The sequence below is a fragment of the Limanda limanda genome, chromosome 13, assembly GCF_963576545.1.
Source record: "Limanda limanda chromosome 13, fLimLim1.1, whole genome shotgun sequence".
Classification (NCBI taxonomy): Eukaryota; Metazoa; Chordata; class Actinopteri; order Pleuronectiformes; family Pleuronectidae; genus Limanda; species Limanda limanda.
In genome coordinates, this window is record NC_083648.1 from 26,344,825 (window position 1) to 26,489,003 (window position 144,179).

Below are 144,179 nucleotides of genomic sequence, written 5' to 3' on the forward strand. Positions count from 1 at the left end.
GACCTACAGGTTAGTGATGACTTCCTCTTAGATCAAATCACTAAGTCTACGAGTGAAGAGGCAGAAAGACTGGGCACAGTAGCAGAACCTTAAGTCAATAATGATGTAATTTTTTATAATAATTCACATCAATCCACTAAGGCTTGTGTGGTGGCCCCTTTGGTAGCACGCCTCTTGGCAGCACCACTGCATCTAGGCGTATTACGCAGCGCCAGTCAACAAGAGACTCTGCTCCTCAGCTTTTTTCTAATCACTCACACGTTGCAATGATCTTTATAAAAACGTGCTGAATTATTTATTTTCCTGGATAAACAGGGTGTCATAACCATGAACTCTGGACTCTGCCTCCTGAATGAGGGTTTTTTGGTTTTGATTATAGATTCTATGCTGGTTTTTGCCTGTACCTGAGTTTTCCTGGCTTTGGATTTATGTTTTCTCTCTGTGTTCTGTTTCCTCTTTTTCATTAAGTAGTTTCTGCTCCTTGTGTGTTTCCACCTTTTACTTCCTGTCTTGGTCCTGTTTCCGGCCCCTGTGATTGTGATGATGACCCCGAAGCAGTGGTGGCAACTATTTTGCAGCGGCGGGCCAAACATTATGTACATAAAGACTCTTGAATGTGCCCCTGATAAGGATTTATTGGCCACTTTCCTAACCCATAGCACATCCTTTCACCTTGGTTTAACCTAATCCTGCTAACAGACAAAAGCTGATAAAAATGTAACCTCCTTGGCAGAGGTACTTGTTAGTATTGAGAAATTACCCTGTCCCAATTCCTCTCCCTTGGCCCTACCCCTAGATATGAAGTGCCCTTCGCTAGAAGTGAGCTCCTTCAAATGGAGCCACGGCCAAGGGAGTAGGCTAGAAAAACGTTAACTAAGAATTGGGAAATGTCTGGCAGCCCCTCAAATTTATCACAGTGACAAACAATATCAACTAACAACCAACATGATAAAAGTGACAAATCTGACAACTGGAGGACAGATCAGAGTCCTGCACCGGGTCGGGTACCCACGTGTATCCGCCGGGTAACCCGCCATAACTTTGTGTAATGGGTAATAAATATATTTATTTAAATTCACAGGTACGGGCACGGGTAAAGGTGAACTATATGCAGGCGGATAGTGGGTGAGAACAAAAACATGTGGTTGCTGTTATTTTTCTATATTGATATCGGTGATGGAAAGTCTAATAAGCAACTGGAACAAAAACTTCTTGTGAAAACCAGCAACACAGCTTGACCCACACACATGGACTTTATTTTAACGTCACTGGTGTGACAGCGTTGTGGGCTAGCTACAAGCTAATAGATCAGAATGGATGACATAAAGACACAAATTGTCAGTAGTGGATACCAAATTGTGGACAACACATCATCGAGAGCCAAGTCAGACGTTTGTGACAAATTTGAGTGAGTTCAATAGTTGGTGTTTCATTCTACCAAAGAGTTAAGTTTGCGTAAAATGTTACTTATGTTCTAATGGCACAATATTGACGGTATTGTCTTTCTGCACAGCAACCTCATTCTTAAGAGCAATAACACGTCGGCATGAGAAAAGTGAAAAGCACCAAAGTTTTTAAAAATGTACTTAACTTTGAAGTGAGCCTCTGTGTGAGTCATGGGTCTAATTTGAATGAGTCTGGGCGGTTCCTGATTTGAGTTATGGGTAACTGGTCAGTACTGGTACTGAGTTTTGCAGATGGGGTCGGGTGTGGGTTTGAAAAACTGGACCCGTGTTTGACTCTGGGAAAGATTGATCTATTGATCAATACACAGTCAGTCAGTGTGTTTACATCGGTTATCCTTGCTTAATGCAGACATGTAATTTATCGATTTGCCAAAAGGCAGTTAACATTGGGAGAGAGATAGGGCATGAGATGCAGCCGATGTTCACAGCTGCATGTCAGTTTAATTATGTGGCATGCGCTGTAACTATTTGGCCACCATGCAGTGTTGCTACACTCTTTTTAATTGTGGCAGAATGTTGACTGCTGCTAGTTGAGGAATAACAGGACATCAAACATGATCACTTTACATTTGGCAACTGACTGACACCAAATTACCACTGAGAGTCTTTAACCAACCTGGTCATTGTAACAACAGCCCAAATTACATACTTGAGTACAGTAGGCTTCTTGAATTAATGTATTTTATGTTCTTGAAGCAACATTTTCTAAGGACAGATACAACATATAGCATTGAATAAATATTTTTCTGCATCATTCTCCATTTCTCTGTTTGTCTCTCTTTGTAGCTAAACACCCTTTTTATCCCCAGTGATAATGAATGTACTGTCAAAGTCCCTGATGTGTGTCTTGACCCTGAAATGCATTATCTGACAATGACACACCATTTATGTCTGTTTGCAAAAATGCCATCAAGCCTATTTTCTGTGTCTGTGTGAAATCTCTCTATTCAGTTATCTATCCATCCATCCAACCAGCTGAAAGTATTGTGGCCTGTCTGTTTTCAAATAGGACAGAAATTTATCTATTTTAGTTCAGCTTGTTCAAATCCAATCCAATCATAAAAACTTCTGTCTTATCCCTTTTCTGAATAGCCCTCAGTTGACATTATTGGTACTGCTCTGCTCTCATCTGGGCATGTCATCAAGTTATATCAACATTCACCCTGCTCTTCACATCAAGATTTGTCCAAATGTGCCAAATACAGGTGATTTCAAGGTGAGCAGAAGCATCTGAGGACTTGCTGGTAGGTATGTTAGAAAATGTGGTGGTTTAGAGCTTACATTTTGCAGAAGTTTGAAAATTAGCTTTACCTTCCCGATTCTAACTGGTGGCAGGAGGCTTCCACCACTGTGACTATAGTGCCGCCTGTAACTCAATGCACCACATTTATGATTTTCTTACTACTAGTGCAGTGCTTGTTCAAATACCTGACTGTCTCTGGTAATGCTCTATGGCTCAGAAATACTCATGAATTAAGCCCTCGTCACTTTTTAGTGTTTGTTTGCTGGACTTTGTGTGCAGAGCTTTTTATATACAGTCTAACTAACTCAAAGTGAAGTCAGGAAATTCTTGCAATGATAGTTTTTAAGTCAATGTTATTCATATAATGAAATTGAACTGTTCATGGGTGTCATTATAAGTTTAAAATTATTATACAACAGTCGTTTTTTCCTATAGTGTATGTCAGCAATTTCAGGGGTTTGTTAGGCAATGAACACAATCTTCAAAACCATGATCACAACTTTTCAATATAAAAAGGCTTTCCGTTGCAGAGGGAGTAACAACTTTAACTGTATGGAGTGTGTGTGAATAAGTTATTGCACATGTGTGTATGTATAGAGGGCAACTGTGGCAGCAGAACTTGTGCAAGATGCTGAACCCCAATTTGCCCCTATTTAAAAAAGCGCTGCTAATAGATACTCTATGGATCTGTGTGTGAATGGGTGAATGGCAAACTGTACTGTAAAGCGCTTTGAGTGGTCATCAAGATAAGAACAGCATTATCTAACTACAAATTATTTACCAAACCACATAGTTATTGCACCGTGTATGGATCAGTTATTTCACATATTTACAGAGGTGAGAAAGATTAAAAAAAAAAAGTGCAAACAGGAAGGGAAACATATGAAGCTGTTTATTAATGTTGTTGCCATGATGGAGATCGGTACCTGCAACCCCCATGACTATCTGTGTCAGTCTGATATGCTGGGATGAAAGAGATGAGAGTAATAATGAGATGACTATATCATATCTGTCCAATAGAGTCTTATCAATGTTAGTTGCAAACTCCCCAAATGCTAAAATTATCAATAGAAAGTTTTCTTTTACATGCTTCCACAGGTTTTATGCACACATATTTATGATCACTGCTATACAGTCAACAACCAAGCCCCCTATGGCCAAAGTAAGTCAGGATGTCAGATTAATCATGTTTTTATTTATTAATTATGCCCAAAGTTCACTCTGAATTTGGTAAGCACTGTTTTAAGTTCGCTGCACCTGCTGCTTGGAATGCACTGCAAAAAACTCTAAAGTTAAAGGAGCTCATAAACCTTGAAACTTTGAAGACTCGTGTGAGAGAAATTGGAGCGGCTTCATACCGCACTTGTTCTTGTTTTGGTGTGAATCCGGAGCTTTAGTCCTGTTGCCTTATCTTTTTCTTTTAAATGTATTTTATCTGTGTTATGTGATCTGTGTGTCTTGTGACTGTTGACATTTTTTTGTATGCTGCTGTCTTGGCCAGGCTTCCCTTGAAAAAGAGGTCATTGTATCTCAACGGGACTGACCTGGTTAAATAAAGGCAAATAAAAATAAAATAAAAATGTGATCACCACATTTGATTGGATGTATTTTCCCGATAATTCTTTATTATTATTGTTTATTACAAGTAAGGATATCAAACAAAAACTAAAAAACAGAAACGGGAAATAATCAAACTAAAGATTAATGTTATAGCTTAAGACAGAGGTCTTTAACAGGGGGTCAGCGACCCCTAGGGGGTCCGCGGAGGTACTGCAGGGGGGTCGCCAAATCTTTGGTTGATTAGACAATTTTTTAAATTTTGTATAATTTTTTTTTTTTTTTTCAAGAATTTAAATGTCTTTCAATACACATTAAGATCCATCCAACATATTGTGAGGCTGATTTGACCCTCTGCTTGACAACCTCCATCCATCCAAGATTAGATAAATTGTGTGCTACCCATCAGGGTCCGACATCTCACTAATGTGGGAGTATGTGTGCCATCCACAGATAGCTTGAGGATTCACTGTCTCTTCTACATGTATGTTTAAAATAAAAACATGAATCTGTGAATTACTTTAATAGCTCAGTGTTGTATGCAAGATGTACAGTGGGTACGAAAAGTATTCAGACCCCTTTAAATATTTCACTCTTTGTATAATTGCAGCAATTTGCAAAAATCAAAAAAGTTCATTTTATTTCTCATTAATGTACACTCAGCATCCCATCTTGACAGAAAAAAACAGAAATGTTACAGCTGCGTGCTTGCGGGCCCCTGTAAACGCAGAAGCATGCGCCGACCTTTAGAGCTCACAGTGCATGTCAGAGCAAATGAGAATCATGAGGTTGAAGGAACTACCCAAAGAGCTCAGAGACAGAATTGTGGCAAGGCACAGATCTGGCCAAGGTTACAAAAGAATTTCTGCAGCACTCAATGTTCCTAAGAGCACAGTGGCCTCCATAATCCTTAAATGGAAGAATTTTGGGACGACCAGAACTCTTCCTAGACCTGGCCGTCCAGCCAAACTGGGCCATCGCGGGAGAAGAGCCTTGGTGAGAGAGGTAAAGAAGAACCCAAAGATCACTGTGGCTGAGCTCCAGAGATGCAGTAGGGAGATGGGAGAAAGTTCCACGAAGTCAACTATCACTGCAGCCCTCCACAAGTCGGGGCTTTATGGCATAGTGGCCCGACGGAAGCCTCTCCTCAGTGCAAGACATATGAAAGCCCATATAGAGTTTGCCAAAAAACACATGAAGGACTCCCCGACTATGAGAAATAAGATTTTCTGGTCTGATGAGACCAAGATTGAACTTGTTGGCGTTAATTCTAAGCGGTATGTGTGGAGAAAACCAGGCACTGCTCATCACCTGCCCAATACAATCCTAACAGTGAGACATGGTGGTGGCAGCATCATGCTATGGGGGTGTTTCTCAGCTGCAGGGACAGGACAACTGGTTGCAATTGAAGGAAAGATGAATGCGGCCAAGTACAGAGATTTCCTGGAAGAAAACCTCTTCCAGAGTGCTCTGGACCTCAGACTGGGCCAAAGGTTCACCTTCGACCAAGGCAATGACCCTAAGCAGACAGCTAAAATAACAAAGGAGTGGCTTCGGAACAACTCTGTGACCATTCTTGACTGGCCCAGCCAGAGCCCTGACCTAAACCCAATTGAGCATCTCTGGAGAGACCTGAAAATGGCTGACCACCAACGTTCACCATCCAACCTGACGGAACTGGAGAGGATCTGCAACGAAGAATGGCAGAGGATCCCCAAATCCAGGTGTGAAAAACTTGTTGCATCATTCCCAAGAAGACTCATGGCTGTACTAGCTCAAAAGGGTGCTTCTACTCAATACTGAGCAAAGGGTCTGAATACTTATGACCACGTGATATTTCAGTTTTTCTTTTTTAATAAATTTGTAAACATTTCTACATTTCTGTTTTTTTCTGTCAAGATGGGGTGTTAAGTGTACATTGATGAGAAATAAAATGAATTTTTTTGATTTTCGCAAATGGCTGCAATGAAACAGAGTGAAAAATTTAAAGGGGTCTGAATACTTTCCGTACCCACTGTATGTTTATAAATGGCAGTGGCATGGCCACCCTGTACCTTGCACATGTTTAAATTAAAAACATGAATATATGAACCCTTGTAATACTTGAATAGCTTAGTATTGAATGCACAATATCAGGGTAGTTATGTTTATACTTGGCACTAATTCCAGTTTAATATAAAACACAATTTTATACAATATATATATATAGTAGGGGGTCCCTGCTCAATCTCTCCACCTGTTTGGGGGTCCTTGGCCTGAAAAACGTTGAAGACCCCTGGCTTAAGACATTGAATAATGATAAATAATTTATTATTAATAATTTACACTACCGTTGCAAAGTTTGGGGTCACTTAGAAATTTCCTTAATTTTCAAAGAAAATCACAGTATTTTTCAATGAAGATAACATTAAATTAATCAGAAATACACTCTATACATTGTTAATGTGGTAAATGACTATTCTAGGTGGAAACGTCTAGTTTTTAATGAAATATCTACATAGGTGTATAGAGGCCCATTTCCAGCAGCTATCACACCAGTGTTCTAATGTTACATTGGGTTTGCTAATCGCTTAGAACAGTGGTCCCCAACCCCCAGACCGTGGACCGGTACCGGGTCGTGGGTCAATTGGTATCGGGCCGCACAGAAAGAATAAACAACTTACATTATTTCCGTTTTATTTATTATCTGATTCTGAACAGCGTTTTATTTTGAAAAATTACCGGATCCTCTCCATTATGACTCATGCTTTACACATGTCAAGACACTTGTCTCGGTCACATGACTTTTTCGCGAAACACAAACCCACACGGTATTTGTCGGACCCATTTGTCAACAAACCAGGTGAATCCAGCATGTCTGTGCAAAAAGAAGATCAGCTGCTGGAGATCGCAAATGACGGCGGCCTTAAAAGTATGTTCGAGAAAACAACTCTGCCGGTATTGTAGGTTAAAGTCACGGCAGTATACCCTGAGATCGCTGACGATGGTGGTGATGATGGCGATGGTGGTCCAAGGCCATGTAGCGAGACTCCCTACATGGGTATGGTGTAACAATGACGTCGGCGCGGGTCGTAATCCCATTTGACGCCATCAAGCGTATCGTTTCTGAGATAGAGGAACCACAACAAATCGCAGGAGGTTGTTTTTTTCAAGGTTTTGGGGACAGTATACATGCCAGATACCCAAACTAATGTGTAGAAGCACTACAAAAGTGGCATTTTCATAATATGTCACCTTTAAGGGCCAGGTTTTGGACACAGAGGCTGAGAAAGGAGTAAAGTCAACTGAGGTTTATTAGAATGTCCAATAAAGTAAGCAGGTAGGTAGGTAGAACTCTGGAGCTGGAGTCGGGGCAATAATCCAGCTGCTGGTCCTGAGCAGGAAGACAGACAAAGTCAGGATACGGGACCAACAGGATGTTTCAGAATCTTAATAGTTACGATTTGCGGCAGCTAGAACTAACATGAACGTCTATAATTCTCATCTGCAATTAGTCACACCACCTACACACCAAGAGAGAGAGAGAGAAAGAGAGAGCCTAGTAGGCAGGTGAGGCAGAGGGCATGACAGTACCTCCCCATCTACGGGCGCCACCTGGCGCCCTCAGGAAGTGGTCGGGGTGATCCCGGCGAAAGTCAGTGATGAGGGAGGGGTCAAAGATGTCCCGCCGGGGGACCAACAGCGTTCCTCTGGTCCATAACCCTCCCAGTCCACCAAGTAGCGAAAGCCACGCCCCATGCGCCGCATGTCCAGGATGCGCCCTACCTACTGAACAGGATTCAACTGGGACGCATGAAAAATGGGGTGAATCCTACGAAAGGAGGCAGGGAGCTTCTGCCGGACAGCACAGGGGCTCACAACAGCCTCCACCTCAAATGGACCAACATACCGGGGGGCAAGCCTAGAGTCCACTTGAAGAGGAAGATCCCTGGAGAGGAGCCATACCCTGTGCCCTGAAGCATAAGCGGGCGCCGGGGTTCGGCGACGGTTGGCCTGGGCCTGAGTCCTGGAGGAAGCACGGAGCAGGGCAGCATGAGCGAGCCTCCAAGTGCTACGACAGCGACGCATATTGTCCTGGACCGAAGGTACGGGGATCTCGGCCTCCTGATCTGGAAACAGAGGGGGTTCATAGCCCAGAGAGCAGAGGAAGGGAGACATACCTGAGGAGGCGTTAGGGATGTGTTGTGGGTGTACTCCACCCAGGGCAGCCGAGCACTCCAGGACGATGGCTCAGCAGCGGAGACGCAGCGCAGTGCCGCCTCCATCTCCTGATTGGGCCGCTCGGTCTGGCCGTTGGATTGGGGGTGATATCCAGAAGTCAGGCTGGCGGTCGCTCCCAGGGCCGTGCAGAAAGCTGTCCACACCTGAGATGTAAATTGCAGCTCTCTTCGGAGACAATGTCTGACGGCAGACCATGGGTGCGGAATACATTCTGCACTAATAGGTCAGAGCCAGGTTTTGGACACAGAGGCAGAGGCTGAGACAGGAGGTTTATTGGAATGTCCAATAAAGTAAGCAGGCAGGTAGACAGGCAGGTAAGCAGGCAGGTAGACAGGCAGGTAAGCAGGTAGATAGGTAGAACTCTGGAGCTGGAGTCGGGGCAATAATCCAGCTGCTGGTCCTGAGCAGGAAGACAGACAAAGTCAGGACACGGGACCAACAGGACGTTTCAGAATCTTAATAGTTACGATTTGCGGCAGCTAGAACTTACATGAACTGAGTCTATAGTCCGGCGCAGACTGAGAGCAGGAGTGGAGCTTTTAATGGCAGCTGGTCAATCAAGGCCCCAACTCCAGCACACCAGGTTCTCATCTGCAATTAGTCACGCCACCTACACACACACACCAAGAGAGGGAGAGAGAGAGAGAGAAAGAAAGAGAGTCTAGTAGGCAGGTGAGGCAGAGGGCACGACAATAAGCATATGCTTACATGCCTCAAGTGGTTTTTAATATGTAAGTCTTATAAACGTTACCGTTTATTTAACAAGTCTAATGAACAGATTGAAGCAAGTTAACTTCAGTCGTGTGTTTGGTTGTGACTTGATTTTTTATTTTAATAATTTAACATCAACACAATACATGTGTAAATTGCATGTGATAGTAACTATGTTTCACAAATATTCTGATACAGGCTGGTAAATCCAACATTACTTTTGCCACCTCGTTTATTTAGCCTGTAATAGAATTTTAGAGTGAATTAGACAGTTTAGATATATATGATTATAATCTCCACACACCAGTGTTGTAAACAGTTCTCATATCAATTATATAATTATGTTTTCACACTGAGGGAAGTGTCAAGAGACTTGATGTGGACTGTTTTCAACAGCTCTGTGGGAGATTACCACCTTGAATATTACAGATGAGGTAGAAAGACATTTTATCTGTTTGTAAAATGTTTTATTTCTTTCAGTACTTTTATCCAAAGCGACTTACAATATGTGCATTTAACCATCAGGGTACAAACCCAGACCCCAGTACATCAGTTCTGTCTGAAATCTGTGGTGCTTCCATCTGCTGAACACAGAATAAACTGTATGAACCAGTCTTTGCTAGAACATACGCAACACAAACATTCTTTAATAGTGAGTTTCTTCTTTTCCTTAGATGAAGCACTGCAGCACCTGATCTGTCCTCAGCAGCAACATGGTGGAGATCGGCAGCGTCAGGCTGGTCAACATGAGGACGACTTGCACAAGCTTCATGTTTTCCTTCCTCAACTAAAGACGGCCTGCAAATGTTTAGAGTTGGCTCATTGCTAAGTGTCATGGATAATGGAGTTAATTTCTATATTCATTATGGTTGGTTAAAAAAATGAACACTTATTAGAAGAATGTTTATCTTTTACTTTCTGATTTGATACACTATAGATAAGAAGCCAGTGTTTTATTTGTCTTTGCCATAAGAGACAGAACACGGTCAGCACAGCTGTGTCCTTCAGGCTCGTCCGTCCCCAATAATATCATTTTAGATAGGAAACATAAAAATATGTTATTATTGTCGTGGAAGTGTTACTTATGAACAAAGTTTGTGTCCTTATTTTCTGTGGATATTCAACTATGTATTTGAATATGCTTTTGGATTAAACTGTGCACTACAGAGACAATGAATGTACAGTATGGAGTTCTTTCACATTAAAAATATTGCATATATATTATTTAATACATTATGTATTATGTGCAATACTTTGCTTTGATTGTTTGTAAGTAGTGAAAACAGGTATGTACCTGGAGTCAGTGTTGAAGTGATGACTCAGGGTTCAGTCTGCTTGAATTCCAGTTGTGTCTCATGTTTGACATCCTAGAGGAACATTCAACACAAATACACAGATATGTAAAGTCATACATGTGCCAGGTTAACTCCTTAACAGACTTTTACATGGTAAAAATAAAAGTGTATTACTTCAAAGTTCATCAGATCATAATCATTTCAGCTCAGGAAATAGGTGGCGGACATCAGCCTCAGGTTGTCTATTCTAGTAAAGTTACACTTCCTATAATTTATTTATAATTAACACAATAATTCAGTGAAGTCTGCCTAAGATTAACGATGTAAAAACTGAAGGTAGCAGACACGTTTAGTTTTCACTGTAACACGTTACAACACATCAACATCAATACTCTGAATAAAGAGCTTTAGGAGACGTAATGCTATTTTCAACAGCTGCTCTTACAATGCAGATGTGACTTTAAATACTCAGGTTTCAGTTGAAAGCAGTAAATCTGTTTCTGCAGAATAAGAATCAGTGTAACATTGTCAAGTCAAATGGGTGGGCGAGTTAAACAACTTTACATAACATTAGATATCTTACGTGGTGGAGCTAATTCTCCGGACACAAACAGACGCCTGTCTCAGTTTAAAAGATTCATCGTCAAACTGTAAAGGCCGATAAATGCTTCTCCGTTTTTACTGGCACGGACTGAAACGGACAGAGAAACGCCCTCTCCGAGCACCTCGGAGAACTTTTCGTGCACCTCTGATTTTCTACCTACACGTCGGCATGACGGAGAGCCTAGGGACAGCCCTTGGCTGTGATTGGCCCGCTAACGACAGCATTTCGGAACAACATCATTTTGGGACCTCAAACTTCCTGTTAATTCCCTATATCACAATAAACCCAAACACAACTATGATTCTACGATTAATGTGAAGTGTGTTAAGCCAGCGGAGTTGTCCGTCTGACGGTGACTGGTTAGAGCACTGACAGCATGTGTGTACGGTCACATAGGGTTACAACGCCCTGTCATAACGGCGCTAGTGTGCTAGTCACCATGCTAACTGCGGTGGTAACAGCGCAAAAACCCGCTGCACAACATTAATTCCACGGCTATCATGACATATAACATGAAAAAGTGTCCGTCCGTAACAGATTCGGAGTAGCATACTGGAGCCTTTAGAGCCGGTCCAGGCTTGCCATAGTAATTTGACAATTATCATTATCTTCCATTATGCTACAAACTGTTTATTTTAACCAATGCTGTAAAAACTTGTGTTGCTGTCTTAGCGGTTGTATATTGTTCCACCTTCTGGTCTCCTTGATGCATCAAGTCTACATTAAAATATTTTGCACAAGACCTCAGCTGCTGCCTGAGTTCTCCTTTCACCAGTTTCCAGAAAGCTTCCACAGCAGACAATGAGTGTCCTCACTAAGATAGAAGTACATACATGTGTGTGTGATGACTAATGGGTAAATGAGAAGTGTGCTGTGTATACAGCTGACAAGACACAGAGGACTGCACTACACTTCACTCAAAGCCTCTAGCAGTAGGCCTACACCTACACAGCATGTCCACGAGCATCAACACAAATCTGCATGACACAAGAGCCGGGCATTAAACAAAACACTCACAGGCACAGGCAAAAATTACATTACAAGAAATGTCAGCTTGAACATAGCATAGTATGTTGTGTATTACAACATTCAAGTTGTGACAGAAAAGAGCTTAGATCATTAAATCTCTTTTAAATGTGTCAAAATAAGGTCTCGTGAATGAATAGCTGAGGGTCAGTGATAAGCCATTAAAGATGCTCTGCAAGTTTGAGCATTACTACATAGCCAATTTTAGCCAACATAAACAGCTGTTTACATCAGGACCATTGCATCCACATGAGAACAACCTTAGGATTAGCAGCACTGCTTGTCGCAAGCAATCAGAATCTTCAGTACCTCACCTCTGTCAGAGGACTCTTGAGTAGCCCACGTCAAAATGTGTTTATGTAGCAGGGTGACCGGGGGGGCTAATGTCTGTTGTTATCTTTGCAGGTCTACAAACTGTGCCGTTGCCCTATATTGGTTTGTACATGGTTTTGCCGCATATTGAACTTTTCAGTAAAAATGTTTGCGTTTCTCTGCCTTTTTAGTTAACATGTGTGTCTTAACAATTAAATGTTAAAATCAGTATCCAAGGTTGGCTGTCGCCAACCTCCTCTCAACACTAATGCAACATTTTTACGAGATCATCTATGTACATCTGGCTCATTAGCTTTTAAAAGAACAGGCACTCAAGACAGGTCAATCTGAGGAGGGCTGTTTTTGACAGGGTAAAAAGGGTGCTGTTTTAAATGATCCTTGTGATATTTTGACCAAAATATGTTACAGACATTTCATTAAGACCCCAAGGAATCATATAAACTTGTGGTAAAATGGGCATAATATGATATCATCATACCTTAAAGAGCTCATAGAACAGTTTCACTCCATAGAGCACTGCGTTTCCAGAATAAAGGCTTACTTGTTGTCCTTAAAGTCTTCAAATGTAGAGTAGGAGCCAGAGCTTTGAGCTATCAAGTTCACCTCTGGAATCATCTCTCAGTTTCAATTTGGGAGGCAGACACTCTCTGTACATTTAAGAGTAGGCTTAAAACTTTAGGTTACTTTCGTAACCCCGGTTCTCTGAGTAGCATGAGTGAGATGTCTCACTATGGGATACGCCCCTCGCGCGTATTCACAGAAGCACTATAACAAATCGCCAGCCCTGATAGGCTGGCAGTCGTGACGTCCGCGTCAAGGTGCCGCACCTTAAATACGGTGGACGCGGCGTCACACGTCATTCAAAACAAGCACACCTCTTCTCGCTTCACCCCAGCAGCAAGAAGGGTGGTCTGGTGAGACATCTCACTCATGCTACTCAGAGAACCGGGGTTACGAAAGTAACCTAAAGTTCTCTTTCTTAGCATTCGTTTCGATGTCTCACTATGGGATATGGAGACTCCCGTATTGCCAGACAAGCTTATCTCGGTGACTGACCACCAGCCCCCCCCTCACTCAGGAGTGAGATCCACATTAGAGCCCACGCTCAAGACAGCGTGGGTCAGGCCAGGGGATGTGACATCCAACCTGTAGTACCTCGCAAATGTGAGGGGAGAAGACCAGCTAGCTGCAGCGCAGATGTCTTGGATAGAGACTCCCTTGAACAGGGCCCAAGAGGTCGCGAGACCTCTAGTAGAATGTGCCCGTAAACCAGTCGGAACCTGAAGGCCCGAGCTGGAGTAGGCCAATGCAATGGCATCCACTATCCAGTGAGAAAGTCTTTGTTTGGTGATAGGTTTGCCCCAGTGGGGCTTAGCCCAGGACACAAACAACTGATCCCCTTTCCTAAAGTTCCTTGTCCTTTCCACATAAGTGTGTAAGGCACGGACAGGGCACAGCATGTGTAACCGCTGCTGTTCCGCAGAACCATAGGGAGGTGGCTGAAAAGCTGCCGGTTCCACTGGGGAGCATGGTTTAACAACCTTAGGAACAAAAGCAGGATTCGGCCTCAGCGTCACCCCAAGGTTCCCCGGGGTGAACCGCATACATGCCGGATGTACAGATAAAGCGTGAATATCACTCACTCGTTTAGCTGTAGCCAAAGCCAATAACAGAGCCACCTTCAGGGATAACGTTTTCATGTCGACGTTATCCAGTGGTTCAAAAGGATGACTAGAGAGGGCACCAAGCACCACTGCTAGATCCCAAGATGGTGACATAGTTTTAGAGATGGGAAGCAACCTCCGTGCACCCTTCATAAAACGACAAACCAGGGGGTGTTGGCCCACTGGTTTTCCATCAAATCCAACATGGCAAGCGGAAATAGCTGCCAAGTAAACTTTTACAGTAGAAAATGCCCTCTGTCGATCAATCAAGTCCTGCAGGAAGGACAGGATTGTACCAACTGGACACTGAAAAGGGATTTCCCGTACCGAAGCACACCAATCCTCAAACACTCTCCACTTACAGTCATAGAGAGACCTGGTGGATGATGCTCTGGCATTCTGAATCGTGTTAACAACACTCTGTGATAACCCAGTCAGGCTCAGATTAAACCACTCACGGGCCAAGCCCACAGGGCGAGGCGCTCCGGATGAGGGTGAAATATCTGCCCGCGCGCCTGGGAGAGCAGGTCCCTGCGCAGCGGGAGAGGCCACGGGTGACCGTGGAGGAGCTGCCTCACTTCCGCCAGCCAGTGCATGGACGGCCAGTGAAGAGCGATCAAAATAAGTGACAGACGATTCTCCCGCACCCTGAGAAGTGTCGGGGGAATCAAAGCCAGAGGCGGAAACGCGTAAAGCGGGACGCGCGGCCACTCGTGAGCGAACGCATCCAGCCCCAGTGGTGCGCTCCGGTCGTGCAGGGAGAAGAACAGTGGACACTGTGTGTTCGCCCTCGACGCAAACAGATCCACTGTCGCGCGGCCGAAAAGTGACCAAATCTGCTCTACTACAGACGGGTGAAGCTTCCACTCCGCGTAGAGAGGATTTCCCCTGGACAAGAGGTCCGCACCCACATTCTGAATTCCGGGAACATGGGTCGCTCTCACTGAGAGGAGATGCACCTCGCCCCATAATATCAGTCTGCGTGCAAGAGTGTGTAACTGTAGAGAACGTAGACCCCCCTGGCGATTGATATACGCCACTGTGGTCGTATTGTCCGTCCTCACTAACACATGATGTCCCCGGAGGAACGGCAGAAAATGTTTCATCGTCAGAAACACTGCCATCAACTCCAGATAATTGATATGGGCATGTCTGAGATCTGTGCTCCACATCCCATTCGCGGATCTGCCCTCGAACACACCGCCCCAGCCTGACAGGCTGGCGTCTGTCGTCACCACCTTCCTGGCAGATAACGCGCCCATGCGCACACCCGCTGTCAACAGAGACGGCCGTTGTCATGGTCGCAGCGCGCTGACGCAGGACGCGCAAACCGTGACACTGCGGCGTCTGTGGCGCACAGGATCCAGTCTGAGAGAGGTCACCCAACGCTGGAAATCTCTCATGTACAGCCTGCCCAGCCTCACCACCAATATGGTTGAGGCCATCAGTCCCAGTAACCGGAGACACAGTCCGTACGTGACCCGACGTGTTACGGCAAAATGAGAGAGAGTGGACCTGAAAGTGTTTACTCTCTCGGCTGATAAGCGAGCCGTGTAGGTCAGTGAATTTAACGTGAGACCCAGAAAGGCAATGTCCTGCCTCGGTGTCAACACGCTCTTTTCCCTGTTCACCACAAACCCCAGATCGGCTAGGTGTGCCAGCACAATGCCTGTGTGCACCGCCGCCTCTTGCTCTGAGCGCGCCAGCAGCAGCCAGTCGTCCAGATACGTGGCCACGCGTATGCCCCGCTCCCTGAGGGGGGCTATAGCAGCGTCGACACATTTCACAAACACCCTCGGGCTCAGTGACATGCCGAATGGGAGTACCAGGTACTCGTACACTGTGTCCTGAAAAGCGAACCTCAGATATCTCCTGTGCGGAGGATAAATGGGAATGTGAAAATATGCGTCTTTCAGATCGATTGATGTGAACCAGTCCCCCGGCCGGATCAGACGTATCAGCGTTGAATGTGTCAGCATGCAAAACTTGTATCTCCTGAGATACGAGTTCAAAATGCGAAGGTCCAGGATGGGACGTAAGCAACTCCCCCCTTTCTTTGGGACCAGGAAATACCTCGAATAAAAAACTTCCAGTCTCTGCTGGAGTGGCACTATTCGTATGGCACTTTTGTTTAATAGAACTGATATTTCCTCCCGTAACACCCGGGCCGACTCTCCCTGCGCACGGGAAGCGATGAGGCCGCGGAAACGGGGGGGCATCGTGGCAAATTGAAGCCTGTAGCCTTTGGCCAGTGTTTTCAATATCCACTCTGACGCTGTGCATGCTTTCCAACTCTCTAACCTCAAAGTTAGGGGGGAGTGAAGCTCTGTCTGACACAGACGATCTCTGGGGGCCCGCCCCAGCTGCACGCCTCCGAGTATCACCGTGCATGCGCGGCCTGATAGGCTCGAGATGAGCGGAACGGGACGTTTCACCACAGGTGGGACGCTGCTTCCCCCTTGTGGTGTCATGGGGGACAACAGTGTGCTCTGCACCTCTGTGTGTCATTTTTGAGTCTTTTTGTTTTTGTAACCCTGCGCCCTCGGCTGTGAGCCTGGATGCGTCAGTGAAAAACTCTTTATTGACACAAACTGTGTGTGAGTGCTTGTGAGACATTGGTGTGGTGTTGAACAATCCCACATCTGAAACATGTCTCTTCTCCTCTTTAATGGGACGCACGAACTGAGCTCTGGGCCCACGCGTCGCCGAGAGGGATGGGTGGCACTGGGTAATTTCTCCCCTAACACACTGGTCTGCCAGGGAACAGGGAACAGCTGGCAGCTCTGCTCGCGGTGGGGTTGACCGCTAAGTCGCCTTCTTCTTCCGCCTCACCTGCTGACTGGGTGATGGGCCCGGTTGAGCAGCCTGGGTCGACGGGGAATAGAAGGGCTTCCTCGGCCAAGCGGGCTTGGTGTCCGGGGGGCCGTTGGCGCTCGCACCCGGTTGAGCCCTGGGGCGCTTCGGGATGCGGAAGGCAGGGGGAGCGCTCCTAGAGGCCACCTGAGCAAAAGTCTGCCGGGGGGCCGGGTGCGCGGCGGCAGGTGCTTTCCTCGGAAGGCACAGCTGCAGAGCCTCATCCTCCTTTTTCTTCGCCTCGCAGCGCTTTTGCATTGAGGCGAGAGCGGAGCCGAAGACACCCCCGGGGACAATAGGCATGTCCAGGATGTCCTCCTTCTCTCTATCGGACAGATTGGTCAGATTGAGCCATCTCGTCCTCTCCTGTAACACCAACATCGACATGCACTTCCCCGCCGCCTGTACAGCGCATCGCTGTACACGCAGGCAGATATCCGCAATTGTGGTGATCTCATCCCACGCGGAACATTCAGGCACATCGGCTATGTCGTCAAAAAGCTCCGCTTGGTAAGCTGACAACATGGAGGTGACGTTGAGAGCCCTCACTGTCAAAGCCGCTGCTTTATAAGCTCGCTCAGTCATGGCAGACTGGAGGCGATCGGCTTTAGTGGGGAGTGTGGGGGCCCTGGATGAGGCAGCTGACAGCCTCGGATGGAGGTGAGCTGCCACCAGGGGCTCCATGGGAGGCATGCGGGCCATGGCATGTTTCTCCATCCCTTCAACATCCAGGGAAGACGCACCTTGAATGGTGGCTTTGCTGGAGTAAGGGTTTTGCTTCCATGAGGCGGTAACTTCCTCCAGGAGTTCCGGGAACACCGGGAGAAGTTGTCTCGCAGCCCTCTTCGCCTGGGGTAATTTCTTCCCCTTGTAGCGGGACCTTGGGGCCTCCGCCACGACCGCGGGCCATGGAATATTCAGTCTCTCTGCGGCGCGTCTACACACATCGTGCATGTCGCCGCTAGGCTGGGGCGTAATTACCCCGGCCGAGCCCTTTGCAGGGCTTGGAGAGCTGAGAGCCTGTGCCGGTGGAACGAAGCAGGATTAAAAATCCTCGTCGTCACCATCCGACACCAGACAATCCTTGCAGTCGGACTCATCCTCCTCCTCATAGTCCAACATGAGAGGTGGCTCCGTTAGCGGGTCCAGCAAATCCAGCGTGGAGCCCCAGCGCCGAATCTCTGGTTCGGGAGTGTCCTCCTCGGCCACACCGGGTTGGGGTTCCTCGGTGGCGGCCATTGAAAGGATCGGATCCCCCTCAGCGAGGCTAGCTTGGCGTGCTAGCCGTCGACGTAGGCTCTACGCTGTGAAGTGGGAGCAGTCGGCGCACAAGCCTGCTGATGGCGGCGCGGGCATGTTCCAGCCCGAGACACGCGGAGCAGACCTGGTGAGTGTCCGTGCTCGACATTTTATTTCCACAGGTGCACAGGCGATTGGCATCGCCTAGGTGCGGGGTGGAATGAAGCTTTGCAGCTTGCTCCATTTAGCTTGGTGTGCTAAAGGGTAGCGAATTATCTGGAGTGATAATCCCTGTTAGCTAGCTAGCTTCGGTAGCAGGCAGCGCGGTGACCGCAGGCTCCCGGTGCCGTTTAGCTATTTAAATTTGAAAACTACCTATGGTGAAGGCAGTCGGGTCGACGTTGCTACTACTAGCGTCCGGCGTAGGAGGTGTTAGCTCCGGTCTATGGACAGCAGCTAGTTAGCATCGACGTCGAGTAGAAAAATGCTTGTTCGTGAAGCGAGAAGAGGTGTTTGAATGACGTGTGACGCCGCGTCCACCGTATTTAAGGTGCAGCACCTTGACGCGGACGTCACGACTGCCAGCCTATCAGGGCTGGCGATTTGTTATAGTGCTTCTGTGAATACGCGCGAGGGGCGTATCCCATAGTGAGACATCGAAACGAATGCTAAGAAAGAGAACCTTCCTTTATGATACAGCTTATAGTTTAGAGCTGGTACAGGCTTACCATAGTAATTGCGGATCCAGTATTGTGCTGTTTGTTCTTGTTGGGTTGACTTGAGCACCGTTCATCTTATCGCTTTCACACTTGAAAATGTGATTTTTTTATAATATTGTCGATCACAACACAGCATGTTTACAACATCAGCAACAACAACTGAATTGGATGTGCTGCGTAAAGATTCGAGCTTCACTGAACTTTCACTTAACAAGTGAACAGGTCATCGAGCAGCAGTGGTTGCGCGTCCTCAAGGTTTAGCAGGTCTTTACTTGCTATGGCTCAATTACAGCAGGTATCCTTTTCAGAAAGAAAACTTGTACCAGTATTTACGCAGGCCAAGCAAACTGCCCAAACAGTCATGTTTAGAAAGGGTCCTGCAGTTGTTACAATTCTAATACAGCTGTTTCTATTTTTACAATTTTATTACAATGTCTAATTTCCACTGGGCTCACTTACCGGGTAAATATTTACTGATCAGGTGTTTGATGACATATGTACTGTATATATGTTGACATTTGTGCACATCCTGACTTAAAGTTTATGTTATTATGAGCCATTTTGAAACAAATGTGGTTAGGACCTAAAGAGTTAAAAAAGAAAAAATAATTCTTACTGAAATGCATTGCCAGGGAAAACATAAATCTGCATATACACCATGGCCAGGAAAGACAAGTGTTCTCTATGGATCAGAAGCTATCTGTGACTTCAAGGCACAGAAGTAGAAAGGCGGTAGAGCCGTTGTCCTCCAACCTGAAGGTCGCCAGTTCGATCCCCAGTCTTCCCCATCTGCATGCCGAAGTGTCTTTGGGGAAGATGCTGAACCCCGAATTGCCCCTCATAGAACTACAAGGTGCTGCTAATAGAAGCATTGTGTGAATGTATGTGTGAAAGGGTGAATGTAAAACTGTACTTTAAAGAGCTTTGAGTGGTCATCAAGATTAGAAAAGCGCTATATAAATACAAAACCATTTACCATTTAAAATTCTGGCCAACAAAGATCTTAAAAATAAAATAATTGTCTTTCTAATCCATGAGTTATTAATTCATGTAAATAAAATATTCCTTTGCTTTTAAACCTAAAATAGCCATAATATTCTGGTTTCACTTGACTTTAAGTACACTTCTATTTGCTGTAAGACTGTCAACAGCGTATATCAGTTATTTTATGAAGACAAAATTATAATAAAAAAAACAAAACATGCACAGATTTCTTCCCAAGATCCCCGGAGTGTTTTTAATGTCCCTGGTTACTGCCGAGTATGTTGCTTGGACATGAGCGCCGTTGCACAGCTGGGCATGCAGCGGTGCTATAACAGAAAGTGTAGGGGTCTTTTCTTCTGTAATTACGAGTGTTGTAACTTTGAGCGGCTTCAGGGCTCTAACCACATCTTCAACACAGGCCAACTCCGCTTCAGTTAGGGTCCACGACTCCTCTGCATTCTTCCGCACCTCAGTGGAGAGTAATGCTTTGCAAAATGTGGGCTGCTGCTCTGAGAATCGCTCCAACATATCACAGGCGCTGTTCCGTCTCGAAGCTACATCTGTAATGAGCTTGTGCTCGGGGAGATTAAGTAACTTCTGCTTTTCATTCAGGGCATGGCTTGCAATTGTGGTTTCCAAAAAAAAAGCCACGATGCTGCGAATTCTTCCCAGTAGACAGGAAACAGTGGGCATCTGGAGTGCACATTGAGCAGCCAAATTCAACAAAGAGTTTCACGTGCCCTAACTTTACCAGTTTTTCACTGTTTCCTACCATGTTTGTTTTGAAATGAGACGCGTGGCGTTTTTGGCTATGCTGCCTCCTATTGGCTTTATTGTGCACTGCACAATAAGTGATTTTTCGTTTTCAAGACTGCCGTCACAGCATTTGATGCCGTTTTGATACCGTATAACCTGCATCAATGCGTGCATCAGCAAGGAGGACGTCATGATAAATTGCCATATCGATTTTTTAGCACAGTCCTAGTAGACACCACCGAGTTCACCAAGAGTTCCATCTGCTCATAGAGAAACTGCAAATTATGTTGTTTTATTCACAACACAATGTCATCACTTATATACAGTTGAATTTTAAATGGATTTACATTATTCACTAGGAGGTATATTCAAATGATTTTTATTATTTATATTATTATTTCCATATTGCTACATGTGTCTGTTGATACGTTTGTATTGCCTCAAAATCCAATATGTGTTTTGTGTTGATATTCCTATAAACAAACTGAATACCTGGTAAGGAATCAAATGTGTAGTGTAAACTGGTGGAGAGATTCAATTCAAAAAAAAAAAATTGTATAGCGCCAAATCAGAATATACCTTATGTCAAGATACTTTACTAAGTAAAGTAAAGACCTTAGAAATTATACATAAACCCAAACGTTCCCACAATGAGCAGTACTTTGGCGACTGTGGATACAACAAATTCGCTCATTAACTGGAAGAAACCTGTAGCAGAACCACCCTCAATGTGGCATCTGCCCCAACTGGTTGGGTGAGCAGGGGAGAAAATAGGCAAGAGAAGGACATCTCCTCCTCTCTTTTGTCTTTGTCTTAGCAAAGTTTCAGTACATAGCACCTGGATAGACCTGACAATAATTAGTCAGACTTTCTATCTATTATACTAGTGCTGTCAAACGATAAAAATATTTAATCGCGATTCATCGCATTTATGTCATAGTTAACTCGTGATTAATCGCAAATTTTGATCTATTCTAAATGTCCCTTCATTTTTTTCCATAATTTTTTTTTAGTTTTAATGCTCTTATCAACATGGAAAAGTGGATTGGCCTGCTTAATGCAAACGTTTTATTTTATTGAAAAACAACATTGCCAAACAGGGCGGTACAAAATAAAATTATAAAGTGCACATTTCAGGTAAACAAGGACTCGGCCTATAGTGCAGTTAAACCATGGCTTAATATTTTATTTTTTTCAAGTTTGCTGTGAACATAGCACTCAGGCCTCTTATTTCAGAAACAATGAACCGTAACAGTTAGGTTACCAATAAAAGGTAAGCTTACTACTGCTTTGCTTTCAGCCAGCTACTCAAACAGGCAAGCAACAAAATAATAAGAAACAAACTAAACACACAGGCAAGTTTTGGCCTACTTTGAAATATATTTAACACAGAACTTTGTAGGGCTATTTGAGTCCTCCCCATATTTGTGGAAAATGTATGAAATAAGAAGTACCCTATTTTGACATAAATAAAAACATATAGCTGCAGCCTAATAGTGTAACGGACTGGGTTTATGTTTATGTTTGGTTTTTACATATGTTCAGTAAAACACTGTGTTGAAGGAGCGTTCTGATATCCTGAGGGTCAGTGAAGGGGTCGGGGTGGGACATGTGACTGTTGGGACCAATAGGATGGGGTTGTTTGGGGATCGGGGGTCAATGAGGAAGTGAAGGGTTGTTGATCTGTGCGAGTGACGGGGTAGGAGCGAGAAGTGCACATGTTCGTGTAGAGGATAATAAAAGTTACTAAACCACGAAAAAATTCCGTGTCCTGTGTAAGCGGGGACGCTACAATAGCTTAAAAATATATATTTTAGTTGGCGAAATATTAAAACGAAAAGCGAGAGCAGTTCAGACTGGATCCGAACACAGATACTGAAGCTGCAGCTCTGCGTTATCTCGCGTTAAAAAAATTGACGGCGTTAAAATGGGTTTGCGTTAACGCCGTTAATAACGCGTTTAACTGACAGCACTATTAGGAACCATTTCCTAGCACAGCCTTATTCATTATTCGTGTGCAAGTTGCTCACAGCCACACATACAAACACACTCACAAGACCACGACGTTGCAATTAAAACTTCATTAACTTCACACACACTGTATCAGCAATCAAACACACCTATGGACAAGTTTCTGATTCGTAAAAGTCAGGCAACCGAACCAGCCAGTTGCGAAGAAGCCAAAGCTTCGCAAATAAGACCAGAGCAATTTGCAGTTTGGTTTCACTGTCACTGGCACGACTGAGCAACGTCCTTAGTGTATTTTGTCTGCCGGGGTGCTGGCAAATGACAGCATGAAGCCATGCAAATTAATAAGGCACCTCGACACCAAACACCCTGACTTGAAAGAGAAGCCTGTGGACTTCGTTAAACGTAAACGTGATGGCCTCCAGCAACAACAAGCCACCATCTCCAAGCATAGCACTGTCTCCAAGCAGTGTCTGGAATCATCGTATGTAGTTGCTCATACAGTTGCTAAGCTTGGCAAACCCCATGCAATTGCTGAAACACTAATTTTGCCGGCCGCGCAAAGCATTTGTAGAATAATGATAGGAGAGAGTGTAGCTGCTAAACTCCCCCTGACCAGCTTTGGGGGGGCCCAGCTCCCCTGCTCTTAAAGAAAGCTCCTGCTGATTAGTCACTGTGCATTCTTCACTAGCATTAGAGGGCTCAATCTTGGTGCTGGTAGGTGTGAATGATGACTTGTGTTGCTGTGATGCCATATTGGATGCATGATATACACCTTTCCAGGATTTAATTTGAGATATTAGTACCCCTAAGATTATATTTCAGTGGTTTAAAGTCGAAAAAAAAAAGGTATTTCAATGTCCTGTCTTCGGCCTCTCTCTGGAGCTGCAGACAGAACAGTCTGTTTTCACCTGCCTCGTGAGCCCCTCCTCTGATTGGCTGATTGAACATTGAGTGACACGCGACCAGGCTTATCACCGGTCTCATTCTGGCGCATTTGAAGATCTATCTAGTAAACACAGCTGAAAGACACATTGATATGTTTGCAGCTATAGAAAAACAGCCACATATTTACAGTCGGTTACAACAGGAAGTTTCTGAATGGTACGTTACACCGTCCTCATGTTTGTTCAAGTTTAAGCAGAACATGATGGACAGTACGCCCAGAGTTACAGTACGCAGTTTCACAATGGAGTTTCAGTACCAAGCACACCGACACGGCGCGCAGATGAAAGAAAGTGTAACCATTGGTCTCGAACAGTAACGTTCTTAGGAGGAATGTGCAAAGACACATTCTCTTCCTTGCATCCCTCCACGCTTCAGTGTTTCTTCAGTGTTGTTTGTTGTGGTTAGACTGTGGTAGCTAACAAGCTGCTAGCTCAGCAACATGTCTGCTTGGTGTTGCATTCGGTGTAGAGGGGGGGCGGTGGGGAGCGGGGCTGGTGTGTTCGGAGGCTGCACTGGTACCAGCTGGCTGGGGAGGGACGAGTGCGATCCTGTAGGACTCATACAGAGGAGGAAATACGAAAAAAGATGTTTCGATAACATATTGCTTAGAGTTGACTGAGTGAAAAAGTCCGCGGAGTGACTGTTTTCATACTTTCAGGGAATCTGCTGACCCCCTTCAAGTAATGACGGATAGTAAAAGCCCAGAAAATGCATTTTACATAATATGGGCCCTTTAATTTAGGTAAGATAAGATAAGGTTATGATCAGATAAGATAAGATACAACTTTATTGATCCCACACCGGGGATATTCACCTGTCAGAATGAGGTAGAAAAGAGATGTTAAAAATAAAACATGAAAAAAAATACAGAATATATATATATATAATGTTCTATCCTCTTCCTAATGAAAATAGAGAAAATGTTGGATATTTTTCCAAACTTTTTCCTATATTTAGTTAAAGTGACCTGTAACTGTCCTTCGTAGTTGTTGAGGGAATAAAATAATCGAGTTTTATTTCACACCGAATGCGACAGTATGACAAGGAAGAGCTGAAATCCTACAATTTTATCCTATGGAATTAAAGTGCCTGCATGCGTCACACAAACATACACGTGTGACCAAAAGTGTCTGCACCTGCTATACAAAAAAACAGGCGCCTCTTAGAGCCCTTATTATCAGTCTGTATCTGTAAAATTGTGTTTTTATGCGGGAAAGAGATTACAGGTTTCACTGTGGTCACATGGATCTGACCCACTATTAAAGTCCTTCATATAATCAACCGTGTCTGTGTGTCAATGCATCAGTGAAGGTTTATCTCAAGAGGAATTGTGTGTGTGCTTCAGCTTTTACTGATGTTGTGGGAATCTAAATGTGTTAACACATACATATCAGATTAATTTTATATGTTGCCAAACCCGTTCTGATCTTAAACAAGTGAAGGGAAATGTTTTTCAGTTAAATATTTTATCAATTCTAGAATATTTTGGAATTATTTTTTTATTTTTTAGTACAGATTACATTTTTTTCAGATTTCAAATGAAATTGTTTTATGGTCCTACATCTTGTTTTTTCAGGTTTCAGATAGTTGTTTTTTTCGTGTTCAGAGTTTTGTCCCTGATCTTGCGTGCGGTTGTGTTCCATCAACTGTAGTTTTGCTTTATTTTTGAAGAAATTGACTTTCTTGATTCTTGTTGTTCTTGGTTTGTACCCTTGGGGTTGAATGCACTTATTGTAAGTCACTTTGGATAAAAGCGTCAGCTAAATGAAATGTAATGTAATGTAATGTTATCAACTGAGAGGGCATAAACCTTTCTATGCAGCGTATAGTGAAAAAACAGATCCCCATGACAAAGTTAAGCTTAGTAAAAACAAACATGATCCACAATCAGGATCCACAATGTGGCAACAGCTACAATCCTAAAGCACAAGGAGTCTGGGAAGGAAGTCAAGTCAGCATTGATGAGAAATTAATGTGATGAAGTCAGAGGAGAGGAAAGAGAAGCTCCATGTGACATGTATCCAACGGCAATCTAGGCATGTAGGCATCCAAGAGATATCTGAACCAGCTCTAACTATAAGGTTTATTAAAGAGGAAGGTTTTAAGCCTATCCTTTAACATAGAGAGGTTGTCTGCCTCTCAAACTCCCAAACTGGCAGATGATTCCTCAGGAGAAGACTGCAGGCTTTAGGGCTGACAAGTAGGCCTGAATTATCGGAGGCCAGTGCTGTAGTGAGGTGAGATGTGAGAGCTCTTTAAGGTATGGGATGGTGCCATTTTATTCAGGGCTTTGAAAGTCACGTGATGCATCGAAGCTAGGTAGACGAAGACCCACAGGCTCTTCAAACAAGTCCATTTTAAATTATTTTAAAACACCCAAACTCAGTCCGAACCTGGTCGGTTAGCTTTATTATGGTCCAAAGAACCAGAAGCAAGCAACAGAACTCAGCTGGTGAGCAAAACTCGGAATCTATTGATAAAACTCCCGAGAACAGCAACGCAGAAGCACATGTCATGGCGGCCGCATCGGCACAAGATCACCTGGACGGTGTAAAAGACTCCCTCATTCTTTAAGAGATACGAAGCGGAAATCAAGCTCTCTCCAGTAAACTTGACGCTAAATTAAGCAGAAATTAACCAATCGATCTCTGGAAAAAAATGGTAAATGGTTTTTTATTTATATAGCGCTTTTCTAGTCTTGATGACCACTCAAAGCGCTTTACAGTACAGTTTTACATTCACCCATTCACACACACATTCATACAGTGCATCTATTCGCAGCACTTTGTTATTCTATGGGGGGCCATTCGGGGTTCAGCATCTTGCCCAAGGACACTCCGGCATGCAGATGGGTCAGACTGGGGATCGAACCGCCGACCTTCAGGTTGGAGGACGACCACTCTATCAGCCACAGCCGGCTAATAAAGCAACCACTTCTTTCGAAGAAAATGACTTTTTATTGGAGAAAGTCGACCAGCTGGAAAACTACAGCCGACGCAACAATATACGGGTCGTTAAACTGAGGGGAAAACTGCGAGGGAAACGACATTGTGAACTTTCTTGCTAGTTGGATCCCAGCCACTCACGGACGAGAGCACTTCACTGAGCCGCTGATCATAGAACGAGCACACGGAGCTCTTACGCACCGTCAACCTGCAGACCAGAGACCGAGACGTGTGTTGATACGCCTGCTTAAATGCCAAGACCGGGACAAAATCCTGCACATCGCCGCACAGAGGTCCCAGAAGAACAACGGTCCCGTCATGTACGAGGACAAGCCTGTCTTATTCCTTCCTGACCTGAGTGCCAGCCTGATGAAACGCAGAAAGGAGTTTGACCAAGTTAAGAGGGAGCTTCGATCCAAGGATATCCTGTTTGCCCTGCTTCATCCTTCAACACGCTTCCCGATGGAGGTAGAAAATTCTTCAAAACACCAAAAGAAGCGGCGGCATTCCTGCGCGACTCCCCTGAACAAACATGACGGACCAGGCAGACAGAACCAACAGGTGGATGAAACCCAGCGGCAGCCCCGGAGCTGTCCATCAGTAACACTGCCGTCACTGTTGTTATGCTAAAGGTGGAGATATAAAGTAAGCGATGGCAGCAATTCAAGTTTAAGTTTACTTCAGATGGATTTGTTTCATGTTAACCCACCCTGTTTGCATTCTAACAATCTCAGAAAAGGATGTTTTCAGCGTTTTTTCATAATTTCTTGTTACACCTAAAATGGATACTATGCATATTGTAAAAATCTTTTTCAGACAGAGCCTTGGGCTGGTTTATTTGTATGAAACATGCCAGAAGTGTCATACTTGACAAGTGCAGAGTGCACAACCCAGTTCGATAGGGAAGATAGTGTCAAATGTTCAGGATTAGACACTTGGGGGGAAGAGGGGTGGGTGAAGGGGTTTGTTTTCTTGTAAAATGTTGGTGCTTTGGTTTATCTTTTTTTCTTACATCACAGGAGATACACTGGCTCTTGCACAGTGCATTTACAAGGAGGCTATGACACTCTGATGTACACAGTTAGTATTGATGAATAGGGTAGTTAAGTTTGTTAGCTTTAATGTGAATAGGCTAAATGGACCAGTTAAGAGGAAGACAGTTTTGACACAACTTAAAAAACTGCTAACGGATATCGCTTTTTTTTACAAGAGACCCATGTTACCACACAGGAGCATAAAAAGCTGAGAAGAGAATGGATGGGACACGTGTTATGATCCTCATTTAACTCTAAAGCCAGGGGGGGTGCTATTTTAATAAATAAAAACATTCCAGTTACAATTGGAGGAACTATAATTGATCCAGCAGGCCGCTATGTCCTAGTTGATTGCCAAATCTACTCGGAACACTGGACACTGTTAAACTTATACGCACCCAACTATGGGGATGAATCCTTTATTCAAGATATTTTTATGAAAGTATCCGGGGGACAACAAAACATACTTGAAGGAGGCGACTTTAATTTTTGCTTAGATCCTATATTAAATAAGTCAGCTACAACAACATCCAAAACAAAAGCAGCCAAGACTACCTAAGCATTTATGAAAGATCTAAACCTGACTGATGTGTGGCGACAGATGCACCCTCAAACTACTTTGAATAATTTGTACTTTCTTGATTCTTGTTGTTCTTAGTTTGTACCCTCAGGGTTGAATGGACTTATTGTAAGTCGCTTTGGATAAAAGCGTCAGCTAAATGAAATGTAATGTAATGTCTGAACCCTAGTCTCCTTCATGGACCAGACTTTTGCCAGTTTATTAGAGACCAGATAAAATTTTTCTGTGAGATAAACTGCCCCTCCTCCCCCAGTAGTTTCATATTATGGGACACGCTGAAAGCTTATCTAAGAGGGCAAATAATATCTTATACAAAGGGTATCAAAAAGAAATATGTGGCAGAGATAAATCAGCTAGAAGCAGATATTCTGAAATTGGAAAAGGAGTTTCAACAATCTGGGTCTAAAGAACTTTACCAACGGCTGGTTAACAAAAAACTGAAATACAATACTTTACATACCTTTAAGGTTGAAAAAATCATTTTAAGAACCAAACAAAAATAGTATGAATTGGGAGAGAAAGCTCACAAAATCTTGTCCTGGCAATTGAGAACAGAGGAAAGCTCAAGGACAATTAATGCAATTCAAACTGAAACTGGTGCAATCTCACACAACCCAACAGAAATTAACAACGCCTTCAAACAGTTTTGTACAAATCTATATACATCAGAATCGCCAGAGGATCTATCTAAGAATGATACATTTCTGTCCACTATTGAATTGCCGAAACTCAGCCATGAAGACCAAAAGAATCTTGATTTGCCCTTCACTCAGAAAGAAATTGAAAAGGCCTTATGCTCACTACAACCCAATAAATCACCAGGAGAGGATGGCTTCCCCCATGAATTCTACAGAGAATTTAAGGACTTACTAACCCCCCTTATAATGGATGTGATTAATTTGGCATCTAAAACTCAAATCCTTCCTGAATCATTCTCCACTGCCATAATCAGAGTGATTCACAAAAAAAATAGAGATCCATTAAAGTGTTCCTCTTTTCGACCAATTTCATTATTGAATTCAGATTATAAATTGATTTCCAAAGCCCTGGCAAACAGGCTTGGCCAACATTTGCCAAAATTAATAAACCCAGACCAGAGTGGCTTTATTTTGAAAAGCTCATCAGCCAATAACCTGTGCAGACTCTTTAATATTATCCATCTAATGAAATCTAAAACTGAACCTAGTGTAGCTGTAGCATTAGATGCTGAAAAGGCCTTCGATAGGCTAGAGTGGCCGTATTTATTCAAAGTTTTGGACAAGTTTGGATTTGGCAATTTGTTTATCAATTGGGTGAAAACACTTTACCTTAAACCCAGAGCCAAAATTACCACAAATGGACAGACTTCGACAGCATTTCCCTTGAGTAGATCGAGTAGACAGGGCTGTCCTCTGTCTCCAGGACTCTTTGTCCAGGCTATTGAACCACTTGCTGAAGCAATTAGACGGGATCCAGATATAAAGGGGTTCAGAGTGGACCAAATCAATCATAAAATTAATCTCCTGGCAGATGATGTAATTCTGTATCTAACAGACCCGGTTAACTCTCTCACGAAATTACAGACGCTGCTAAACATCTATGGTGCTATTTCAGGATACAAGGTCAATTTGGAAAAAAGTGAAATTATTCCAATCACACACTTTGATCACACCAAACACCAACAAACAACCCCATTTAAGTGGCTCCAGAATACTAAATATCTAGGAATAATTATAGACAATGATCTTAAAAAATTGTACAAACTGAATTACCTCCCATTGCTGAGTAAAATCGAGGAAGACCTCTACAGATGTAGGAACCTATCCATTACTCTAATTGGTCGAATAAACTGTGTGAAAATTAATATTCTCCCGAGGTTGCAGTATCTTTTCCAGTCCTTACCTGTTCCATTACCTGAAACCTTTTTTAAAACACTCAACAAATAAGTTTCAGACAGTCAACAGACAGTTTTTATGGAACGGTAAAATCCCAAGGATGTCAAATGAAAGACTAACATGGGATTATAGCCTAGGAGGTGATGCTGCCTCCTCTTGGATACAAATTGGACTTCGTCCTCTGAAAGAAGGAGCTTCCAATGATTTTATTTATAAATGGAACTCCAAAACCATAACAGGACCGATAATCCTATTTTGAAACATTTTATTAAAATATGGTATGAAGTTCAAAAAAATCTTGGGCTGAATTTGAGCTTGTCACCAAAAAACACCTCTAAAACAAAATTAACTTGTACCCATGACTCTAAATAATAAGATTCTGGAGACTTGGCATGACAGGGGAATCCAGCATCTGGAAGATTGCTTTGATAAAGGACGTCTCATGTCTTTTGAAGAACTAAAGAGGAAGTATGACTTGTCCAGTAGAACTTTCTTTTGTTACCTCCAGTTAAGAGCTTTTTTGAGAACTAACCTGGGCCCTGAAATGATTCTACCTATGTTAACTAATGTGGAAAAATGCTTCATGAGGGAAATGTGTGCAAATTTATTTCTAAAATGTACTCAATGTTGCTGAATGAGTGCCCAAAACCAGGATTACACAGATCCAGGGTGAGATGGGAATCAGACTTTAATATAGCAATTGATGAACAACTCTGGTCAGATTTGTGCCAGAACAGTCTGTCAGCAACGGTTAATTCCCGGTACAGACTTTTGCATTATAATTTTCTTCATCAACTGTACCTCACCCCACAGAAGCTACATAAATCCAAACCTGAATTGTCAGAAATGTGTTTTAGATGCTCCTTCCTACACTGTACCTGGCTTTGCACAAAGGTGAGATCCTTTTTTGTTAGACTTTTGTAATGCCTTAACTAAGATCACAGGAGTTACCTTTCCATTGGATCCTGAGCTATGTTTACTGGAAACTTCACAACTTTCAACGGGTCTTTAACGAAGCTCCAAATTAAATTTGTGGAATTGCTTTATGTGTGGCCCGGAAATGTACAGCAATGACTTTGAAGTCTGAATCCCCGACTCTCATAGACCGATGGTCTGTGGAAATGAACAGTTGTATTCCTCTTGAAAAGATTACATATAGTCTCAGAAAGAAGTTTAAATTATTTTTGAAAATCTGGCAGCCTTAATTGGAGTACATGGATACACCACCAACGGTACCATAGGACTGTAACTATTTGGAGCTCTGAATTAAATTATTTACTGTGTCATTGCGGTATTTCTCTGTGATTAGTCATCCTATGCACCAATTTTTTTTGTTTTCTCTTTGGGTGGGGGGAATATTATTTACTTGATTTATTTAATTAGTTTTATTTAATCTATGTGTGTATTTTTTTTATTTTGTTATGTAATTTTCTGTAATGTTTAATGTAGAGTGTTCTGTATGCTCTGCATGTTCTCTTCAGTGTGAAAATATATGGAAAAATAAAATATTCAAAAAAAAAAGAAAGTTTTACAATTGTCGGACACCACCGTGACAGCTTGCAGGTAAATATCAAGGTTAGGTTGGGTTCCAGAGAAAATGCACAGAGCCAATGCACACAATTTTATGTTAACATTAGTGACATCCAACACAAAAAGCCCGCTGCTGATGCTGCTGTCGTGTATAACAATTTCACTATATTTATGTGTGCATAAGCCGGCAGCTTTAGTTTGAATTCAATGTCGCCCACTCTGGTCTCTTGCATGCAATTGACTATGGTTACCGGTGTCGCTAACCTCACTTTTCTTTAAACTGAGTTGTCAGTGATCAGCGTTTGCGTCTCAATGGGTGTGTCATTAAGTGAAAAATAAAAGGAAAAAAGGGGACGGGTGCTTTCTAAATCATGGGCTTTGACTCAGACACAGTCGCCCTGGGTTCCTGACTGCTCGATAGAAGTCAAGGAACTGCTAGCGGGGGATAAGCTAAGTGACTCCCTAGTGGCTTACAGGGCCTGGCTAACTACTGCTAAAAATGACATTATTGTAAAAACTGTTTGTTAGTCACGATCACAGTGATGAAAAAGGCCAATTCCAACAGTTGGAAACATGTAGCTAAACTGGATGATTTGAGAATAAGAGGGTAAAGTTAACACTTTGTTGTTCAGTTGAGTTGAAGTATGATGCTCAAGCATTGGACATTGATTGCTTGCCGGCGCCATAACTTCTCTAAAACTGTTTTGTTACTGGTGCGCAATTAATGCTGGGATAGGTTGGGCCAGGAGGGATTCACCTGTTGGAGCCTTTGTTTTTGGGGATGTAACAACAAATTTGTCAGCTGCATTTTAAGGGGCCTTCAAAATCGAACAGCCTTGTCATGCCGCTGTGACACAATCCGCCTTTAATGCACCCTCCAAAGGATGCAGCCCCTGGATTAAGATGGATTGGAGTGTGCTGCTGGCTTGGCATGATCTTTGGTTCCTGCTCTGACTCCTCCATGCACCTATTTAACATTCAGCATTCATCAATTGACTTAGCTGCAGTTTAAAAGCTTCACCTCCTATACCATTAATGTTGCCTTACCTTGTGGTATTGTTGCTTCATATGAACTCTTGCCAGTCCCTGTATATTTTTGGATTCCTGTATTTTCACTTGTGCCCTAACCCTTCTTTGTCTTTGCTTCGCTGTAAAACACTTTTTTCCGCCCAAGATTGCATACAAATGCTGGTCACTTCAGGCAATGATATGGCCTTCTTGTGGCCCGAATTGTGAATATGGTCCAAGAAGCACAAACAAATGTGGGCCCCCTGGTGCTGGTGGGGCTGATTTGACTTGCAAAAGAATTTGCTTCATGATTGGTTCTTGTCAGCAACGCCCCTTCTATTAGTGGTAAATGCAAAGATTTGCTAAAACTGTCAGTAACATTTCACCTTGTCATCAGTCCAGGAAAATAACTCCCTGCTCTTATTTTCCAAATTGTTGTTTTTCCCAAATAGTAGCTCAGCAAATAACAATCATTTTCTTTGCTACATTGGTACGAACATAACCAGGTTATCTGAATCGCCACATGATATTCATTTTTAGATGTGCCAATGCTGTAAAACTCAGTTTTCAAATGAAACCCTGGATGAATGGATGTAGCCTCTTCCTATGAACTGTGGATTTGCCCTGTACTCTTGGTCCCCACATTGATTTGGTAGTTTCGGGTTTTGGTTGGTTTCATTGCTGTTCCTTTCATCTCTGTCAAACATTTTCATAAATAAACAATGTTGTGCTCTATACTAGTGGTGGTTGCCGGTTGTATCCTGGACATTGAGTCCCTTGCTTAGAATCCTGACAATATTTTCAAAAGGGCTGTAATGGTACAATGTTTTGCCTCTATTATTTTATGTTCTGGCAGTATAAGTTTTAAATTCTGCTAACAATCCTGACTCTACCTCAATGTGTTTGTACTTTATCTCTGCTTATTCTATTCCTACCCAGTGTGCTGTATACATTTTTTAAGCTTTTAAACTTGTTTTATAGAATATGGTGTTTAAGTCTATGTTGGTATGAATGTTGTATGTGCATCCTGAGGTACAGAACAGCTACTGACCTACATTATGGTCCAGTCTGTCAAACCAAATTGACAAGCCAATCAAAGGAAAGATTGAATAAAACCACTGATGGATTTTTCAAGGGCTTACAGAATCCCAGCTTTCAGCATTAATCACACAATCACACAAACACAACGGACAACATAGTTGACTTATCTTTTCAGCCAGTGGTGCCCTATGAATGTTGTTTGGACAAAATGTCTCCTTTTTTCTAATACAACTACTTTTTATGGTTATTTTCTAGACACTGTAATTTATTTTGTTGTTATTGTTGTTGGGGTACTTTCAGGAAATGTGCTCTCTCAGTATCAGATGGAAGCTTCCAAGGTGGTTACATTGTGTTGACTGCCCAGCATGCCAACCTTTATCACAGTCTGACACCTGGCCCAAGGTAGAGACAAAGAAAATTGGTGAAAAAGACAGCGTTAAGGATCCTGTAAACTCCAAGGAAGAAATAAAGAGACTGCAAAATACATGTATATATATATATATATATATATATATATATCATAAAATTGCAGATGCTATGTGTTTGCCACCGGTTTATTCATCCTGTCCCCCCTTCGCAGTGATCACCCTGTAGTGTAAGAATTCATAGACTTCATAGATGAAGAATCCTACAGTCACCTCTCCTGTGGTGATTAATGACCCGGGTGTTGAGGTTATGTGTTTTGCACTATAACCTTAGCACCAGCTAAGGTAATAAATTATTTTGAGCCCACACATCGCCTCACTAAATGCGGGCCAACGAGATAAAGGTTAGGTGTCTTGTGGCGGTGAAGTACGCTTACTTTGACCAGGCTGACGTTTAGGTAAATTTCTCCTAATATTGTTTGGCTCAAAGCATGCTAGGCACAGGTGCTTCTGCCTGCAGTGTGCAAGGGTGGTGAGCTCTGTAGACTGGCAGAACCTGCAGGATCTATGCTGAAACTGATCAGAGGAGAGTGACTTTTGTGTAGCCTGATGTTCTGTGACAGTACGTGATCAAATAGACTGACTTACATTTTCAGGCAGTTATCATTACAAGAGGTTCTCACCCTGTGTAGGTAACTCTGCTGGGGGACATGTTGCCCCTGAATCTTCAGGTGCAGGGGCCTGGACATGAACTGTCACTGGTTTGGGGCACTTCAATTTGGACAGCAATTGTTCTTTCATTTGAATTCGGTAGAGATCAATTTGCTCTTGAATCTCACTGACTGTCCATTTATCTGGTGCTTTGAAAGCAGCAAGGGTGGAATCTAAACATGAAGTTTGAAAGAAAACGGTCAAACCCCTTCCATCTGTTGATGTAATTTTATGGTCGTAGACATATCGCAAAAGACATAAAAAAAACTGCAATATATGATATGACAATATAATAATATATTAGGCCAATTAGATGGAGCCCTACTGCCTTGGAGCCCTTTAGTAAAATGAGAGGATCAAGGAAACAAAAAGTGGACAATGAGTGCCGAGTGTTTAACACGGAGTCGACAACAAAATACTTTTTCACTGAAGTCCAATCGAAGGCTGTATGCCTGATATGCCGAGAAATTGTCGCACTTTTCATGGAGTACAACATCAGCCGTCACTTTGCTACGAAGCATGCTAACTATGCTAGCAAGCAGTCAACGCAAGAACGGACAACGTCTCTGAAGGCGGGTTTTTGTTAAATGGCCTTGCAAATAAGTGCTTTGCTACTTGGTAAAGGCCATATCCTTTCATGTAATGATTTTTCCATGTCATTTATATTAGTTCACAAAAACACTCCATCCATCTGTTCTTGGCCCGGCCCCTCTGTCTTGTCTCATAGGGCTTAACAATATGTGGCATCCTCTGCCCTTAACCCTCAACAGTAAGGCAAAACTACCCAAAAAAACTTTTACAGGTGAAAATATGTTGAATCCTCATAGAGAGCATGTGAGGGATCCCTGTTCCAGACGGACAGAAAGTCCACTAGATGTCACCTGTAACTTAGAACATCAGCAAAAGTGTAAATAAATAAATATAAGTACATAAAATTATAAATAAGCATCGACTGCGAGCCCCTCCACCCTACCCATGCACAATTAGAGGGTAAAGGTTAAGACAGTCACAAAAGTGCATTGGTACAGTGTTTGGATTCTTAAACATAAATTAAATCAACATGACATGAATTATTCATTTTATTCTGTCTTTTCTTATACTTTCTAGTTTGGCATAATCTAACACATTGAATGAATAAAATGTCAAGCTAGTGCTACCCTAATGATGAAGTGATGGTCAACCCAAAGACTCAGCCTCTCAACATCCTTCATATATTGAGTTCCAGATGCTTCCATCAGGTTTTAGTCTAACCAAAGGTAGCATTAATAGACACAGATTCCTTTGTTCCATTTGCCATGTTTTTTTTAAACAAACTATAACCACAGCTGCCATGTCATTGGGTTTTTGTTTGGTGACAAAGTCGTAAATATGGATCTTGTGCTGTGTTGTTGTGTGATGTATTGCATGTTTTATGTATTTGCTGGACTATTGTCAAAAAAAGCAAATTGCCCCGTTTGTGACCACTGTCTTCCATGCCTTGTTATTAATCATTTCTCTTCTGTCAGTTCAGATCCAGTCACCCTCACACGCCACTAATTACCTCATTCCCTTCACCTGAGTGTCCCCACACGCACACTCACCTGCTCCCCATTCCCACGTTCCTTCATCTGTGTATTTATACCAGTTAGTTGCATTCACTCTCTGCCAGATTGTCTAATGTGTTCCTGCCTAGTTATCCAGCATTATATTCCCCATTGGATTAATTTGGTGTTCGGACTGATATCAAGGTTTTGACCCTCCTGCCTGTGTTTTTGACTGGGGTTCAGCCCTAGTCATCACACCTTCGGGGCAGTGCTGTTCAAGTCTGGGTTCTGAAATTAACAATGTTTTTGAAATATTCATAAATAGTTATTCTTTGCTTATGATAAACAACAGATGTGTAAGTGGTCAATATAGAAGTTCATCTGTAACTTTCAATATTGTTAATGATACTGCATCATGTGTGTGTTTAAACCATCTACCCATAGCCAGCATGAAATATTGTTTGACTGTCATTTACAAGGTGGCTTCACATGTGTAATAAGGGTAAACTGTGACCACAACAATTGCATTACAGGGTAACGCAAACTCAATGCTAGAGTTTACATTAACTGCATCAGGTTTGGCTCAAGTTCCGATATGAGAAACAGAAAAATTGGGCTTGAATCTTGCTATCTCACTTCTCTTGGTTCAGTCTCTCTAAACTGTATTAGACAACACAAACGTACTGTTAAATTGTATGCTTATATGTCTCCTGCCAACAGTATAGTACATAACCCAAAAAACTACATTTGTACTTCAAGGCAAGCTTCAATATTATGGGGCAAATAATTTCACAAAAGTAAAAGGAATTGAGGCCTCTGGAACTCTATGTGCATGGTAACTGAATTAATACCATCTAGAAAAACCGCCAAAATCCATAGACTGTGTTGAGTGAAAGTATTAATATTAATTAATTAAGAAACCTATGTTCCTGAAAATGCATTAATTTCAAGCTCCGAAATAATTAATAGTGCGAGTGTTGTATATGGCTCAGCTACAGTAGCAAACATAAGGCTAGAGTGATTATATTGCAAGTGATTTTCAGCACCTTCTGTAAAAAATTTTAAATTAGTTCAGTCTGTGTTCTCCAATTTCCAATAAGCACGCGCATAGGCAAACATTGAAATGCACAAACACACACATATATAATCACAGAGGCACACAAAGAGCTAATGACTACCATTGTAAGTTAATCTTTATTGAGGCTCTTGTTCCTGACAAATAAGTGTTGGGAACAAACACTGAGGCGCTGCGGTGATGTTAGCAAAACGTATTTTCTTAATTAAAAGCTTGTCTTTGTTATACCTGCACAAATGATAACAGCTATCTATGTGTGTGAGATAAACTGGGGAGTAGGAGCTGTATAAGAGTAAGCAACACTATTTGACTGTGTAAATACTGCAGTGCATTAAGTGAAAAGATATTCTGTGTCAAGATTTGTAAATGAATAGGGAGAAATTAACACAATACACAGAGATTACTTTTATGGGAATGTAATCAGTGTGGAGTACCATGGGTCTGTGAAAGTGATAATGTTACATGAAGATTTGTGACTGGCGGGTAGAAAATTGGACATATATTACAACAGAAAAAAAATACCAACATTTTAACAATATATGCTTTAAATACAATACGAGTAACAGAATCTAAATGTAATTTCCATAACAAATCAGATGTTAAAACAGCACAGTAAGTCTCTTTTTGTACATGGACAATGACACAAAGGAATCCAATAACTGCATTTTCCTTCCAAGATATACAGTATACTTAAAATTGACCATTAAATGTTTTATACAAAGGTAGATCATTTATTTTTTTGCTTAGCTTGATTATGGAGTTGTGAACTGTTAATCTGAGTTTGTATATTTCACTGTGAAAGCAAATGTATGGAATTGAAATACAATAATGTCAAATAGTCAACAACAGCAATTTAAAAAAGAGAGGTGCACTAAAAGTTGCTAATCCAATAAACCTTTTGTGAGGAGCATTATTTTGTACAAATATGTTAGAAAGGTACTTGCCCATTAGATAATGCTACACTACAATGATAAACACCAATTCAATAAATTAAGATATATTATAAATTTTGTACAAAACCACAGATTTTTCCTAGAAATCCAAGAGATTTAAAAACACTTCCAAAAACATGTTGATGTAACTTGTGTAATGTTTCTTCATTATCAATAGCAGCTGTCAAGTTGACTTATTTCCTGCAAATAACAGGGACAGCTTGTTTGTTTGAAACCATATTGAGAGATTGAACAGATTGTAATGTATTGCTTTCATAATGTTAAGATGTAATTATTTAGTAAAAACACAATTGATCATTAATTCCTTAACATTTTTGCCTCTGTGTGGTTTTATTTGAGCAGTACACAGATTTGTCTGTATGTTTCGCTCTGTCTCTGTTTCTACTCAAATGTTCAACAGCCGATTTTTGAATCGTAATTGCTATTATAAACCATTGCTGCATGATGCACTAAAATATGCATTTCAATAAACAAGGGTCGTTAGATGTCTTTTTGAGCCGAAAAGGTTTTTGTCATCAGCAAAAAGCAATGTTAATGCAATGTTAGGTACTGCAACAAGGTTATTTATATAAATAAGAAAGAGTTAAGGTCCTAATATAGATCCTTGTGGTACTCCACAATACATTATATTTCTTCATAATTCCTGACCATGAATGAAAACATTGACTTCTATAATAAACATAGTAACAGAGCAATTTATAAATATCTATCCATTTTAGAAAGCAGAGAAGCTTGATTGATAGTGTTTATGAAGGTCTAAAAATGTACCATTGCAAATTCATTATTATCTAAAGCTGTTTATATCCACCTGATATATTTGTTTGGTATATCATAGAAGTTGAAAGATTTTTGCGTAATCTATGCTAATGATTACAGAGAATATTGTATGTGTTCAAATGTTTTAGGATCCCTGCTTACACCATTTCCCCAAGATTTTTGAGAATACAGGGCGTGGAGGACTCTGTTTGCCATATCCACAGCCATATCTGCCGTGGCGCTGCTACATGAGGTTTCTGGTATGGGTACTCTATATCCTTGAATAAAAGTACACAACTAAATGCCAAGACACTTTGGTATGAAGGTGTGTATCTTCTGATCCTGTATTAACAATCAAAACCCTTTTAAAACTAACAAATGGATTCAGTAAACATGAGTGCTTTTACTCATAAACAGTAAGCTTTAACTCAGTTGAACAATTTGCTTCTTATTTAGACATTCTATCTCTCTCACACACACAGTTTAATTTGAGAACATGTGCTTACTGTCACAATTCATCATTTGGAACCTAGCATCCCTACTTTCCAATCTCTCTTTGTTTATAACCCCCCATCTCCTGCCATTCACCATCTACCCATCAGAATTTCTCATACTATCGTCCCTATCTTAATCACCTGCTCATCTATCTATGATTAGCAATCGCCTGGACATCCCTGTCCACAGCGGCTCCATAGCAGATTATCTGCTTATGTTCCCATGTGTGTCCCAATGCCAATTCTGTGTAACCTGTCTACCTACTTTCCAGCTTATCTATCGTTCTTTCTGTAAGCCCAGTCCTCTTTGTTTGATCGACTGAATTTCTTTCATTGCACTAGCTTGTGTGGACTTGGGTCCTCTCCACCTGTGCAGTGTCTAGCAGCCTTACCTGACACTTCTATAACAAATAGGTAAAATTACTAAGTCTAACTAAATGTAGATTTAAAGGTAACGGGAAGGTAGGAAACTTTGTCAGAGCTGTATGTTGTATTTACAGACACATGTATGCTGTGTTGCTGTTGCAGTAGTTACTCCCCCCCGCCACTAGGAGTCGAAGGGAAACAGTGACATAAATTGGTGACGAGGAGGAGATCTTCAGGACAGAGTCCACCACCTTTCCTTCCTCAGGTTGGTGATTTTCGGGGGGAAAGAGGGGTACAACTAGCAATAGCACCACCATCTGACACGCACATGGGCCGGTTGGTTTATAAGCAGCATTTATAAGCAGCATTTTGCGGGTTGTCCCCTCACTGCACCTAAAGTGTAACTAGTCAAGTATGCAAAGGGTGACTTACCTGTCCTTTGTTGCCTATCAGCAGCAGCGGCTATTGCAAATCAAGACGTCAAAGTTCTAACCCTCTTCTACATAGTGAACGCTGGATCACCTCTACTGGGCCTAGACCTGAAAAAAGCACTCAAGACCAGTGTCATCGATGGAAAAGCGAGCTACACCGAGGAGGATGCAAACAAACCTGCTCCTAACACACAAACATCCACGGTGCACAACATTGATTCTGCTCAAGCTCACCAACTTGGATGTGTTAAACGGTTCATTCATAAAGACCAAGTTAACACCACAGGGAAAGCAGTACGCCAAAAGTTGAGACATCTACCTCTTAGTATAAGCAGGCAGTAGTTGGCTGAGCTCAACTGCTTACTCGAAGCAAGCATCATAGAACCAGGCTTGAACATGCAAAGGAGGCATTAGGCTTTGTGTTGACCTTCGTGAACATAATAAAAGTGTGATCATGGACTTCTACCCTCTCCCTCATATGGATAACTTGTTCGCAGAATTGTCAGGAACTACACACTTCAGCCAGATTGACTTAAACTCAGACCTGACGCAGTTGCACTCAGACATTGTAGAACAAATTGTTGCCTTCACTTCCCGCACCCTATCAGCTGCTGAGAGGAAGTTCTCCACAGTATGAAAAAGGGGTTTTCGCCTGTGTTTGGAGTGAATTTTGACCTGTCTCCTTGTGAACCGATTTCTCTGGTGTGGACAGGGCTCATGAGTTTCTGAATTCAGACAAAACTTAATTTATTGTACTTGGCTCAAAACATTATCTCATCATTCTGTTACTTTTGGATGACATTTCCTGAGCCTCCCTTTCTACTGTAAGAAACCTTGGAGTTCTAAGCTTCACTCGGACAAGCACTGACCTCCGGATAATCTCTGACATTCTGCAGAGGGGCTATAAGTGAGAATGCAAATATCAGTGTCAGAAGCCATTTCTAACAAGCGATGAACGCAAAAATAAAATAAACTAAAAGAATACAAATATCAGGATAAAATAGCAGTGCCACTACCAAAGAGCTGTTGGTGATAAGCATCAACACCAGTGTTGATGTAATGTAAACAAAAATGTGACATCTGCAAAATGATTTATATGCTATGTCCTTCCTCTGCATGCTGTACAGCTCCTTAATGTCTGGCAGCTTTTGACTAGGACTTTTCCGTTGACTCACTAATAAAAAAAGTCAACCCTCATTCCACCTAGACAACACTAGAACCCTAGCCTGGGTGCCAGACGAACTTAGCCCCGCCCACAACATTTGTTGTTCGGGAAGTTCGGTCTGGAGTCGCTCCGTTGGGGAGAAACTATGGCCGATCAGGAGCTGATCGGACCAATCAAATCGTCAGGGCGGGCTTTATACGATGATTGACAGATGATCTACAGTGACGTAATCAACCACGTCACCAGAGAGCGCTGCCTGCAGAGCTGAGATGTGTCAATGCTGCATCGAGTCTGTTCCAGCAGACATCGACAGCGCATTCATTTTGAAAGAGGAACGTGATCAAGGCATTTGTAGATCGAGAAGATGTTTTTGCCGTCCTCCTACGGGATTCATAAAAAGTTTAATTTATCAGCTGGCCCCGATGCTGCAGCCACACAAGCAGTCATATAAATAAAAAGAGAGTGGGGTTCGCTCCTCAGCACATATGAGACAAAAGACACATGTTGGGACGCTGTTAATGTTGGAGCAACAAGGAAGTGTAAAACGCTCCTGCAGAGCCATGACAGCGGAGCTCTGCCACGCAGCGTGCGGATCAGCAGCTCCGTGGATTTCTGGTAGGGACGGATCTCTCTCAGAGCCCCGGTCCCGGGCCGGTCGCGGTCCCGGTCCCGGGCCGGTAGCGAGGCTCTGAGAGAGATCCGTAGCGGGCTTCTTCACGCCGCCGGCGGCCGGGGCTCTCACAAGCAGCCCTGGCCTCCAGCTGCTTCCTGGGGGCTTTGCCTCCGGTGGATATACGAGCGGCATTAGCAGCATTTCCATTGATTTATTTAGAGAGTGAATAAACTCCTGAAACAGACAACTGACAACAACTATGCGTCGCTTGACATACGTCACATACTACGTTGCTCTGATTGGTTGTAGGTCTATCCAATTGAGCGAAGAGGCATTTGGTTTCCTGGTTCTGTTGAAACACGCCCCATAATCACAGCCCAATGGAGCGGTCTCAGACCTTCTGACTAGAATAATGAGTATGACAACGTCAGGCTACTAGAACCCATCTTGCTTAACAGAATGCTGAAAAACGGTTGTATGCATTTGTTACCTGTAGGGTTGATTATTGTAATGTTTGCAGGATGTCCCAGTAAGTCTGTGAAAAGGGGTTTTAGGAGGCAGAGAGCCAGTAACGGTGCTCCCACCAAGGTCACCAAGTGCCAGAAGGGGCACCACCGTTATGATCATCATCATAATAATCATTCATAATGATGAATTGGTGCTCGTTTGAGAGGCCTCAGAGACCCTTTGAATGAGGAGTCAGGCAATATGCCCAGGCCACAATGGTTGCGGAAAGACTGCACCTTGGTTCTTCTGTGTTATAAAAGTTAGATGATATATGAATGATTTCCCCATCTCTGATCAAACAGAAAATCATGATAATAAAAACATTATGATGGGCTATTGTCAGGAAAACAGTGACTGGAGCACATTCGATGTTTATTAAATGAACATTCCATGGATCACAGTGGCACAGTGCCTCAAACTCTGCAAGCTGAGTCATCTGGCCCTAGAACATCATGTAGGCTGTGTGTTATACATGTTTGTTAAGGAACACGGACACACGCAGTTCTAAAGTGAGACATTAATTCCCATTGAGAAGCTGCATGGTACCCATTTATTATCTACATCAAAGCTTCCCAAGAAGCAGTATAACAGATGATTTGACAGAGCTGATGTGTGACAGACTATACGTGTGTGTGCGTGTGTGTGGGCGTGTTTGTGTGTGTGTGTAAAGATAGAGGGGAGTTTGTCACGTCACCTAATCACCCTCCCCCATTTACCCGGTGACCCGATCCACACATACTTAAACGAGCCCATTGCCACACCAAGCACTTAGAAGTCAGCCATCAAGTTGTTTTTTCCTCTAACCGGTGAAACCCTGCACGAAGCGGTCCCGTGAAACTGCAGACAGTCAGTCAGAGAGAAGAGAGGAGACTGTGCCGTCTAAGTGTGTGTGTGTGTTTTTTGCCGATTGGCTGAACCGTGGCCGCTCTGCCCAGCTCCTACCACAAACTGAGAAGCGCGCACCTATATTGATCGCACGAGAACCAGTCACCTTCTCTGCCAGGACCCCCGAGGGCGCGCAGAGGTAAGATTAAAACAACTTTTTTATTCTGAAACTGCAACTCCTAACACTGCAGTTATTAGCTAACTACTGGTTTCACTTGCATCGCTCACACAACAGAACCGGCTTCGTTCATGTTTACACATGTATTTACGTACATCTTATATCTTAATTGTCATCATCATTAGCTGCACTAGGAGGCTGGTAGTCGTATTATATGGAGGTGAAGTAGTAATAGTTATAGCCATAATATTAGTAGACTTGCTAAACTGACATATCTAGGTTATGACCTTTATATATTCTATCAGTCAGTGTTGTCAATGTTAATTGTTAATTCTAAAATATCTGAAGTCTGGCTAACTTTGAACCTGCTGTAATATCTCTGCTGTCTCTCTCTGCTCTCAGCCATGGCTGCCTCCGCACACAGCAGCTGCATGTGGATGTTAGTCGTGGGAGCGTGCGTCTCACTGGTAGTCGGAGCGGACTGTGGGAAGGAGTGTGCACTGTGTGTGTACCAGCTGCTTGGACAGCAGTCTTCTTTCTCTTCCATGGTAATCTCACTTTATTTGATTGTAACTATACGTTCATGTTTGGTCCCTACAGACTTGACAAATTAATAATTAATAAGAAATCATGTGGCCCGAGATATCCAATTGTCGCAGCTATGGTAAAGCTGAACCATTCAGATAAATCCGAGTTAATGCATTATGTGTCATTTTATCAGCTACAATATATATAGCTAAGGATAAGATAAAATAATTAAATAATCCTGTATAAGTCCCACAATGTGGCATTTTGCAATGATCACTACCATATTAAAGTGTATCATTATAATAAGAAAAATACATATAATGTTTTTTTGAAAATGTTTAGTGTTACATTCTAGTGGTTTATTTTCCCTTTCTTTCCTGCCATTTTCAATGCCTCTGTTACTTTCTGTTTGTCATTATATCCATGTCACTTTCTCTCCCAATCTATTTCTCTTAATTTCCTTTTCATTATTTTCTATCTCCTATTCCTGTATTCTTTACCTCCTCTCCTTTCCTCACATCACCATGCCCTCAGTCTTTACATGACAGTCAATGTGTAAATATTCTTTAGATTAAAAATCAAACCTAATATTTACATTTCAGTGTTTTACAAAAAAATTAAATAATTCAGATTTGTTATTGTTATTAGTGTGCATCACAAATATTTCCATTTAGCTGATTTTACATAGCCTATTGGTGTTTGCTCTCCTTTTAAAATCTGGAATATCGGTATCTATGCTTTACTCGGTCATTAAAAGATACAAAATAATATTTTCTATGCTTTCCTTCTTGGAAATATTATACTATATTAACAAATGCTCAACTACAAATGTTGTAAATATAATCACATTTTTTTATTGAAATTATATTAATTTAAATTATATTATTAATCAACTCAATTAATGCACTTTATTCACACAATAAATTACTTATATAAAAGGAGTTCTTCTCAATTAAATATTTTCTTGAGGTTTGGTATATATGAAAAACTGTCCATGTCTGGTCTTTGCTGTCTTTCTCCTTATTACGCAATCATTATTGTTTCATACCTCCCATTATGGCCACCAGAGGTAGCTGCTGGCCATCACCCTCCAATCCCCTGAGGTGCCAATATGTCCTCAATTCAATTTTCCTGTTCATTAATTCTGTCTTCATAAGCCAGTGGCGCTGAAACCTCAGCAAGATTCCTTTCTCTGTGCCATCAAACAGGAATTTCTGATGGTTGAATTAAGTGAAATCCAATGACACATATGAGGTTTGGAGCAGGTGAACCCAGCAGTAAGCAGCCCCCAAGGCCCAGCAGACACGTTTAGTCTGATTATACTTGTGCCACTGGGCTTATACAGACGCGCATGGTTAAAGGATGACTGGGATAAGTGGGTTGTGGTGGGGGGACATGCAGTTTTTATAGGCGAAGCTGGTATTAGATATGTTAGTAGGAGCAGGCTGGTACAGATGGTTTTAAAGGAGAAATTGTGTGTTTTCTAAGATGTTCAGGGAATAATTTTGGTATTTTGTAAACAAATTGGGCTTTTGTGTTCTCCCAAACCATCTGTGGACAGTTGACTGTAATCTCTCTCGTTCACTGTTTTCTGTCTTTAGAAAGACTTTAGTCTTTGTGTGTTGTTTGCTATCTGAACACAATCGTTGCTGCAATTCACACAAATTCTCTCTGTCTTAAATTTCAGGTGTTCATCAGACCCTATCATCATGGTTTAATATCGCTAAAACGAAAAATCTTTTATGCTGTCGGAGATATGAATTGCAGCCAGAAATGGCTCTCCACCACAATATATATTTTCATATGTCCAGAGCCAAGAGTTGTTTTATTTTTCCATGATCTATTTGGCAGATCTAAATACATTTAAGCTTGGAAAGTGTAAACTAATGTGTTGCAGCCTAGAATGCTTTTAGTTGTTATGTTTTCAGTTATTTAATATCTCAGATATTGAAATTATCAAGTGTAGAGTTTCAGATTGAAAGGATTTCTCACAATATATTCTCAATCACAAGCTCAGTAGTGACACATTTTAAGAGATCGATTATCATTTCAGTTGTGAGTCATAGTTTTTTATTTTCTCAAAAGTAACCCTTTAATACTTTCAGAAATTTTACCTTTGTCAATTAGGACAACTTGTTTCATTTTTAATGTCTTAAAGTGTCAATCATTTTATGAGAGTTTATTTTCAGAAGGCTATAAGATCTACATCAATCTTATAATCATTCATTTTACCAGGACTCGGTATAAGTGAGAAAGACAGCAGCAGCCAACACTTCCTGACTTTTTGTAAAGATTCTAATAACTGGATGTACACTATGATGCCACTTAGTGGTTCTTAATAATAGTCTTAATCAATTAATCAATCAAATTGTGTATGTTTTGCACAGATTTACAAATCACAATTTGTCTCATAAGGCTTTAACAAGGTGTGACATCCTGTGCCATTAAGCCTCTTTGCCTGGTTAATGCCTACGTTTTAAACTACACTCCCTCAGTTCTAATACATGATGTGGTCACTGATGTTGGTAGCTTTTGTACCACACAGATACTATGGTAATCATTAATCATATCGTCAACATTTTTTGTGTCAAATAATCATTTGACATGAAATTCATCATTTAGGGCTGCCAATTTCATCAACATACATGAACCCTGTGCTGATTACTTAAATTACCACTCTATTCACACAGTATTGTCAGACAGTGGAGCTCCTCTTACTAGTGACTGAAAAGGTTGTTGTAATTACAGACATGACATGAAGCTATGTTCATAAGAATACAATAAATATGCTGCAAAGTGGGGATTGTTGCGTTATTAACCTGTGCTTGTTTAACTTAACCCTTAATTGTGCTAGAAGAGATGTGCTTGCTCAGCTTCAATCTCTTAAACTCTAAGCAAATAATTGTAAGTCATTATGATGATTAGAATTAAATTAAGTCTATAAAGTTTAGGAGTTTCACAACGAAAATTAAAGGATTCTCTCCCTGATAAAACCACTGATTCATGGATAATCTAAGCTTGAAAGTGCACATGTAAAATCAGCATCATGCGATTGGTTTACAGTGTATTGATACGACTGTATATTTCAGACATGCTCACTTGAGTGCAATGGTGGGTTGGACAGCCAGAAGCTTCGCTTGTGCCGGGACTTCCTATTGGAGGAGGAAAACCACATTCCTCTGGATGCCGACCCACGTCAACAGCGGGAGCAGGAAGCAGCCGGTGCCATGATGGATGACACTGAGGATGCAACATCTCCAGAACACCAGCTGGCCAAGAAGTATGGGGGCTTCATGAAACGCTATGGAGGTTTCATGTCTCGCCGGTCCTCTTTGCCAGAGGGGGCACTCGAGACTGCTGGTAACAAGGATGAGGAAGAAAAAATTCGCCTAGAGATCCTTAAGTTCCTTAATGCAGCAGTCGAGCACGGCAGTGAGGGGGATGGTCAGGGCGTTGAGGCAATTAAGAGGTATGGAGGCTTCATGCGGCGGGCTGCAGGAGGGGTAGAGCAGAGTGACCTGCTGGAGGCAGTGTTAGGCCGTGGGCTCAAGAAGCGCTATGGAGGTTTCATGAGACGTGTGGGCAGGCCTGAGTGGTTGGTGGACAGCAGCAAGAGTGGGGGGGTGTTGAAACGGGCCTGGGAGAACGGCAGTGAGCAACAGAAGAGGTACGGGGGTTTCATGGACTAGGATATCACAGTAGTGGCCCTTCAGTCCCTCAATCCCTCCAATCACTCGTCTTCAACCAATCACCTTGTAGTCTGGACTTGTTGGTGTCAGAATCAACTCCCCACTCTCTCTGCTTACTACATTGCATCATCTGGTTTTGTATAACGTGTTGCTGCCTGTTTCATTGGATCAGTTGGTCCTGTATTGATAAAAAAGATAAACAAATATTGTTCAGTACACAAACATTTTTTTGGTCTGTTTTTGGTTTCATCAATGATATTATTTATTAAAGACTCTGTTGATCGAGGTTTGTTGGTTGAGTGTATGATTTTAAATTTAACATTTTTGTGTATGTGTCTGCAAGTCTCCCACTCCTTAAAACCAAAGGCTCTTCAAACATTAAAATATGCAGATATTTGCTGTACTTACCTATGAATCCATCACCACAGCTTACTGATCTGCCAACATTTTGACATAAAGTATGCTGGTACCATTTGTCCCTCTAAAATATGCAAACATCTCAGCTACACCTTGTGGGTTTGACCTAAGCCTGCAGTACTCTTGTCTATGCAAACAAAGTTCTAGTTTCCCTTAAAGTAAAAAAAGAAGAGTTCAACCAATAACAGCATCGTATTTGTTCCCCTTGCCTTAACCCAAATACAAAGATTATTTAAAGCATAATGTTACTACAAGTTGATCCAACTGGAGATCTTTATTTTTGACTCCATTTTTCACCATAATTCTATCCCTCTCATTCCTCCTCTTCACTCTGACAGGCTGTTTCTTCAATAAAGGACAGTTAATTATTATTATTAAGGCCCGAGCACTGATAGTGCAGAGCTCTGGTGCGGTTTTCTTAGCAAATTGCTAAGAAAACAATTTGCAAATTAATTGGCTTTTTGAGGGCGTACAAATGCTTGAAAACTCAAAGTTTCCAGAAAATCCAAAAGTGGTGAAAATTCATGTATTCTTGAGTAATAAGGGCACCGACAGTGCAAAGCCCCTATTGAAATTGGTCCGATTATAAGGGCTCGAGCACGACTGTGTGAAAAATAAGTCTCAAGGTGCATTTTGAAAAGCGCAACAGGAAGCCGGTCATTTTGGATTGAGCAGCCATTTTGGCAATTTACACGTTGTGTATTTTAACAAATGCCTCCTAGAGCTTTCATCGGATCAAATTCAGTGAATGTCATCCTAACAAGATGGAGATTAAACTACCACTACCCTGATTTGAGATTTTTCTTCACACAGTGTGACCGTGGCTTGGCTTCAAGTATTGATTACTCGCAATGCAAACACGAGGTTGTTGTAGTTTGGACATAAATGGTCCAATCTACTCCAAACTGGACATGTAAGACACGAGTCCCGGCCTGATGACATCTGCACAGAAATCATGACTCAAAATCCCAGCGATGCATTGCTCCTCGTCCATTGACCTCAACCATATCAAACTTTGTCGGAAGGGCCTCGAAACATTAATGATGAAGTCATATGGTAACAGGGATTTTTCGTGGAACACCATGTTAGTGTTATGATTGACCGACATGTACAAAAATAGGTAGGGACATGTGTTTTTTCATTACGAATAATAAACTCTTTTGAATCATGTTTGACAAAACAGGAAGTCGGCCATTTTGAATGAAGTTGCCATTTTTGACAATTAACACATTTTTTTCGGTACATCACACGGTCTGACAATATTGCCAAAATTTGATGATTCACCTCGAAACTCATTCACATGATCATAGTCCCGCCCTGAACAGTAGAATGTGTCGATATTGACTCATTGTCACAGCGCCACCTGCTGGCAACAAGAAGTGACATGTTTTATACTTTGAAGCACTGCTGGCTGCCTTACAATATACAGCTCAAATGACTTCAGACAAACTATAAGAACATGGTCAGAATTGTGACATTCCCTCAAACCGTATAAACAATGTGGTGCGGCAAAGGTTGATCCTTCGCCATTGGAGAAGAAATTCTCATAAATCCACTGTACATCAGACCATAAATTCTGTGACATGATCAGAGTCGAGGCCTGATCAGCTCCATATGTCAATATTGAGTCAGGGTCATAATGCCACCTATTGATTTTTCCATGAAACAGGAAGTTATTTTTAACACAACTGTGCATTGTCCAATCAGCACCAAAATTTAAACCTATGATCAGAGTCCCAACCTAAACGGATCTATTAATCTGTATGTAGTGATAGTGAAAGCGCAACCTACTGATTTGTCAAGAAAAGGAATTTATTTTTTACTCCTCTGGGCCTTGTCCAATCGGCCCCAAAATTCTGTCACATGATCAGAGTCCCTGCCTGGGCAGATCTATTTGTCTGTATGTAGTGATAGTGAAAGCGCCACTTACTGGCAACAGGAAGTAAGCCTTGTTTACAACTTTAATCTATTTACATTATATTTTCACCTTGTGGTCTGCACTTGATGGCGTGGGAGCCTTGACGGTAACCCGTAATACAAGAGTGAGCGTGGTCCGACGCCACATTCATAGTCATTTTGCCTAGTCCCTGACCTCCCCCCCTGCGATCGCATCAGTTCCCTAGTTTGCAAGTGCTCAGGCTCACTCAGTGCTGCTTCGCAGTCCTAGTTAATTTATGTTTTTTGGAGCTCCTTTAAAAAACCCAAATAAACTTAAGGATGTGGAAGTTGAGCTTGCTTGTTCACAAGTCATTCAGGATAGCAAATCAATCAATTGATGTGAATTTTAACAGCCATCACACCTGTATAATGTGCATAGCTGAACTCCATGAAGTCAATGATTGAAATATCAAACCCCTCCAACACCACCCACACTGACGAAAACGACAAAACATGAAAGTATGTTAAGTAAAACATGAGACGTGACAGGTATGGATCAATTTCCACATATTGGCAAGTGTTGTGACTGAAATGATGGGGGATGTGTTGTTCATTGATATTAAAAAGGAATATGACAGTGATGGATACAAATAATATAATAAATACTACACACTTTTTAGATGCCATATTAAAGGAATCAGACATAAATTGGAAACTTTGTATGGACTTCCATAAGTTGCCTAGTTAACAAGTCATTAGTGTTGTGGTTACAGCAGCAGCTGATGTCTTGTGCAGAATATTTTAATTTAGACTAGATGCATCAAGGAGAGCAATTATTACCCCCAAAGTCTGAAGATGTCTCCCACAGCATTCCCATATATCTCTCTCTACTTGCGTCACCCATTCTAACAGCAAATCCATGAAAGTCTAGAATTGCTGTCACTCTCTGTGTCACAGAGGTGTTAGGTTCAGCCTTAAGTATGCATTCCTAACTCACACTGTCCTTGATATGAAAAGTCTATGAGCAAAGACACTGCAATGTACTGTTGATTGGCCCTTTATCTATAACCTGACCTTTGGCACTGCGAAGAGAGAAGGGAGTATGTGTGAACAAAATAGGCCCCACTCTCCCAATGGTGTGCGGATTGTCAAAAAATCCTCAACAATTAGTTACTCACTGTTCCACCATCCTCCAAGTGCTGTTCAATTCCTTTTATTTCTAATTACACTGATTATCAAAAAATGTAGCTAATTGAAAAAAACTCCAATAAAAAGAACAAAAGTTTTAATGGGTTAAGTAATCAACAAACACTAACATTTCCCCCCTAAAAAACGTGGTTGCATCAGCTGCATCCAGATACTCAAATGGTGTACTTTCAATAACTGTTCAAACGATACAAGTTCAAAGAAAATGCAAAGATTAAAGCATAGAACTGATCAATCAATCAAATTTTATTTGCATAGCCCATATTCACAAATCACAATTTGTCTCATAGGGCTGAAAAATGGTGTGACATCCTCTGTCCTTAACCCTCAACAAGAGTAAGGAAAAACTACTAAAAACCCTTTTAACAGGGTAAAAAGAACGTAGAAACCTCAGAGAGAGCCACATGTGAGAGATCCCTCTCCCAGGACGGACAGACGTGCAATAGATGTCAAGTGTACTATATATCAAGCAGTCCTGCTGCAATCATAGTCTATGGTCAGCAGCCAGCAAGATCATGGATGATGCTACAGTGAGCATAACGTTAACCACGGCATCTCCAGACTGACATGTGCCCGGTTTGAACCTGCTCTCATCTGGGAAGAGAACGGAGCGCCCATGGCGGATCTGCCAATCCTGGTGTTCTCGAATAATAAATGATCTGCACAGTGCTGGACTGAGAGCATGGGTCCCCCCTAGAGGACGTTGGGCCCTCATGCCAACCTCATGGAGTCTGTTTCTGACCGTTGATCAGATACATGCACACCAGTAGCCTGCTTTGGGCAATAATTCACCTATTCCTCCTGGGTACATAATCCAGTTTCAGCTGTGTCCTCCATTTTGCCTGGGGTCCTTATGGCTGTAGTCAAGGACCCCTATGCAACACTTTTTTTTTCAAACTTAACTTTAACTTACATTTCATTCCAACGAACAGTTCACTTGCTTTTACTCCAAATACTTCCTTATTCCAAAAGAAATGCTTTCCACTTCCATCGAGGGAGAGACAGACACAGCTTTAGTTATGCATTCATGTGATGCATCCTTGGAACACAAACCTGTCCCATTTGAACCTTAGTGTTGTGTGATGCACAGTGCAGGAGGATTCAAAATGCAGTAGCCAGATTTAAATAACAAAAAGTGTCCTAAAGGTACTACAGAAACTCTTAATTTAGGAACACGAGGAACAAGGTGACAGGATAACAAGACGAACTGACTAAGAAAAAAGGGAAGCACAGAGACTTCAATACTCAAGGGAGGCAGGGATGATTTAGCTCAGGTGATGGACAGAATTTTGGATAAAGTGCCAAAAGAAAAAATTTGGTAGGCTACTGCCTTCTTTTATGGTCATGTGCCAGAGCCAGAAGTTTGGCATCTTTTCTTGGCTTCCAGTTCATTAATGTTTATGGTTGGGCTCTGTGCTGTGGAAACCCTACAGTTGGAGTGAAGGTGTGCATCAGTGAGATGACTCTTGTGTGTGCGTGTGTAACTTCATCACAGAGAAAAGCTGCTCATACAGGTATGCAGTGTTGTGCAAGTTCACAAACTAGTTCACGTTTATAGTACATTTTTTAAAATTTTGAACTAAGGTCACGATTCAAAAAATTAACTCATTCACATTCATTTGTTTCAATTTTTATTAGGAAGATTTAATCGATGGTGTCGGATCAGGTCTGCGTGTCATTTATTTTTCATTAAGTTGTTTTTCATGAAGTTTAAATGCTGAAGCGAATCAAACAAACACTAAGTTACTTTATGTGCTGATCCAGTCCTGATAAGTAGTGATGAGTGTTTATTTCAACAATGTTTATTTTTGTAGTTTCATTTTCACCAAGACAAACAAAAGGTATCGACATAACCTGAAAAGCAATTGTAACAAAAACCAAACAGCAATCACAACTACAGACAATAGAAATGTGCAAAAAAAAATGTATAAAAAGTAATAAATAAAAACATCACAAATCGGCTGTGGCTGAGGGGTAGAGTGGTCGTCCTCCAACCTGAAGGTCGGCAGTGGTTCGATCCCCAGTCTGAACCATCTGCATGTCGAAGTTTCCTTGGGCAAGAGGCTGAACCCTGAATGGCCCCCCATAGAATAACAAAGTGCTGCAATTAGATGCACTGTATGAATGTGTGTGTGAATGGGTGAATGTAAAACTGTAAATCGCTTTGAGTGGTCATCAAGACAAGAAAAGCGCTATATAAATACAAAACCATTTACCATATGAACAAAATTCCTTTCACCGTGGTCTGATACCTTCTTAAACGATATATTTAGGACATGTTACCAATGGAGCATTGTCACAAGTCAATGTAGACATCTCTCTCATATATGAATAGTTAAATTATTCTAAATTCCCCTCAACCACCAGTATTCCCCCCACATCATTTTGCTCAACAAAGTCCAAGAATGGTCCCCAAACCTCTTTGAAGTATCATGTTGTGGCAGTCGACCATGCCACGGGGCTCTCACCACAGCAGCCAGGTTTATAACATGCTTTTATTCCCATTTAACGCACATCAGCAAACATAAATTGAACTTAACTTAAAGGGGTCCAGCAGTTTCTGCTGGAAATCTAGGCTTTGAAACTCAGTGTCTCGGTCCTCTGTGCCTCTCTGTGACTGTCTCAGTGTTCCGTGTTTCTCTGAGTGTTCTCAATCGCTGCCTTTTAAACATGAGGAGCAATCAGATAACAGCTCTCACCTGTGCTGATTGATCCTCTGTGGTGCAGGTGAAGGTGCTCTCCCAGCACAGGAAAAAAAGGATGTCTTCCACTCTTCCTGATACATTTTGTCATCTGACGTCTGTTGAGATGAGTGTATCTTATAAATCAGTCAGGCAACACTGAATTCATAAAATCTGGAGGTTGAGCTGGAGATTAATTATCATAATTAAAAATGAATATTAATTCCTATCTTGCCATCACATCTTGGTCAGACAGATGATAATCAGCCACCAACCCCAACATGCCTTTATATTACCTTTCAATCAAAACATTGTTAAAGTTGAAACAAAGTGATTTAATGATAAGTACCAAGTCAAGAAGTAATTAATCTTGTGATTCAGTCTTTTTTCAGACTCATTCTCAGAGCATTATGAAGTGAGTTCAGTCTATTATCTGACATATCACTAAACCAAAGCAGAGAAAATCAGGGCTAAGGGTTATCAGCTGTCAAGACACATTTCCACCCTGACTCTGCTTTCAGGGTAAAAATGCATTCTCAACATAAAAGGTAAAACTGTTAACTGTAATCATGACATCCTAAGCAATATGCACACCTCCTCTTACTCTAACAGTGTGAAGAGGTATGGTCGTAGTTCAGACCCAAAGAAGTGTTTGTAGTTTAAGACACACAGACATGGCATCAAATAATGTATCGATATCTAGTGTTGGATCTAATGTATGTAATTCCGACAATAGAGAATAATTGCAGATTTTTTTGTAGGCCTCAGAAATAATTATCTTAATCTCATAGTTGTGGTTAAAATAAAGTAATTGTGCCTCTTGACCTGCATTCCAGACTATGCAAAGTAAGGATTTGATATGGGCCTATGGTTGTTGATTACGTATGTGTCTGGAGTGAGGACAGCACTTTTTAAGGCCTGCGGGAACAAACCTGACAGAAGAGATGTGTTGACAAATTGTAGAAGATTTAAAGTTCTCATTTAGATTATGTTTTTGAAGATGCTGCTGTTCATGAACTATCAAGGAAAAAGGTTTTCCAGTGAGTGAGATAGTGTTCTCCAACAAAATAGAGGAATAAACAGAGAGAGCAACACCAGTCACCACACACTTAGAAATGTTTTGACCCTTGGCGATGATTAAGTATGACCGAACAGTTAAAAAAATGAAAACCTTATTCAGAGAATAATTTGTTAATGGACCTTTGTTGCTCGTACCTGAGAAGTTGCCCAACTACCTGATTTTTGGATTGAATCTCTGCTGAGTTTGATACATGGGAGGAATCGGTGTCTCTGCAAGCCATACCGTATTGTGGCAAGTGCATCTGGAAAGTTACACAAACCAAGGTCTGCTATAACATATACATATCTGCTATAACATATACATATGCTGCTGAGACTCCTTCAGAGAGGTACAAAAAGAGTTAACAAAAGGAACTGAGCATAATTGCTACATGATTTATTTTAGAACCAGTTATGATAATTAATCTCTTCAGAGTATGTCCTGAGGATTTTCCCGTCAATGCGATACCATCTGATACCAGAGGCCTTTCCAAAGAGAACCAGCTCCAGCCATTGCATGGTTGTTAAGACATTCAGATGGACACACATTTCTGGAATTAGTAGAGGGCCACATGCAGTGCCTGTAGTAAACATACCTGTTTGGAATGGTCCGTTTGCCTGTCTTTTGTAAATCCTCAGGAGCAGGAATTTGCTTTATTATTGTTCACATGTGTGGCTTATAAATGAATATATAAGTTAACTGGTGTTATTTTTTCATACTTTGCATATTGGCTATTTCAGAGGTCTGATAATCAATCTACACAATCTCAAGATTCAAGTTCACAACTCAATTTAAATCTCTGTAATTTAGCTTGATATAAATAAGTGCTGCAATAAAACAAATGTGCTTTTACTTTGAAAAGAAATTGGTACACAATAGCTGATTCTATGAATGCTGTTGCTATAAGGGAAATCGGCTCCAATAATGTGTGTCAGTGTACCAGTTCGATATTGTTGAATAAAAATGTATATTATTTGATGCATGCTGGCAGTTGCAGAACACCGTGCAGTTTATAGAGGTGTTTATCTGTTAATACGTTTATATAATAGTATTGTATATTAATTATGTGCTCATGCAATACGTTTGTTTTATTAATTTGATTATTTTGGCGATGGCTGTACATTTTGAAGCATCCATCCTCCAAGTCCCATAATGCCTGGCTTGGCAGAGGGAACTCGCTGATGTGGGAATGGCCGAAATCGTGTCACGTGACACATGTGGCGTCTCCCAACCGCTCTGCCGTTGTTTGGCTTGACATCCTGTTGTTTTGTGTCCCGCAGGCAACGTTTAGTGCTGAGTCTTCAACAGGAACGCACTCGCTGTTGCTCTGCTAACTAACACCACGGTACGTTCTCTCTCTCACACACACACACACACACACGCACACACACACACACACGCGCATTCACACTGTGTTGGCTGTGATAACACATGGCTGTGTAAAACACAACGTACTAACAACGTTAGTACTCCGAACGGTTACATTCGATGACCTGGGAGCAGAGGACAGACACTCGCACCTACTGACATTCAACATCTATCTCGGTAAGTTTGAAGCTCGTTTACACTAACCCGTATATATTCCAGCCAAGTCGAAACGAGTGAAAATTCAATATTTAAAGCTTAAAAGTCATAGGGCACACCCACATGTCCACATTTTGGTTTTAAAATGCTTTAGGGTATTTGTGTTGAAATACCCTTTGTAAATAAGAACATCCTGTCACGACTACAATGCCATGAATGGTACAATGCAGATAGATAACAGTAAAAACACATATGATGTAGCTGAGATAATACCAATATTAAATATATTAAATCAAGTTATCTGATCAAAATATTTAAGGACGAAGCATCTTTCTCATAATTTTAACAAAGAATATTCCATTTAATATTTATTTTGCCATTGTCATGTAAGTATATCACCATTCCCATCTTGAAGAACAGATTGTTAATATAACATGATAACATCTGTGGAGCTTCTGATATTACTCTGTTTAAGATTCCTGATTTCATAGTTAATTGCCTTTTCATTTCATAGACAAATGGTCACCCAAAAAAGACAGGAGAAGCAGATATAGTAGAAACATTAATTCCTAAAGTATATAATACATCAGAAAAGAAATTGAAATCTAAACTGTAAAATATAGGATATGTGCTGTCTTGGATCCTGGGTCAACTGATATGTATGCTTCTTAGTCTTTGGTGAGAAGGACAGAAATCAAAATGGTACTTAGCTGGGTGAAAGAGAAGAACGATTTACAGGCTGTCACTCTCGATATTACATGTAGGTGTTCGCATCCTATTGGATATTTAATCCTAAAGTAAGAATTCCTACGTGTCCTTACGTCTTGCCACTGGTGAAATACGCAAAAGAGTAGAAGATGGTGAAAGTTAAAGTTGGTGTCGCTCTTTCTGGCTCATCTGAGTTAGATATGAAAGTCCCTCACCCTAGACACTACAATGTACTGTTGGTTGGCCCTTTATCTATAACCTGACCTTGGGTACTGTTTGGAGAGAGAAGGGAATATCTGTGGAATTTAGACAGCCACTATTGTCCTGTACAGATATTATGTTCTATACAATATACATAATATATAGTGGCATATCCTCACATAACGTGTGAGGATGTTAAAAAATTCCATAACACTGATGACTTGTTAAAATTTGCTGTTGTTAATGACAGAGGGTAGGTGGCCCTCACAGCCCCTGCAAAAGTCTACTGCTAGTTATCTGCAGAATTTCTACTGTATCTTTGATAGTAATTCCTACTAACAAAGGTAAAACGTCAAAGGAGCAGTTTTCAGGCACAAACAGAGAATGTCTACATATTAGTGTCCAGACTTTCTCCAGAGTTTGTTTTTCACAAATGAACAACGCAGGAGATTCTATGGTCTATGGTTCTAACAAAGAAATCTCCAGAGTACTCAGGGGTGAGGTGTGGCAGGAAGTAACCTTTACATTCTGCTGCAAAGATCACATGTTCTTGTTTACAGCACATCAACACAATCTTCAGCCCTTATCACCAAAGGTTCCTGAATCTTATCCTTATGTGCAAAGTTGACATCTTTGTCTGTGTCTTCTATGTGTACGGCACCTCTTTTTGTTTTAATAACAACAGATGTGTCAGCACCAACTGGGTGGGACATTTGCGTGCTCACATACATCCCCGGATAATTGTAGAGCCTCTTACAGATCCTGCAATATTGTTTTTAAGAAGAACAGTCATTATACCCCATTTCTGCCTGAACCTCGTTTGATAAATTGGATATAAAATATCCTTGAACATAACACTGCTGGAGAGGAAACCTTGGGAAATTTGATTTAATCAGTAACAAAAACAGTGCTGCACTCAAAGGATAATTTATTGAGAGTAGAAAAAGTCTGCTTTTTTAGACAAATGTTAAAACCTGCTCTTCAGATCACATATTTATCTCCTCTTTCTTTTTCCCCCCTCCTCCCCAGATCTATAATGAATATATTCCTGGAAACAATCCAGGTCCTCCTGCTGTCATTGTGGTACAATGTGGAATCCTTCATCCATCTCTTTGTGCCCCGGAAGAGAAAGACCATAGCTGGTGAGGTGGTGCTGCTTACGGGGGCAGGTAGCGGGATTGGTCGCCTCATGGCTCAGGAGTTTGCGGCCCTTGGCACTGTGCTGGTTTTGTGGGACATTAACCAGGATGGGATGAAGGAAACTGCCAGACTGGCTAAACAGAGTGGAGCCAGCAGAGTACACTACTACCTGTGTGACTGTAGTGACAGGAACGAAGTTTACAGAGTGGCTGACCAGGTAAGCTTACTTTAAGAACTACCAAACTATTAACAACTGCACTTTTCACCATACTTGGATGACTTTACTCAGCTAGCTGCATCCGCTCATAACTTTTAGCTGCTGTAGACAGCTGGCCTAATCAAGTTTGGCCAAATGTGTCCTAAGCCACATTGGAGGACCACAGGCTCAGTGGATGTTCCTTGACCCACCACAGTTTCTAAAATAATCTTCAATTGTTTTACTCTTCTCAATGGTCATATGTTGATTTGTTTGAGGCCACCATCCTTTTTTTTCATATTGGTGAAATCTTAAACCATAGCAGAATTGCATTTAGTACATTGATTGACTGAGCCCCTCCTGACTTCTCTCTCTCTGTATCTCCAGCTTGTGCTGACACAGGCACATGCTCACACATAGACAACAGACACGTCTGTATACTTTGAGAATGGAATTGACGTGACGTATGTGATTATTTCCATAAAGAGCAGGGAAGTGAGATCTTATCACAAATGGAAACAGAGGATGCAGTCAGGACACATTAATGCCTGGTAGGAACAGAAAAACCTAGATCTGTCCATTTGTAATCTGATCTCTCAGGATGTTTGTTAATAGGTCTGAACAGGGTCTGTGTCGTTTACTGGCCAGATAATGTATTTAATGCTAAAATCTTTGGGTTGAATGACGTCAATATTGTTGATTACATTCATACAATTTGCTGTAAGTTAGAGATTATTTCTAAAAGTGTTTTATCTCTAAACGTGCTCTGTATTAGTATAGAAGTGATCTACACAACAGAACTGGTAGCTCTCTCTTGGAACCATTGTATTTCGCCTCTTGCAAACCTGTTAAGCAACAGTGTGTGGCTCGCAAACGTTGCTTACTTGGCTGATGTTTTTGAACAATAAAACACATTAAATGTGTCTATGCAGGGGAGGGAGAACAACGTTTTGGAACAATATGCCAAAATCGATGCCTTAAAAAAAAAGATCTCCGTGTGGGCAAGTCATGTTTCTAAAAGTCGACTCGACGTGTTCCCCAATGCCTGTCATGATACGAAGAACAGCAACTGGACAGGAAAATTTTTTAATGGAGATAACAATCACGAAACATCAGAATGAACTTCTGGAGCGGTTTAATGACTATTTCTCCGAGAAACAGAGGGATGACGACTGGATACGTGACCCCTTTGGAATCAACATAGAAAGCTGAACGTTGCCAAGCGTACTCAATGTTGAAGTTCCGAAATTGACAAGTGGTCTCGGCCTACCAAACATTTGCAAATTTTTGTAGGATTTCAAGCTATGTAGTTCTAACATAACTTGACGTGGCTTTAACTCTAATCCAGCCTCATGATTTGTTCAGAGGGGGGCTGTTCTCATTATCATTGGCTGTTTTTGCGTTTCTGCATAATATATTTGTTTGGGTAGTTCGATGTTTGAAATTAATTGAAAGACCGAATTAAGTTGTGTTTCTCAAATGAGTGTGGACAATCATGAGGTCAGGTAAAGAGCGAAAGAAGTGAATATGTATACGGCACATTGTTGCATTTCTTGACCTTTCCTAAACTACCTTTGATAGACAATTTCCAGCTTGTGTGACAAATTTTTCAGTGAGAAACAGTAGCTAGCAGCAGTGATGATGACATGAGTCTATTCAGTTCGCTCCACAGGCAGAGAAATTACCCATATGCGTCCAAAACATTGATTGTCAGCACAGATTGTACTTCAAAGCACATTAGCATGCACACATTGTTATGCTGTTTGTCTACTAAGATCACTGCTGCCTTGACTGTGGTTATTGTTTGAAACAGTGGTGTGTGTAGCAATCCCACTTTCTGCTTCTCTATCAGCTGTTACTGATTAATCTAATAGCATGTCAAACACAGAGTATTTAATATTCAGCCTCAAACACACAGTAAAAATGGAACTGTCTGACCTTAAAACAAATGTCTATTCCTGCAGTGTCAGTAACCATCCACAGACTTTATAAAATACACAGCTGTGATCAGATTGTCCAAGTTTAATAGCTTAGATTTGACTCTGCTCTTACAGTTTACTGAGCTAATTCAATTTATCATAACTAACCAAAGCTTTAACTGTGCTCCACGCAGGTAAAGCGAGAAGTGGGTGATGTCAGCATTCTGGTGAATAACGCTGGCATCGTGACAGGAAAGAAGTTCATGGATGCTCCAGATTCCCTGATTGAGAAGACAGTGGAGGTCAACACAATGGCTCACTTCTGGGTCAGTATAACAGTAGGGAGAACTGTTAGCTTGAACGTCATCCCGCTTATTGTCTGCTTAGCTTTGTATTGAGTTGTGGGATCAAAAGTTTTTCTCATGGAGACTTTACTCTACTGTTGCTTAAATGTAAAATTCTCTCTCCATTGAAGATTTCTATTTATTTTTTGGTGAAAGTATTTTGCATGGAGGCTCAAGTGCAGCATTGAAATAAGATGTTGACATTATTATGAAGCCAAACAAATTCACATTACTTTTGTAACCTATATGATTAGACACACAATCTTACCTTTTATATTAACAATCATTCATCACCATATGTGTAAATTATGTAATGATGATGTTATGAAATGGAATTATCACAATATAAAAAGTTTGTCTGTCATTTAATCTATTTTTTCACTTTCTTTTACATTGCCAGATAAGGTGTTTTTCAACCTTTTTTCAATTCTCAGAGATTACCTATTGGATCTCGATTTTTAGAATCAAATCCCTGCCTATATTCTGTTTGGTGGTTTATTTGTTGTCTGTTTCTCTGCTCAGACATACAAGGCCTTCCTTCCTGCTATGATTGCCAACAATCACGGACATCTTGTCAGCATTGCCAGTTCTGCTGGGCTCGTAGGAGTCAATGGATTGGCAGGTGTGTGTTTTTTCTTGTTTTCATTCATATCCTTCAATTTTGAGGAGAGTGCCATGAGTTAAACCCCCTCTGTGCAACTGTTTTACATTATTAGAGCCATGATTAGAACCAGTAGCGCATATGTTAAATTAGCAATGATGAGTAGCTGCAGCTGAGGGTTTACCTTACTGCTTGTCTAATCAAATTATTTATGTAACGTATGATTAGTTCACAAGAGTGGGATGGACGGGCAACTTGTAATATAAGACCTTTGGCCACTGGCAGTTGCTGACAACCAGGCATACAAATCTGAAAAATAACTAAAAGAATAAAAATATCTCTGAATGAAAAATAGGTGTCTGGGTTAGAATCTCCCGCGGCATTGTTCAGGTGTGAAACCAAACCTCTGGAGAAAGGGTGGACCCAATTCCCCAGTTTTATTTTGAATTGAATATATGTGAAGTGAGATTCGATCACAAGTGGTTACGGGAGACGTATTCAGGACGACTTTTAATACCAGGTGTGAACACACATACTTTACACTGGCCACTTGTGATCTCTCAGGACCGATGTTACTGGGCCAGTGTCAGTAATGGATTCAGACACTGTTGATCAGTGTACATAACAGAACTGTTATCTGTCTAAATTAGTATGATAAAGCTTTTCTCTAAAGACCTGCTCTTACGGTTCAAAACTGCTTTTGAACTTTAGCCTTTTCATCATACTGGGTGTGAAGGGAAGTCGTTCAAATCCTGCCCTTCCCACTGCACTGATACCTACACACACTATACTTAATACTTTCAGATACCGTGATACCATGACATCTATGGGACACAATTAGTTGTGTGTTGGTCAGATTTGACATGATTTTTCAATCTTCTGCTATCAAAAATATTTTAATTTGGTATTGCATTGCTTTAATGCTTTATAAATGTGTCAATCTACAGCTTCCAATTATTTTTATTACCGAGTAATTAGGGGAGTAGGGCCTTGATAGAAGAGATGACCAAAAACCTGATGGTACCTCTGGCTAGGCTCCAGTGGAGCTGCAAGAACTTTCCAGAAGGACAATTATGACTAGCCCTTTACTCTTCTGGGTGTTTTGGCAGAGTTTATGGAATGGCCTCCTCAGTGAAAGACACATGAAAGCAGCTAAAGAACTCAGATTGTGAGAAACAAGGTTCTCTAGTCTCATGAAAACAAGGTTGAACCCTTTAGCCTGAAGCTGGAGGAAACAACGTACCACTCATCACCTGACCAATCCCACCCCAGCATTGAGGCCTGTTGGTTGCTTATAAAGCTGTGGGGTTGTTTTTAGTGTCGGCGAAAGGGATACAGGTCTGGGTTTAGGAGAAGCTGAACTGAGCAAAGTACAGAGAGATTCTTAATGAAAAACTTATCCAGAGCAGTCAGGACCTCAGACTGGGCCAAAGGTGAAATACTTATCCAGAGCAGTCAGGACCTCAGACTTGGTTTACATCTTAACAGGATAAAGACTCAAAGCACCTTGCCGAGATAATTCAGGAGTGGCTCAGGAACAATGCTGTAAATGTCCTTTAGTATGCCCATCAACGGTGCCCTAGATTGCTTTTCTTTTATGGCTTCAAGATTTGTAAAGATAGAGGAAAAATCCACACCAATCCAAGTAAAGATTGAAACAGTTATCTTTCAAATTTAGGGAGCAGTGACTGTGGGCTCTGAAGCTGTTAACATATGTAATTCATTTCTGAACCATTTTTATTTATCATTGTTATATTTGACTTCAGGTATGATTTTCACAAACAGACTGGCAAGGTAAGCCATGTTCTCATCTAACTGCATCAAATACCCTTAGTCTAGGGTTGTGTTTAGAAGTCAATCTGTTAGCTTTGACTAATGGAAAGAAGATTACTCACCTGCTGGAAAAATCGTGTCTATTATTAATGCAGACTTTCCTGTCGGGTTACTTAACCTGCTAATAGTTGAGTAAGGTCATAAACACCTTTGCAGGAACTCCATATGTTAAAGGACCCATCGTATGGCCATTTTACCACAGTTTATATGGTTCCTTGGGGTCTTGATGAAATGTCTGTAACATACTTTGGTCAAAACACCACAAGGATCATTTAAAACAGCACCCCTTTTACCCTGTCTAAAACAGCCCTCCTCGGATTGACCTGTTTTGAGCGCCCCGCCCCCTTCTCTGACATAGAGGAACTACAAAAAATCGCGGGAGTTGTTTTTTTCCAGAGTTTTTGGGACGGTAGACATGCCAGATACCCACATTAACGTGTAGAAGCACTACAAAAGTGGAATTTTCATAATATGGGCCCTTTAAGAAGGATCTAAATAAAATTCCAGGGAAATCTATTTATTCTGGAAAAAAACTTCTTTCTTTTGGGTGTGGGACTTGCAGCACTGAAGATGCCTGACTGGTGGAGTACACTTGGTTAAAGGTCCAGTGTTTAAGATTTAGGTGACAGGGATCTATTGGCAGAAATTGAATAGAAAATAATCCTAGTGATGTTTTTACTAGTGTGTACTAAATTGTATGAATTGTTGTTTTCTTTGGGCCCCTATATTTACATCTGTAGCGGATCCTCTCTACGGTGGCCACCCAGTTGTTCAAAGTGGACAAACTAAACACCTTTGACAACTAGAGGTTTCCACAGGTTCTCTTTCATGTTTGGAAGGGGAAGGTGAGGTGAGGGGTATTCAGCTGCAACATGCCACTTTAACTAGATTGTACCCACTGAGCCTTTAATAGTGCCCGTCTCTTTTCCAGTCTTAAATCAATAATTCAATTTGCTAAACATTAATTCACGATCAATGGCGACATCATTTAAATGTCTTCCATAGAGGTTGCTCTTACACATTAAAGTAAAACCCTTTTTTAAAAATGATGGTTAACACAAAAGGGATTTAAATTTGAAACAGTCACAAGTTGAATAAACTATATATATAGTATATATATATTACATTGGGTAAATGGGTGAAGATCAAAGTACTTGAAAGCCATACTTTCATACTAAAAGTACAGATATCTTACCTGAAAGTGACTTCGGTAAAAGTAAAAGTCACCCGTCAGAAAATGACTTCAGTAAAAGTCTTAAAGTAGCTCATATTAAAAGTACTTAAGTATCAAAAGTATCTGGTGTTGAAATGTACTTAAGTATCAAAAGTAAAAGTACAAGTACCAACATTTAAAATGCAAAGTGCTTTTTATAGTAGACTTATACAGACACAAAACAACCCAAAATGTTTCTCCTCAAGATTTATCTCAACTGACTGAAAAATTATAACAACAATATGCATATAATGTATATAATTTATAATTTTACCAATTTTGAACCCTAGATGCTGAGGTTCAAATAGTAATGGACCAGTGCATCTGAACTTCTAGAGACAACAAAGAATCAACTATAAACAAGTGCCTCTTGTGTCTGCCCAAGAACATTAATAAACCACAGTATAACCCAGACATGGGCAAAGTACGGCCCGCGGGCCGTATACGGCCCGTTGGGCTTTTTAATCCGGCCCGCCGAACTTGTCCAAATAATAAAAAAAAATATATATATATATATATACATTTTTTTTTTTTTTTTGGAAACTAACAATTTTGTAGCACTTAAATGGCACGTACTTATAGAACTTTGTAGTTTTGCTTTATTTTTGAAGAAATCGTACTTTTTTGATTCTTGTTTTTCTGGGTTTGAACCCTTGGGGTTGAATGCACTTATTGTAAGTTGCTTTGGATAAAAGCGTCAGCTAAATTAAATTTGCCCGGGAGTGTGGTGTATAGGGCTCGAAAGGGCACATGATCTCCCTTCACTTTTTCCCTTTGCCCTGTGAGCCCTTCTGTAAAATGAGAGGATCAAGGAAACGAAAAGTGGACAATGAGTGCCGAGTGTTTAACACGGAGTCGACAACAAAATACTTTTTCACTGATGTCCAATCGAAGGCTGTATGCCTTATATGCCGAGAAACTGTCGCAGTTTTCATGGAGTACAACATCAGCCGTCACTTTGCTACGAAGCATGCTAACTACGCTAGCAAGCAGTCAATTCAAGAACGGGTGGCTGCAGCTCAGAGGTTGGCAACTAATTTACAGACTCAGCAACATTTTTTTTCACAGACAAACTATGATTAAAGAGTCATCTACCAAGGCATGTTTTTTGGGGGGCATAGCAAAGGCTAGCAAGCCTTTCTCTGCAGGCGGATTTTTGTTAAATGGCCTTGCAAATAAGTGCTTTGCTACTTGGTAAAGGCCAAATCCTTTCATGTAATGATTTTTCCATGTAATTTATATTAGTTCACAAAAACACTCGATCCATCTGTTCCTGGCCCGGCCCCTCTGTCAAATTTTGGAACCCATTGTGGCCCGCGGGTCAAAAAGCTTGCCCACCCCTGGTATAACCACTAAAACATTCTGTAAATATCACTTAACATGGACCTCTCATCAGTAGCAGGAGTTATACACAATGCCCCTTATGATAACTCAGCAAAGGGAAACAAAGCAAACAAAATAAGATAGTTTCCCTTTTGTAAACAGCCTGCACATGCAGGGCTAGCATAGAGAAGAAAAATCACTGGACACAGTCTCATTTTGCTGCCAAATTTCAGACAGAATACTAAAGACTGAACTGAACCGAGCTCCTGCATGAGCGCCTGGATCATTCTAAAGGGAATAGATGGATGGGGAGTGTGGATGCGTTGATTAAGTCCCTGCCCACACACATCGCTACTCCCCATTGGATGGTTTAGTGAGGTCCTCCGACCGGCCCCTCCAGAGTCGGTCACGGCCCTGGCGGAGCCGAGAAGACGATCAAACTGGACTACTGTAGAGGAAGTAAAAGTTAACAAGATTTCTGAAGGTGAACCTGCTGAGGGATAGACCAACCTCTCGCGCTGCCCCCCCGACGGCAAACACACCCCCGGACCTGCACATCTCCCGAGGGGGGGGGGAGCGAGTGAGAGAGAGACAGAGAGAGAGAGGTGCGCCGTGCGTAGAGGCGTGCGGCGCCAACCTCCGCTGCTCAAGCAACGAGCCAGTTTTAAGCATGTAAGAAGTAGAAAGTACAGATATTTGTGCTCAAATGTAATGAGTAAAAGTAAAACGTAAATAATAATAAATACTCAAGTAAAGTACAGATATTTAAAAAATCTACTTAAGTACAGTAACAAAGTATTTCTACTTCGTTACTTCCCACCACTGCCCCTGAGATATTAGCAATAATAGCTTGTTGGCTTGTTCAGCTGATGTAAATAAAGGCCCTGGCCACACTTCAATACCCCCCCAGCCCCCACGTCCTTCCTTCCCCCTCACTTCCATGCATCCATATTTAATAATTGATTCACATATTCCACATAAGGGCTAATATGCAAAAAAGAGTATTACAAGTGAACACTTATGACCTCATACACATGCACAATAGAGCACATGTGAAAAGCCTTTACAGTTCTAAGTATAGCCCAGCCAGTAGAACATTGGAAAACTGCTTTGATTGTTGTCTAGCTAATTGTTAATTTAAACCTTCTGTGATGAGTTTTTCCTTCTCTATTGATAACAGGCTTCAAATCTTTTAAATTGTAATTGACTTTCCAACGCTAGATTGTAATACTTTATGCCTAAAAGTTGATTGTACAGCAAATTGTCACCGAACCTTTTCAACACACATCAAATTTTGTCTCTATCCCAATTTAAATTTTCTTTCCAAATCTTTCCAACTTGGTTGAACATTGTCTTGAGAAAAACTTGCAAGCATTAGGCACCAAGCAGATGGGATGGTTTTCAATGGGTAGATCAAGAGATCATTCCCCTCTCACCAATATTTGTCACAAAAATTACAGTATCTTATCAGCTGTAAGCTTGTTCAGGTCAGATGCTACAACAGCTGTGGCTGCTTTACAAAATCATTGCTATAAGTTACCATTACTGCTATGTGGTGATGAACAAATGTGGCAGGTATTCATATTGAATTGAGGTACATGTGAGTGTCTCTTCACTGTATTATAGTCTCAAAACTAAAATATCAAATATCCAAAGCAATTAATAATTTCCTGTCCTGAGCATTTGATAAGAGCATAACTGACCTTGTCACTTGCTTCCTTCTTTCCCCGTCACACCTCTGCCTGCAGACTATTGTGCCAGTAAGTTTGCAGCAGTAGGTTTTGCAGAGTCCGTGGGTCTGGAGCTACTGGCGACTGGGAAGGATGGCATCAAGACCACCATTGTGTGTCCATACTTCATCAACACTGGGATGTTTGATGGATGTCAAACCAAGTAGGTATTTCTATGTGACTTTTGTGTCTTATTTTTAGGGCTGTCAAAATTAACAGGTTAAGATGATTAGGATGATCAGGATGGTTAATTTGTGGAATGACTGGCTCCATGTACCCATACCCACCCCCACTCACTCGCTCAGAGCGACACACGCAGTGAGATCAGAACTCGTTATCTTTAAGCACCTGGTCAGTGACTTTGTAGAAGAAAAGTCAAGTACAGAGTTTCTCTGGTAACAGCTGCTCAGTTATCAAAGCTGAAGCTGCAGTTGGTTTGTACCGAGCTGGAGTTTCTGTTTCCTCCTCCACTCTGCTCTCACTTGAACTAATAAACACGAATCAATAGATATCAGGACCTGATCAGTACATGAATTAACTTAGTTATTTTTTTATTTGCTCCAGAGGTTATGAGGCTGCTGTTTCCCCTAGGTTTACAGCTTTGGGGGGGGGACAGACACGGACACAAAAACTTAAAGGAATCATGATGTTAATGTGTTTTTTTTAATTACTTTGAACTGTACATTGGATTTCTGACCGGCGCTGACAGGCTATTGTGTGATGATCAGACGTCATGTGTTTGTCCAGTTTGTTCCTTCTGTAGGACTGGCAGGGAGACTCTATAAATGGCCGGGTCTGGTTTCCTCTCACAACTGCCTGTTTATGCTGTCTACGTATTCGACAGAACATTCCTAAAACCAGTGGTTTATAAAGTACTTGAAAGCCATACTTGATTAAAAGTACAGATATCTTACTTGAAAGTGACTCCGGTTAAAGTAAAAGTCACCTGTCAGAAAATGACTTGAGTAAAAGTCTTAGAGTTGCTCATATTAAATGTACTTAAGTATCAAAAGTATCTGGTGTTGAAATGTACTTAAGTATCAAAAGTAAAAGTACAAGTACCAAAATTAAAAATGCTAAGTGCTTTTTATAGTAGGCCTATACAGACACAAAACAACCCAAAATTGTTCAGTTCAGGATTTATTTCAACTGAAAATTATAACAACACTATATATATAATGTATAATTTTAAAAATTTTGAACCCGAGATGCTGAGGTTAAAATAGTATTGGACAAGTGCATCTGAACTTCTAGCGACAACAAAGAATCATCACAACAGAATAAACAAGTGCCTCTTGATTCTACCCAAGAACACTAATAAACCTGCCACTAATAGACCAAATTAACCTTTTGTGTCTATTAGCTGTATTTGGTAACTGCCTGGATGTTTACCTGCCTGTATACCTGCCCGCCAGCTTGTCCACGCATCTACATTTAAGCCTGTTTATTTATCATTAGACTATCTTCACTGAATGGGCCTGCGTTTGTGTTTGCATTTGTTTCGATCAGGGTGACAATACACCTCTATGGTATCTTGCCTGTAGGGACGACAAAGTGAAGACACAACCCTGCTTGAAGTTGTAAACATTAGCCAGTTTGTACCATACATATATAAAGACGCAACAGCTTCTAAGTTGTGTTGAGTCAGCACAAAGGGCGACTAAGGATTGGAATTGGCAATATATAGATATATAATATCTTTGCAAAAATTATATTGGCTTATAGTGAGTGGAAAACTGGGCCTGATTACCCAGGGTTCCATATGGCGAGGTCCATTAAAAAACCTGAATTGTGTGCGTGAATATGCACAGTGTTTGTTTTTGGTTGTGTTGGCGAGGTGTAGTAACGAAGTATTTCTACTTTGTTACTTCACACCACTGCCTAAAACCAAAAAGAAAACTGAAATAATCCCCTATTCATTCTCTATGAACTGTAATTTATCTATCTATCTATTTATTTATGCATGCATGTATATATGTATGTATGTAATGTATGTATTTACTGACTTCCATAAGTAACCTGGATTGCCGGAATCCGGAGACATTTTTTGGATCCGGTACTTATGTTTATCGTGTCTACATGAAGCCCTGTCACGAAAACACGGAAAGGCTGGAGCGGAGTGGTTGAAATCGCTGTAAAGACGTTATGGAGCATGCGCTTAAAGTGAAAGAAAACGAGTCGAGATCCTACTAGCAATCTTCCCATAACGACTTCTCTACCACCTGAGATAACTGTTACCACAGCAATCAAACAGGACTAGTTAAAATAGAGCACTTCGCCATAACCCTTGTTTGTGTTAAGTTACCGTTTTGAAACTTCCGTCTATAATAAAAATCTTTTCACGTCAGATTTGCCGGTTTTGAACAATGGTCCGATGAAAATAGATTAAACAGTGATAGAAGGAAGTGACGCAGCGGGGTTAAAAATGGTTCAGGCTGAGGTTGCAACAAGCGGAGAAAGCAGAATCGCAGGCTGACCGGCACTGAGAAATGCGCGTCCCGTGAGAACCGCCAGGCGCCTGCGCGCTGGAGAATTGCGCGGCGCTTCGGCGTCCGGTGTAATACTTACCAAGATCAGTATTGTACAACCAGGGGGAGTATTTCCCCTCTGACAGCCAAGCTGGGTCAGAACCTGTCAACCGGTGGTGACTGAGCAGATTCTTGTCTGGGGCAGGGCGTGCAACACGTGTCAGTGTGTGTGCGAACGTGTCTGTGTGTGCGCGCATTTGGATGGAACTCCGCCGTGCGCGATACAGAGAGCAGAGGAGAAATCTAACTATCGCGCGACCATGTTGAGACAGAAAAGCAAGCTATAGACCTATTTTATAGGAAATGTAACCTTAAAATGATTTGTGTAGAGATCTGGCGCTATATTCAAAAATAAAAAATAAAATAAATATTAACTTGACCTTCCAGGGGGGGGCGAGAGGTGCCGTTGGGGGGGCGCAGCGCCCCCCTAATAGAATGGTAGGGGAAACACTGCTGCATTTAAACATCATGAAAATTACTCGTCAACATTTTGTGCCAAGTACAACACGAGACGTGGCGCTCAGAGTCAGGATTCAGTATTAAAGTGAGCGGGGCAACAAGTATATAACGTATATGATCCTACACAATCAATTCTTAACGGGGAAGCTTTGGCTGAGGGGCAGAGCAGCTGTCCTCCAACCTGTAGGTCGGCAGTTCGATCCCCAGTATTCCCCATCTGCTTGCCGAAGTGTCCTTGGGTAAGATGCTGAATTGCCCCTCATAGAACACAAGAAGTTCTGCTAATAGATGCGCTGTATGAATGTGTGTGTGAATGTAAAACTACTCTAAAGTGCTCTTTCATCAAGACTAGAAAAGCGCTATATAAATACAAAACCATTTACCATAACCAAACACATGACCCTAAATCATCCCAATAGAAAACCAACTATGAATGTTAATTTTCATCTGCATGAACTGAACTTGGAACTCGTTCTTTTTTAAGTGTGAACTGGCTCAAAACTACTTCTACAGATGGGCTCAGATTCTGATTTCACATTGACATTTAATTGTTTGCCATAGTTATTTAATAAAAAAATAGTTTTTACATGAAGTATAAATAATCATTCACAATAATCTACACATGTAAGTAGTATCAAATCCAGGAGCCTGCATCATTGTTGGATGATGGATTATTTATTATGTCACTAGTTTTGTGCAAAGAAATGACAAAGTGAATGAAAATATACAATTAAGGAAAAACACAGAGGTGTGATCAAATTCCATACTTTGTAAATTTGTGAGTAGGTAAAATATTGCAGCAAACTGGAGTAATTACAAAAGTTATTGTCCTGTTACAATTGCATTGTTACAGTTTCTCAAAGATGAAAACAAATTCTGACATTGTCATTAATTTCTTGATGACAATCCCACAATGTGATTGCTGGTACAATATAGCCAAGCCAAGCATAATGGAATACAGCATGAAAGTTGTGTTGGGTAATGTTTTTCTCATGAATGTTGTTAATATTGTTATTTTGTTGATGTGCTGTCTTTTTCATTCTAGCTTGTTATTTTAGTTGGTTCATGGAGGAGTTTGAGCTGCTGCTTTGGATTATAGAGGCCTTAAGTTTACTAACAGAAGTGCAAAAATGTTTTGATGACTTAAAATGCCATTATGGTTGGCTGTCACAGGCTATGTAAATAATGGGACACATGAAGCACCTCTTGATATCTAATCATGCTCTGTGTGCATGCACAATAACTTATTAACTTCAGAGTGGACAAAAGGCCAAACAGCAAACAGAGCTATCTTGAAATCCAATATCACTCTACCTATCCAAAGATTAATTAATCAAATTGCAATATCTAAATGTCCTAACTAACAGGAGAAAATGTGGTGAAAATAAACTAGCAGTTCACTCTCACTGTCTGACAAATAATACATCTAAAGCTTGCTGGTTCACATAACTAAGGAGATTATGTTGCAGTTTGAGAGAGGAAGAGGACTAAGTACCCTTGCAGCTCCACCGTGCCATCTTTAGTCTTCTGATATGGAATGGTGGACAAATCAGCTGCAAGGCCTCTTTGTAGTCCACCAATCACAGCCTCATTCTGGCGCAGACATGTTTGCATTCATTACACTCAAAATGCCTGCCAATGAGAGAAAAAAAAAACCACAAAAAAACACATCGTGTGAGTGAAGTTGTCCCGAAGCCACTCCTTTGTTATCTTGGCTGTGTGCTTAGGGTCGTTGTACTGTTGGAAGATGAACCTTCACCCCAGTCTGAGGTCCAGAGTGCTCTGGAGCAGGTTTTCATCAAGGATGTATCTGTACATTGCTGCATTCATCTTTCCCTCCATCCTGGCTAGTCTCCCAGTTCCTGCCACTGACAAAATGATGCTTCCACCACCATCCTTCACTGTTGTGATCGCATTGGCCAGGTGATGAGCGGTTCCTGGTTTCTTCCAGACATGACGCTTGGCATTCAGGCCAAAGAGTTCAATCTTTGTTTCATCAGACCAGAGCATTTTTGTTTCTCATGGTCTGAGAGTCCTTCAGGTGCCTTTTGGCATACTCCAGGCGGGCTGTCATGTGCCTTTTACTGGAGAGTGTCTTCTGATATGGAATGGTGTACAAATCAGCTGCAAGGCCTCTTTGTAGTCCACCATCACAGCCTCATTCTGGCGCAGACATGTTTGCATTCATTACACTCAACATGCAGGCCAATGAGAGAAAAAAAACACATTGTGTGTGTGTGTGTATATATATATATATATACAGTGCATCTGGAATGTATTCACAGCGCTTCACTTTTTCCACATTTTGTTTTGTTACAGCCTTATTCCAAAATGGATTCAATTAACTTTTTTCTCAAAATTCTACAAACAATACCCCATCATGACAAAGTGAAAAAAATTTGTTTAAAACATTTGCAAATTTATTAAAAACAAAAAACGAAAATATAACATGTACATATGTATTCACAGCCTTTGCTCAATACTTTGTTGAAGCACCTTTGGCAGCAATTACAGCCTCAATTCTTTTTGATTATGATAATACAAGCTTGGCACAGCCATTTTCAGATCTCCCCAGAGATGTTCAATCGGGTGCAAGTCTGGGCTCTGGCTGGGCCACTCAATTTCAGAGTTGTCCCGAAGCCACTCCTTTGTTATCTTGGCTGTGTGCTTAGGGTCGTTGTACTGTTGGAAGATGAACCTTCACCCCAGTCTGAGGTCCAGAGTGCTCTGGAGCAGGTTTTCATCAAGGATGTATCTGTACATTGCTGCATTCAACTTTCCCTCCGTCCTGACTAGTCTCCCAGTTCCTGCCACTGACAAAATCAGAATCAGAATCAGAATCAGAAGTATTTTATTGCCAAGTACGTTCACACATACAAGGAATTTGCTCTGGGTATTGGTGCAAACAATGAACATAGAAACACAGGGTTTCCCCCAGAAAACTTGCTAAGCCTGGTGGTAGGGCTGCTAGAAGGCACCCGCGGGGGGGGGTTGAGTCGGATTTTGAGCTGGACACCATTGTTTCTTATACTCTAAACATGTTGCACTTTGTTTAATATGCACACCTAACTTTTTTATTTTGATAAGGGGTTAAATAGATACTTTGATATCTTTTTGAGTTGCACTGCTGACTTAACTTATAAGCCCTCTTTTTTATTTATTTTTATCACGTTGGAGTTGCTAGTTTAAACCTACAGTTTTGCACTTTAATATTTGAGCCTTTGTTTACATTTTGTTTTGTGCTGCATTAACATAGCAGTCAGGCCTCTTATTTCAGAAACAATGAACCGTAACAGTTTGGTTACCAATAAAAGTTAAGCCTACTGCTTCTTTGCTTTCAGCCAGCTACTCAAACAGACAGGCAACAAAATAACAAACAAACAAAATACACAGGCAAGTGTCGGCCTACTTTGAAATAAATTAAACACAGAACTTTGTAGGGCTATTTGAGTCCTCCTCATATTTGTGGAAAATGTATTAAATAAGAAGTACCCTATTTTTAAATAAATAAAACCAAATAGCTGCAGCCTAATCGTGTAACGGACTAGGTTTATGTTTATGTTTGGTTTTGACTTATGTTCAGTAAAACACTGTGTTGAAGGAGCGTTCTGATGTCTGAGGGTCAGTGAAGGTGACGTATGTTCAGTAAAACACTGTGTTGAAGGAGCGTTCTGATGTCCGAGGGTCAGTGAAGGGGTCTGGGTGGGACATGTGACTGTTTGGACCAATAGGATGGTTGCTTGGGGATCGGGGCTCAATGAGGAAGTGAAGTGTTGTTGATGTGCGCGAGTGACAAGCGACGCTTAGCCTGGCGGGGGGGGGGGGGAGCCTGGCGTCCCGCCAGGCCTATACAGCACTGGGGGAAACCCTGGAAACATAAAAACGCAATAAATACAACATGCATTGAAGAGCAATAAAAAATGGGAAACCAGTATATATTTACTCACTGTTTACTTCTTATTTACTCACTTTTTACCAATATTTATACAAAGTAACATTTATTTTGAGATAAACATTTCTGAATAAAAATATATAAAAAATATAAAAAGTGAAGTAAAAAGTGAAATGCTAAATGCAAAACAGTTAACAGTGTCATATTGCAATATGCAATGTAATGCAGTATAATATAATATGATATGATATAATGTGTTAATTTAACACATCCTAGAGGTGTGGGGGTGGAATAAAAGTCCGAGTCAGGTGGGGGTCCCGGGCCTTGTTGATAAGGCCAACTGCAGTCGGGAAGAAGCTTCCACCACCATCCTTCACTGTTGTGATTGCATTGGCCAGGTGATGAGCGGTGCCTGGTTTCTTCCAGACATGACGCTTGGCATTCAGGCCAAAGAGTTCAATCTTTGTTTCATCAGACCAGAGCATTTTTGTTTCTCATGGTCTGAGAGTCCTTCAGGTGCCTTTTGGCATACTCCAGGCGGGCTGTCATGTGCCTTTTACTGGGGAGTGTCTTCCGTCTGGCCACTCAACCATACAGGCCTGATTTGTGGAGTGTTGCAGAGATGGTTGTCCTTCTGGAATGTTCTCTTCTCTTCACAGTGCAATGCTGGAGCTCTGTCAGAGTGACCATCAGGTTCTTGGTCACCTCCCTGATTAAGGCCCTTCTCCCCTGATTGCTCAGCCAGCTCTAGGAAGAGTCCTGGTGGTTCCAAACTTCTTCCATTTAAGGATGATCAGAATCAGAATTCTTTTATTGGCCAAGCATATTTTCACTATAGGAAATTTTCTTGGTGTGGTTGGTGCATCAGACATAAAACAACAATATATATAAGTCGAAAACAATATATATACAGGTAGAAAGAACAATACATTATTGTGTGCTAAGGTGCAGTGATTTGGGATAGTGCCAATAATATATAAATTACACTGAAGTGCATTTTTTTGGGGGAATATTTTATTTTTCCAAATATTTTCACAATGCAAGAGAACATGCAGAGCATACATAGCACTCTACATTAAACATTACAGAAAATTACATAACAAAATAAAAAAAATACACACATAGATGAAATAAAACTAATTAAATAAATAGAGTAAATAATTCCCCCCACCCAAAGAGAAAAAAAAAAAGGATGACGCATCACAGAGAAATACCGCAATGACACAGTACATAATGTAATTCAGAGCTCCAAATAGTTACAGTCCTATGGTACCGTTGGTGGTGTATCCATGTATTCTAAATAAGGCTGCCAGATTTTCAAAAATAACTTATATTTCTTTCTGAGACTATATGTAATCTTTTCAAGAGGAATACAACTGTTCATTTCCACAGACCATCTGTCTATGAGCTTTGTTAAAAGACCCGTTGAAAGTTGTGAAGTTTCCCAGTAAACATAGCTCAGGATCCAATGGAAAGGTAACTCCTGTGATCTTAGTTAAGGCATTACAAAAGTCATACCAAAAGGACCTTACCCTTGTGCAAAGCCCGGTACAGTGTAGGAAGGAGCCAACCTCTATACCACATCTGAAAACATTTCTGACAATTCAGGTTTGGATTTATGTAGCTTCTGTGGGTTGAGGTACAGTTGATAAAGAAAATTATAATGCACAAGTCTGTACCAGGCATTAACCGTTGCTGACAGACTGTTCTGGCACAAATCTGACCAGAGTTGTTCATCAATTGCTATATTCAAGTCTGATTCCCATCTCATCCTGGATCTGTGTAATCCTGGTTTTTGGCACTCATTCAGCAACATGAAGTACATTTTAGAAATACATTTGCACACATTTCCCTCATGAAGCATTTTTTCCACATTAGTTAACACAGGTAGAATCATTTCAGGACCCAGGTTAGTTCTAAAAAAAGCTCTTAACTGGAGGTAACAAAAGAAAGTTCTACTGGACAAGCCATACTTCCTCTTCAGTTCTTCAAAAGACATGAGACGTCCTTTATCAAAGAAATCTTCCAGATGCTGGATTCCCCTGTCATGCCAAGTCTCCAGAAACGTATTATTTAGAGTCATGGGTAGACAAAAAAAGAAATCACGATTATTCAAACGATTATTAATATGTGCCCTTATTTTTTTAAATGACTAACCGTAAGTACCAGTCACCGGTTCCGGTAAACATCGATTACGGCTGCGTGTCTTATTCCTCCGTGAAACCATGCAGGATATCGGTGCCTGGTTATTCAAACCCTTTATGATGGCAACATTAACACTCTCCATAAAAATATGGAGCTAGAACAGTCTCATAAGTAATACATGCACACAGAAATGAATACATGCGCAAAAAAGATCCACAAATGTGCAAAAAAGATCCACTAGCGCAAAAAAGATCCACAAATGTGCAAAAAAGATCCACAAATGTATTTGGGGATTTATATATATATGTGACTCAAAACACAAATACATTTTAAATGCACACACAAATATCTTTCATTCCATATATAAGTAAAAAAAATTCACACGTAAAACATAAGATTCATAAACATATTTCTGATGCACACACAAATAGAAAAAAAATTCACAAATATACGCATGTAAAAGTATTTGCAATCTTCATCAAATACATGTTTGGAGCTTGTTACATTCATATATAAACTGTTGGACCTGCATTTACAAAGTGCTTTTAATTTGTAAACCTCGCTGCATTTGTGTTTGGACTTTTGAGACTCCCCTGACAGGAGCCTGATCCACAAATGCATTTTTTCTAAGAGGGGATCGTCTGTAGCCAATCAGATGTCTCACTGCTCCAAGCCAATCACGTGAGAGTGCCTCCACACGACGTCATTACAACGCGCGCTGGAGTTTCTTTTCTGTTCATTCCTGACATCGAATCAAACGAAAGTGGATTAATCAGCGACATTTATCCCGGCGTCCCTACTCGTCCCAACTCAGTAAAGGCCTCTGTCAGACCCTCAATTGCCTGCCTGGAGGATTTTAGCCCGCCCGCCCATAGCCTTGTTGTTGAGGTTGTAGCTTCAACATACCCTGTGGCTCTCACCTGCTTCCTCAAGTTGAAGCTCCCCAGCCACTACCAGACCTACACAATGTTCCATCGTGATTTAATGATGGCCCTTAGTTCTATTAGTTCTGGCTTTGGGCTTGTGTAGATGCACATTTCATTAAGGTTTTTGCACTTTCACTAGTTATGTTTATAATTGTTTCATCTGTGCACTTGTTCTCCAGTTATTGAAGGAATGGTATAGGAGAGGGACAGACAGGCGGAGGGTGACATACATGTTATTTATTTGTGGTTATGAAATCTGTTCCATATACCAACAGTTTTCATCCGTATGTCCCATCAGGATGATGTCAGCAGAGCTTCCTCAGTTCAGATATCTCTTCAGTGTGTATGTGGCCAGTACTGGTTACATTTGACTTTAAGAGTATGTGAGTTAAGATTAGCAGTTTTTTATTTGTTTGCTTTTTGTCTTTTTCCAGCAGCCAACGTTTGGTTTTCTGGGTTTATTGTGTGGGTTCATTAAACCAAATTAATTTGAGTGTATTGAGTAAAGATGATCTCAAATTCAATCACTGACTGATTCAGACCCTCAAATTTCCATTACATTTCAGCACCGGGGGCATTGTCAACCTGTCAGAAAATGTACACCCACAAGATATCAGGTGATATTTGGTTGTACACCTAACTTGTGCATGACATGTCTAAAATAAAGTTTTTTTTCTTTTGAAAACTAGTTGTCCAATATTGAGGTTTTACCTTTTTATAAAACCAATACATTGAATGACATTTCTTTTATAAAATAAATCATGCTTGAAGGAAGAAGGAAAATGGAAGCATAATTCAATGGCAATTTTCACTTTATTACATCAAATAAGTTAAATGATTGGAGGCACATCACACAATTTTCACCTACTGTAGTGCATTTGTTATTTCCCATAAAAACAAAGTCCACAATAAACAAGTAGCTTAGCTTTGACAAGATACATTCACTTCCTATCATACTAGTGAAAACCAAAATTAAGATCACATAGGTTGAGCAAAGATAACTATGACCCAGAAACTAAACTAAACTCTAGCACTGACTTGTGTGTGTGTGTTTATGTTGCCTGAAGTAGGTTCTCAACATATTGGACAGTGCTGAGATATATTTCCACTCCAAAACAATCTGACTCTTGCAGTGGATCAATGTTGTCCTGCAGTTCCATCATTTGAGGGTCTGAGAGAGGACTTTCCTGAGTAGGGACATTGATGCCGGGATAAATGTCGTTGATGAATCCACTCTCCTCCCATTCGATCTCCGGAATGAACAGACCCTGACAAAGACAGACTGTCTGCATAACTATGCTAGTAAAGTTTTTCTAGAAAAAATGATTAATAATTTTTAACATGTATTATTTACCTGGGGATCAGGATCTGCAATGGGATTCAGGGCCTGTCCCACCTGCCACAACTGATTAGGTGTCAGGTTTTCCTCCATCCTGATGGGATGGTTGTCCCATGCCTCACAGAAAACATCCAGGCTGGCCTGGATCCGTGGGAGGAAAACGTAGTTGCAGCAGAATACGTGTAGGATGTTGCTGATGTCCAGCATGTGTTGTTCTTCAAGAGAGTGCAGGATTTTGTAGTATACTCCAGTTACACTCATGAACACATCACGCCAGAGCCGTTCAATTCTCTATTGGGGGAGGGGGGGGGGGGGTGATAATATTTTTCATGTAATGTTCTTTACAAGGTTCCCACACATTTCAGTATTTATATAATGTTTCCATAATATTTAGCCATCTTTCCTTGACTTTAAAAATGAAATGGTCTATATAGCAATCATAGGCCAGAAAAATAACGCTCTTATTCTAGGAATAAGTGGAGAGGAAGATGCAGAGGAGAGAAGATGACTAGGAAAAGAGCTGCCTCATCTAGGATGTAATCATGCATAATTGAAATCTATGTAGTTCAAATATTACAAACACGTACGTAAATTAAGTATCTACATCCATTTACAAAGTTTTTAGATTCATAGGTACGCTATCAAGTACTAGGTGAACACCTTGAATTTCCCTACATTTTGCAATGTAGTCACATTGTAGCCAGCAGTCACGTAATATATCCTGTATGTGTTGAACTCCACATAGGTCAGGAGGAATTCCATGTCCCCATAGAAAACTGTTAAATTATACTGATATTGCAGAAATTTCTTTCATAAATGTTTATTTTCAGTTTGTGTCACGGAACATAACATAATTTGAGTGCAGGATGTGACCTTAACCATTCTGAATCATTTATTAGTTTATGTAAGGCTATTTTGTAATAATGATTCCTCAATGTTTAGGGGCATTTTTTGTTTACATCTCCAAACTTCTACTGAGCATCAGATGGCTGACAGCTACCCTGAAACTTATACTTATAAACTATATATATATATATATATATATATATATATATATAAAAAATGCCAAATAATCGTTACAACTCGATTATAGTAGTTTGGAGATCGTTTGACCCAATAATCGTAATCACAATTATATTTCGATAAATTGAGCAGCCCTAGTCATGGGTACAAGTTCATTTTGTCTTAGAGGTGTTTTTGGTGACAGTCTCAAATTCAGCCGAAGATTTTTTTTAACATCATACCATATTTTAATAAAATGTTTCAAAATAGGATTATCTGTCCTGTTGGATATGGTTTTGGAGTTCCATTTATAGATAAAATCATTGGAAGCTCCTTCTTTCAGAGGATGAAGTCCAATTTATATCCAAGAAGGGGCAGCATCACCGTCAAAAAGTGACAAAATATATCGCATCTGGGCCGCTAAATAATATTTTTTTAAATTGGGCAATCGAAAACCTCTTAGGCTATAATCCCATGTTAGTTTTTCCATTGACACCCTTAGGATTTTACCGTTCCATAAAAACTGTCTAACGTGTTTGTTGAGTGTTTTAAAAAAGGTTTCAGGTAATGGAACGGGTAAGGACTGGAAAAGATACTGCAACCTCGGGAGAATATTAATTTTCACACAGTTTATTCGACCAATCAGAGTAATGGGTAGGTTCCTCCATCTGTTGAGGTCTTCCTCGATTTTACTCAGCAATGGGAGGTAATTAAGATTGTAAAAATTTTTAAGATCATTGTCTATAATTATTACTAGATATTTAATATTCTGGAACCACTTGATCAAAGTTCGTGAGTGGAATAATTTCACTTTTTTCCAAATTGACCTTGTATCCTGAAATAGCACCATAGTTGTTTAGCAGCGTCTGTAATTTTGTGAGAGAGTTAACCGGGTCCATTAGATTCAGAATTACATCATCTGCCAGGAGATTAATTATCCGGTTTAATTTGCTTCAGCAAGTGGTTCAATAGCCAGGACAAAGAGTCCCGGAGACAGAGGACAGCCCTGTCGACTCAATCTACTCAAGGGAAATGCTGTCAAAGTCTGTCCATTTGTGGTAATTTTGGCTCTGGGTTTATGGTAAAGTGTTTTCACCCAATTGATAAACAAATGGCCAAATCCAAACTTGTCCAAAACTTTGAATAAATACGGCCACTCTAGCCTATCAAGGGCCTTTTCAGCATATAATGCTACAGCTACACTAGGTTCAGTTTTAGATTTGGTTAGATGGATAATATTAAAGAGTCTGCACAGGTTATTGGTTGATGAGCGTTTCAAAATAAAGCCACTCTGGTCTGGGTTTATTAATTTTGGCAAATGTTGGCCAAGCCTGTTTGCCAGGGCTTTGGAAATCAATTTATAATCTGAATTCAATAATGAAATTGGTCGAAAAGAGGAACACTTTAATGGATCTCTATTTTTTTTGTGAATCACGGTGACTATGGCAGTGGAGAATGATTCAGGAAGGGTTTGAGTTTTAGATGCCAAATTAATCACATCCATTATAAGGGGTTAGTAAGTCCTTAAATTCTCTGTGGAATTCAGGGGGGAAGCCATCCTCTCCCGGTGATTTATTGGGTTGTAGTGAGCATAAGGCCTTTTCGATTTCTTTCTGAGTGAAGGGCAAATCAAGATTCTTTTGGTCTTCATGGCCGAGTTTCGGCAATTCAATAGTGGACAGAAATTCATCAATCTTAGATAGATCCTCTGGCGATTCTGATGCATATAGATTTGTATAAAACTGTTGGAAGGCGTTGTTAATTTCTGTTGGGTTGTGTGAGATTGCACCAGTTTCAGTTTGAATTGCATTAATTGTCCTTGAGCTTTCCTCTGTTCTCAATTGCCAGGACAAGATTTTGTGAGCTTTCTTTCCCAATTCATAATATTTTTGTTTGGTTCTTAAAATATTTTTTTCAACCTTATAGGTATGTAAAGAATTGTATTTTAGTTTTTTGTTAACCAGCCGTTGGTAAAGTTCTTTAGACCCAGATTGTTGAAACTCCTTTTCCAATTTCAGAATATCTGCTTCTAGCTGATTTATCTCTGCCACATATTTCTTTTTGATACCCTTTGTATAAGATGCCTCTTAGATAAGCTTCAGCGTTTCCCATAATATGAAACTACTGGGGGAGGAGGGGCAGTTTATCTCACAGAAAAATGTTATCTGGTCCCTAATAAACTGGCAAAAGTCTTGTTCTTTGAATTAACTGTGTTGACAATAAGAAAAGGTCGATCCTGGTGTGAGAGTTGTGTGGGCAGGAGTAAAAGGAATAGTCTCTAGTTTGAGGGTGCATCTGTCGCCACACATCAGTCAGGTTTAGATCTTTCATAAATGATAAGGTAGTGGTGGCTGCTTTTGTTTTGGATGTTGTTGTAGCTGACTTATCTAATATAGGATCTAAGCCAAAATTAAAGTCGCCTCCTACAAGTATGTTTTGTTATTCCCCCGATACTTTCATAAAAATATCTTGAATAAAGGATTCATCATCATAGTTGGGTGCGTATAAGTTAAACAGTGTCCAGGGTTCCGAGTAGATTTGGCAATCAACTAGGACATAGCGGCCTGCTGGATCAATTATAGTTTCTCCAATTGTAACTGGAATGTTTGTTTTATTAAAATAGCAAACCCCCTGGCTTTAGAGTTAAATGAGGATGATAACACGTGTCCCACCCATTCTCTTCTCAGCTTTTTATGCTCCTGTGTGGTAAGATTGGTCTCTTGTAAAAAAAGCGATATCCGTTTGCAGTTTTTTAAGTTGTGTCAAAACTGTCTTCCTCTTAAAGGGACTCTTACCTTTGTTGCATTTGAGAATTACAGCACATTCGAATCATCCCGCCTTCCTCCAATGCCCCACCCCCTCGTTCCCATCCGCGGTGTTTTTTCTTTTGTTTTTCCCCCTGGGAGCGGCTGTTTCAGTACGCCGTGGACCACTTTGGTCTGCCATCGTCAGTCGCTACGGTCGATACGGTCGCTACTCGCTACTGTCTGCCGTGGAATCAAAACAAACCCTATAGTTGAGGACGCGCCTTGATGACGCGGGCCCGAATGCGCGACAAGAAGCAGACGGGCTTCCTGTCTGTTTCCATGCAGCAAACAGACAGGTCTGTCGGCCAATAAGGTCCTTCGGTCCGAAGAATTTTATTGGTTGAAGTTTTCACTAAATATTACGAGAGTGAAATAATTGTTTGCTTTAACTCCTGGTGGGTCTGTCTTGCATTTTAGAGTGTCATTACCTTATTAATACCAATTTAACCTTATCCACAAAAAGTGTAAAAATGCAACAAAGGTAAGAGTCCCTTTAACTGGTCCATTTAGCCTATTCACATTAAAGCTAACAAACTTAACTACCCTATTCATTAATACTAACTGTGTACATCAGAGTGTCATAGCCTCCTTGTAAATGCACTGTGCAAGAGCCAGTGTATCTCCTGTGATGAAAGAAAAAAAGTAGGGCTGGGCAACGATTAAAAGTTTTAATCGCGATTAATCGCATGATTTCCCTGATTAATCACGATTAATCGCATTTGTATACGCAAAATCCAATAATGAATTAAAAAGTAGTGTATAGCGCAATTTTATTTTCAATGTTCTGCCATATGAACGAAAGTGCCATAACATTTGTTGTGCAAACACTTTTAACATCAGCATTTAATACAGTAGCAGTTAAATAAAATATTCAGTGTAAATCTCAACTTAACAATGTTATCAAAGCAAATACAAAATTAAAGCTCAATGCCACTGCCAGGGCATTAATGTTATCCTCTTTGTTATGAAAAATGTATACTCCTCCCTGCGTCTAACGTAGTCTGCCGAAGCCTCGCTCCGCTCGCTGTTTCGTTGAGTGATTTGCTGATATCAACTGTGTGTTTTGCATTTAGGTGATATTTTAGACTGGAAGTACTCCGGTGATAAGAAAATTCACCTTGGCAGTGGCTACAAATTACTTTGGTTCTGTCAACTCCACCATCTGGAAGAACTTTAAAATTAAAATGGCCATGTAAGAGAAGACATTTAACAAGAAAACAAGAAAACAAACCCCTTCACTCACCCACCCCTCTTCCCCCCAAGTGTCTAATCCTGAACGTTTGACACTATCTTCCCTATCGAACTGGGTTGTGCACTCTGCACTTGTAAGTATGACACGTCTGGCATGGTTCAGAAAAAAATAAACCAGCCCAAGACTCTGTCTGAAAAAGATTTTTGCAATATGCATAGTATCCATTTTAGGTGTAACAAGAAATTATGAAAAAAAAGCTGAAAACACCCTTTTCTGAGATTGTTAGAATGCAAACAGGGTGGGTTAACATGCACTGTCAACTTTGGGACCTAATATAGACATGTGTGTGCCAAATCCTGTCCAAACAGTTGAATTAACCACAGGTGGACTCCAATCAAGTTGCAGAAACATCTCAAGGATGATCAGTGGATACAGGATTCACCTGAGCTAAATTTTCAGTGTCATGGCAAAGGCTGTGAATACTTATGTACAAATTACTTATTACGTATACGTATTTTTAATAATATATGTATATGTGTGTATGTGTATATATATAACTATATATATTTATATGTATATAAGGGCTGTCAGTTTAACGCATTATTAACGGCGTTAACGCAAACCCATTTTAACGCCGTCAATTTTTTTAACGCAAGATTAATGCAGAGCTGCAGCTTCAGTATCTGTGTCTGACCTGCTCTCGCTTTTTTTAATATTTCGCCAACTAAAATATATATTTTTAAGCTATTGTAGCGTCCCCGCTTCCACAGGACACGGAACTTCTTCGTGGTTTAGTAACTTGTATTTTCCTCTACACGAACATGTGCACTTCTCGCTCTTACTACGTCACTCGCACACATCAACAACACTTCACTTCCTCATTGATCCCCGGTCAACAAAACAACCCCATCCTATTGGTCCAAACAGTCACATGTCTCACCCCGACCCCTTCACTGACCCTCAGACATCAGAATGCTCCTTCAACAGCGTTTTACTCAACATACGTCAAAACCAAACATAAACATAAACCCAGTCCGTTACACTATTAGGCTGCAGCTATATGTTTTTATTTATTTAAAAATAGGGTACTTCTTATTTCATACATATTCCACAAATATGGGGAGGACTCAAATAGCCCTACAAAGTTCTGTGTTTAATTTATTTCAAAGTAGGCCGACACTTGCCTGTGTATTTTGTTTGTTTGTTATTTTGTTGCTTGTCTGTTTGAGTAGCTAACTGAAAGCAAAGAAGTAGTAGGCTTACCTTTTATTGGTAACCTAACTGTTACGGTTCATTGTTTCTGTAATAAGAGGCCTGACTGCTATGCTCACAGCAAACTTGAAAAAAAATAAAAATATTAAGGCATAGTTCAACTGCACTATAGTCCTTGTTTACCTGAAATGTGCACTTTATAATTTTATTTTGTACCGCCGTGTTTGGCTATATTGTTTTTCAATAAAATAAAACATTTGCATAAAGAAAGCCAATCCACTCTTCCATGTTGATAAGAGCATTAAAACGAAAGTAAAATTATGGGAAAAAAAATAGATGAAGGGACATTAATCGTTTGACAGCACTAATATATATATATATAAATATATAGTTAAGGGTTTCATCCACCTGTTGGTTCTGTCCCCCTGGTCCGTCATGTTCGTTCCGGGGAGTCGCGCAGGAATGCCGCCGCTTCTTTTGGTATTTTGAAGAATTTTCTTCCTCCATCGGGAAGCTTGACCCTTAATGTTGCAGGATGAAGCAGGGCAAACGGGATATCCTTGGATCGCAGCTCCCTCTTAACTTGGTCGAACTCCTTTCTGCGTTTCATCAGGCTGGCACTCAGGTCAGGAAAGAATAATACAGGCTTGTCCTCGTACATGACGGGACCGTTGTTCTTATTATACATATAAATATATATATATATAATTATATATATATACACAAGAACTGCAGCCAGGACATCACCAGTTTTACTCATCCTTACTGATAACATTTCAGACACCATTAACTATAATGTTGATTCTTATTTGATCACAAAACCAATAATGGTCTCTGCGGCTCAATACTGGCTCCAAATTACTGGGTATTATAACTTCAGGTTAGCTTGGCTTGAATCAAACATTTTTTTCGAAGTTAGTATTCTCTGTCCTTTTGTAATCACAGCCGTTGATAGTTCCTATAGATTTCCTTGTCCTGGGTTTATTGAGGTGGATTTATTTGTATCTGTCAGTGTTTAACAGTCCATACAGAAATGCATAAAACAGTGCTATCTCTGGGCCAGTGGGCAGAGACTCATCATCATTGAGGAGGAGAAGAGTTGAAAAAAGAGAGGAGTGAAGTGGAGAGGTGACAATAGTAGTTTATCTAGCTTGGCAAGTCAGTTAAGAATAAAGTTTATTTGTAATGATGGCCCTGAAAACCAGGTACCTCCAGGGGGAAGAAAATGTGATGAAAATGTATTAAGAAACATTCAGCATAACTGAGATTCTCCCTTTTTTCGTGTTTGGTCCTTTTTTTTATTTTTTTTCAGATGCAATCAAATTGGATTTGCATAGCCCATATTCCAGAGGTGTAAAAAGTACTGAAATATATTACTCAAGTAAAAGTACCTTTACTTTGATGAAATTTTACTTAAGTACAAGTAAAAGTACCCATCTAAAAATCTGCTCAAGTAAAAGTAAAAAGTAGTTCATTAAATTAAGTTAAGTTAAATTAAACTAAATTAAGTTTAAATTAAGTATATTTAAACTTTTGGTTAAACTTTGGACCACCTTTAGAGCACTAGTCTACAAACATCTTGCTGAGATGTGGCCACGGGTTTTCTTCATCTGCTTTAATCTCAACGCTTGTTGGTCGTCCGCAATATCATCCTTCTCTAGCTCTCGTGAAATTCTGAACTAGTTTAGTTCAATCAGGAGAGACTTGATAATTTCTTTAACAAATTTATTTTTACAATTTACAAGAATGTAAAAATGTTTAGTGTTTGGCATCCTAGACCCCTGTGTGATGTCATCTCGGGATAGAGGGGGGCGGAGCAAAGCGCCGCACAGAAACACCCCCCCCGGGGTCTAGACACTGGTGGTGGTTCATCGTCGATTTGATGGCCCATGTATGGGTTTTGTCCTCGTGTGGCATCCTCTGTCCTTAACCCTCACAAGAGTAAGGAAAAACTACGAAAAACCCTTCTTGAAGGGAAAACGTAGAAACCTCAGGAAGAGCCGCATGCGAGGGATCCCTCTTCCAGGACGGACAGAAGTGCAATGGATGCCAGGAGTAATGGTGTGATGTCCGGCTGTAGCTGCCGCCTTGGCCCGTGATCCATGTTATCTGGAACCGGAAGGGGTGAGAATGATCTTCTTGGACTGGAGGAGATTGGGGTGGAGGAGGGTTAGTGCTCGTCGCTGAAGTGACACTGCTGAGGAAGAGAAGAGAGGGAACTTTTAAATTCTGACAGCTGCTGCTGTGACTGGCTGAAAGATCCCGCGCGGGCCTGATTGGAAGATTGGGAAACGCCCGCGATCAGCTGACAGACGCGGGTTAAACCCTCTGAGGCGTTCCCGAAATTTAGGACCGCCCACAGTCAGCTGATCTGAATGCAGGTTAAGTCTTCCCTATTGAACTTACGCGAGCTTCATCTCAATCAGGAGAGACTTGATAATTTCTTTAACAAATTTATTTTTACAATTTACAAGAATGTAAAAATGTTTAGTGTTTGGCATCCTAGACCCCTGTGTGATGTCATCTCGGGATAGAGGGGGGCGGAGCAAAGCGCCGCACAGAAACACCCCCAAAAGAAAAAGACGAATGTGTAGATCAGAGGGAGTGAGATACTGGTGAGTCTTACCTTGTGTAGTATGTAGTAGAAGACGATACATACTTTGGAAACGAACGAACGTTTATACATTTTCCTAGTGGAATAAGATGATGACTCGTTTAGAGTGCATCTACACCCTCGAGTGGACGAGATATGAGGTAAAAAGAAGAGAGGTATGTGCAAGTGTAATCAGGGATCTAGAATGTGATATGATTAAATCAATAATAGATGACAGTGATAATATATCAATAGCAACCGCTACGAAATTTTGGTTGTTTGAAAATTAGGTACACTGGACAGAAAGTGAAATGTCGTGGTGGGTGCGGGTTTTAAATGTAGAACTTAATAAAAGGTCGTTAGACCGAAATTAAATAACGGTCCAAGACCAAATAAAATAAATATCAACGAAAGTGTAAGCGGTACAACCACCACAACAGAAATTAAGACGGCTCGGCACACCATCAAAGGAAAATAAGGTGGCATGGCGAAACTTATGGAGGTCCGCTGGACCGAGTTAAGCCATGTGAGTGCAAGATGTCAAACTTAGTAAACGGTCACTAAAACCAAACTTAAAAAGAAGGTCATTAGACCAAAATGAAATTAAGGTCCAAGACCAACAGAAATAAAATGTCAACAGAAATATAATCGGCACGACCACCGTAACAAAAATTAAGTCTCATGACGAACAGAAATTAAAACGGCTCGGCACACCGTCAAAGGAAATTAAAAGGCATGGCGAACTTCTATTAAGGTCACCTGACCGGTTCAAGCCATGTGAGTGCAAAATGTAAACTTAGAAAAACGGTCACGAGGACCGAACAAAAATAAAAAGGTCATTTGACCAAAGAAAATAAGGTCCAAGACCAACTGAAATTAAATGTCAACAAAAATCAAATCGGCACGACCACCGTAACAGAAAATAAGTCATATGACGAACTGAAAATAAGGTCCTTTTCTTGCTTGCGCTGGACCGAAATTAAAATACAGGGTGCACATACGCCGCTCGCACGTAAGGGGTCCTTCCGACCGGATGTGGTGCAGGCTGAGACAGTGTCTCAGTGTGTGAGTGGAGTTCCTGGATGTGTATATTCAATGAAGAATTTATGAATAGCTGCGGGACTCAGAGAGTGAGAAAAAAAAATGAACCACCACCAGTTATATGAATTACTTACCGACATGTTTATATCCGGGCGAATATAGGAGGTGAAGGCCGAAGAAGACCACCTCCCCATTTGTTGGAGTGCAGAAGAGGAAATACCTTGGTTTGCAGCAGAAGTAGCAGCTCCAATCCTGAACGAATGGGCTGAATAACGCTCGGCCGATAGGTTGCTTTTAATCAGGATTTTTTTTAAGATGAAGATTAAACCAGTTTTTTGTTAGGGGAAGTTTCCCGGGGATGAGGAATAGGGGCCCGAGAGGGCTGGTGGAAGGCCTGATTTTTAGAAAATTAATCATGGACTGAAAAGGGCAAAAATATGAATCGTTGCGGGCCACGACAATGGAACAAGCGCCTTTGTATTTGGAGTGTTTAAGCTGGAGGCTGTAGTGCGCGGAGTGGAAATTGAGGTCGTTGAGGGAGATGTTGAAGTCGGGATTAAACGTGTGGGAGCATATAGTGAACTCCCCGATCCTTAGAAATCCGTAAAAAGCTAGTAAACATACAGCCTCTAGCAGTGAGTCTGTGTAGGGAGAAAACACGCCGTTTCTCAGTACTGACAGCATCCTGTGCAGGACAGAAAGCGTGATGGGTTGTCTGTTGTCTGGCAGGGGAGGAGAAGCTTTTGCGATGCCTTTAAGTATTAATTTAACGGCTTGATTTAAAAATAAACTGGGAAAAGAAGGATTGTGACATCTAGCGTTAAACTGGATTCCCGCTACTAGTCCTCGGATGTAGGATGGCTTGAAATGCCGAACGTCCGTACAGTAGCAGATGAATGCGCACACTACATTTACAAGTATAGGTTTGGGTGTTATGTGAACGGAGATGCAAAACAAAGAAAAGGTCCTCCAGGCGAAATCATACATTCTTAGAGTGGATGGTGCTAATCCTTTCCTCATGTAGAATTTGGCTGATTCGAGGTATTTAACCAGGGGTTCGTCTTTTAATAGAGAGAGAGAACGTGGAGAGGAGGAACTGGAATTGGGCTGGAGCAGGCTTCTGGACAGAGACGTCGGAATGTCTGAAAATTAAAACGGGAAAGAGAATCAGCGAGGGTGTTGAAATGCCCTGGTACGTGACGTGCAGTGATGATAAAATTATGTGTAACGGCAGACCACGTGATGCTTCTCATGAATGGCATGATGATTTTGCATGAGGACCGCCCCTTATTGATTATGTTCACCACCGTTTGGTTGTCACAGAGGACCGAGATTCGCTTACGTGCCCAATGCTGTCCCCAGATGTGGCATGCGACGGCAATGGGGTAGATTTCAGATAAAGCGGAAGATAAGTTGTGCGTTGGGAAGGAGGGAGGCCAGCGGCTGGCGAACCACTGGCCTTGGAAGAAACCCCCAAAACCCACGGATGGGGCGGCATCCGTGAATAACTGTAATGAGTCGGAGGAGTGAACCAGGTCTTCGTAAAAAAAAGTGACACCGTTCCAATGGTCGAGCAGGTGGGACCAGAACCGCAGGTCGGATCGGCATCCTTCGTCGAGCGATATTTTGTCGTGGAGATTCGGAACGGAGGTTGCGGTTTCCAGAAGAAGGGGAGATGAAGGAGCGTCCTTGGGGAATTACACGCATAGCGAAGTTCAGGTGACCAAGGAGAGAGAGCAGCTGCTGCTTGGTGATGTTTATTGCTTCGCTGTATGTTTTTGCGATTTCGCGAATGCGTAGTAATTTCTCTGATGGGAGGGACGCTTTCATTTCGATGGAATTTAATGTGATGCCCAGGAATTCTAGCCGTGTATCTGGGCCTATTGTTTTTTCTTCCGACAGGGGTACACCGAGTGATTGAAAACAGCATTTCAATTTTTTGAGAGACGCGCCTGAGCTGTCTTGCGGGGAATCTACCAGGAGAAAATCATCCAGGAGATGGAGAACAGAGGGGACTCTCACTCTGTTCAGCAGGATCCAGCACAGCGCCTCGGACAGGTGGTTGAATATACTTGGACTGCTCCTGCACCCGAAGGTCAGGCGTACCGCGAAGTAGAATTTGGATTCCCATCGGACGCCGAGCAGATTCCACTGTGAGGGATGTACGGGGATGATTTTAAACGCGTCGGTGATGTCTGCTTTTGAGAGCCAGGCTCCTTGCCCTGCGAGTTTTATTAATTTTATTGCGTGGTCGACTGTGGCGTAATTGAGAGAAAATTGTTCTATCGGGATGGTACTGTTTATGCTTGCGAAGGGGCCGGTTCGGGGGGCTGAGAGATCGAAAATTAGTCTCTTTTTTCCAGAATATTTCCGTGTGGCTATGCCTATGGGGTTTGAGCGAAACACTGCGAATGGAGAGGATTTAAATGGACCGATGATGTAGCCTTTTCCCACTTCTTTCTCGAGCAGCTGAGAAACAATCCCTGGTTCCTTGATTGCGGACTGGAGATTTTTTGCCACGTATGTGATGGTGGGAGAGGACGGGACCCCCACGTGGAAACCTTGTGTCGCGGAAGATACTGAAGGCAATAAGGAATTGTCCAATTGACAGATCTCTGATTAGGCGTGGATCGGTGGTTTTGAACACCGCGGTTAGGTTTTCTCCTGCTGCAATTGTTTTATCGCACTCTGGCGATGGCAGGATGAGGCTGACTAAGTTTATGTCTTTGCCTTGTAGGATTTTTGATCGGAGGCGTGCTGAAATGTTTGCAGCCTGAGGGATGTACGGCCTACCTATACCGGGCGCCGGGACAGCTGAGGCCAAGGTGTGTTGAGGGTTTTCGCTGGGTAGGGAGAGCGTGTGCGTGGCTGTTTGTGCTAACGAGAACTGCGGAGCGCTGGTGTTTGAGGATGAGGCGAAGTGTGCCGCGTTTTCGAGCGTCTCCAGCCGGTTGTCGATGTTTTGTAAAGTTGAGGCCAGGGACTGCAAGGTGGTTGTTAGCATGTCGCCTGGAGCTGGGATGGGTGCCGGCGCACGGGGACGGGCTGGTGGGTTACTTATCTTAGCCGTGGGGGCCTTGGATGGAGCCGCTTTCCTGGTTCGTTTGCGCCCGCGGGCAGGCGCGGCGGAGAAGTCGGCTGGGTTAGATGGGACGGAGCTGGGACCAGGTTGAAGGGACACGTAGTCTGCTAGATCCCGGAGCTGGGCAGGAAGCAGGCCTGGGGCTGGTGTGATGCCTTGGTCCCGTAGCTGTGCGATGAGCATGTCAGCTTCGTCTGTGCGGGATCCAGGATGTTGTTCAGCTAGGCGGAGGCTCTTGCGCCGACCGCCAGATGAATTGGAAGCGATCTCTAGGAGCAGATCCGCGCTAGGATCAAAGACCTCCTGTGGATCGTTGTCATCGGAGTCCGACATGATGGTAATAGCAAAATAAGTAGGTTTTGCCGAGCGTGCTGTTTAGCGAGTCGCGTGTAGTGCTCGTCGCTGAAGTGACACTGCTGAGGAAGAGAAGAGAGGGAACTTTTAAATTCTGACAGCTGCTGCTGTGACTGGCTGAAAGATCCCGCGCGGGCCTGATTGGAAGATTGGGAAACGCCCGCGATCAGCTGACAGACGCGGGTTAAACCCTCTGAGGCGTTCCCGAAATTTAGGACCGCCCGCAGTCAGCTGATCTGAATGCAGGTTAAGTCTTCCCTATTGAACTTACGCGAGCTTCATTTCATTTCATAGTTTTAAGGTGGAAAGTGAGAATGAAAGACATAACTCGTTTTTTAAGGAAAACTTTATCCATCACTAGCCCTTGCCTGAAACTGTACTTCATATGTATCAATTACTAAAATAAATGTTTTTTTTAATTATGTTTTATTATTGCTAATTTTCCCTGTTTATTTATTCATACCCTGCAAACAAAAGGCATAACAAATCAAAGTTTTGATAAATTTATTTTGAAATGGTTTCTTTTATTTTGAAAAGGTACTTCCTGAATAATATGGAAAAGATCGCTACTGGCATGTGTGCCTCGCGCACAACACTGTCTACCACTGCAGTGAGAATTGCCTTGCGCCTTGAACTATATTTTTTTTTACTCAGTAATGGATGTAATTTCCAATGTAGCGAAGTACAATACTTCAATCAAAATCTACTTAAGTAAAAGTAAAATTACCCATTTCAAAAACTACTCAAAAAATTACAAAGTACACAAAAAACTACTCAATTACAGTAACGTGAGTAAATGTAATTCGTTACTATACACCCCTGCCATATTCACAATAACAATTTGACTCATAGGGCAGGTGTGACACCCTCCAGCCTTAACCCTCAACAAGAAACAACCCCCGAAAAATGGAAAAAAAGGGTAGAAACCTGAAACCTCAGAGAGAGCCGTATGTGATGATCCCGCTACCAGGACAGACAAAAGTGCACGGCAGTCAGTAGTAAATAACAATATTTACAACATTCATGAGGAATACGAAGTCCAACACAAATGGAGAGGTGTATCAATGTTCTAAGTAATTATACCTAAAAAAAGTCAGACAAAGGTGAAGGGAGCAGTAATGACAGAGTTATAGTGGTAGGATATGTTAGGTGGTATAATGTATAGCTAAGCAATCTAGTTGTCATCATACGCCATTGCGTGTGAGAAGCGCAATCAGCCCCGCACTTTCTCGTGGTGAAACCTATAGGAGGATCCCCTCCATTTTTTTTCAGATTTACTGGTAAGTAAGTGCAATAACATGTTATATAGATAGATACGATAGAAACACTATATTGTTTATTTTGTTGTGTCAGTTATCAATTATTTTTTTAATACATATTTTTGGTACATTTTGCCTTTATTGATAGGACAGTTAATTCGTTGACAGAGGTAACAGTGGTGCATGTCTACACTAAAGCCTGTATTCAGTTAAGCTTATTTCACATAGTATTGCAAGTCTGAAATTCAAACAGATAGACTTTAATTTTAATTTGGCCTCTTTTCACTGTGTTCAATATTTGTGAGACTATTGCACTAAAAGAGATAAAAAGTATAAAGGTCTATCATAAAAATTTTGTTTGTGTGGGACATGGAGGTGTATTTTTGTTTTCTCTCATTCCAGGCTTTAGTTTTAATGGCACAATAGATTAAGGAAAAAAAAAAGGACATCAGTATTAAAATTATTTTACACAATCTCCAGCAAATAGCTCATTATTTGTTCACACTTAGCTTCATGCAGTCCCTTTATGCTGCATCATAGCAGAGAGCAGAACTGCAGTAGTTAGGTGTTATAAAAGATTTATGTCTACAGTTGGAAAAAACTATTCAACAACAACTATTCAAAAGCATAATAGTGCCAGAGGTGTCTGTGGTGATGGTAGACTTGTAGACATTGGAATGACACTTTCTTTCCTCTTTTTACTTACCCATAAAAACAAATACACAAACACACCATTGCAAAACCATTGTGGTGGGCTCTCAGATGCCCTGGGGTTATTTTTTTTAAGTGTTAGGAGACTGTGTCCATCTTTATTTCTGTCTTCCTGCTTTCATCCATGCATCAGCCCCCTGAAGCCACCAGGACACATGCTTTACGCCAGTGCCAAACACCTGGCCTGTCACTTCCTACTTCTCCCATGTGAACCCAAGAGTTCCCTAAAATAACCACAAACGTCATACAAACTCTGCTCTGACCTGCTTAAATTATGTTACAAACATCTTTGACTTATCTGCCCCATTTTAAGGCAGTTAAATGTTCAGATAGTAGCTTGTGTGCACCCTTTGTATGTTACCAAACACCACTGGAACTGATAGTCAGCACTCAAGACATTCTGTATATTTCCATTAGAGACTTGCTGAAGTTTTTTAGAAGCTGTGGGTCTGGGTTTCGAGTTCATTTGTACACACCCTGAGCTTTTTCATCACTTTTTGTCCTCTTGCTCGTGTTTATGCGTCCCATCATTTAGACTCCTTGTTTCACATCACTGGACAGTTTACCGCTCAATCAAAATATATATTAACGTGTTCTGTGATCTTTGTCATCACATAAATTAGCTCTAAGCAAAGGTCTTCATGCATGAGCTGCGAAATTGCATGAAACATCGATAACCTTATGTCGGCAGAACCATAATAGAGGACTATCTCTCATAATGTTAAAGTAGCTTACACATACCATTGTTAGCAGTTACATTAATTTATTTTTCAGGTTAAAAATGTACAGGTAAGATTGATATGCTATAATTTTTTGTTCAAATATCGGGATCCCACAATTGACCTTAGTTATTATGGCTAATTAGATACCGGGTAAGATTGAGGGTGGGTAGCGCTGTTATTCGAATTATGGGACGTCACCATTGCCAACGAAATGTCCGAAAAATAATAGCAAAATGCATTTGTTTTCCATGTCCAACAGGTCCAACACAAGGCACATAGAGGACATTGACTGAGGGTGTAAAACAATACTTTTCACAGCTGCTTGTCAGGTGGTAGAAGTTGGTATTAATTGCTTCTGAAATTGTTTAAATCTCTGTAAATGTCTGCTAATCGCTGCAAAACTAATGACATTTCCTTCAGTTTGTGTATAAAGTGGTAAATGTGAGCATGCTAACATTCTAGTTACATAAAAATGTGGTAAACATGTGTTTGTGCAATAATGCGTTAAAAGTGATACCATAGAATGGTGTGCCTTAAGGCATTCAATAAATTTGGTTATCAAAATAAAATATAAATCATCAATATTTAAAATATTAATATTGAATCATAACTTTAGTTTTTTAAAGTTATCACGGGCACCACCCTTCAAAGGAATGGAAAAGATAGCCAATTTATTGATTAAAGTCAGTCTCATTTAGATCTAGTTCAATTAGAAATCTCAATATTTACTAGGGATGAGCGAGTACAGCATTATCTGTATCTGTTAACCATATGAATTATCCGTATCCGTACTCGGAGTGGGCGGGGCCTAACCCGGAAGTGGGTGTGATTTAACCCGGAAGTGGGCTGGTTCAACATAACTTTCTTTTTTAACTTTGACATTTTTTTATGATTTTTTTATTTTTATTTTTTTTAAATTTATTTCCACACCAGGTGTGTGTGTGTGTGTGTGCGCGTGTGAGTGAGATGCGAGGGGCGTTCACTGTCTCCCGGAGAAATGAACACTCTGTGTATGCCAGTGTGATAATAGATGACAATTTCAAACCATACAAACTGTCATGTTGTACTGTATTTAATAGAGGTTTACTTTACTGTAAAGTACGTGTAAATGTAAAGTGAAAATAACAAAACCAGTCATTATGACTTGTGAACAAATATAATTCACATCTTTCTATACTAAAAACACAGAGTGTTAATTTCTCCGGGAGACAGTGAATGTCCCTCGCATCTCCAGCGCTCCTCTACTAAGCCATTGCAGGTCTCGTGAAAAAGTTTCCAAAGACTCATACCCGAAAACCCAGTCGGGAAATGAACGAATCATTTCTGCTTCCTTGACTGAGCCTATGGAACAGTCCCGATGCGCAGTGAACCTGAGTGACTGAGAGACAGAGAGCTGTTCTGTGAGTGAGTGAGCAGAGCCGTGTGTGACGGGAGGAGCGCTGTGACGCTGTGTGAGGATTTTCATTCAGTCCGAGCACAGATAATGACTCCGATTACTCGTATTATACTCGTAATCGGCAAAAGTGCTTTATCCATACTCGTTTCAGCCGAGTATCCGGCTCATCTCTAATATTTACTATTAAAGATTATATAATGAACAGTGAAGGTTATACATTTGTGAAAGAAAAACATTTATTATGAATATAATAAAGTATAAAAACACAAATTACTAGCAAACGTACTAGCTGAGCAAAGATGTGTATGTGAGTGTGTGTGTTTCCATGTCAATTAGGGTGCTTCCCAAAATGGCTGACCAAAGTTCACACCTTCATCAGCATGCTTTCAAAATGGTTGTTGACCCCCTACAGATAGCAGCCCCCCCCCCCTTCTTCTGAAGTGGGGGAGGAGATAACTAAGTGTAGAGATATGCGTGTGTCTGTGTAAATGTTATTCAGAGAATGAATGATTCAGAGAGAGAAAGCCTGTGAAGAGCCTACCTAACATTAACTTTCATTTAACTTATAACCACAATATCACACATATAACAAACTTATAAATGTCACACAGAATCAAATAAACAGTCTTGCTCAGCTTAGTATAATTATTAAGCCCAACATGGCACCAGTCCTTAGAAAGGGAGAAAGTTGCTGTGCAGTTCGCAGTTCTGTGACGTCTCCTGGCTGGTCTTAAGATTTCTGCATTCGCGGTTCTGTTGAGCGGTGGGGCTCAGTCGCTAGTTCAAAGTTCTTACCTGCAGGACATCGAGTCGCTGCTAGGAGTTTGGAAAAGCTTGATTTGAGAGGTCTCCTTGAGAAGATGAGTTGGAAGCTCCACCTCCGACCTCCTGTCGTTGGGTGCGAAGAGAAGATTTTAGCTTGAGCAGCCCAGCTCCCCCTCGGCGATGCAGGAGAAGATAGGCTGGCAGCCTTCCTTCTAGGAAGGGTTGTGGAAAGAGAATGAGGAGGGGCAGAAGTTGGCTTATATTGGCCTGGTGACCTCACAGGTCATGGGGCCAAAGTGACCAATTGGAGTTGACCCTGGTGGCTTTTCACAACTCTGGGTGAAACTGTTCAGAAAGAGTTCAGGAGGCTTCTCAAGAACAAAAGACCATGCGGCTACAGGCTTTTGTCTAGACATGAAGGCCGAAAAATCCCAACACATGATACCTGCTAAACACCTTCATGTTGGCACTGTTGTGGTGAGCATGCTAGGATGGTGAAAGCATTTAGTACAGTACAGAGCTGTTAAGACAGTAGCAAGTCTGTTGAGTGTTGTAACGTGTTGTTCATCTATGCAGCCAGCTAACACACACTTGAGAGCAGTATTCTCATGATAAATGATCCTGGTAAAATAAAAAACTTGACACTGGTGAGCTTGTTCAAAGGGTCTGCTTAAAAATTGCCTCATTTTATCCCAAAATCAGCAGTATCCCAAATGTGAAATCACCCGTATGAGTTTCCCTCTGCTCCCTGGCTGTGGCCAGCTTCACCCCTCCTCCTTCAGGACAAGTACCAGCACTATTACATGTTTTTCATGATAATGCTATGATTTACCTGGAAACTTTCAATATAAGAGATGAAGAGATATAAGAGAGAAGAAGTCGGTTAGGTTGAAATAGTACTGTTACTGGTAATGGATTTTTTTCACTCTTTATTGTGTGTCTTATATTTGAGGCGTTATCATAATAATACTACTTTGTTTGCAAATTGGCTATTTGCACTTCCTGTTTGCAATGTACCCATGGATGTACAGACACTTATCACTGGAATATTTAGAAACTGAGGACGGGCTTGATTCCCAAGGAGCTTAATTTTCTCAGATTTTAGTGCCCATAGCATGTTGAGGGAAGGTTCTTGTAGAAAATGGAAACCTCTTTAGGCTGTCTTTAGACATGCACTGAACTACTCACATACTCTTTCCACCTGGCCTCCTACTATAAAATCCGTAAAAATTCAGGATAATTCGATGTTTGAGTGCAGCAGGGGATCCTCTGCTGGATTTAACGCAAGGGAAAAGGGGGTTGATTACACTTCTAACACGCGACACAAAAATTAAGATAATAAAAAGAAAACAAATATCTCCTCTGAAAAGGCAGTGACACAGAGATTAGGGAGAGGGAAGGGACACTTTGGAAATTGTACGTATTCCCATATGTTTTAAAAATTTTGGAGCGTTGAGGAATCTGTATTATATTCCAGATAATGGTGCATTTCCTTTTCTGTTGCATGTGTCAGCTTTGTTTATGTTAGGAATACCATTTAAATAGATTTACAAAGAGACATTTCTTGCAAGACAAATGGGGAACTTCTTCTATTTGGTAAGTTCTTGCTACTGTTTGTAGTTGTGCTTTTTTCCTTAATGCTTTTTCTTGTCCCAATCAGGTGGCCAACGCTGCTACCCATCTTGAATCCAGACTATGTGGTGAAGAAGATCATCCATGCTGTGCTCACAGACCAAGCGTACCTGCTGCTGCCCAAGACTTTGTACCTCATCACTGCTCTCAAGAAGTTAGTGTCAATCTTTTCTGTTCTTCTCAACACACTGAGTCGCTCACTGTATAGCTACCAAGTCCACACTGCATGTCATTACCTGGTTATGAATGTGACTGACCGACTACCAACTTTAGTTATAAGTTAAATATAGTGATATTTGAATAAACAGACAAACAGCGCCTTGCAGTGAGAGGGGGTGCAGATTAACAAAGTCTGCGACTCCAGGGTTTGAGCGGTCGTCCTCTAACCAGAAAGTCGGCAGTTCGATTCCAGTCTTCCCCATTCCGCATGCCGAAGTGTCCTTGGGGAAGATACTGGACCCCAAATGGCCCCTTCTCTTAGAAAAAGTGCTGATCAAAGATACACTGTATGAATGTGTGTGAATGGGGAATGTAAAACTGTGACAGTGACAGCATATTGTACAACTGTTTGACCCACTCATGATTAGGAATAATTCTGAAGTAGAAGTCTGTCTGTCTGTCTTGCATTCAGGTCATTATAAACTTGTGAAAACTTAATTATTAATATTATATTGTTTAACTGTTGATTAATACCCCTTAATCCTACACTGGACCTTTAATGTAGAAAACAACTAGTAATGATACATGCCTGTAAATATTTATTGTAGCAGATCCCCGAAAGATGGTCGAGACTTAACTGATGTTTTGGTGGTTTATTTGAGCCGTCCTTATACAACACCGAACAAAACAATTAAAGACCTTAAACACTGTAAGACAATATCAACGAATAATTTCTCATCTACTATATCTGTGCATTTTGCAATCATAGCTTTAACCAATCAATCAATCAAATTTTATTTGTATTGTCCATATTCACAAATCACAATTTGTCTCATAGGGCTTTAACATGGTGTGACATCCTCTGTCCTTAACCCTCAACAAGAGTAAGGAAAAACTACTAAACACAAATGACTCATCATTAATTTGTACGAATTGGGAGCGATCAGAAAAACAAGATTTAAACCAGTTTAGGGCGGTTCCATTAATGTTAATTAACTGTTTTAGTCTCTGTAATAAAATTTGATGATCAATTGTGTCGAATGCTGCACTGAGATCTAACAGAACGAGGACAGACACAAGTCCCTGATCTGTAGCTATTAGAAGGTCATTGGTGACTTTTGCCAAGGCTGTCTCTGTACTGTGATTGGTTCTAAACCCAGACTGAAAGTCTTCATATATATTATTTTCCTGGTGAAACTCACACAGCTGATTGGCTACAACTTTTTCTAAGATTTTAGACAAGAAGGGGAGATTAGATATTGGCCTGTAATTTGCTAAAACCTCTGGGTCTAGGGTGGGTTTTTTGAGTAGGGGTTTGATTACAGCTATTTTAAAAGACTGTGGTACATAACCTGATGACAATGACAGATTGATTGTGTTAAATAATGAACTATCTATTAGGGGAAGAATTTCTTTAAGCAATTTTTTAGGAATAGGATCTAAGATACAGGTTGTTGGTTTAGAACCTGAGATTATTTTGGTAAACTGATCACGGGTGATCAGAGACAAGCTGTCTAAATAAGGGGGAGGATTCTTAGCCGTTTCTGAGATCTCCGATGTTGGGAGGGTATTAGTGCCAATTGAGGGCAGGAGATTGTTGATTTTATTTCTAATAGTTAGAATTTTATCATGAAAAAGGGTCATAAAGATATTGCTATTTAGGGATCGAGGAATACTGGGTTCGGTGGAGGTGTGACTGTCAGCCTGGCTACAGTGCTAAAGAGAAACCTGGGGTTTGTTTTTATTCTCTTCTATTAGTTTTGAATAATAGGCAGCTCTTGCTTTGTGGAGAGCCTTTTTATATTCTTTATCACTACTCTTCCAGTCTAGGAGATTTTCAACACTATGTTTCGAAATGGTCATTGGCACAGTTATGACACAACTGTGTGTAGGCAGTTTTGATAAATGTGGAAGCGTGACCTGAAGCCATCTCAACTGGGCTTTTTCTATGACTTGATCATGTGCAGTGACTCACTGAGTGGTGTCAGGGCAGTGCGGAACATTTTCAATTTTCACTTCACTTTTAAAAGCATTTCCCTTTAGTCTATTTCTCTTCCCCGAATGCCCTCCATTTGTTTACCTTGTTATATTTATACACATTTAGTAAAGTGCCTGCTGACTCTCTGCTGTTGTAATCGATTTCAGGTCCAAGTTCATTTATTTATACAGCCTTTTATCACAAGCAGGGGCTTTAAAGAGGGAAATAAACAATGGAAGGAGACAAGAAGAGGAAATTAAAATCAGCCTACCCAGATCAAATGAATCACAAACAACACAGGACCAAAAAATGGAAATCTCTATTTGAGGGAACAAATATGAGGAAGCGTGAATAGTAAAGTGGGATCCCTGAGGCTGTGCACAGAGAAGGAGCTGGGAAGAACACTCAAAGTATATGTAAATATAAATCTCATGTTGAATTGATGAAGAGCGTTTTCTGGTTCTGGTGGCTGTAAGACAGCAGCATCCATTATTAATGTTAATAGGAGAAGAGAACTCTCTTGGTCTCTCTCTGTTGTCTCTGCGCAACTCTTCCTCTGTCTCTCTTTCTACCAACTTCTCCTCTCTTTACCATTTTACTTTGCTCACTTTAACCAGTAGAGGCAAATTGCTGCCTCATTCACCAGCTTGCGAAGAAATGTTCTTACTCTGTGCACAACATAAGTGCTTGGGCAAAAAACGCAACCTCCCTTGCTGCCAACATTGCTGTAACAACCTGCTTGGTAGATACACAACACTTGATGTATACTGCATAACATCAGGAGAATACGTCCTCTTCTCACTCAGATGGCGGCGCAGGTTCTGGTCCAGGCTCTTGTAATCTCACACCTACACTACTGCAACTCCCTCCTTGCCTGCTAGTGCCATCCATCATCAACTCTAGTGTTAATATTTCAAATTTCTTTTACTCTTTTTTTGAAGCAAAATATTCTTACATTATTCTTGCTGTTCTGGGTTTTTACCCACATGCTTGAATGCACTTATTTGAAGGTGCTTTGAATAAAAGCGTCTGCTAAATGTTATGTAATGTTATTGAAGGTTCCAATTTTGTTCTTACCACCTTATATGTTTATGAATCAGAATCATTCTAAATAGAAAGGTGCGTGTCCGCTCTCTCCATTTGGCATACTGCCACGCCTCTATTTAACCATAAAAGGACATCCTTTTGGTGTATCATGAAGAGAACGGTGTGCTGAACAGAGAAGTTGAAGTTATAACAGAGAAAAGGTAAAAACAGAAAAATTTCACAATAGTAGAAATTTAAAAAAAGTCCCAATGTAACTTTACACCATTATCACACCCTTATCACACCATGCCTTCAGCAAATACATGTGAATCTTAGTGTCTTACTGTAATGTTTTCTGCGTCTTTAATTACTCCTTTTTTACAACTGTTATTTAGCAACTGTCACGTAGTGCAGTGGTCCCAGACCCCCGGGCCGTGAGTCATTTGGTACCGGGCCGCACAGAAAGAATAAACAAGACCCATTTGTCAACAAACCAGGTGAATCCAGCATGTCTGTGCAAGAAGAAGATCAGCTGCTGGAGAATGACGGCGGCCTTAAAAATATGTTAGAGAAAACAACTCTGCCGGTGTTCTTGATTAAAGTCACGGCAGAATACCCTGAGATCGCCACAACAGCACTAAAAACTCTGTTGCCATTTCCGACATCATATTACATATATGATGTCGGAAATGTGAAAAGTTACATTGGTGGAATTTTTTTAAATTAACGAATTCATTTTTTATTTTAAATAACAAAAAAGAACTCTCCAAAGCGCACAGAAGCGTGTGCGTGACGGAGCTTTGGTATCCGTCCGTCTCCGTCTTGCTTGTAACTTACCACGCAATAATTAATTTGAGGCCGCGTATTAACAATTCGTTAATTTCATTAAATAAAAAAAATCGAGCGATGTCACCAGAGGCCGTACCAGAGGGCCTCCGTAGTGAGGCTCCGTAGCCACACCTTAACGGCCGGTCCGTGAAAATATTGTCTGACATCCAACCGGTCTGTAGCGCAAAAAAGGTTGGGGACCACTGACCTAGTGGATGGAATAGCATAGGATCACAACATGGACCTGTGGACATTTCTCCATTCTTAGATGCGCTGTGACGTGGATGCGGACTCCACTGAATAATTAGAACCTCCGCTGCATCAGGACAGACGCACATTAAAGGTCTGGTAGTCCTGTGTCAGACACTCTGTCAGAGTCTTTCCTCCTCAAACCCCCTCTGACCTGCGTTCACTTTGCACTTTAAAAATAAACACTATCACTGATCACACGTTATTAGGACACGTACAGGACTGACGTTTACTTTGTGTTAGTTTCGATTCGCTCTATAGTTAATGAGACAAATGTTTAAACCTGCTACAGAGTTAAAGTGACCAGAACGATCCGGATTCATGACTTGACATCATCGATTAATAACTTAATACATGCAGGGCTCCAGACTGTGACCAAATAGTCACATTTTGTGACCATTTTTGGAGACTGCCCGAGTTATCTTTACAACTACTTGCACCGCTGCCACTTGCAAATATGCCCCCCGTTTTTTGTTAAAATTATAATTGCTCTCAGATGAAATATCACTTTCGAGCGAAACATGTTGTGTGTGCTCTTCTTCAGACTGAGAGCAAAGTGGAGTCTATACACAATCACACTGGCCCCAGGGCCCCGCCCCCACTCAATCATATGCAATGATCAGAGCAGAAGCAGCTATTGGTTTGTACCGAGCTGTAGTTTTGGGGTCCTCCATCAGGACCTGATCTACTTTACTTCGAGTAAACTAAGTGTTTGTTCGATATGTTCCATCCAGTACAACTCCCCAGACTAAAGTGACCGGAGCGACACTGATTCATGATCCGACACCATCGATTAATAACTAAATATATGATAATAAGTTGTCATCTCAATCATAACCATCCCAAGCAAAATTTGTATTGCAGACTGACATATCCCTAACTGAATCGATATAGAGCAAAGAGCAAGAAGTTTTCTGCTGTTTTCTATTTTGTCCGGTATTGTTCTTGCAGCATTTTTTTATGCGGACAAAGGGGTAAAAAAAAATCTCAAATTCACAACCTGCATGTTTCCCCCACACCCCCCACATTACCTTTTAATGATTGGATCAATAAAACAAGGGGTGGATGACAGGGAGGCGAATAGCCGCACTCCCAGACCATATCCAAAGTGATACATTTAAACATGCCTCCAAATGCACGATTGAGCGGTTACAAACTTGGCAAACATCTTGCAGAAACAGCAAACAACAAGAAGACATTATATAAGATGTAAATCTGCTTGCTTCTCTCTGTCTACAAGTTATGTCCATCGTTGGAGCCAAACAGTGCCTCAAGCTGCCTTTTATATAGCCACAGCAGTTGGAGTCATCAAAGACCATCAGTTTTATGGAGACAAAGAGTGTTTTTATGGCTGTTGGCTCAAGTATATCACTAAATACAACGTATGAAGCATGATGCTGTTCAATAATGATCCTGTCAGAAGCTATTCTTATAAAACAATTTAAGAAGAGCATTTCATGGAGAGTAAATTTGAACATGATTATATGTTGATTCATTAGGCTTTTATTGATAATTCCGATCCAGAAATGTCTATTCAGACATTTTTTGAGCAGTTAGCCACTGCAAAGATAGTTGGTCATATGCTGTCAATAGGTTTCCTTGTTGTAAATTTAATTGAATGAATTTAAACCTTAAAAAGGGCTGTAATAACTCGTTGCTGGTGGTTCTTGGGAGCTGAGAAGAAGGGGGACTCATTCCTCATGTTGCGACTGGGTTTGCTCCTGGGCTGGGTTATAACACAACTCAATTCAAAAATGGGGGCGAGTCTGTCGGACCAATCGCAGCTCTTGCAGTCTTGAATCTGCGTAGGGTACGGCATAGCTTCGACGCAAAACCATGAATTTTCCAGTCCGTCACTCAATGTCCAACAACAGACATGGAAGACACCAGGGTGAAGGCAGCATGTAACTTTGCATTGTTTAGCATTAGATTATATGTGACCCACCAGCAGATATAAAACAATGATATGATCCTGCTATTCTTATCTTTCTCCCTGTCCTCATTCTGGTCGGAGTCCATCTGCAGATGTTGAATTAAACTTACAGAAAGACCAGAGTTGATTGTGATCTTTAGCAACAAATACCCCAATTTATATATGAGCGTACTGCGTCCTGCTACTCCTGCTATGTTCAGCTTACAGTGTTCATTAGGGTTGGGCGATGTCTACTTGATTGGCATATGACAACTATAAGAGGAAGCCATTGTAATGGATGATTATCAGTGCAGTTTAGCAAACTCTCAGCTGCAGCCAGTCATCTTCATCTAGCGTTGACACTAGACGAAAAGCAGAATTACTGTCACAGGAAATCTCTTGGGACACACCTAATCCCCTGCAATTATCTACGGTTTCCATAACGTGACTTCCGCGTTCGCCAGCGACAATAACCTAAGGGAAGCGGCATAAACGGACCGTGTGGGGGGATCTGGAGAACAAAGGGGAGAGCCGCGGAGGGTTCGCGAAGCGACGGTGTGATCTAATTAGCATATGAATCGGAATGAAGTTGCTGGTGACGACTTCTCTCGACTCACCATTGGAGGCAAACCACAGACCCTTGAAACCAAAAGTCACCTGTGATTGGCTGGTAGAAGTGTCGCTATTGGTCACCCTGGGTCATTGCAGTACACACGTGGGTAAGCCCCTCCCACACAATATTAATAATAAAAAAGAATATATAGTTGTTACTAATAATATATATATATTAATATATATTATTATTTATTAGTAAGCCTTTACCAAAAGCACTGAAGTTAATTAAGACTATACATTAATTCATGTGATGCTTGATGTTATATTAATGGATCAGATAAAGTGAACCTGGAGAATGTATTTTAAACAGCACAGTCAGAGCTTTGAAGAGATGGACTGTCTTAAAAAAATACAAGAAAAAAGTCACGTTGATGAAAACACTTAACGAGAACAAACTGTTATATTTAAGCAGTTCATACATATTTACACATGCACTAGTTCTGCTCAAGCACTCAATGCTATATTCTTATTTTAGCAACTTTCTCGCTATACCAAAGTTGCTGAAATGCTTTTCAGATCTACGAGTTAGCTTAGAAGTTAGTGTTAGCCGTGTTCGTTTATCCTTTAAGAGAAGATGAGCCGAACTCGGTTTGTTCAATCAAGAATTTATTTAGGAAGCAATGAACAGGTTATGGATCAGCAAAGCAATGGGCAGTCTCGAGTCGTATCAGAGCGCCACAAACATCCGGCGCCTGTCCATTTTATAACAGTAGATCTTCGTTCCTCCCTCCTCGGAAGTGCGCAGCCGCAGGCCATCCTCCTGGCATTTGAATACGAAAGTAACAAGGAGCCACTCAAAATGACGCTCCTACTTTGATAGTTGCTAGGCAACCTGTTCACTTCATGAAAGGCCTTGACCCAGCAGATGCCATGAGGGCCAAAGAATATTATCAATTGGAGAAAAGATTATTGTGTTTCTGCTTCATCAAAACATTCCTGACTCTGTAAACATTCGGATCCTCGAAACCAAACAATGTCAACAAAGTCACTCTGTCCGGCCTCCAGAACTTAGACAGCTGCTCGAAATCTATATGATGTTGAATAAATCTAAGGGAATTAGGCTTTAATTCAAAAGTTAGAAATGAGAACAGGTTAAAAGATTCATTATTAACACTAAGCAGCAACAGTTATTAAAATCATTTGTATGACGGTATAATATCCAGCCAAAACTACTCCTATCTTTTTTGTTAAGAGTACAGATATAATTTGAAATGCTTCTATCTTTATTTGTTTAGAATTCTGTCAGACATAACCTATTATTAAACTATTGAAATCCTCACATTAGCAATGGCAGCTCTGTAGCTTATAGCTCTTACCTTAACTAAGGGACTGTGCGCCCGTCTTCTCCGCCTCGACTCGTCCACACCGGGCCTGCGGCTCTCCTTTCCCACCACACTAACAAGAGCCGGTTCATGTCTGCGGAATACAGACGCTGCATTCACGAGGCTGTAATTGGACGAGCCCATCAGGTGATGACGCGAGCGAGTGACGTGAGGTTTCCAGAGTAAAACTTCACAACTGTCCTTTTCATCTTAAAGCAGAGGTTAAAACAGCTTTTAAATTGCACCTTTATATTGGATGAGTATGTGACTGACATAAATGTACATACATGACTCTCGCTGTTCTGTGTTCGTACCCTCATAGTTGAATGCACTTATTGTAAGTCGCTTTGGATAAAAGTGTTGAGTGTTTTAATGGAATACTGAGAAAGTTTAATAACAACAATAAGACAATTGAAGTTCAAATTATGAAGGAATTTCAGCTCTATATTGTATCTTCTTTATATTTAAAATAATAATCAAATTGAGCAGAGATGTATGTTGTAGGCAACTAGGCGGCTGCTGTGTTTTGTCACTGTGCAGTCCATGGGGGATTAAATATTACACTGAAAAAATAAATCAGTAAATCAATGAATGTTTCGTAGCAATTTTGAAAGTAGTGGCGAAAACAAAGCATTTATAATTCATGGAAAACAGCTTAGTTGCCATTGACATGTGAATATGGTGCTATATTTGCCAGTATTTTGGGAGGACAGATATTTTTATGGAAAGCCGGTAGAAGTTTGGAGCTTACAGGGCACAGACACATCATACCCAGCATTATTTCTTCCTGTTGAGCGGATTGCTGGTAGATGTGTGGTTATAACATCCTCTGTGCATTTAACCAGCACAATTGAAAAAGTGACTGTAATCATGCCACTCTGTACATTGGTTGAGATTTAGGATTGTGTTTTGGATAACAATAAAATTTTGAAATAAAGTGCATTGTTTCATTTCTTTTGACTGCATTGACCTTTGTTTGTGGTATACAATGTAATTCATTATAGCACACTTACTTACTTAAGAACAATTTACAATTTCAGGTTTTATATTTATTTTAAGCCTGGTGTACCAGGTAGTGTAGTTGGTGCCTCTTAGAAAAAGGTGTAATCTGCTCTGAGGGAAACTATCCTGATTTGCATTTGTGAAGCTCAGGGCATTGTCATTTGCATGTGAAAGCCTCCCCTACGCTTAGGAGCAGGGGGGTCACCTCCCAACGTTCTCAGGCTTGAAAAATGCCAGAAACTGGTAAACCCGCTTCAATTCCTGACAGTTTCCTGTGCAAAGCCGTTAACCGCAAAGTTCGCCAACAATTTCCTGTAACACTTACTGACACAAACTCTTCTTTTCATGCAGTGTGAGCTTCACTGTTTGGTTAAAATAAGCACTTTGTCAAAACAACTGTAACAAATTAACTTGATGCCATTTCCCATAAAGCAACACATCAGACTATGTAGTGGCTCCAGCAGAAAGCGGACAGTGTGAATCACTGATGTTTCCATCACTTGACACAAATGAAGAGAAGGTGTATTATCTGTGCAGTACTGGAACTAAAGGTTTGTGATAGGCGTGCCTCAGAGAGATAAAACCCTCAGTACTTCAGCTCAGTTCCTTTGCCCTTTAATTAGATTTGCATTCTAAAGATGTTTTCTCTCCTTTCTTTCTCTGGTCCATTTGTCTGAGGACAGGGCCATTATTCTCTATTAGAAAGCTTTTCGTCTATGGAACACAGCTCACACAAATCGAGATAGTGCCTCGCCTGTCACCTCTGTTCATTTGACAAAAAAGCCAATTGTATAAAGGCTTTGAATAACATGTTTTATTATCTAGCCTTTTCTCTCTTCTCTTTTTGAAGAAAATCATTGTTAATCAGAGGATTGTTAGTCATCCAAAAGCTTCTACCATGGGCTGATTTAGCAAGAGATGCAGAAAGGCATCGTTTCACCTCTAAAAAATTATTTTACAAAAGCTATTAACATCAGCACAAATACGTTGTTCTATTGGGGCCTCAACATTCTTCAAAAGTCCAGAGACATCCAAGTTAATGTCAAACTATCCAGGATGTACACACCCCTTGCCCACTTCCAGCTAAAAGGTTCTATACCCTCATGGATTGGTGATATGCAGAAGTCCTCTTGATAATGTTGCAATACTTAAGGTTTATGTAACGTTTATGAGTTTTAATAGAGTTTGGTGTAAGCAGATTGCTCCAGAAGACAACAATCCTTTTTTATTTCTCTCTAAATGTGCAGTGACATCTTTATCTTCTGCAACACTAACACAGATTACGAGTCGTAGTTACATGGATACGTATACCTTTATATGAATGATTGTACCAGTAGAGATACATGTGCATCCAAGCCTTGAAGTGCTCCAACTTTCAGGTACTCATCAATGTCCATGAAAAAATCTACAAGATGTTCTACTTCCACAGCTGTTACTGTGTTATAAAATGTGATGGAAATTTGACCTGGTGAGACTTATAAAGAGATTAGAGAATAATAGTAATTTTAAGTATACATTCTGCAGAGGGAATGCCAAAGAAACAGTGTGTGTGTGTGTGTGTGTGTGTGTGAGAACCATGTGTGTGAATCATGCGTGTGAACCATGCCTGTGAACCATGCGTGTGAACTGAGTGAATAGTAAAATCCCAGGAGTAGAGACACATGCTGAAGGCCTCCGGGCCAAGACCCAGACACAGGTTGAAGGCCTCATCGAGGTCTTGGTGGGGGGAGACCAGCACAGTCTCAGATTTGTGGCCCTGATCTCATCTTGGCAGTTACACAAACAGAATTGTATGCAGATATAATATATAATGTGGTATAATGGTAAAACATTTTCATTACATAAAACAAACACTCTAGTAACTTCAAATGATGAAACTGGTGTGACAATTGTTTGGTGGATGGGTGCATTGTGAGAACAGGGGTGTCTCTCAATTATAATTAATGAGAGAAATGTTTGCTTTATAGCTTCAACAGCAAAAAGCTCAAATTAAAACAATCCACTAGAATTTCACCCTCATAATCACAACATTTAATGCTAGCAGTTAGAGATGAGCCGGATACTCGGCTGAAACGAGTATCCGGTACGGATAAAGCACTTTTGCCGATTACGAGTATGATACGAGTAATCGGAGTCATTATCTGTGCTCGGACTGAATGAAAATCCTCACACAGCGTCACAGCGCTCCTCCCGTCACACACGGCTCTGCTCACTCACTCACAGAACAGCTCTTTGTCTCTCAGTCACTCAGGTTCACTGCGCATCGGGACTGTTCCATAGGCTCAGTCAAGGAAGCAGAAATGATTCGTTCATTTCCCGACTGGGTCTTCGGGTACGAGTCTTTGGAAAAATGTTCACGAGACCTGCAATGGCTCAGTAGAGGAGCGCTGGAGATGCGAGGGACGTTCACTGTCTCCCGGAGAAATGAACACTCTGTGTTTTTAGTATAGAAAGACATGAATTAAATTTGTTCACAAGTCATAATGACTGGTTTTGTTATTTTCACTTTACATTTACACTTACTTTACAGTAAAGTAAACCTCTATTAAATACAGTACAAAATGACGGTTTGTATGGTTTGAAATTGTCATCTATTATCACACTGGCATTTAATTATCACGGCAAACAATTGCACTGCACTAAACTTTAAGTGTTAATGTAAAGTGAAAATAACAAAACCAGTCTTTATGACTTGTGAACGAATATAATTCACGTCTTTCTATACTAAAAACACAGAGTGTTCATTTCTCCGGGAGACAGTGAACGTCCCTCGCGTCTCACTCACACACACACACACACACACACACACACACACACACACACCTTGTGTGGAAATAAATTTAAAAAAAATCATAAAAAAATTTCAAAGTTAATAAAGAAAGTTATGTTGAACCAGCCCACTTCCGGGTTAAATCACACCCACTTCCGGGTTAGGCCCCGCCCACTCCGAGTACGGATACGGATAATTCATATGGTTAACAGATACAGATACAGATAATGCTGTACTCGCTCATCCCTACTAGCAGTGTAACATGTTCGAGGACAGAATAAAAGCTTAAATGCTCGTTCCTGACCCGACCCCATCTTTCATAGTTGCCAGATAACTTTTACACTGCTGCTACCAACATGGTTGACTTCTCCTTTTTTATTTTGTTACAGCATAGAAGTAAACAATGACCATTTTCCATGGAAAGATAACTGACAATGACTTGAGTCAGACTAAAGATTAGGGATTTCTGACAAGGGCAACAGCTTTTTCCACACATTTGAACTTCATTCATACAGCATCTTTAATACCAACACTTGGCCCACACCATGCTTCACTTCACACCATCAACCCAAACACCAAAAAAGAGTATGCAACATCAAAATTTGCATCAGTAAAACAATAACATTAGGTACTTAATAACACAATGTGTCATTGCAGCTTGAATGAAATTTGAATGATTTATTTGGAGCAATTAATTAGGGGTGGCACTGACTCAGGAGGTAGAGAGGGTCATCCACAAACCAGAAGGTCTGTGGTTCTGTCTCCAGCTCCTCCAGTCTGCATTCTGAAATATCCCTGAGGAACTGATCCCTGATGGCTATGTCTGCAGCGTATGAATGGTGCCTGATAGAAAAAGCATGGTGTATAAATGTACTGTATGTTAATGTGATGTATACTGTAAAGCACTGAGCACTGTCGATAAGACAAAAAAAGCGCTATATGAAAACAATTAATTCGGTTGAAAGGACTTAATTGCCACCTGTGTGTGTCAAACCATTAATACAATTTTATTTATATACCCAATACTCAGAAATTGCAATATCCTATAATTAGCATAATAAGTGTGTCTTTTTTATTCTGTTGTCTCAACAGCATCCTCCCCGTGAAGCAAGGCATTATGCTGGGCCAGTACCTGGGAGCCTTCAACCTCATGGAAAATTTCAGGGGACGCAGCAAAAAACTTGAGTGAGGTAGCAGAATAAGAAGTGAAGAATGATATGGAAGTATTAAAGCTATCCATTTCAACACCCCTTTTAATCCAAATCTTCCTAGTGTGTTGTTGAAATTATACAGCCCAGGACAGAACAGTAGAGGGCAACAAATAAATACAAATATTGATGTTCTATTGGTTTCTCTATATCTGAGATTGTATAATCCATATTTTAAGCCTAATAATCATATTTGGGCTACTTTTAAACTACATTATCGTGAGTGATTTTTAAATATGATTTTATAGAAAATAAAATGTGCTTTCAAAGATTACCATGAATCTTCCTGATCGATTATGGAAGTTGAATGTGTATGCAAGTGTTCTTGACTGCTACTACCTGTTAAAGTACCAATATGGCTGGATCACTATACCTCCAATACAACAGCCAATATCTCAATGTCATATTAACAATTTTAGGGGTCCACAATAATCACGTATGTGGGGTTTTAATTTTGCTCAGGGTCATTTCACATCTCACAAGTAAAGTGCCTTGACCAAGCACTCATCCTCAGGTACAATGAAGTGAACTGAGATTCTTAGGTCAGTGATAGCTTTTAACTATTCAAAGGTTAACTAGAACTGCACTAGCTAGTAGCATACTAGCCTGTTAGAGATAGCAAGTAGGTGACTGGGGACCCCTCTGCTTTTGTTATTGTTTCCATATATTCATGCATTGGTGACATTTTCCACCCAAGCAGATCACATACATTGACTTTGCTTAGTGTGAATACCCCTTGATCTTAGCCAAGCTCATGTCATCTGCAAACTGAATTTCCAGAACATTTTGAGGCACAAAGACAAAGTTGTCCCAAACTGTGACAAATGTCAGATAAATTAGCGCTAAATTAGAGGCGGTTAAATGGAAGCAATATGCATTTGTAGTCTCCTAGTGAGCAAAGCAAACTTCAGCTATATCCATTAACTTTTCATTTCCTACTGTGTTATTCCTGTCATCAAGCTAATGTTAATTTAAAAAGCTGCAGAAGGGTCTACTTTATGGTTCACTTGCAACATGCACAGCTGTGCTTTAACATTACAATTATGCCTGCTATTAGTCTTGTGTCTTGATGTAGGTAAAACTGTGTCAGAAGAATCACAGGGAGCTTGAATATCTCAGTGTTCTTCCACTAATATGTTCAGACATCAAGTACCCCTTTCCCTGCGGGTGAAAACATTTTCAACATTCAGAAACAACTGAAGTCACAGTTTTTTGTTACTGTTCTTTTTGAAGTAATAGCCAAATATGTTGCACTAATTTCCAGAGAGATTTTAACAGTCCTATGTTAACTGATGAAGTACATTTACATGCACTAACATTGTTTGTAAAATATTATATTATAAGACTATAATAGACATATCTGAATGCATATCTATCAGGGATCATCTAAACTTAACGATTTATATCATTTGAGTGTATGTAATTTGCATTTGACATCTCATCTTGAACATGTATTCTGTAAAAGCTTAATTGTTGATATGTCCATATGGAATAGGGTCCAGCGTATACCAGTTGATTTATCATGTAAACCAATAAAGAAATCAGTTAAAGGAATGTAGGGAGTGTTGTTAAGTATGAATCAAACAGTACATTTTCAGGGTCAGTCTCACAATGTTTGAAAGTGAGCTACCTGCAACACTTATTCAGAAAATCCTGATGATTAAATTTCATTTCAAATGTAAAATCCCAGTGTTTTGAGTCTCTTGTTTAACATTTTGACTGAAGTGAGTTTGCTTGTATTTATATCACATCAATTAATGTTTAAGACATTTTATGGTAGTAGTTAAATTAATGATAAATTATCGTAACATTATGAATGTTTATTGGTGTTATGTTTTACTTTGTTCTCGATACGAAAAGAAGTTTGGAGTAATTGAAGCTTGTCGTTTGATTGTCACTGTCCCATATTAGAGAAAAACACAGCACAAAAATAAACCAAAGGCTTAAAATGAATTAATGGACTTTGATCAACCTCTTTATACCAATCCAATCCAATTTCATTTGGCTTTAACAAGGTGTGACATCCTATGGTCTTAACCCTCAACAAGAGTAAAGAAAAACTACTGAAAAAAAACTTTTAACAGGGTAAAAAGAACATAGAAACCTCAGAAAGAGCCACATGTGAGGGATCCCCCTCCCTGGACAGACATAAGCTATTCATTTTGAAGCATAACTGAAGGTCAATGAATTGATGGAGTATTGTCAGTTTTGATCGAGTATCTGAGGAGAAATAATATATATCAAGCAGTCCTGCTGCAATCACGGTCAGCGGCCAGCAACATCATGATCCACCATCAAGATCGGATTCCACCATGGTCCACAGTCATTGTCCAATTCTCTACTCTCTTCCTGTAACTCATTGTATTCATATTTCAGCCTCCAGCTTCACTGCTAAATTACTTCTCCAATGGGAGCAAGAGCAGAGCCTCAGATCCTTTGACAAGGCTTCACTGGCTCTTCCTTAGTCCAAACTCCAGACTAAAGGTGAGCAGGTCTCTAGAGTCAGGGGTCCTCAGTCTTTTATTAATCCGAGTTCACCATTTGATTACCAACGTATCTTTGCCATTTTATCCTGTATGAAACTGGATTAAAACATCAAATAACCGCGGCTTCATCCAAAGCAATTTGTATCTGTGTTTTGAAAGGTATAAGAAATGTATAATAATAATATTGTTATTATTATTATTCACATTAGTAGTATTAAGTCTGAAAAACATCCAAATGCTTTACATCTAAACAACTACCATGGCCATCACCAAGAATACATCACACCAGTTGGCAACCCCAAGTGTGGCTATTGTTTGGGATGAAGACATAAAATGTTCCACAGCATTTCACTGGCCGCTGTGCAGCTGCATTGACAATGTGCTTTGGGCAACCAGTCAACGAGCTGATCTTCTAAGGGTTTGTGCAAACCTGATTTTACCTGCAAAAAAGCCTGCCAGCTGATCTACTAACAGTATGTAGCTACTGAGGATTACGTGCAGAATAACGTGCGCTTTCCATTTTCCTTAATGAATATGCAATATCTGGCGTTTCAACCCGAGTCTGCAAAATATTGGAAGGAGTAGATGCAAATACTTTAATTTAGCACACGCATTGTGATTTACAAAGCCTGGAAATAATTGCGGTGGTTCGGACAGCGTATATATATTTAATATTGGCACAGCGATGCACACAGGTGGCTGCAGTTATTGTTGTGAGGAGGCTAAAATAATCCCTCTCTTGCCAGGGCACTGATGGCCATCATCACACTAGATACAGCGTTGACCAGCTGCCTGGTGTGCGCTCCATGTGCTCTACTATCGCCCGATTGTCGCACCTGAGCGCTCGTGCCATAGAAGACACAAATCTCACCTCCTGCTCAATATTGGTCAGAGGCATTTCTTCTATCGACCCCCATCTGTGTTTTTTTTGGCAAAGTTTTATTATGAGTTATTTTTCTTTTGTTCTTATGTACTGCCATCTTCTCTTAATTTCATCGGTTGGTCTTTTTAGTTTTATCCACAGGATTTACTTTCTCGCAGAAACTCTCCTATATCAGGTTTCTTTGAGTTATATTAATATTTCGTTGCTGTAGCTCAATATGTTTGTTTGGCTCTTCCACTAACACCTCCATTCCAATGTCAATACTGTACATTTCGCTTTGCACTTGCGGTCACTCTGCTCTCCGTAATGCTCCATGGCGGGAAACCAGTAATGCACGCACACACTCATTGAAATACTACTGCCTCTCCCATGTTTGCACCTCTTATCATTCTTGGTCATCATCAATGTGGACCTAGCATTAAAGTGACATAGGGTTCTAAAGTGAATCCAGTTTATACTTTACAAATCGAACATTTTTCTATAAAGAAAAATTGATTGTTTTTCTCTATTTCATATTTCAGGCCTTTTGTCTTGTTAAAATTTGTTATTGTGTTATTATGTTATTGTTTATATGTAAGTAAGCTTTGTTTTTTCACTAGGCTATACATGTGCCAATAAAAGGTTGTCTAATGTTAAGTGTTGTATGGATTGTATTCGAGGTAAGGCAACATTATTTGCATAACTCATTTCATACAGATGGTAAATACAAATTATAGTAAATTCACTGTCAAAGCAGAGGGATATGGCATCACATTGTGTAATGTTTACAATGCAGATTATTAACATAAGGTCTGGCATTACCAGAAATTTTGTGATGCTGAACCACACATGCGCACACTAGACGAAAAGCAGTATTATTGTCACAGTGAACCTCTACGGACAGGCCTAATCCCCTGCTGTAACCAACTGTTTCCATGATGTTACCTCGGCGTTCGCCAGTGAAGACAAGGTGGGTCTATCGGCGTTTGCGGACCTTAAGGGGGATTTGGAGAACAAAGGAGAGAGCCGCGGGGGGCTCGCTGAGCCTCGCGGACCGATCGCGACGTGTGATCTAATTAGCATATGAATCGGAGTCCAGCCGCTGGCTAGAACCTCTCTCTACTCACCATTGGAGGAAACCACAGACCCTTGAAACTAATGTCAATCGTGATTGGTTGGTATAAGTGTTGCTATTGGTCACCTTATGGGTCATTGCAGTGCACACGTGGGGTCACAGCATTCCGCACGTGGGGTAAGCCCCTCCCACACAATATTTATAATAAAAATGTATATATTAATATTTATTATTATTTATAAGTAAGCCTTTACCAAAAGCACTGCAGTTAATTAAAACTAAACATTCATGTGATGCTTGATGTTATAGGTGAACATATTGTACAGGGAACAAATGTGAACAAGGTATATGTGGAGTGAAAGCTTTATTTACATACAGCAAAAATATTGTACAAAAACTCAGATGAGGCTTGAAATGTTTCTCTGCAGCCTCTGGGTCATGACTTCTTTGTGGGACTCTTCTCCAGTGTGTAGACGTCTGTGGTGTGTAGCTGTGAGATCAGTGTAGCTTCCAGTCTTATATGAAGTGTGGGACACAGGTCGGTGCACTCCTGGCTGTGGAAGGATGGATCCATGTCATCTGTCCCGCTTCAATCAGCTGTAAACACATTCAGTACAATTAGCACAGTTCAATTACAACATACACTTTTACATGTAACTGGAAAATTATTTAATGAATATAACCTTACCCTCTTTCTTCTCCGACAACTCCTCAATGCTGATGTAAGGTCTGGTCGGATCATACTGGCTCATAGTGTGTCTTTGTACGTCATGGACAGGCAGCTGGAAAACAACACATGTAACATGACTTTATTATTAATAAACGGAAATAGCCGCGCTGCATCACCGTTGGAAGATCCACAGCAAAAAAACACCAAAACAATTCATAAACAGTTACTTACATTCAATGGTTTAATTTTCTGCACTTTAAATCCGGACTTTCAGCGACTCAGCCTAACGCCTCTTTGTTTGTGTGTGTGTGTGTGGGGGGGGCTGAGGCTGTGAAAACATACAGAAAAAAGTCACGTTGATGAAAAAACTTAACGAGAACAAACTGTTACATCTAAGTAATTCATACATATTTACACATGCACTAGATCTGCTCCAGCACTTGATGCTGTATTCGTATTTTAGCAACTTTCTCGCTATCCCAAAGAGTGGCGGACATGCTTTCAGATGTAGGGTTAGCTTAGTGGTTAGCATGGCGTCTCTAGCTCACCGTAACTCAGGGACTGTGCGCCCGTCTTCTCCGCCTCGACTCGTCCACACCGGGCCCGCGGCTCTGCCTCCACACGCACTCATCTTCTCCTCCAGGGAACAGCGTCGTGTCGATTTCAGCAAGTTATTTACCCCGAAGACAGAGTCACTCGTACGGGACAAGCTAAACACGACCCGCTTCCTGTCTGCGGGACACTCGACGCTGCTGCACGGCGTTTACGAGGCTCTGATTGGACGAGTCCATCAGCTGATGACGCGAGCGGGTGACGTGAGCAGCGGTTACTTCATGGGATAAATATTTGACTGAGGCCAGGTTTATTTTTTGTGGTGTTTAGTACATTTACACACATGATTCACGCTGTTCTGTGTTCGTAACCTTATAGTTGAATGCACTTATCGTAAGTCGCTTTGGATAAAAGTGTTGACTGTTTTAATGGAATACTGAGAAAGTTTAATAACAACAATTAGACAATTGAAGTTCAAATTATGAAGGAATTTAAGCTCTATATTGTGTCTCCTTTATATTTAAAATAATAATCAAACTGAGTGGAGATGTATGTTGTATCCAAACAGCCGGCTGCTGTGTTTTGTCACTGTGCAGTCCATGGGGGATTAAATATTACACTGAAAAAATAAATCATTAAATCAATGAATGTTTCATAGCAATTTTGAAAGTAGTGGTGAAAAGGTACCATTTATAATTCATGGAACAGCTTAGTTTGCCATTGACATGTGAATTTGATGCCAGTATTTTGGGAGGACAGATATTTTTATGGAAAGCCAGTAGAAGTTTGGAGCTTACAGGACACAGATGATCATACCCAGCATCATTTATTTGCTGGTAGAGGTGTGGTTTACACTTCCTCTGTGCATTTAACCAGCACAATTGAAAAAGTGACTGTAATCATGCCACTCTGTACAGTTGTTGAGATTTAGGATTGGATGACAATAAAAATTTGAAATAAAGTGCATTGTTTCATTTCTTTTGACTGCATTGACCTTTGTTCGTGGTATACAATATAATTCATTATAGCACACTTACTTACTTAAGAACAATTTAAAATTTCAGGTTTTATATTTATTTTAAGCCTGGTTTACTCAGCCAGATAGTTTGTTGGTGCCTCTTACACATTGGTGTTATCTGCTCTCAGGGAAACTGATTTGCATTTGTGAAGCTCAGAGCATTGTCATTTGCATGTGAAAGCGTCCTCTAGGAGTTGGAGCAGGGGGGGTCAAATCTCAACAGCTCACAGGCTTGACAACTGCAGGAACCCTGAGCGTTTCCTTTGCTGCCTGCAGATACGTGTGAAAGTCGTTAACCGAAGGATGTGCCAACACTTCTCTGCGACACAGATTGACACAAACGCTTCTTTTCATGCAGTGCAAGAAGAAATTATATTGGTGGGAAATCTAATGCTATATCATCATTGTCCAATTAGTTATTTTGCAGATAAACCTAGTAACCCCTGTCCCCTTAAAATATAAAGCCATGCTATGATCCCTGCTGACTGAGGACAGATGAACAGACTCAGAGCTTCACCCAGAGTTGGTCTCTTAGTGAGCTGCTACTGCCACCCTGTGGATATGTTTTCTTTTACTAGCCTGACGGGTGAATCATGTGTTTTGGTTGTATTAGCTCATTTGGGATGTTGTGGTTTGCACCATACATTTAGCTATAACAGTGTCACTGCTGGTTTATGTACAATCAAATTAAATTTAGATGTATATCTACACAGTCTAGAGAGCAGATTTTCGTGGAAAATGTTGTAATAATTATTATAAATAATATAATAATACCCACCCACTCCATGACTCAACTTGCTCATCACCTCTACCATGATCATTCAGCTACAGTAAACCAAGCAGCCTCTGACCTAATTTCAACAGCGCCACATAACCGAGTGTGTTTACTCTCTTCCACCTATAGGGGGCAATGCTGCACAGCTGGTGGGGCTCCCTGAGTGAGCTGACTACAAAGAGTCAGAAGATTCAGTACTTTGTTCAGGCTTCAGGTTGACGTCACTGAGGTGTAAAACAGCTCCTCCGGATCTACGTGCTGGTATGATCCATCCCACATACACAGAGTACTGCTGAAACAATCTATTTGTGTAGTTAATAATGATTAATGTTGGGTTTTCAAATGTTAACTAATGACTGTGCAGATGTTGTTTCTGCAATAATTGATGTCACTGAAAACAGAGCATGTAAAATACCATGAGCTGTAATGAACAATCTTTATTTGGGGTTTAATAAATCCCAGTGCGAGTTCTAAGCAGCAGGTGAAGTCTGACCAAACATTGCCTCATACAGTTTGTACTTCACTGTTTGACTTGAGGTGTCCAACTAGAGCATGAGGATGTCTGAAGGAAAGAGAGAGAGGAAACTAGCGGAGAGGAAATAGGAGGAGACATTTGACGTACTACGGTAAGCATATTGTGTATTTCCTGTTTTCCTGCCACTGGTGGTGGTCACCTTCTCTGAACTAGCTCCTCTGCTAACACCGATATTTCTCTATATTATTACGGCTAAATCACAGATTAAGACTAATATAAACATATTAAACACCCACACATATCACTCCCTACTCTCTGGTACTCTAGTGACAATTGTACGCCAGCAGCCAGAACAGGTGACAATTAATCAAAACTAAAGCTGCAGGCTAAAGCGCAACATAAATATAGCAAGATCAAAATTCACGTCGTCAGCAACAAATGTCGGAAGTCATTGGAGTCTGTTTGTGCGTTTGCAAAAACGATGTCGGACTCTATAGTTTTCTCTGGACCTCTTCCTAATACGACTGGTGATGACATGTTTAGCCGCATGTTGTTATTCAAAAACTTGCTGTCGAGGTGGTGTCCTACAAACCGTGTGGGCTTTTCAGACAATTGGCAAAACTTTTGGAGGAAACCTGGTCTTGTTAGAAGAGAAGGCGTTCATCCCACTTGGGATGGAGCATTTTTCTTATCTAGGAACGTACTGTAACTCAGTCTATATACCAATAAAATGACAACCCAGAGTTGGGACCAGGACACAGAGCTGCAGTACTCCCTTTGGATTAGTCATACAACCACAACCCCATAGAGACTGTGTCTCTCCACCATCCCACTAAATTATTTAAATCAAATAACAGAGGGAGAATTCCACACAAAAACTGATAAAAATTAACACAACCTCTGCAAGAACACAACAAACAAAGTCAATCAAATGTGGAATCTTAAAGGAATAGTTTGCCCAATATGGATAATTCATTCATTATCTACTCACTCCTATGCTGATGGAGGGGTGGGTGAAGCACTCATTTTTTTTTAACATCACAATTTTTTGTTCAGTGCTCTGTGATTAAAATAAACTGTTTTCTGCGCCTTTACTAATGTTTACAAACATGTTGTAAATTACCTTGTTTCGAGTTGAATATGAATGTCGGGGCTTGTGGACACTTGGATGACACCACATGAGCAGTATGGAGGCATGTTAGTTTTTTTCCTGTTGTATTTTATGTCTGAAGATAAGCCCCTAATATCTTCAGTTGTATTGGATTTGGCTGCTAAACTGTTTACCCATGAAACTCCGGCAGTGTTTTGTGGACTCGAACACTTTACCCACCCCTCCATCAGCATAGAAGTGAGTAGATAATGAGTGAATTATAATATTTGGGTGAACTATTCTTTTAAACATAAAATCACTGTCAGCAAAGGCTATTTTAGTAAATGAACTAGTCTCATATCCCAAAATTGAGTTTTTGTCCCTAGCTGAGACCTGGCTGCATCCTGAACAATATGTCAGCGTAAATTAATCTTTGAGTCCATTGCCTTACAGATAAATGGGCCAATCCCCTTTATTTCAGCTGCTGTCTATCGCCCACCTAAGACAAACGCTGACTTTTAAGGTACATTTTCTGCCTTTTTAACCCTCCTATGTTCCACGTCTCCCAATGTAATTCTGTTGGGTGATTTTAATGTGCATTTGAACAACACTATAAACAAACTCATAAGGGATTTTACATCATGTCTTGACAGTTCTGGACTACAACAATTCATTAACTTTCCCACTCAAACCAAAAGCCATACTCTATATCTTTATATCTTGTCTGCTGTTCTGGTGTAACCCCCTTCAATGTGGTGCATCCGATCTGTCCATATTCTACCATAACTGGTGTCTTTTAAAGTCAATCTGCCAGTTTCCAGATTTTACCCACTTCCTTCCATCACTTTTCGGAATATCAAGAACCGTAATTTGTCTGCTCTCTCAAATAGACTGGACAGCCTCCCCAGCCATATCAACCTATCTTCTCTGGATGACCTAGTTTCTCACTACGACAATTAACTTACATATCACTTCTCTCACTCTCCCCACTGATTTACCCCTATACTTCGTCACCTCAAAAATCCTTGAAAAAATCAATCAAGCTGTCCTCTGTGAAAGACACCTCTTCTGGTCAACTTCATCCATCCTTCTAGGATCCTTCCTTGTCTCCTTTCTCCAGCTTTCAACCTCCATCTACCTCGTAGCTTGATCCACTTCCTACTCACCTGGTCAAAATCTGTTCACCCGCTCTGTCTTCTTTAATAACTGAAATCCTTCACTCATCTCTCTTCTCTGGTCTTGTTCCACCATCTCTCAAATCAGCTGAAATAAGCCCTATTCTCAAAAGAAACCTGCTGCAGACCCTAACAACCTCCATAACTTTTGACCAATTTCTAACTTACCTTTTCTCTCTAAAACCCATGAAAAAACTGTTGCAGCTCAGGTCCACACTCACTTCTCTGACAATAATCAGTTTGAAGAACTCCAGTCTGGTTTCCGTCCCCTGCACAGCACAGAGACAGCACTAGTTAAAATTACCAATGATCAGGTGATGGCCGCAGACTCTGGGCTCTTATCACTACTCATCCTCCTCGACCTCAGCGCAGCATTTGATATGATCTCTCATCACATCCTCCTTGACAGATCATCTTACATCGGTTTCACTGGCATTTCACTTACCTGGTTCAAATCATATCTCTCTAGCTGCTAAAAGTTTGTTCAACTCAAAAACTTTAAAAAGCTTTCGCCAGCTACAACCGGTGCTCCCTAAGGTTCTGTTCTCGGTCCTCTCCTCTTTATCATCTATCTCCTTCCACTCGGTCACATCTTCAGGAAATTTGGTATTCATTTTCACTGCTATGCGGATGACACCTATCTTTCCACCAAGCCCACATTGCCACACCTCCCACTATCTCCCCTCTCTGAATGCTCCTTAAAAATCCAATCCTGGTTCACCCAAAATTCCCTCAAACTTAACTGCCATAAAACTGAACTTCTCCTAGTTTTTGACTTACAGTTGACAACTCCACAGGTTCTCAATCTCCCAAAGTCAAGAGTCTGTCCTTCTCTCTCACCTGACAGCCCAACTGTACTTGTCAACGCACTTGTCATTTCCTGTATTGATTTTTGCAACTCTCTCCTCTCCGGTCTCCCACTCAAACTCCAACATAAACTCGAAGTGGTCCAAAACGCAGTTGCCCGGATCATCGCCCAGAACCTCATCCATCGAACATATCACCCCCGACCTCCAACAACTGGGCTGGCTCACTATCAAATACTGCATCGACTTCAGGCTTCTCCTCCTGACTTACTACTGACATCTTCCACAACTACACACCCATAGTCTCCGCCCCTCCTCCTCCATGCTTCTCAGCACACCTCCTGGGCAGGCGGTCTTCCATGGGGTCAAGAGCCTTCAGTCTTGCAGGCAGCCCCCGTCTCTGGAACTCTCTCCCACAATCCATCAGTGAAGCCTTTCCCCCACCTTCAAATCCCATTTAAAAACTAATTTCTTCCGATTGGCGTACTCAGTGTAATTTTCAAGTATTTAGTTGTTATTTGATTAGTCTGTTATATAGTCTATATATTGTGTGTATTCATGTTTGGTCTGTTTTATTGTTGTGTATCTGTAAGGTGTCCTTGAGTGTCATAAAAGGCACCCATAAATATAGTTTATTATTATAAGGGATATTCAGGGATTGATGACCGAGAGGACCCAGTATTCCTCCATCCCTGAATAGCATTATCTTTATGACTTTTTGTAATGATATAACTTTAACTATTATAAATAAAATCTACCATATACTGCCCTCAGTTGACACTGATACTCCATCAAGCACAGAAATCTCAGAAACAGCTGAGAATCTTACCAATTATTTAGACAGCTACTCCCTGATCACCCTTGATCAGTTGACAAGAATAATCTCGTCTTCTAAACCCACAACTTGTGTTTTAGATCCCATACCTACAAAATTTCTTAAAGAAATTCTGCCCCTAATTGATAGTACGTTACTGAACCCAATCAATCTCTTATTATCATCAGGATATAAACCACAGTCCTTTAAACTAGCTGTAATCAGACATTTGCAGGCCATCCTCTTTCGGAATACTGTCTTGATGTAATGTCATGTGTGATGTACTGTGTTTGTGGACAATGTTAATGTGCAACTCAATTCTGATGTGCCTGGATCCTGATGGCTTGAGCCCAAGACATCCGTGGACAGTTAACCCCACTAGCCTAAGACTTGTACCCGTGGCACCTAATTTCATGTTTAAAGTGATTGGATGTGATGTACTGTATGACTGCATTTGATAAAAGGGAATAAAAAGAAATTAAAAAAAATTAAACTAGCGGTAATCAACACCCATTCTTAAAAAAAACACCCTGGATCCGGAGGTTTTAGCCAATTACAGACCGACATCCAACCTCCCCTTTCTGTCTAAAATCCTCAAGAAGGTTGTAGCCAATCAGCTGTGTGAGTTTCTCCAGTGAAGTAATGTATATGAATACTTTCAGTCTGGGTTTAGAGCTCATCATAGCACAGAGACAGCCTTGGCAAAAGTCAATAATGACCTTCCAATAGTTTGAGATCAGGGATTTGTGTCTTTCCTCGTTCTGTTAGGTCTTAGTGCAGCATTCGACACCAATGACCATCACATTTTATGACAGAGACTAGAATAGTTAATTGGCATTAAAGGAACAGCCCAAACCTGGTTTAAATCCACTAGGAAACATTAACGGGACACACTTTTTTAATTTCCACAGGTATGCGGATGACACCCAGTTAGACTCAAAGACATAAAAACCTGGTTGACTTGCAATTTTCTCTTATTAAACTCAGATAAAACAGAGGTTCTAATACTTGGCCCTTAACACCTTAGAGATACATTATCTAATAATATAGCTGCGCTAGACGACATTGCCCCTAACTTCCAATGAAACAGTCAGGAACTTGGGAGTGATCTTCGATCCCGATTTGTCCTTTAATTCTCACTTAAAGGGGAATATTATGCCCGTTTTACCACAAGTTGATATGGTTCCTTGGGGTCTTAATGAAATGTCTGTAACATATTTTGGTCAAAATACCACAAGGATCATTTAAAACAGCACCCTTTTTACCCTGTCTTAAAAAAGCCCTCCTCAGATTGACTTGTTTTGATCGAGCTCCTCTCCAGTAGAATCATCTCCCACTTTCAGTTCAGGAGGCAGACACCATCTGTATGTTTAATAGTAGGCTTAAAACCTCCCTTTAAGATAAAGCTTATAGTTAGAGCTGGTCCAGAATTGTCCTAGAACTGCTATTAGTTATGCTGCTATAGGTCTAGAATGTCGGGGGACACTTGAAACAAGAAGCTTCTCTAGCTTGCTTGTCTTTCCTCTTCATGAGGAAGTCCCTCTGCTTTATCGTTCGCAGATCAAACGCCACATCGTGGATTTTGATGGTGGATCGCAAAACTGAGATTGTGATCGTGATGGCGGATCCTGTATTGGCATCTGATAGTGGTGGTGGACCATGATCGAGGTTGCAGCTGATGGTGGAGCCTGATGGCGGCAATGGATCATGATCGTGGACATTGGTGGCATCCGTTCATGATGGTGGATCATGATCGTGGTGGCTGCTGACCCTGGACTATGATTACATATGACTGTTTGATATACAAGATGTCTACTCAGATACTCGACCATTACTGAAAATAATCCATCATTTAATTTACCTTCCATTATGCAGCAAAGTGTTTCTTCTAATTAATGTTGTAAAAACTCTTATTTTTCTGATGTTCTCCATAACAAATGGTATCTATTGCAGTTCTGTCCGTCCTGGGAGAGGGATCCCTCACTATGGCTCTCTCTGAGGTTTCGACGTTCTTTTCCCCTGTTAAATATTTTGTTGTTGTTGTTCTAGTTTTTCCTAACGTTTGTTGAGGGTTAAGGGCAGAGGATGTCACACCTTGTTCAAGCCCTTTGAGACAAATTCTGATTTGTGAATATGGGCTACAGAGATACATTTTGATTTGATTTGATGACCTTTAACCATCCCTTTATTGGTCTTTTTTCCAATTTACAATATGAAAAAAACATAAGCAAGTAAGTTTGGGTAGAAAAATACATACTAGCAGCATGTATATTAATTCCATCCATTCCACCTACATACACAAAACAACATTTCCCCCCCTTAAAAGTTGAGAACTCTTGATTCTTCAGCCACACTGCATAAGACATGTTCCACCCCCTAAATGGAAGCAGTATCCTCCAGGTCTGACATAATTTTATAAAATGTGATCTCTATCTTAAGACGTGCAGCTACCAAACTCTTGAAGATGAGCTTAGCATCTACAGAACGTAATCAATCGAATTATAGCTGGTTTCTCAGATTTGTTTCTCTGAGGGAAAGGATGTCCTTTTCAGAATTTTTTACTTTCAGTTTTTGGACTTAACCCATTAGCTAGCATGCTTACTGGCTTTAACTGTCATGTTTGTGTTCCAAAATTGTCGCCGCAAAGAGGCAATGGTCAAAGCTGTTAATATCTATCTGAATATAGTCCAAAGTCTATAATCCATTAGCTTTTTCTAACGATTAGACGCCATCCCAAAACAAAAATACTGTCAATATGTCGGAGAAGTCCAACACAAGAAGCACAACAACTAAAGGTTAAGGAGTTAACCCCAGTTCTTTGAAACATGAGTGAGGTATCTCACTATGGGACACGCCCTCGCGCTGTCCCCCAGAAGCAATTTTACACTCGCCAGCCCTGACTGGCAGGCAGTCAATAGAGGAGGGACCTCCTACTCTATATAAGACCGGATGTCACGTCATCGCCTTTAGTCTAAAAAATAAGCACACCTCTTCCTCGCTCCAGGCAAGGAGGGTGATCTGGTGAGATACCTCACTCATGTTTCAAAGAACTGGGGTTAACTCCTTAACCTTAAGTTCTCTTTCAACATTCGTTCGGTATCTCACTATGGGATATAGCGACTCCCGTATTGCCAGATAAGCTTATCAAAAGACCACTGAGGAACGATTCAATCCGTCAGTCAGACAGGGACATTTGTGACTGACCCCACGCTCAGAACTGTATGAGACCATGGGGGTACAGTGACATCCAGATTATAAAATCTGGTGAAGGTATGAGGCATTGCCCAGCTGGCTGCATCACATATCTCTTCCACAGGCACGCCCTGGAACAGTGCCCATGACGCCGCGATCCCCCGAGTGGAATGAGCGCGGAGGCCTATGGGGGGTTGTAATCCCCTGCAATGATAGGCTGTGGCAATGATGACATGCTGAAATAGCAGCTAAGTACACTTTGACCGTGGAGAACGCCAGCCCCTTGTCCAAACGTTCCTGTAGGAATGTCAAAATGCCAGATGGAGGGCTCTGAAAAGCCTCCACACCTGCTTTTGCGCACCAATCCTCAAACGCACCCCATTTGCCATCATATGCAATGCGTGTAGAAAGGGCCCTGGCGCTCTGAATGGTTTTGATGACACTCTGTGGAAGTCCAGCTGTGGTCAGATTCAGCCTCTCACGGGCCAAGCCCATAGAGCCATGCACTCTGGATGCGGGTGAAAAATCTCTCCGTGCGCCTGTGACAGGAGATCTCTCCGTAGAGGCAGAGGCCACGGCTGAGCGCACAACAGCTGGTAGATCTCCGCTAGCCAGTATTTTCCCAGCCAGCGGGGAGCTATAAGAATTAAGGCATGACTCCTCTCTCGCACTCTCGCCAGAGTGGGCGTGATCAGCTCTAACGGGGGGAAAGCGTACAGTAGAACCTGTGGCCACTCGTGCGCTATAGCATTCCCCCCCATCGGGGCGTTCTGGCCGGTCGGGGAGTAAAACATCGGCACTGTGCGTTTCCTTCTGACGCGAAGATATCCACCTGAGCCCGGCTGAATTTTCTCCATATCTGCGTTATCACCTCGCGGTGGAGTTTCCAATCCTTGTAGCGAGGGCTTCCCCTGGAGAGCAAATCCGCTCCCCAGTTCCGTGTGCCCGGCACATGTGTCGCCCTGAGGGATAACAGGTGAGAACTGCTCCACACTATAAGTCTGTGTGCCAATGTGTGCAGATGACGTGAGCGCAGCCCCCCCTGTCTGTTGATATATGCCACCACGGTGGTATTGTCCGTTCTGACCAGAACATGTTGCCCTCTGAGAAGGGGCAAAAAATGTTTCAGTGCCAACGATACAGCCAACAGTTCCAGACAATTTATGTGAGCGGACTGCATTAGTAAAGTCCAAGTTCCGCTCACTGTCCTCCCCTCGTGCGTGGCCCCCCAGCCCGCCAGCGAGGCATCTGTTGTAATAACCCTCCGTGTCATGACCGTTCCCATGGCAACGCCCTTGGTCAGAAAACCCGTGCATCTCCATGGGCGCAGCGCATGGACGCAGGCCACAGAGACTAAGACCTGGTGATGACGGTGGTGCGTCGGGCTCAGTTTGAGCGACGCTACCCAGCGCTGAACTGGTCTCATGTGTAAACGACCCAGTGAAGTGACCACCAGAGCTGAGGCCATCAGTCCTAACAGTCTGAGGCACGACCTGAATTTTAGCAACGCCCCCCTGCGAAAAAGTGTCAGACAAGCTTGGAAAGCTTTTATCCTTTCCGCAGACAGACGTGCTCTGAACGTGACTGAATCGAGGGACAGCCCTATGAATGTGATTTTCTGAGTTGGAATCAGAACACTCTTTTCCCAGTTTATCGCAAAACCCAGGGTAGCCAGATGCCATGTGAGCTGACTGGTGTGGGCCTGAGTTTGCTGGGGCGACTCTGTCACTATGAGCCAGTCGTCTATATACATCGCCATACGCATACCTCCCTCCCTCAGGGGTGCCACCGCTGCCTCGGTGCATTTCACAAACACCCGTGGGCTTAACGAAAGACCGAACGGGAGCACCAGGTATTCGTATGTTATGCCCTGGAAGGCAAACCTGAGATATTTCCTGTGAGGGGGGTAGATAGGGATGTGAAAATATGCGTCCTTCAGGTCTATGGCTGTAAACCAGTCGCCTGGACGCACAAAACGGATCAGTGCTGAATGTGTCAGCATTCTGAATTTGTACCGCCTCAAGTGTGTGTTCAGTGACCGTAGGTCCACTATCGGGCGTACACCCCCGGCCTTCTTCGGGATCAGAAAGTACCTTCAATAGAAGCCACTCTGGCTCTGTTCTGGAGGAACCACCTGAACAGCCCCTTTTTTCTGCAGCGCAGATATTTCTTTTTGCAAGATATGCGCATTTTCTCCCTGCGCCTGTGACTGCAATATCCCGTTGAACCGGGGTGGAGTTGACGCAAACTGAAGCCTGTAGCCGCTGGTCACAGTCTTCATTACCCACTCCGATACCCCACAGGTTCGCCACTCTCGGGTTCGAGCCGCCAGCGGCCCCAGAGCCTGAGCAGCGCACATATTGCCCTTTGCAACAGGCCGGCTGAGTCGCTGAGCCATAGGTGGAGTAATACTGCCCCCTCGTGGCGTTATGCGAGCCCGCACCCCTCTGTTCTGTTCCTCTGTCATACAGACAGTTTTTGTCTTTTTTTGTTCGTTTTTTATGAACAAGTGCGGCTGCACCCTCAGCATTTGGCCTGGGTGCGCACCGCTTATGACATTTATTGAACATTTCACAGAGGGAAAAATACTTTTGTGTTTGCTTGTGCACCGTGTGCTTGTGGAAAAACTCTGGGGCTCCACAGAGCTCTCTGCAGCGCCGATTTTTCCTTTCTTTGATTTTTGAAACAGGTGTCTGGCTGAACCTGTCCCCCCCCCCGACAGGCGGAGGTGCGCTAGGTAACGGGCCTCTTCTTTTTGGCCCCCAGAGTGGCAGGATGGGCAGGTGGGTCTCCCGCTGTCACGCTGGAAGTGAAAGGTTTCTTCGCCCAGGCGCCCTTGAGCTCCTGTGTTTTGTTCTGGCCCCGACCGCCCGCCTGAGGGTGCATCTGAGAATCGGGAATTGGGAACCTGGCCGTGCCACTGCGTGGGAGAATGTTTGCCGGTGTGCGGCTGGGGAAGCGGCCGGCGCCTTCCTGGGGAGGCAAAGCTGGAGCGCTTCCCCCTCTCTCTTTTTCTCCTCACAGCGTTTTTGCATTGTCGCTAACGCTGGGCCGAATAAGCCTTTCGGGTCCACGGGAACATCGAGGAGCTGGGCTTTTTCCTTTTGGGAGAGGCTCGATAAATTCAACCAACGAGCTCTCTCCTGGGTGATCATCACGGCCATGGCTCTCCCCGATGCCTGGACAGCGCATCTGTGCAGACGCAGGCAGAGGTCCGTAACCACGCACAGCTGGTCCCACACAGCCGTGGAAGGTGACGCCACCATGTCATCCTGCAACTCAGCCTGGTAAGCGAGCAACAGCGAAGAGGCGTTCAGGGCTTTCACTGAAGTGGCCACAGCCTTGTAGCACTTCTCCATCAGTGACGACTGGAAACAGTCCGCTTTGGAGGGCAGGGTGGGTCCGGCTGAGGTCATGGTGGACCTCCGTGTCGGGTGGAGGTGAGTCGCCAGTAAAGGTTCGACCGGGGGCAGGTGGGAGAAGCCTTTTCCTTCCATATCAGCCCAATCCAACATCGCCGCTCCCTGGACGGGGATTTTGGCGGAGAGTGGATTACTCCAGGACCGTGTAGCCTCCTCCAGGCACTCGGGAAACACAGGCAGCAGCTGTTTGGTGGAAGCTTTTGCTCTGGGCAGCCTTTTACCCTCATAGCGGGACATGGTGGTCTCGGTGAGGGCTTCCGGCCACGCAATTCCCAATTTAACGGCCGCCTTCTTACAGACCTCGTGCAGGTCCATGCTGGAAGCCGGTGGGCCGCATGAACCATCCCCGGATGCCAGCCCCGCGGCTGTTGGGGTGAACGCGGATTCCACGTCCACCTCGTCATCCTCAGAGCCGAGACTGATAGACTCCTGAGAGTCGGTTTCACCTCCGACGGTCCCGCCCTGGCCAGACATTAGGTCGGTGTCGGGCTCGTCAGAGTCATTTAGCGGTGCCACGGCATCAAGCTGATCGCCCCAGCTGGCACCCGCAGGAAAGGTGTTTCCCTGGGTGTCTTCCGCACTGTCCTGTGTACTGGGGACGGCTACCCCAGTCACAGGATCCACCTCTGCCAGACTAGCTTGGCGCGCTAGCGTGTTTTTGTGGAGAGGCGTGCAAAGTGCTCACAGGTGTCCGGGGACAATAGTGATTCTCGGGCGTGTTGCAGCCCGAGGCACGCTGAACATACAGAGTAGGTATCTGCCCCCGATATTTTGTTTCCACATGTGCACAACCTCGGTGGCACCTTGCTCTTGCCCATGGTGAGGACAGGAGCCGGGTCCATGGTTGCCATCTCTTCCTGATTAATTGGAAGCGGCTGAGTAGATAGTATGGTGGCTACCTACTAACCCCAGCCAGCTATGTAGTGTTAAGGTAACGCTCGTCGACCGAGTGGTTAGCTCGCTCTGTGAACAGTTTTGTTAGCCTTTAGCTACACCTGCCGTCTGAGATAATGCTTCTAGGAGCGAGAAGAGGTTTTAGACTAAAGGCGATGATGTGACATCCGGTCTTATATAGAGTAGGAGGTCCCTCCTCTATTGACAGACGTCACGTCTGCCTGCCAGTCAGGGCTGGCGAGTGTAAAATTGCTTCTGGGGGACAGGGCGAGGGCGTGTCCCATAGTGAGATACCGAACGAATGTTGAAAGAGAACAACAGACGCAACTTGTCCTCATAATCATAGCCTAGACTAGCAAGGCACTGTCTCAGCAAAAAGAAAAGAAGGGCCAGTCTGGGACATCCTAGCCACAAATATTATCAGGTCTCCTCACGTTGGCAAAAAACACAATGACTTTCTACTCTATGGTCCATATGTGCCACATGTCTGTTTGCAGCCATGTTCTCGTGCACCACCCTCCAGTGGAGATTTGGACTGCATTTCTCCAAGGGAGGTTTCTACAAGGACTTTCAGCTGCCTTATGGGGATGACCCTGGTGCAAACTGATCTCCACACATCAATAGAGCTGAGCATTGGGCTTTTCATGAAGGCTCGCAGGACACACTGGTTAAAGTAGTGTGAAATGTCCATCCCATCTAGATCCAGGAGAAAAAGGTGCTTCAAAGGACAGATTCTTCACTCTATGAAGCAGCACAGGTATCAGTTCTGGGGTCTTATTTATAAAACAGTACGTGGGATTCATACTAGAAGTGTACCTGCTCACAAAAGCCAGAAATGGCCTTTACGCAATAGAAAATTCTGACCTATAAAACCTTGCGCACGCACACCTGCACGCAATGTTCACTTTATAAATCACAGTCCACCTGGAAACGTTCGTACTTGGATCTTCCAAGTCCCCCCTCCACACGCCCACTTTCAACCATAAATGGTCAATGCAAAGCACATAATGAATATTAAATGATGCTATTGACCAATGGGTTTCCACGGCGAGTCATGACAGAGTCACGGCATCAAGCGATGACAAGAGGAAGCAAAACTTAATGACACTGACATCGAGGTGTTGTTGGTGAGGTGGATGTGAAGGGACAGCAGTGATGTCACTAATAAAGAAAACACACTGATACTCTGCCGCTACTGTTGATAATACAATGTGTGAGAGTGAGTTCGATAGAAAGAACGGAGCATGAAATAAATTTAAAAAATCCAATTCAAAGGTGGAGGCAAAAATCAAACAACATTTGAGTGAGCTTGTTGTATTGTCTGTTCGTATTTTAATTATCTAAAACTACAGGATTATTAAATTCAGAGACAGCTGTGATGTCCTAAATCTATAGAATTTAACAGAATTATTATTATATGCTTGTGTTTGCACTGGGATGGTTCGGTTCCTTCGGTCGATCTTTGTGATACTGGACTCAATTCAGCACAAAGATCAAAGATCACAGATCAGTAGAATCTATATCGGCTGATCAGACATCGCTGTACCCTTGTTTCCTCCTCATCCTTCGTAATTTGTACATTCAGATTTTGTTTTATATAGTTTTCAGTTAAAAGGTTTGTGTGGACTGGAGCGGATATGTCGCGCAAGCTGTTGGTTTTAATGTAAATGATGAAGTGGATCAATAATCTGCTTCAGTTCACCACCTCACGTATGCATCGCCAGTTTCCCGTCTCTAAAACATTCGCACGCATGGGTTAGAGTTTGCGTGGAAATACGCAAATTTTCCCGTAAAGTTTGTTTTGATAAATTCCAACATTTGCTTGAGAAGTGGCATGCGCATGTTTCAGGCCCCGTTTTGTGAATATGCAACGGTTATAAATGAGACCCCTGAGCTTTTTATGTTTCTCCTTCAATGGTATCAGGAAGTTCGCTAACATTTAATTGGGCCAGAGCAAAAGCAGGGAGGCAGGTAAATTGCCTTATACCAAGGCTCTGCCACTGTTAGATAACTGGGCTGGACCCACGCCCATTGAGACAATCAGGCACAGATTTATTTCAGCTAAACCCTCCCAGTTCCTAATATTAAAGTAATTGTTCCCCAGAAAAGATGATTTTATGTGACTGAATCAGTAAAACGGCAATCATATCCCATCCTTTGAAAGGTATAGTGCCCCAAGGAAACTTTGATATCAAGTTATTGTTTATAATTAATGTAATGTAAATATTAAATATTTTCTGATAGCCACATTTATTTTGAACATATAAATGCCCAAAGGCACAACAACAATGATGTGTTTATCCGGCCAGACTATCCTCACTCCATGCCTTACTGATGGAGGGTGCCATTCATTCAGAAACCATAATACCAATATCTTGGTTCAGTCTCAAACCATGCTAGGATCTGAGAATAGAAACAGAAAATCTGTTTCAATCTCTGCTCCGCTCACAGGTCCACCACCACCTCTCACTCATAGTGAATGGAGGATAAGGGGTTCAAACTGCTGCCACGACTGCTGCTGAGTCTGGAGGAGAAAAGACAGAAGAAGAGAATGAGAGTAGTCAGGAAGATAGAGACAAGAGGAAATAAGGAGAAGAGGCATGAGAAGAGTATGAGAGAGGAGAGGAGACCGAGTTAGAGAAGGACAGGAGTCAGGAGGAGAGGAGGTAGGAGGAGACAAGCTGATAAAGGATAGGGGACAAAAGGAGATACGACTGGAGAAGGAGAGAGGAGATGAGTGAGGAGAGAGGGAAAGGGGAGGAGCAGCAGGGTCTGCTGTCGCTTCATTCATCTTTCCATTGTGCACGGACAGCACCGCACGTCATGGCGCCACACCGGTACACACCGGGCAGATCAGCCGCGGTTCACAGCGAGAGAGCGGCTGCGGCTGCAGCACCGGGACGCTACTATGGTGAGTACCGGAAAAGTGGTACGGCTGACAGGTTCAGACAGCGGCACTTTGAGTGTTAGGACATTAGGTGATACATGCACTATTTTGCTGTTTATCATTAGTTCAAACGAGCTGACGCTTCGTAATCGACATCGGTCTAAAAGTCACTTTAATTAATAACTTTCATTATACAACACATGAGTTAAAACAGGACTGTAATACCTTGACCATCACAATGTCTCAGTGACCGCTGACATCATGTGTGAATGTTTCTTGGCTTCCCTCTTGAAGTGTAAAAATAACGAAAAATAAAACAGGCGTATGTGTCTGCGTGTGTATATTGTATACAGTTCTACTGTATTGTTTTGTTTGTAGTATATAAATGTATACATGTATACATTTTAACGAGCAGACTGAGGCTATTTTGGTCAGCAGCAAGATAAGAGTAGCTTAGTATTACCGTTCACTAATGCCATCAGCTGACCACGGGTCTGTTTACCTCAACAAGCTGCTACTCACTTAGCTGCCTTCTTTTCCACTCACTGCATGCCCACTGCATCAAATATAACATTTTGAATAAAGAGAGAAGATTTTGGCCTATCAAACCAACCAACTTTTTATTATCAGTGATAATATTTTATTTCACCCCCTCTAAAAAAAACAATACAAACGGTTTAAAAAAGACTGTCGTCACCGGTTTCATCTTTGCAGGCTGCTGATATTTTGTGTCACTTTCAGACCTTAAGCTTGGTTTAAGTGGTCCAGATATTGTTGCCTTTTAGTTTTTGTCTATTCCATGTTAACACTGATACATATACACCAAGAGAAACAGGAAAATGGGGAGTGTCATGGACCAGCAGGTAGTTCCCTGAGCAGGGAACAGTTTGGTTGGAGGTTTTCCACATCATCAGCACTACATGAAATCCTGTGTTAAATCCAATTTCAGAGAATGAAACTTGGTCAGTGGCTACCAGCCATCTGGCGACCCTGATAGCATAGATGGTATAGTTCAGGGGTCTTCAACTAAAATTGCAAGAGGTCCAGACATAAACCCTCCTCCCCTTCCGGCGTCCGGATAATTAGAGACATACAAATATGGGCTCTGACTAAATCATCTTAATTAACAATTTTATTGCACAAGGTTGCTTTTGTAACAATACAAAATCAAACACAAACTGACAAAAAAATACAATGCCTATTCTAGTCAAACATGAAACAAAGTGCAATAAACATTCTGTCTTGGAATTTGCATATAGGCCTACATTCATTTTAACCATCAACGATGTTACATACTCAGAGACAAACATAAAGTACTTTAGGTTGAACTGAATGACTCAGTGTCATTCTCAAACAGGAATGTAAATATAAAAGAATATCATTCTTACAGTATTTTTAACAGTATTTGGCCTTGATAATGTTAAGCGTTGAGAATGCAGATTCGCAACTTATGTGGAGCCAAGGAGGACCTGTTTTGCAGTCTTCTGCAGTTTTCTTTTTAATGGAGAGTAGCGGTCCGGATGGAAAACTCTCCCGGTCCGGATTTGGACCAGTTGGTGACCCCTGGTATAGTTGATGGATGGAAAGAGACTGTAAATTGACTGTAAATTGACTACATGTTATGCATAATGAGACTAAGATGCCTTGTACTGCAACATGAAGAGGCAGGGCACCATAGTTTTAATTGTTTTTGACTATTGTTATGAAAGGATGACTGTAAATGCATGGTGATGCATAGTAACCATACATCGCCATGGTTACCAATGGTATTTGGAGAAATAAATACTTTCTCAGGTCAAAAGTATACACTGGTTGGTCCATATGCGAATAGACCACAAAAGCAGAGTGTGCTTCGCAGCTGACCCCTATTGTTTAATTAAACTGACAGCTTTCACCACAGCCTGAATGGTTAAGTGCTAGCCTGACGTCAGACTCATAATTCTAGTCAGAATATGAGTCTGATACTGCTCCATTGGGCTGTGATTATGGGGCGTGTTTCAACCGAACCAGGAAAAGAAATTTCTCTTCGCTCAATTGGATAGACCATAGGGTGCATCAAATTGCAATGCAAAATTTAAATATCAAAATATCAAACTGTCTGGGGTTGCATTTTGTTTGGACACAGATAAAAATGACTTATGCAAAGTTTTGGGAAAATTCATTGAGATTTAGAGGTGGAACACAGCATGTGAAAAACATGAAAATGGGCCGTTTTGGCTGTTTTCCTAGGCAATTAAAAAAAATGCAAGAAATTGTTTTTGGGAACATTTACATTTATTTATTGAAGAACAAAAAGAACAACATTGAAATTGAGTCCTAGTTGTGGTCTAGCTTGCGCTTGCAGTGGCGCAGATTTGGCTGTTTAGAGCTGTCATGCTCAACTGCCTGCAGCACATTCTGCAGGTGCTCCTCGCTCCTGGTTGCTGCCACAAAGTCTGATGTGAGTTTGACGCCACGCTCGGCACAGTCATTCACAACATTGATGGCACGTACATTAACAGCACCCATCTGGAATGCTTCACTGGCAGCCCAATCCTCTACATCCGTTAAGAGAAACACTGGATCGATGTGCAGCTGGTGCATGCCGAACCAGCAGTCTGGGTTGGCGAGGTCAGCCAAGCTGGTGGTCGGCGAGAGGGTTGGGAACTTCGGCTTGCCGAATCCAGTGTCAAAGTGGAGCTGTGGGGCTCGCATGGGGAGGTCAGCCGGATCCCTTCTTGGAGCTTGTGCTCCAAGAAGGGATCTGCAAGTGTGCGCCGCTCGCCAACTGGCACCTTGGTGCTGAAGAGTCCCAGGGGCAGCATCTCGCCTGTCAAGGTACCATAGGTGCCGCTCCAGTGCCTTGATCGCTAATGCTGCAATGCGCTCGTCAACAGACTTGTACGCATACAGGTTGTGGTAGAGTGTGAGGTCATTCCATGCGGCATCTACGGCCGTGTCACAGGTCAGCCACCACGTTGCGTAGATGTGCGTAATGAAGTTGGCAAACGTCTGAATCTTCCGCACCTGCTGCCACGTTGTGATGGTCCCCTGAAGAAGCAACGCAATGTCCTGCTCCATCAAGGCCAGCTTGAGATTGTAGAGCAGCTTGGCCATCCACCGCGCCTTATGCAGTGCTCCTGGCCTGGAAGGTAACTGGAGTGTGTGCTGCACTGTCTGCACCCAGATACACAAGATACAGCTGCACGAACTACACGAACAATGAGTTCAGCACGCAACTTGCCCAGGAACGGTGGTTCGGCTTCGTCAGGAATGAAGCGCTCCTTATGTGGCACCAGGTCCCAGTTGTCACGGAGCCATGTAAACAATGTAACATCTGGCGAGCGGGACGTCTCCACCTTGAGGTCAGTGAAAATGTGGCTGAGGAGCACCTCCCCTATGCGATGCCAGCACCTGGACCAGAGCAGTGGTCGACCAAGTGAGAGCTGGATGGCAATGCAGGCTGCTGTGAGATGGCCGGTGTTTGACACGGTGGTGTCAAATGTTGACAACCTGATCGGTGCAGCACCACCCCTGCAGCAGCTTGCATGAGTCACTGCTATCCGTGTCGACCCTGGTTGCATCCTTATTACATTGGTAGCCATGCGATTTAATACATTTTTGACATCCATATGTTGGCTGCTGATGGCCTGGCCTGGATTTGCGACTGGCCGCAGATGAACTTTTTACGTAGCTGGCTGATGGTCAATCTCATCCTACCTTGTGGAAAATAGGTTGGAAGAACACAACAAATGTCAAGAATAGAATAAGGCCCATAGGACAGGCCAAAATGATCTCCAAAACTTTTAGCTTGCTAGCATTAGCTAAGGATGAGGTAGCATAGCCAAGTTATGATGGCTATCGATAGCTAGCTAGTAAACTGTGTGCCGTTCCACCTCTAGATCACCACGTATCGCAAAAATATTTTGCATTTATTGTTTTTGCATGGATGGTAACACTTTGAGCACCCAGACAGATCAATATGCTAGAACTGTTTTTTGATGCACCCTAACCTACAACCAATCAGAGCAACGTAATATGTGACGTATGTCAAGCGATGCATAGTTGTTGTCAGTTGTATGTTTCAGGAATTTATTCACTCTCTAAATAAATCAATGGAAGTGCTGCAAATGCCGCTCGTATATCCATTGGAGGCAAAGCCCCCAGGAAGCAACTGGAGACCAGGGCTGCTCGTGAGAGCAGCCCTGGTCTACGGAGCTGCTGATCCGCAAGCTGCGCTTCCAGAGCTCCGCTTACTTGTTGCTCCAACATTAACTGCAACAGCGTCCCAACATGTGTCTTTTTTGTCTCATATGTGCTGAGGAGCGTAGTAAATTAAACTTTTTCTGAATCCCGTAGGAGGACGGCAAAAACATCTTTTCGATCTACAAATGCCTTGATCGCGTTCCTCTGTTCCTCTTTCAAAATGAATGCGCTGTCGATGTCTGCTAAAACAGACTCAATGGCAGCATCGACACATCTCAGCTCTCCAGCGGCAGGCAGCGCTCTTTGGTGACGTGGTTGATTACGTTACTGTTGATCATCTGTCCATCATCGTATAAAGCCCGCCCTGACAATTTGATTGGTCCGATGAGTTTCTGATCGGGCATAGTTTCTCCCCAACGGAGTAATGCCAGACCGAACTTCCCGAACTCAAATGTTGTGGGCGGGGCTTAGTTCGTCTGGCACCCAGGCTAGTTAAGTGCCCTAAAACCACACATCTTTTGGTCTTAGAGAAATAATGCTTGTTATATGCAGTGGAAAACAGGAATATTTGGTAAATTTAACACCATTTATTAAAAAGTGCACCTTCCTTGAAAATACATTGAACGAACCCTACTAAACTTAGTGTTTAGCAAGTTATAATAGAGTGTGTTGATTTAAAAGTTAATTTGTGTCATTGCACATGTTATTGTGCCCGTCAATTCAGGAAACAGCTACAGTATTTGCTGCTCTAAACAGGTGAACTCAGTAGTTTAATGATGTTAGAGCAGCAGGGATGATGCAGAATTCAACAAGCTGTGATCTAAAAAAAGTCTGATCTGATTAATATAAAAAAAACGGCAAACTTTCAGAGTCATGCAAAGTCTCCTGTCATGAGACAATTGATACATTCACACATGCAGCGTTTATATCAAAGTAAGATCAGTACATTGCCAATGGGAGCACAACTTTGAATATATGAGTATCATAGTGTCTGTATTCGGATTCATATACAAGACAAGAAGCAGAACAGCACTGATATTTCATGAATGAATAGTCTGTGATAGTACATTTTACCTTTGTTTTTAATAAAAAAAAGGGCCCCATGGGAGTTTTTTTATTTCATGGGACTTTTATTTCATAATGCCGCATTTATTTATTTTTCATGGGACTATTTAGTTCCATTCTCATATGTAAATGCAGGGGACATGCGTACACACACACAGGCCCCGCCCTCACTCACACGCTCAGAGAGACACATGCAGTGAGACCAGAGCTTGTTACTGTGAAGCAGCCGGTCAGTGACTTTGTAGAATCGCGAAACAGTGAAAACACAGAGTTTCTCAAGTCACAGCTTCTCATTGATCAGAGAAGAAGCTGCAGTTGGTTTGTCCCGAGCTGGAGTTTCTGCGTCCTCCTCCACTCTGCTCTTACTGGAACTAATAAACACTCATCACTATTTATCAGGACCTGATCAGTACATGAAGTAACTTACACAAGACGTGATGCTCAGTCAGGACTCAGTGTTAAAATGAGTGGAGCGAGACACAGACACCATCGACTCATAACCAAACACATGACCATACATTTGTCAACTAAATCATCCCAATTAAAATGAGCTATGAACGTGAATTAGTTAATTTTCATCTGCATGAACTTAACTTTGAACTCGTTCTTTTAAATTCGCACAACACGCCACCCCCAACCCACCATCTAGTTACTTGTTCAGGACAGACTGGACACGGATTCTGTGATACAAGTGATTCTGGATGGACATTTGTTGGGACTTATATGTCCACTAGGGATGAGCGAGTCCACCATTATCTGTATCTGTTCAACCAACTAAATTATCCGTATCCGTACTCGGAATTTAGCGGAAGTTTATATTTTAAGCCTGACATGGATATGGGTTGATCAGAAGTTGCTATATTTATCGTTTATTAGAAAACTGTTTACAGAAGGGAGCTTCACGTCAAGTTTTTGATCACAATAGAAGAGAACTATTCAGAACAAGTTTTTTATAAACTTCAGTGAATCAATGAAGACATCAAATGCAGTATTAAGAAGTCCCAAGTAAAATGCAGGTTTTCATACTCCACATACTCAACTCAAGGAGTTTTCATATTCAACATTATAGATTTTATTTTACTTTTAAAAAATGACATTGTGTGTGAGTGTGTAAGAGAGGGGAGTGCTTGCTCCGTGTGCGTCTAGCCAGGCATGGTGCACTCTGACTCTGCCAGTGGAGCTTGTGCGAGTCGCCTGGCTCTCCCTCACCCACTCGGCTTGTGGAGAGGAGCCCTGGCTCGGTTTGCAACTAGCCTGGCTTTGCGCACCGTGGCTCAGCCTGTTGCATGCCGCCTGACTGTCACTCGGCTAGTGGAGAGGAGCCCTAGCTCCGTGTGCGTCTAGCCAGGCTGTGTGCACTCTGGCCTGGCCAGTGGAAGCTGAGAATATAGGATCATACATAACAATGTTACACGTTAGTATCCCTGTGGACAGAGTGCCTGTGACAACGACATGATTGTAATGTGTGGCTTTTTATAGGCTCAGTGTAGGGGAAGAGCTCTGTGTGGGGCTGGCCTATCAAGGAATAACATGGACACAGCTATCCAATTAGGATCTGCATTCATCACGAGTAAGGATATTAACACATTTTACCTGGATTGTACTCGTGACCCTTAAAAGTACATTATAAGTACCGGATATTTGTTTCATCCGAGTATTCGGCTAAACCCTAATGTCCAGTCATAGAAGCAAAAAAGTGATAGTTTGACAACCTCCCCAATTTTCAGTGCAGATCATCCATAGGTGAAGTTGGGAAGGGCTTCAGCCAGCTGGTTATGATCTGCTGATTGCTTGTCGTCTTTGGCTGCATTTCCTTTACTGGATTTTTCCCCAGGAGCTAGGAACCCTGGTCGGAACGCCATCACACCACAGGGACCAGAGGCTAAATTTAAATTTGGGGAAATCTTTTTATCTTATGAATTACCACATTATGAATTTCTTTCAGATTTACTGTTGTTGTGACGTTGCTCCATTTATATAACAATATTGTTCAATCAATCATAACCAAATTTTATTTGTATAGCCCATATTCATAAACACAATTTGTCTCATAGGGCTTGAACACGGTGTGACATCTTCTGCCCTTAACCCTTAACAAGAGTAGGAAAAACTACTAAAAACCCTTTTAACAGGGTAAAAAGAACGTAGAAACCTCAGAGAGAGCCACATGTGAGGGATCCCTCTCCCAGGACGGACGGGAGTGCAATAAATGCCAGGTGTAATGGAGAACATCATCAAGATAAGGGTTTTAGCAGCATTGATCAGAATAAACGTTTTGAAGCATAACTGAAGGTCAATGAATTGATGGATTATTGTCACAAATGGTCAAGTATCTAAGGAGAAATACTATATCAAGCAGTCCTACTGAAATCATAGTCTATGGTCAGCAGCCAGCAAGATCATGATCCAGAATCAAGATTGGATGCCACTATAGTTAACAGTAATTGTCCATTGCCGCCATAAGGATCCACCATCAGCTGCCACGTCGATCGTGGTCCTTCACCAGTATCAGATGCCAACACGATACAGGACCCGCCATTATTATCACGATCAGCCAGCACGATACAGAATCCGCCACACTTGATCCATTATAATGATCTCTGATACGCGATCCATCATCATAATCCATGATGTGGCCACAGCCCCGCTCCTGGGTCTGCGGACGATAAGGCAAAGGGACTCCGGGGAAGAAGTCACGTCAGTGACATTTATTGATGAGATATTAATTTCTTTGATGTGATAAGGATGGAGAAGAGGAACGAGAAGCTGGGAAGAGAAGCTCCATGTGTTATGTGTCTCCCGACATTCTAGACCTATAGCAGCATAACTAAGAGCAGGTATAAGACTAGTCTGACTCTGGACCGGCTCTAACTAAAAGCTTTATCATAAAGGAAGGTTTTAATCCTACTATTAAACGTACAGATGGTGTCTGCCTCCCCCAACTGAAGTGGGAGCTAATTCTTTTCAGGACACGTGATGCAGCATTTTGGACAAGCGGCAGAGTCTTCAACGATTTACTGCTGGAGCCTGTTAATAATGAATTACAATAATCAAGACTGTATGTATCAGGTTTGGACTAGTTTTTCTGTATCTTTTTTGAGAAAGGAAATGTCAGATTTTTTAGATATAACGCATTGTTGTGGAGTTTCTCCATTTATATAACAACATTGTTGTTGTATAGTTTTATGCATTAATGCTGCCTGTTGGACTGGAGTGAAGTTCATATATGGAGAAAACGTGGCCAGTCTCTCTCCTACTCTCCAAATGATTGGCACCCAGAACTTTTGACTAAAAGCACACATGCCTCACTCATCCAAACTTTCAATGCACTGCTGATGTACCCATTCTCCAACTATTTTGGACAAATAAAATGCTTGAATCATTTAAAATTTTGTGAACACCCTGTTCTTCAAGCCACTTGTGACAATAGAAAACAAGAGTTAACATTGCTGTTGCCTTACATTGGAGTGAGCTAGTCGTGAGTAAAGCAATGACGTTTGTCGTCTGTTTCTTCAATACCAGACTGTTAATGCTACCCACGGCTATATAGCAATAGCAAAACTCAAAAGGAGCTCCTTGAAATGGTCCTTTGGCCACCAAGATTTGAAATTGATAATGTGTGACATGCAGCTTTCTGGACACTCTGTTTATGTGGCATGAACTGTAACCGTGGTGCTACCAGGGTCCTCCCACTCACTGTGATTGACATAATGCAAAAGCAGAGGTCATCTGTCTGTGGTGTCTCACTTTGAGAATAAATCTGAAGGAAGCTGAAGTGACACATACAAAGTTCTAGTGCAGTGCTCTTGAAGGCAGGCGTGGAGGGAAAGATGTGGTTTCAGGTTTCTTCCTCTATGCTGTGTGATATAACTGTGTGATGAAGAAGGTGATAGACAGGGAAGGGGATCCTCAGAAAGGGCGGAAGTATACAGTATAGTTCTGTCAGACAACTCACGTTGAAATATTTAATAGAACAGTAGAAATGTTAAATGGTTGGTATTTATATAGCGCTTTTCTATTGTCTAAAAGAGACAATTCTCTACAGTGCATCTATTAGCAGCACTTTTTTTCTATGAGGGGCAATTTGGGGCTCAGCATTTTGCCCAAGGACACTTCGACATGCAGATTGGGAAGACTGGGAAGACCACTCTACCGCTCAGTCACAGACACCCAGAACATGTTTGCTCTGAGTGGGGAAAGCAAAAGGGAATGATGCTTAAATAGTACGCCTACTAAGGTGGGTGTATATAGTAGATGATTGTGGTGAGTCATGTTTGTCACATAATGTATGTGACACGATTTGTGCAGCGCAGCTCTAGTTGGCTGCCTGAACTAGTTCGCAAGCTTGGCTCCATTTGTGCTTTTTGATTATACCTGAGATGAGTCATAGAATTGTATTAGTCCAATTTAACTCTTAACATTTGATTTAATGTGTCATCATATTCAGTGTATCTATCTACTGCTTGGTTTTAGGTTGTATGGAGTGGATTTTCAGAGCTGTGAGAGCAGAGAGTACTGGCTTTGTCCTTCATCACAGCAGGTCCACTTACAACATCACTTTAATTCAGACAAGAGACAAAGATACGTACATACAAAGAGACTATGCACACCAAGTCAGGACCCATAGATAATAAGTTATGGTAACAACATTATATACCTTGTTATAGAAAGTTATCCACTACAATAATATAGAAGAAAACCCACAGGAGGTAAAAACACTTAATGTGACTGGTCGCCCAAAGCACATTGTCAATGCAGCTGCACAGCAGCCAGTGAAATGCTGTAGAACATTTTATGTCTTCATCCCAACCAATAGCCACGCTTGATGTTGCCAACTGGTGGAATGTATTCTTGGTGA

General features: G+C 41.5%; 2 protein-coding genes and 1 long non-coding RNA gene across 4 annotated transcripts; 2 read left to right on the plus strand and 1 right to left on the minus strand.

The window, feature by feature from the left end:
- Positions 1-43,965: 43,965 nt before the first annotated feature.
- penka (proenkephalin a) lies at positions 43,966-47,778 on the plus strand. The gene is made up of 2 exons (XM_061085154.1): positions 43,966-44,109; positions 47,179-47,778. The coding sequence occupies exons 1-2, from the start codon at positions 43,966-43,968 to the stop codon at positions 47,776-47,778; spliced, it is 744 nt and encodes a 247-aa protein (XP_060941137.1).
- Positions 47,779-56,252: 8,474 nt separating this feature from the next.
- sdr16c5a (short chain dehydrogenase/reductase family 16C, member 5a) lies at positions 56,253-113,562 on the plus strand. 2 transcript variants are annotated; one of them, XM_061083804.1, is made up of 7 exons: positions 56,253-56,365; positions 58,483-58,810; positions 60,903-61,034; positions 61,575-61,674; positions 67,771-67,915; positions 98,838-98,963; positions 111,763-113,562. In XM_061083804.1, exons 2-7 carry the CDS (start codon positions 58,490-58,492, stop codon positions 111,857-111,859), a joined length of 921 nt encoding a protein of 306 aa, XP_060939787.1. In that variant the 5' UTR covers positions 56,253-56,365; positions 58,483-58,489; the 3' UTR covers positions 111,860-113,562. The 2 variants fall into 2 exon arrangements, with proteins under 2 accessions (XP_060939787.1, XP_060939788.1); XM_061083805.1 differs by lacking the exon at positions 56,253-56,365 and adding an exon at positions 56,408-56,565.
- Positions 113,563-116,657: 3,095 nt separating this feature from the next.
- LOC133018310 (uncharacterized) lies at positions 116,658-117,814 on the minus strand. The gene is made up of 4 exons (XR_009682802.1): positions 117,520-117,814; positions 117,203-117,299; positions 116,990-117,083; positions 116,658-116,898 (listed from the first exon to the last, which is right to left on the minus strand). It is a non-coding gene; the product is annotated as an uncharacterized LOC133018310 (long non-coding RNA).
- Between the last annotated feature and the right edge of the window lie 26,365 nt (positions 117,815-144,179).

What these genes read in the sequence shown, in the direction of transcription:
- penka (XM_061085154.1), top strand. Translation starts at nt 43,966, where the DNA reads ATGGCTGCCTCCGCACACAGCAGCTGCATGTGGATGTTAGTCGTGGGA. An exon ending in AGTCTTCTTTCTCTTCCATG is followed by an intron (nt 44,110 to 47,178) that starts GTAATCTCACTT and finishes TGTATATTTCAG; the next exon opens with ACATGCTCACTTGAGTGCAA.
- sdr16c5a (XM_061083804.1), top strand. Translation starts at nt 58,490, where the DNA reads ATGAATATATTCCTGGAAACAATCCAGGTCCTCCTGCTGTCATTGTGG. An exon ending in TTTACAGAGTGGCTGACCAG is followed by an intron (nt 58,811 to 60,902) that starts GTAAGCTTACTT and finishes TGCTCCACGCAG; the next exon opens with GTAAAGCGAGAAGTGGGTGA. An exon ending in TTTGATGGATGTCAAACCAA is followed by an intron (nt 67,916 to 98,837) that starts GTAGGTATTTCT and finishes TGTCCCAATCAG; the next exon opens with GTGGCCAACGCTGCTACCCA.